This window comes from Hesperophylax consimilis, chromosome 3 (assembly GCF_061612785.1).
Source record: "Hesperophylax consimilis isolate HC1 chromosome 3, BYU_Hcon_1.0, whole genome shotgun sequence".
Lineage (NCBI taxonomy): Eukaryota > Metazoa > Arthropoda > Insecta > Trichoptera > Limnephilidae > Hesperophylax > Hesperophylax consimilis.
The window spans coordinates 28,645,994-28,790,172 of NC_142838.1; the positions used below are offsets into that span (position 1 = coordinate 28,645,994).

Consider the following 144,179-nt stretch of genomic DNA (forward strand, 5'->3'; position numbering starts at 1 on the left):
TAACAGTTACATTTAATAGGTAGATATTAGATCATTGGGTAGATATATAATAGAAAGACATTCTGCACCATTAAACACCCCTCACCCCAACATAAATCTCGTCAATGAGAAAAATGTTTCCTCTTCCATACCACCGAAATGATTTAATTTTTAAATCGAAATTAAATTGCAAAATATTTATATGTAATTCGAAAATAAAAAAATTACAACATATTACAATATTACATATAACTTTGGTAAAATAATATACTCTTACCAAAAGACTGTCAAAGTAATTACATTTTTTTTAAATATATTAAGAATTATTTTATTGGGATAAGTCCTAAAAATCTACATATTTGGGTGAAATAATATTACGCTCTTACCTAACGATTGTCAAAGTAAATCAGAGATGTGCAAAATGGGTACCCAAAACCATTTGAAATGCAAAATGGAAATGGGTCAAAACTTTTCCATTTGAAAATGCAAAATGGTTTTTAGAAAAGCATTTCAAATGCAAAATGCAAAATACCTATTTTCAAAATGCAAAATGGTTTCTCAGGTCAAACAATCAAAATTATTATAGAATTTTTAAACAATTTAGTCATTTAATAATGGACATCAATGTAGAACAAACATATTACATGATGGTAAATCCAAAAACACCACGACTACAGATTATGAGACCACAAAATATTTGCGCTGGACTAATGTTGCCAACGTAAAAACATAGAAACTGCTATCTAACATTTAATATTACAGCGTCATGGCCCCATGTTCAGATCTGAATCAGTATTTTTTGTAATGGTATCACTCAATTGCCAGGGCTTCTATCAGGGAGCAACTTGACAAATGTAAATTATCTCTCATAGCGAGATTGAGGACCGACAGATATTTGGGGCTTATGAAAAAAGATGAGTGGAGATAGTAGGAAGAATGTTGCAAAAAAGCATTTAAAATGGAAAATGCATTGAGAAAAGCATTTAAAATGCAAAATGGAAAATACCCATTTTGCATTTTGCATTTCCATTTGAAATGGATTTATTTGAAATAAAGCACATCTCTGAAGTAAATACACCAAAACTCTCTTAATTCGCGAAAACCTTACAGGTGGGATAAATTGAGTCATTTTAATTTCAAGGGACACAAAAAAACAAAACTTTTTAAGCAAGTTCAATTTATTATACTTTTATTTTTTACAATCTGCAACATAATATTATACACTTTCATTAGGAAAAAATCTCTTTATAAACAATATTATCCGTATACCAATCAGTCAGAATTTGTATAAATAACGATGACTGCGCTCAAACTGTCCATAAGAAAATACTGGTTCAGGAAGTAACAGTCCACCCCGTTCAAAAGTTTGTCCTTGAGATTTATTTAATTTAATTTGACTGGAAACTGTTTTCTGCACATATTGAATTATATTGTAACATCCGAAAAAGTGTTTTAAATTCTAGGAATGAAATGTACTGTACCTTTTCTGTTCCCTGTAATGATTTTGGCTTGAATTAAGTTACAGCTGAAATTTTTATAGCACCGCTTTTGTGAGATATCACCTCAGGGGCGCTTTCCGTTGAAGTACATCCTCATTGATTGCATAAACATGACTATTTTTAGGGCACAATATGGTACGTTGACTCAACCCTAAGGCATCAGCAGTTGTATTTGTCTCACCGTATATATAGTGAATCTTGACAAATATTTACATTGGGAATAAGCACAGATGACTCTAATGTTCCTTCTACAAAAGGAAGTTTGCCATGTTCCAAGTCCAAAAGCCATTTAGAAAATATATTTTCACTTTCTAAAGCTCTGACATTTGTTTTTAATTGAAAAGTTTTGAAATGGTACCAAAGTGTGCTGCTTTTATGCAAGCGGCAATTAATTGTCCTCGTGAAGCACGTCGACACACTGGAAGGATCTGACGAAAGTCTCCGCCCAAAACAATAACTTTGTTACCAAAGACAGAATCACTTCCCATGATATCACGTATAGTACGCTCAATTACTTCTAAAGCTACACCTGTCATCGGTGCTTCATCCCATATTGTAATATCTGCTTCCGTTATAATTTTCCAATTCTTTGATGTGACCTTACATGTTGTATTGTCCTGTAAATTGAGGGGTAAATTAAAAGCAGTATGACACGTTACCCCACCTGGAAGCAAGAGTGCTGCAATGCCTGTCCAAGCGACTGATAAAACTCTTTTACCTTTTCGTCTTAGAGTGTGAATTAAAGTTTAGTAAAGGTATGTTTTCCCTGTTTCGCCTGGGCCATCAATGAAGAAAAATTTATTGTCATCATTTTCATGTGAAAAAAACTTATTCAAAATAGAATTATATGCTTGAAGTTGTACGTCATTGAGTTTGGCAGCCATCAATTCACCTAAAGTGTTTTCAGAAATTACATTAAAATCAGATACTTGTCCAAAACTGCAACTTTCATCAGGTTCAGGTAAGCCCTGCATTCTGCAAGATGAATTCTCCTTCATGAGAATATCCTGTATGTTTAAAAGACAAAGATTAATAGCTGTTTCTTCAGCAACACCATGATGAAAAAAATCTTCAGCCGAAGATCGAAGGGATACATTGTATTAAAATTAAAACAAATAGATGTCTAAGAATTTTAGGCGTCAAATACAATGAAGCCTCCGTCATACTGCGACCATCCTCGTATGTCATCAATGAGCTTCAGTTCACGCGCCGCATCATGAAAAGTAGCTACATAGTAAATTGCCATCAACAGTTCGCAAAGATTCAAAGGATGTAGCTCCAGCCACCTTTATAAGAATCAGCCGTAAATGATACAGTTCTATATTTCTAGGAGAAATTGAAGGTATTCATCCAATGATGTTTCCGCCTCCCCGCTGTCGCCTCGTCCACTTTTTACCAGCTGTAAAGACATAGTTATTTGGTACATCTTGATAGAGAATAGAGCGTCCCTCAATATCTTGAAGATTAAATTGGAACCACGCTGTTAAAGAGGTGTTCCTTGTAGATGCTTCCCTGAGAGCCTGTTCCTCCCGCCCAGAGGGGAGGGAGGAACAGGTTTATTTTGTAGAGACAAAATAAACAGATTGGCTGTCGGGTAAATGTAAAGCCAGAAGTAAAATTGAGTGAGATTGATCATGTATAGATAAATAAATACTATCCAAAGAGGAACAAATTTTAACATTAATATCAGCATCATATTTTTTGCTAAGGAATGCATTATATGGAACAACAAATCGATTGTCGATACGTATATCCCGAATAACGTGATTTTCAGAAAAATTATCACGTCTCCTGTAATCTGGGTAGCCTGCGGAATTATTATCAGTAGCGTCTTTAAATGATTTGGGGAATTTTTTAGAGCACTTACCGTTTACCATGCAGACTGACCTTGGATTAAGTACGCCACATGGTCCATGAATGTTATTTTTTTAATAATACGGTACAAAGCCGAATTCTTCGGATAGGGTAGTTTTGCAGATACGGCATTATCAATATCAGAAGCTGTATACAACTTATCTTCGCTGCAAAGTGTAAACACACCATGTAGATGAGGTAGTCCTCTTTTTTGCTGTTCAATTGTATACACCCAACAAATTACCTTTCCAAAAACATGTTTCTCAGTCATATCATGAATAAATTCCTTGACTTTTAGATGGAAAACCTTGGCTACTATATCAGGCTTGTCCACGGCCGATTGATAATGTTCCAATTCGGTTGGTATTTCATGTAAAAGTTATGACGACGACAGGACGACCAAATTTACGTACCATAGCCATTGAAACTTGATAAAGTTTATTCACATGGCGTGGTCCACCAGTAAATGAAGATGGAAGAATGACTGTATTACCTGCACATACTCCTCTATCAGTGGCTAAATTTCTTACATGGTTTTGCAAACCTTGATAGCATTCCACTCTGAGGTGTCGTTGGTTTTTCCTAATGTAATCTAGGCGACCAGATTCATAAATAATGATAATAGATAAATAATGTAAGCATGAATTAAATACTGTTGAAAAAGTTTATTCGCATAATGGATTGGATTAAATATGTTTCTTCGCACTGCTAATTTACTTGCATAAAACTACATAGCAGTTACAGTATGACATTGAGCAGTACAGAAATCAGCATGATGCTTAAAGCCGGGGGTCCAACCACATTCACCTGATGGAAATAGTAGTGGGAAAACCATAGGATCTAAATGCTTTGATAAAGTTGCCATCCTTTGAAGTCCTTAACATTTTTAGGTTAAACAGCGATATCTATACCCGATGGCAAATTCCCGTCTGTCTGCTACGTATACCATGGCGATATCGTGAGAACTGGTTGGAGCATTTTACTTCTGATGAACGTGTAAATAATAGACGTATATCTCTCACCTGCCCACCCTCAGCCGCAATGCGTATTTCTTCTTCCTCGACAGATTCTTTTAGTTTCTTATACTGATGAGGGCTTATTTGGCGTATTTCACTAACAATTATTTGCATTATATTTTTATAGCAATCGGCATTAGATGGATGACTCATACGCACTCTAACAGCCTCATCAGGATCGTATAGATAAAGCTGAGCATAGGAAGGTATTTCACCTGCAAATTGTATACTTCTGGAAGTGAGATGATAAACCTAACCAGAAATTTTTCAACAATATGGACCATTACCTGGGATATTAGCTATTTGCGCTTAAAATGAGGCAAATCTATTAGCACTCTTGTATTGACAAATAAAATTCCTAAAGTTTTTAGATTGACTACAATCTCCTGTCAATAATTCGGTGCTGGATAATAAGGTAAAATTTGTGGTATTATTTTTCCAGTATGACAGCAAGAATGTAACAGTTTACCTTTTTATATGACACTCTTTTGATATGACGCCGAAATAATTCTGTTCTAGAAGCACATAATTAGGATTATTGAGCACACTTCAAGAATACACTACTATCGCTTCGCTTGGTAAATTTCCCTCTCATTCGAACATTCCGAAATTCGACCAATTCTGGTAAAATATTGTCCACATTCCTTTTAGCCATAGTAATTAAATTGAAATAATAATCTGAAAACAAAATATTTCTTTTTAGCGATTCACAGGTAGTTTGTAAACAAATTTCTTGGTTATCACGTCAATAATTCTATAATTATCACATATGACACATATCAAACATTGACATTGACAGCCAAGCGCATGGTGGCGCATGGGGTCGGTGTTGTAATATCAAAAAATAATTAATTACGTATTTAAGTATCGAGTGGAACTGGTTATTTTAGCAGCCGGCTTTTTAATGGTGGATTTAAATATATTATATTTATAATTATATATTTGTATATATATATATATATCGAACTTTAAAAAATTACACTGACATTGTACATTGCTTGACATTAACTGGCTATAAAGGCTTTTTGCATTGATTGGAAATCGATATACGCTGGCAGCACTGAACAATGTGTCTTTCGCGTGAATAATGATAAACGTCAAATTTCAATACGTAATTGTGGATAATTTTTACTGTAATGTAATTAATCCAATGGATTGTGAACTTTCTAAAACATATTTTCTTCGATATTATCCAAAAATTATATGAGCATCGTGTCTTAATATTCAAATCGTGTCATAATTTTCAAATCGTGTTAATTTTCAAGTTAGCGGAATTTAACCGAAACAGACAATTTAAATTTGACCAATCAGAGGGCCTACACCGTCCAGACGTTGGAGTAAATACTATCAGATTTGAATAAAAAATACAACATAAAGAATTACATTTGTTTTTAACCACTTTAATTTATTACACTCAACCTGTTTCTGAAAAACCCTTTCTTCATCAGGAGAATTTTAAAACTAACATGGTACAAATACTGACAGGTAATAAAATTAAACTGGTCAAAAACAAATTTGTGTTTATATTGTAAATTATGGCGAGCCACAAAGTAAATGCTTTTCTCAAATTCTTAAAACTTCAAACTCGAAACTTCTTAAGTATTTTATTTTGACAGCATGAATAGTTTCCAATTTTTTTTCTCATTGGGAATGTATTGCGAGCAATGAGGTGATATAGGCCAAACCAGCATACATTATGAGAGTATAGTTTTCGTGTGGGGCTAGCATAAAGAATAAAACACAAGTTATGTGATGAGATGAGAAATTTGACGATAAATCGACCCTCCCAACGAACAATGTTGGGAATACTTTAAAAATGTTTACTATACTCTTATTTGAATGCTTTTAAAATTACATTATTATGGAGGCAACTGAAATTATACACCAATAACAGTGGTCTGTAAGCCCGTAAGCTGAATTTAAAATTACATTATTATGCAGGCAACTGAAGTTATACACTGATAACGGTGGTCTGTAAGCTGAATTTTTTTCTTACTTCTGGTCAAATTGATTATACTTTTACAGATATCTAAATACTTTCCTAAATTGACAATTAATTTCATTGGCGTATGTGGCTCCTAGGAGTCGAAAGTTCTTTTGCAAATTCAACTTGAATATGAAGTCCATTCCTGTCCCCTTTCCCCCCATATGTGGATTCTTCGGTTTATGATTTATCTGCGCTTGTGAGGACGAATTTCCTTTTTTTCCCATTTTCCTTGACTGACAGGGCACAGGGCGTTCAAGTCATCTCCTACACATATCTCAATATTATTTTTTATTCTTTTACTTACAATGAGTCTTCGTTTATGCTGACTAATGTTTGTTTTTTGTTGCAGATGTAGCAAATTCTCTTTTTTGTAGACTGGGTAAGCACAAGACCTGCATGCATAGTCTTTACTATATGCCTGCATGGCTTTTCTCCTGGTACTCCTTTCTCTGTGTACCTTCTCTTCAATAATACTGATATTATTATTTGTGAGATTTAGGGAAGAATCAAAATTGAAACAAAAACATATTTAAAATTAGACCAAACATCGTCCAGCGTTGGCCCAGTTGCCTGGAGTTGATGATATAAGTATTAGGTACCGGGGAAAATAAATAAAAACACTAGTTTTATTATAGATCACATATATTCTGAGATGTGTATTAAGTACATGTACATTAGACCAATCTACATACCATAACTTTATCAAAGATAAATGCCAAATACGTTTCCATATTATTTCATTGGTAATTCAATAATACACTATTTGTGATCTTATAAAATAATCGTAATTGAGTACTAGTAAATAACTGAATAGAATAATAATTTTGAAATAACAAGATATCCTACTTAGACTAAATACATTCTAGAGGCCATGTTATAATAATTTATAAATAGGTATTGCTATAAATAAGTGAATTAACATACAATTTTATAATTAAACAATTAAGTAATATATTAAAATTATTTCCGTACATAAGCATAAGAAATTACAATAAGTTAGTTATGTATTTCATTGGTACAGCTGTCCTTTTACTTTGAAATACAATCTGGTCAGTAAGGGCATGACACAAGACTCTTATTCCTACTGAACTAACTTGCGGGAAGTGCAATACAGATGGTACGCATTCACTATAACGCAAATTATTCATACCTAATATACATTTTTTATAAATACACATTATGTATTATACTTTTAGGTGTTTTTTACGGACATCGATTTATAAATTTAAAATTTATATTGCAAAAGGATATTAAAATAAGTTTTGATATAATAATATTGAAATTTAAATTAATTAATAATGTTTGGATTTTAAACAAAGGAAGAATTTTTTTTTTAAATCAAAAATTGCGGCGATCAAAAAGCATTTAGGTAATTGTTAACAAAATGTGCGAGTTTCTCGAACTGAGAAAAATAAGCCTGACAAATAATATATTGAAGGCACATTTTGGACGGATTTTTTGATATACCGCATAAATGGACGCAATGGTCGAAGTGAGGAAGATAAGGCTTCAGGATAAATGATTAAGTTATCTATCTTTTCAGTTTCTAAGCTAATCTTTAGGTTTCTAAGGGTTTTTGATTTCCTAGTTTTACATATTCATCTAATCTACTTATAACCAAGATTTATAATATTTTCCTAAGCCTATCATCTGCACACACATATTTACTTAGGTTATTACAGGTGCAAGTACATATTAACTATATCATTATTATTATTATATCAACATACTGCAAAAATTACATCATTTCATTGTAAAAGATTATAAAATACACAATAATAGCAACTTAGAGTTTTGCTTTGTGCATTTGTATAAATGAAGATTGCAATAATTAGGATTGATTTGGAACCAACAACAAACACTTTATTAATTTATGAATGGTTTGGTATTTTTAAAAGAACACGGATATATTATAATAATGACATTACAGATAGGTAAGTACATTTCAACATAAAAGCTGGTAAATTGTGTGTGGACGATGAATATTCAATAATAACTTTTATTATCAACTAAATGAGAGTTTAAGAAGTTATTCTTATTCTAAAAGGACTAGTTAATCATATTAATATAATGTAGGAGAAATAAGTAACTTATATAAAGAGAGAGATATATTATCTGGGTTTATTAGTATTATTCTTTCAGTGAATTTACCGCTTTATTGAAGTTTGTGCTAAAAATATGTATTATTGTTTATGGCTTCTACTTATAATTTTTAATAGAAACATCAAGACACGGCACTTGAAAACCAATAGTAAAGTATTATCAACGGAACAATACATTGATTACACATAAGTAAATATTTATAGATTTAACTGAAATGTGTATCATTTGGTGGATACCATTTGTTATAATATTTATTTACATCCTAAAATCTTTGAAATTAGAACATCTTGGTTGAACGGCAACATTTTTCTATCCTTATTGGATTGAAGAAAGACCATAGAGAATGACATTGAAAATGAATAGTTATTGATATAGTTTGGAAGATATTTGATAGTATAGAATTAAAAATGTAATATGGCAAGATTGATCTTTGGGTTATTAATTTGGTTGGAATTTTGAATTTAGCCTAAATAGGTTTTTTTTATTAAACATAGGTACTACCTACTTAAAATTATTTAGTCATGCAACAATATCAATGACAAATTAGCTGCTGAGTCAAATGAGAGGCACATTGAATTGGGGACTTTAATGAAACATTAACAAAACGAAAGCATTAAATCAGGTAATTTTACCAGAACATGGAATCGCTTCATCACTAACTATATCACCTTAAAGGTGATCTATGAAACATTTATTTCATTAGGACTAAATACTAGGTTTTAAGTATCTAACTGATTGATATCCGACGCTTTGGAGATATTATGGCAATGCAATGTTGAACGTGTTGTAAATACTCTTTGACTCTTGTACTTCTATATTTAATTAAATTAATAGCCTAGTTAAGTCACATTCCTTTCCCATTTAAACGATACATCATATATATTAACTTCCCGGCAGTCGCCTCAATGAGAAGGTATAACTTTAAAGGTAATTAGTTATTAAATAATATTGTAAACCATCATCATCCTTGCGATACGCCAATAAAAATGTCTTTGGCACTCGCACCCAATTAATGAGAAGTGCCTAGAATCAGCAATATGGAAATACCAAGACTTACAAACATATTAGAATTACTTTACAATTTTGAAACTGATATTGGTGGGATTATAAATCTGTTTATTAGGGATGCTGAGAAGGAATATATTTCGTAATGCATTCTTCAACGACAAGTGCGAAACACCTGAGTGTTTATTAAGTACATTCCTGCGCCGTGGGAGTGTCCAGTATCCAGCAGAATAAGTTCATCTGGCCCTGTGGGGAGCAGGTAGCTACTGCATGCGGGCCTCCTGGAGGGAAGGCTGCTGGGGCGGGTAGGGGGACAGGCCGGGGAGCACTCCCCCCGCGGGCAGGGCAGCCTGGGGGAGGGTAGCGTAAGCGGCATACGGGGGCATGTAGCTGGCTGCTGCTCCGGCAGCTGCTGGAAACAAGGAAAACAAAGTGTTAACTTCTTGGGGTATAGAGAAAGTAATAAGGTTTGTCACTGATAATGCCTATCATTGTAAAATACAGCTCCGTTGAAATCTCTATTTCTGTTATATATTATGCATTGTTCATTAGAAAGGGGGATGCCTCTTTTGCTATTTCTCTCAACTTCCTCACGTTGAAGATTATTAGTTGTTGCATTCAGCCACTAAGCTTAGGCTTCCCAAAACTCGTTCTTCCCGCAGAATCACTGAATAAAGCTTCTTTGGTGGTTCACCTACTTCCCAGTTTATAAACCTTGTTTTCTACAACTCTTCTATGGATTGCTATAACAGTGGCACCTAAGCATCATTATAGCTAACATTAAAAAAATGGAATGTTTACTTACAATAACTTCCAGCCGTGCTTGTATATGGATAGGCATCGAAGCCGTTGGCGTAGGCAGCCTGGCTGGGATAGGCGGCAGCGGTAGCAGCTGCAGCCGCTGCACTCTGGTACTCATAGAACTGGGAGGCAGCAGCAGCTAGGGCGGCGTGGGACAACTGCGCCGAGGGCAGCTGGACTAGCCCGCTCGGAGTCAAGTACTGCGGCTGGTACATGTAGCCCGGAGGACATCCCACCCTAAATTATAACACATTGTTAGTTCCCATCTCTACGTAAACTGTATTACCAATACTCACAATAAGAACTCAATTCAAAATTATCAAAAGTATTTGGTCAAAAGGTGGTCATTTAGCCACTATTATTAGTATCGGTTGTACAAGTGTATGAAGCGTCCTTGAGATGATTTTTCACAACAACTGCACTAAACAAGTTAACCAATTATTATTACTATTATTTAATTGTTTAACGCTCGTACCATGATGAAAGATACCCCACCGTCAGGCATTTGGTGACACTAGTTAATATTATTGACGTGTGAAACCTCATTAAGTAGAAAGTAAAGCCCACACAGTGAGATAAAAATAAATTAAATTGCCTTGTTTGAAAAAAATTGTGAGAATGGTTTTCTTTTATTAGGAATATTCTCCGGTGAAGTTTCGCAAAATGAGCATGTATTTGAAACAATAAATTTTTTTGAATAGGCGCCAAAACGACCACTTTGTTGTTGAATTGTGTTCTCTAGTGTAAGTAGTATATCGACTGTGGTTTTGTAAAACCCATCAAGTCACAAAATGAAAGCTTTATAGGAGACGACAACATAATTGAATATTTACAAATTCGTAAAACTAATTAAAAATCTTGAAATTTACATGAAAGTGGTTATTTGTTATCAAAATTTTAATGTAAAATATTGCAAATATCTTTATAATTAAGAGAGATTTGAGGATTGAATAATTTTATCTACAGTTTTCTCAATATAACCAAAAAACAATTCACATAATTTTTATATTAAAAATGCCTTAATTATGAATAATTATTTTAACACGTTGTACTTTGAAGACTATTCTATTTTAAACCATTGAAAAGTAACATTTACAAAAAATCTGGCTTGGAGGGTTTTACGAAAACACAGTCGATATTAATTCAACCTTTTTCATATATTTAATCAATACACAAAGACTACACTTGCAGCAAAACGATGTTATTTTAAGAAGACATATTTATTGCTGCCTTTTGAATGTTTTAAACAGTTGAAATATCTAGTATTATGGGTAGGTAATCATCAGGGGTGCCTAAACTTTTTTTCTAATTTTCTCGTTTTCCACAATAAGAAGTTTTTGATTTGATTTAAAAAAAATCTTTTTGTAAGAGTTTTTGTTATAACAACTTTTTGTTCTGGAAAATCGACAAAATCGCAAGAAAAGTCACTGAACGCCGTTAGGCTTCCATTCTAAAAGTAGATTGGTCAGATATTTCCCAATATTTTATATAAATTTCATTTTGGGAAAGTATTATTTAATGATTTTATTATAAAAACATAACTTAGGTAGGTTGATGTTGATATAAAGGCCTAAGCACACAAGATTCCAATGAAAGTCAAGCATAATAGAATAATTTTACTAGCCCAATATTGAAGGCATGGTATAGTTTAAACCTAAAAAAAATAGGCTTGAAAGTTAAGATCCTATGTAAATAAAACTGCTAAAGAAATGATTAGATAGAAATGAATGCATTATAAAAGGTGTGAAATAATTCATATTAAAAATTGATACAAAACTATGGGAAATATCAGTTTTTTAATCTTGTAAGGACATTCTAGATAAAATATTTAGCGAAATTTATTTAATATTACAATTGAAAACAATATAAAGTTCATCTTATTGCTATGTATCTTTTATTTTGAATGTCCTCAAGTTGAAACAAAAAACAAATCGAACAGAAACACTACATCAATCCTTATATTATTGAAATAATTCACTTCGTGTTATTTCGAAAATAAAAAAGCCACATGTAGCGGTTAACCTCGAGGGCATGCTTTAAAGTAAATGGAGACGAGTGCAGTCAGCACCTAAAGGCCTAAAGGAACGAACCTTTGCCAGCAAATTGACAGGCAAATCAACCCAGTCGCTGAATCTACCTGGTCAAATTACTCGGTAACAGTTTGACCATAAATAATGTACCCTTAAAAGAATGTATTGATGTATCAATTTTGAAAATAAAACATAATACCTACTTACAATCGTTTTTAATTGGTGAAGAATAGAAAATTATTAGTACAGTTGTAAAATTCCTAAAAACTGTCGTAGAATTCAATCATAGACTGAATAACTGCCGTTTGCAATCTATGGTATTAATTTATCAGCCAAATAATATATTATGTACATATTTCAAAACCAAACAGCCAAATCGACCCCATACGGTGGAAAGATTCCCTCTGACACAGCAATATTGACCCAAAAGAAAACTACTTTAGAGTTCATTATGTCATAAGAAGTGATATTGTATTGTATTAGAGATTACTTTGTTATCCCAAGGTGCCAAAATGTTATCAAATATTCACCTAATGTTGGTTTTTTGTTGTTTTTCACCCTACAGGATCTATTTGTCGATTCGATTCGAGTGACTTTTGTTGTTTAATAATAATATTTTATTTATAATTTTACAATAAATAAATAATATTTTATTATCTTCATTAGTTAGCCTAAATTAAGTATCTACTCCAAATATTGTGTGCCAAAAGATTACGACGCTCTAAGCCAGAGTATATTATAAAATGAAGGATGTAATTATATATTATCATATACCTAAGCAAAAATCTGGCTGCTAATGATCTGGTAAAATTCGGAATTTATTTATTATTTGGCAGGCGGCAATACACGTGACGTCACGGCGGGAAAAAAGTCAAATGTCGGCTGTTATTGGGTGCCAAAAATATTGTCATGCGTTCCTCTGCCAACAAGGCGACCGTAAACAGAAGAGATCCAGAAGATTCTTACTAATATAATACTAAATACAAGAGCGGTATCTTTATTTAAGACGCTGAAATAAATTGAAAGAATTTTCACGCCATGGTGACAGAAGACTCGACCAATCATAATATTAAACTTTACTGGTAGGTATCTAAAATAGAAAGTTAACAGTTTAAAAATAACTGCCAAATCAAGGCTGGATTAATTTCTCGAAGTTATGAGATTATTATTTTGTTATTGATGTGTTATTGCCATGTTAATCAAAGAGCTGCCATCCTTTAAGTAGGTGCGTGATAGGAAAGTCAGGGGATAAAATCACTTAGAATGTTTTATAGTGCCACTCGAGGCGAGACGATTGCCTCTTTCCAGGAGATTTAACACATCTGGGAATACATTTTGGATGCACGGGGGCCATTCCAGAATAGTTAATTATCTTGGAGACACGACGGCACGCAGCACGCAGCACGCAGCACGCGCTGGGTGTAAAGCCACTCAGGGGTTGACAAACCTCGGCTTAGCGGGACGAAAATAGAGTCCAGACTCTTGTGTTCGTTCCCTTGTTTTATTTTGGAAATACCGACGCCTACGCCTGGCCTCACGTGACGTCACAGCCTGGCTAGGAGACTTGACTGCAAAGCGCAACAAACTGGAATGAAAGTCCAGGGCCCGAGGTAGGGGGTATTTTTATCTATCGCAAGATCATCCGGCGTTACGACAATTTTTCAAGATCTACAGAACAGTCAGAGTTGTTTTTAAATAAACTTTAAAATTTTACGGCTGTCAGAAACGTCTAGCTAAAATATATCGTAGACATGATATTATCTGCGGAGTAGAATTTTGTAAGGTTTTTGTCAACCATGTCGACATAGTTAGGATTATTGCATAATCTACCTACAACAGAGTCATCAGAAGTTATGCTGTTGGATTTTTGGGATATTGAACCTCGTTTCGGTAGCTCCCATTTGAGACAATGTTTCATACAGCCTTGCAGAGACCATCATCAGATCAAATGTAGAAACTGCAAGGCAATGCGAAAAGTTAGCTAAAGAGGGAGGTGAAAGTGTAACACGATTCAATATCTATAAGTCTTTATCAACGTCACGACACTCTTGGCCGTGATAATCTTAAATCATTCCACCAGAATTCGAAATTTCTTGTTCTTCAAAACTATTTTCTCAATGCTAATAGGTACCTAATAACGTTACATATCGTTATTAGGCTCTAGGCTCTACGTACTCTACCTAATTGTAAAAAGGCATAAGTAAATAAATGTGCAATAAAATTTAAATTACTCGCATCGCATTGTTTGCAGTCACTCGTATTTGCAAGAGGTTTGGTTTGCAAGCGATGAATCAATAAAATATTATGTTTGTTTAGATTTTGTTGTTCCTTAATAAAATTGGCAACCTAGCTCCTCGCTGTGAATATGTTTATGTTATTGCTCATCCAAAATAAATAAGACTTAGGAAATAAAATACTTTATCGCAAATTGTTTGTTTCGTAGTTCAAAAAAGCAAACTAAGCAATTTAGTAAGAACTGTAAAATGTTTCTACGTTAGTGAATAGTGTATTTGAGCGTATTATATTACTGTGCTTATGTTGACTTTTAAATAAGGATTTCTTTGGTCCCGGTTTAAGCGTTTTGTACTTGAGGCTTATCTACCTACATACAAAGAAAAGAAAAGGCACTCTTATCCAACCAGTAAAAAAGTAAAACAGTTTTTTAAAGCTGTTGGATTTGACGTGTTATTAGCTTTGGTTGAATCTACCAAGTGTCTCTTCTATTTGCGCGATTTGCCGGCGCCGAGACGCCGCATTAGGCTGTGCGGCGCGCAAGCGGAAAGACGTCGGCCAATCAGAAACCGGCGTCAGCTGGATCATCCAATGGGAGGTGGCTAACGGATTAATCCAGCCACAGTTGGCCAACATATAAAGAAGGCTTCGCGGCTGCGATTTGCCGTGGGGAATCCCCCTCACACAAGGGTATATATTAGTACATAACTGGTAGCTACTACCTACTACCCTCTAGCCACTGCTGACTGCTATTACAACTGCCTACCGCCTACAAGCCGCGATGGACCGGATGTGGGGGTGAAACAACTGGGCGGTGTTTGGCTGAAAGGGTTGCTTAGATTTATATCGGTTCCGCTAATTGAAGTAAGGGTGTGATACATTATCTACAAATTGAATAAATAATAATAAAATAGAAGAATAAAGAGGTTCCTGTTTTGTATATTGTAATGATTTTCACTGAAATACATTTTTTAATGACATTTTACTATTCTACACTTTTTTACGATAGAAGTTCCTTCCATACAAATTTGAGTGGAAACCAATGTTCCATATAGTCCAGCGCTCCGTTTTCCTTCTGTTCGCCTGACATCGCTGATTTCCATCTTATTTCGATTTCAGAAACACAGTTTTGTGTTGAAAATTAAAGCCTGGATTAGAAAAAAAAATGGTTCAGGTTCACGGAACACGCCCACAAGTCACTTCCTGTGTTATTCTTTATTCTATGCGATAGCATTATATCAAAATGTCTCACGTAAATAAATATTACGTAGATTCTAACCCCGATCAAAGTGGTCCAGAAGCTCATTCTCAAAGTAATCCTCAAGAAACCCTTCACGTATCCAACAGAAACGCTATTTGCGGATTTCGGGGCACCCCGAGAAGAGGATATCTTCAAGAAAAATGCAATTATCCAAATTTATAAAGATAATATAATCAAAAAATTTGAAACCCACCTATCAAAAAGATATCAATACAATATCAAAATTCCGAAATGTAATACCAAACAAATGAAAAATAACTATACCTATTTAGGAATAAAGTATTTCAACAACCTTCCGATTGAAATAAATAAATTAAAGGATATTAACACACTTAAACTTAAACTATATATATACTTACCTATAGCATAACCTATAGTATAACATGGTATTCTATTTTTCTTATAATTAGTGTATGTAACTCGCTCACCAAGCACAAGAACCAGTTTCTTCATTGGTGAGATTGCGAACATAAATATATTTTGTAATAATATGTACTTATATAACATCCCGTACTCACTTATATATATTAAATTTAAAAAAAAATCATAAAAACTATTTCAAATCGGAAAAAGCTAGTTTAAAAAGTAATATTTTGTGCTCTAGAAAAGTACATATAAATTTAGAAAGAAAGTAAGGTAGCATTGTATTTACCCAAACTTATCAATTTATTGCGAGTCTCAATTTAAACATACACCACCGCAAAGTAATGTTATTTTCTGTAAGTTATTTAGATTATTGCTTTACGGGAATGCAGAAAGCAGTACGCAGTCATTACGAAAATGGAAGGCCAAGGAACAAATGTCCGATAGCGGCCGATGACCAATTATATCAAATAACAGGTCGCTGATGAGGATTGGGCGTCAGCTGGACAGGTGGCCTGGGCTTGAGAGGCCTCCCACTGTCATTTAGAAAATAACACACTCATTACAGCACCACTCACAATACTCACGGAACCTCCGCAATTGACGACCGTAATGTAGGTAATATCTAGTAATGATAATTGCACAGTAGAGCAAATATTGGATGGATCGGATTGGAAAATCGGTGTCAAGGACCCTATCAGAAGAATGAGCAATGATAACATGTCAGACACATTCCTTCATTTAAAAAAATTATTTTCAACATTTTTGAATAGTGTATTTGACTTATTTTATACATTGTACCTACTCGTATTCCAACATTTCCAAGTAATATCATTTTATTACCACTGACGCAATTGTTACTACGCCACCTCCATGTCACAACTCGCTGGTGCTTAATTTGTGAGAATTAGCTAGGTGAAGTTTCATTGTTTAACATTGTAAATAATGCAGACAAATGTAACCTACCTACGGGATTACGATTAACCCGAATATGTTTGAAATTTTAATGCTGATATTATTGCTTGTGCAATGATGGAGGACTTGGCTAATTGAGGATTGAACCCGTGAGACCTGGATGCGATCTTTGGATCATTCCGCAACAATTCCTTAACAAGGTATTAATTTATACATTTCCCAAGTATAGAGAATTGTTACACGAATTTCGTCATTCTTAAGCGGAATTCGCGATTTTCGGGCAAATATCCAGAGTTTTCGTATTTTTCAAGCGATTTATGGTATTTTAAAATAAAAAAGTAATACAATATTCTAAACATTTGTTTGCCTATGGTTTTGACAAGTTTGAATAGCCATGAAAATTAACGCAACTTTACGTTAAAAACGTCGTGTACACATTACATGTAGACTATAGGTAGGTACTACTGTCATTCATTTTTCAACTTTGTAAAAAAAAAATTAAAAATATAAAAAAAAATAAAAAAAAATCGTTCCGCCATTTTTTTGTTGCAAAATACCAAAAAATTAACAGAACGTCACATTTGTTGCAAAAATAGCACCGCTTTTCCGAAAAACTTCACTACAAAATAACGCGAATTTGTCAGGTTTTTGCCTATGGTATAGTCATTTTCTGTATTTGTATTTTTAACAAAGTAATGTTTTAAATCTCATGATGGAAGATATAAATATCAAAACCCAAGTTGTTTAATCACAAGTACATTCAGAGAAGGATGAAGCTCGCACGAATGGTGCACTAGTTTGTTTAATTAGTCCGGACATCGATTTATTTTACTATCGCTAATGTATGTTCAGACCAATTTGCTGGGAAATGGGTGCCGTAAATAAGGCACAAACATTCATAATTGAAACTTTTACATGGACACGAATGTGCTTTCAACATGCACTAACCTTTGCAAAAAGGCAATATATTTAGGAGAATCTACACACCAAACTAAAACAACACAAAAACGGAAAACTGAAAACAATAAAAGTATAAGTAACTGGATATGATAAAAAAATACCATAATATTTAAGTAAATACCACAAAGTTCATTTTGCTATTTATTTAAGACATGTTAGGGTACGTATACATATTTGCGCACCGAAATGCGAACCGTACCACGAATTACGGGAAAGGAACGAATCAACTGCAAGCGGCGTTTCGCGCCATTTGCGGTTGCTTCGTTTCTTTCCCATATGTTGAGGTTCAGTTCGGCAGTTCGGCTCGCGGATGTGTAGCATTAGGTGGTTTGGTTTGCTTTATTATATTTGATGATAAATAATCTATCTACGTTTTAGGCATATAATAATGAAGCAACAATCTAATTCCATTTAGCAAACTAAAACTCTCAAATTGTTTTTTGATACTTTTTGCTGTACATAATTTCTTTGAAAAGACTATTTTCAGATGAAAATCGTAAATTCCATTGTAAGAACTGTGGAGTTTCGAAATGTTTTATTTGAAGTATTAAAAATACGACAGTAACTCATAATTGTTGCTCCTTGCTCTACTATTGTTGTACAATAAGAATAAATATTTCCAAAAAAGTAAAGTTGAAATTGAGTTTTAAATTGATAAACAATTGTAGAGAATAAGTTTTTGGTTTTAGAAGAAAGCCACGGATAGTACCCACTAACTACTCGGCACTAGTGTATACATGACGAGTTAATCTGAAACCCCTAAGATTTCCTCACTGTGAGTATTACCGGTAATTGAAACCAGCGAACCACCCCATTTACCCCATGCTACCTGCTTCGTGCTTCCCCTGCTTCCGGAAGGAAGTAAGTCTTAACACAAAGTGGGGTAATTAAACACCCCCTGAACTACTAGAGTCGGGAGGTGAACTTTAACATGAACAGTGGTTGGTCTTCCGAATACTGTTTTCATGTCATATTAAATTTCAGCCAAGCATACGGAGAAAACTTACTGATTGGTCAAATTATACCTTTTCCTGTTGAAAATGAGACTGGAGGCCTATAACGAATGATTTAACAAATTGCATAACGAACTGTCACTAGAACAAGAATATATTCCGAGAAAGTCGGAAAGTTCTTAAAAATATTCATATTTTGCATCTCTTGTCTCGTCCATTACATTTATTCGGACAAGGCCACCTGCATGAATATGTGTTCACATATATTCTGAATAACCAATATTTTATTAGGAAATGGTCATGCAGTCACATGTATCAGAGTATCTTGATACTTGTACTCATTTTTCTTCATGCAACATATTCCAATTGGGGATGTTATAGTTGGGACTCTTAAGCGGTAATCACAGAAAAAAACTACCATCTTTAAAATAAAATATTTTAATGAATTTATTTTTTAATGCATTTCAACAGTACCGGCTAAGTAATTATTCGAAAGTATAATATTCACCTGATGAAAACCTAAAACAAATATTTTTTGACAGGAAGCGATATTTTTTGTAAGTTACGACTCGTAAGTAGAACACTAATAAAAGGTGTAATAATACCTTTTTACTTAGTAAAAATAGATACCAACTAAAATTTTTTGTAACCCTTTACATAGTGAAAGGTGCACATGTGTAAGTAATTGCAATTAGAGCACCTTCAACTACAAAAAACTTGTGTCGAGTATTTCCGGTTACTTCCGGGTGCTTCCGGCACGGCGTGCAAGGGTGGAAAATCTAATATTTTTATTCTATTAACGAAAAAACTTCTGGTGCCTAGCAAAATATCTAGCCGATAAGTTTAAAAAATTACAGGGCAACAGTTTGTGGAATAGTTAACTTGATTAAAAACAAAGCACAATTCAAAAATGTCCAATGATAATCAGCTTTTCAATTCTATTGTTAAGACAGTGAAAATTGCATTGTTTTGGTAAGATAATGAATCAGGAATCTTAATTAAAAAGCATATAAACTGTTTATTTTTCTTTAGGAAAATTCTCGATCGGTGAGCTCGTCAAGTAACTCGAGTTAAGTTATTCGTTCAACCCTTTTTCACCTGAAATCTCTATTTAATCCTGCAACAGAATAAAATTAAGATTAGAAATACCAATTTTTCTGTCAAAAATTAAGGCAATTTGCCATTTTTTGTTTCCATATTTAGAATAAGAGAAACGATTTTGTAGAAAATAAAATTAATTTACAAAGTCGGGTTGTAAGTAATAATATTAGTTATATCCATAAAACTACGCATAATAATTTTTGTACCAAAACTTAACAACGAAGCGTCCACCGTTGGTCACACAGACTGGGGCAAAATCGATAAGTGCGTTAGCTTGATAAAGCATTCAAGGTTTTTTAGATACAATAATGCCTCCACTTTTTACGGGCGCTTATTTCCGATTTGATTTATTTATCGGACGCGTAGCACCGCCCGCTAGAGCCGCCCGGTGCCACGTAAAAGTACACGTACCTAGTAAATAGATACTACTTTCTCGTAGAAAATAGGCAGACACAGTCTGTCAACAAATTTTAGATAAAAATAGAGGACGCTGCGAATGGTTGAAAGAACAAATAATGTAGTATGTGCATACTATATTTATTATATATTTTCCATATTTTCGATTCGCGATTCAACGATTTAAAGATTAATTGTTAGTTATAATTCAGTTTTCGAACCTATGAATAGTGGCTATATAATATCGGATAAGTTAGCCTAATTTTCTACAATTTAATTTAAGTATAGTTATCGAGAGGATGGTGAAATACCCCCGAAATCTGTCGGATTCCGATGTTAAACATAATTTAACAAATACAATCTACCTTAAATCTGTTCCAAGTTCGGTGATGACGTATAATTTTTTTTGTTCCATTTTATTAAATTCTGGAATTTGTTGATAGACTGTACTAAATTTTCACGTTGTAGTATGGGTAATCCCCTACGCGGACTTAGACTATACTGTGACATTCACGTGTTCCGTATTAATATATTTTAGATGTTTTCGTGAATTCTACACCTTCTTCCTTTGTGATGTTTCCATTAACAGTCATTTATAGACAGTCGGTCAATAACACCCACAGCCATCGAGAAATAATATTAGTTACAACAAAGTTAAAAACCCGTCAAAAAACATAATTTTTAAAAACCTTACTCCCAGCGAAAATAGCCGAGCTTTACATAAGGTAATGTTTCATTCTTTGTAGACAATAATATTGATGTCTGCATCTGATGCTTTAGATTTGGGTAATGTGTAAATAATTCTTGGAAATATCAAAATATTTGTTACAAAATGCAACCGTATAATTCTGAAATTTGAGAGAGTTGTTTTATATCTCTCCAATAAATTTTCGTAAGCAAATTTGATGGAATTGAGTAATTCGTTAGTTTCCATTACGTGTGAATTTGATTAAAATGGGATATTACGGTTTAGAACAGGTTTTATCCTAGTCATGAATAATTTAGACATGTTTAACTGTAATTATTTTAGATTGGGGTTTTGACCTTTTTACAATAATATTGCCACGGTACCAAAACATATTTATCAGATATGATAAATTGATTTTTCACTTCTCTAACGTCAAAAAAGGAAAACCCTACGAAATTTACACAATAAATTATTCATGATGTTAGATTTAAAAAAATGAGAGTCAAGGAAAAGAAAAAAATATTTTAAAAATAAAATTAGGGTTTTTTAAAAGGGGGTTAGGGTTAGGGTTTTGAATTTTTTAAATTGATAGATGATAAATAAAATACATGTTGAAATCGGTTCCATGATAACTCAACACAGTGACAATTCAACACACTTTAAAAAGTGATATAAAGTCATTATAAACGATGAAAATAAAAAAAATAAACCCACCTAACCTAACCTACTTAACCCAGTTAATAAAGTTTTTGTTTCATCACTTTCCATGACTTTATATAACTTTTTTAAAATGTGATGAATTATCATTTTGATGAGTTATCCGGTCACCGTTGGTTTGTAAGAAGAAAGCTAAGCTTTATGCAGTAAAATCAAACAAGGGAATACAAAGAAGTGTTCTGAAAACACTTCAATTCTATGGTTCTATATTTGTGAGCAGCAATATTGCAGGTGCAGATATAAGAATAGTTTGACTATTGCTAATTTTTTAGACTTTAATTTTGGTTTGAGGTCAAAATACTTGACAAAGCTGATTTTGTTTTCATCAAAAGGAATAGCAAATATCTATTACGCATATGTACCACTTTATTTATTTTTGTTTCGGAAATTTATATATAGAATATAAGCCATTAAAGAAATATATTTTTCACGATTTTAGAGGTAACTTTTGCAATTATTTGTGAGTTAGTAATAATTATTAAAAAAATATTTTTTTACCTAAAGTACTATGCAAATATAATGAAAAGTAAAATAAAAATTTCTAATTAGCTCAAATTTTAAATTACTAACGAATGATTTACGTTGAAACAGAAATTTTATTTTATATTTCAGTATATTTGCATAGTACTTTAGGTAAAGATATATTATTTTAATAATTATTACTAACTCAGTCGTCAGTAATTTAAATTAGTAATAGTCAAATTTAAATTACTAACGACTGATTTACGTTGAAACAGAAATTTTATTTTATATTTCATTATATTTGCATAGTACTTTAGGTAAAAATATATTATTTTAATAATTATTACTAACTCAGTCGTCAGTAATTTAAATTAGTAATAGTCAAATTTAAATTACTAACGAATGATTTACGTTGAAACAGAAATTTGTCTATTTGTTGTGTTTTATACACAACAGCAACGTGTTGTGTTGTACCTATATAAAACAAAACACGTTGTTGCCACACAAGCAACGAAACCATTGATCTTTTACGATTGTATACCAAAATAACACCTCTTATTGGAATACCCTGTATTTATACTTTATACGTTGGGCAAAGTTACTTTTTTGATAATGCCCTTTATTCTATAATTTAAAAAAGAAATAAATAAAATAGTACCTACCCGTACTAGATTTTTGCTTAAACTTTCGATTTAAAAAATAACTCTTCAGTTTAGTTTTTTTGACCTCAAATCCAAATTTATGTTTTGTATGAAAAAGCCAGACAACCGTTCCTTTTAAAATTGAAAGAATGTTACAAAATATCATATTTTAACTGGCCTAATTTAGGTGGTTTGTAAAGTAGCTACGAAGTGCGATGACAAAATAGAAACCTAATTAAAGTACCTAATTTTATAGTGATGAAACGGTTTAAATAATTGTATTATTTAAAAAAGTTATTGCAAATCAATAATTCATGCTCCACTACGGAAAACACTTATATCATTAAATATATTCATCGCAATTGAAGACCAGCGGGTGTTCGACATGCCTGCAAGCTGCAGGGAGTGCGGGGATATATATTCCCAGACTCTGTCATACTAAGAAAATCAAACTGCACACACATCTTAAAATTATTACAGAAAGATTATATTATTTTATTCAACAAATAAGCTTTAACACCTTGTTTCGGAAAATGATCGAGAGAGAATGCATCGGGCAACGGCCGGTGGCAGAAACAAGCCACGACTTGCAGGCACTTGCCTGTTGCACTGTCTTCCCCTGCGCTACTTCAAATACAACATCAGCTAACAGCACTGCACAAAAACATAACACGCTATGTTTAAAATATTAATCAAAAACGGCCACACCCCGCCACCACAACAAGAAAACCAAAAGAAAATCGTCACAAAGTTTCATGACAAGATGTAGGTACTAGGGTATGTAGTATGCACTGAAGTCGGATGTCACTTCACAGTAGTAACTATCCAATGTACTGTCATTTAGCCCTTGCCACGAATGTTTGTTCATTTGCAGTCACAAATGAGATAATCACTGCGTGCTTTATTTCTAATCGGATTTCGCGTCACTTAATACTTCCCAAATCCGTACCTACTCAGTGCTTTCCTTTACTCTGGTTTACCTTTACTTTTGTCTCTGTCTCTATTGCGTACTGTATGTGAAGCAACAAGTCTGTCTTGATAAAGTATTTTAAAAATTAATCATTTTACTGTACATATTTTTACGACATCAAAAGCATTTATACAAACTCACTCTTAATCATCGTATTAATAGTATGCTTGTTAGTTAACCAAATTGAACGTATCTTAATTTATTGAATTTGTAATTAACAAAGGCGGGCAAGTGAGCAAAACGTAGGCGATGCTTTCTTTATATTTAATGATATACAGTAATACTGAAATAGAAGTCTCAGTTCTCTTCTTCGCGAGTGAGAATGAATCATCAGACCGTCGTCATCATCTGCAGAATGCTGACTGATGCTGGCTCTAGTGAGGTGAGTGGAAAAGTGATGATCCGCCACCGGATGAAAGCATAGTCAGTGTCCTGGGGCGGACGCGGACAGGGAGGGACGGTGAGGGTAGGTAGTGACGTGGAATGAGCCTAAGGGCGCGTACAGAACCACACTTGAGTGATGTTAAACAAATGAAGCACTGGGACAAGAGCGAATGTCGAATGCAAAAACTACGGGCGATATACTTCTAGGTTGGATTTAGCTAGGAAAAGAAAACAATTCTAAAGCGAATAGAATGGAGAGATTCAGATTCATTACTCGAGTGATTAACAATTATTATTTCTAGTTGTTTGTGTTTTCACCAATTTTGTTTATCATTGAACAAAATTGAATCAGAAGAGTAATGAGGCATCTCCATACTGTACTGTAATAATATCGCCCATAACATTGCTCAAGGTTTTAATATAACAATATTCACGGTAAAACACGTCAATCGTCAAAAAATTAAAACAACTAAATAGAAACAAAACAAACAAATCAATCCCACTCTCACGCAGTTTACTTTTCATAGAAAATCTTATTTATTTTACATTTTTCGTACGAGCTTGTAGCTTCGTTCCTTAGCGGGCCATTTGTCAGCCGATAGATATTCTGCAAGGAAATATAAAGAAAATGGCTCTGAATAATCCTGATCTGAATATTTAACATTTTGTAATATTAGTGCAAGCACCAAGTCCCAAGGTCTGTCTGTCGGCCTGCCGAAAGAAAGTAACCAATTTCACAGTGTTTCCGCCATTCTGTAAACTGATTATTTCTTTAGTTTATCGGCGTTTTCTCCAAGTAAACAATCTAAATAGGAACATTAACTGTGTACATTTTACTACACAGACTAATGCACTTTATTGCCGCATCGATACGTGGAAAATGTATCCCCGTATGTGACTTAAACAGTCGCAATTATACTTCAAAACACTTGTTTGACAGCGAACTGCAGAATGGCGCACGAAGTATTGAATAAATTCAAACATCGTGTTATATTAATTTCTCATTTTTATGAAACGCGATATTCAGAAATTGCAGTGTCATAAATCTGTCAGTATTTGGTCACGTGGCGTTATGAGTTATTATTACGATGCGGCTAAAAGTGCACGTGTCGTGTCCTGGTCTAGACTAGAATTATATTCTGGTTCAGTATTTTCTAACATGCCACCAGTCCCGGGGGTTGGTAGTACTCCTGAAGCCTCAGTAGTACCTCCATTCCAAGGGTTAAGTCACTCCAAGGGGTGACTTATGGTCAGTGATGGTATATTCTTTGTGTTCGGTACCTGGCGGCATGTATAAAATACCTCTTTTAAACCGGACAGCCTTCCGCCGGTGTACTTGGGCGATAATGTTTGTTGCGCGCGCACACACACACAAGGGCTTATCTCCGCCCACGTTCCGTGGAACTCCACGAATGGCCTGACGTGTATATCATTTCGCGAGCGGAAAAATTTTAATGCAATAAAATGGAAAAACGAAGCAATGCAGACTCGTGTGTGCGTGCGCGCCATTTCAGGGACAAGCGCCATTTTGTTCAGTACGTCCGTAAGGAAACGCCGGCGACCAGCGATGAAAATATACACCAAACTGAAAGTGACCAATTTGATTCAAACATCAGATTTTTTCGCTTTCAACCTGTCGCACATTTTCCCCGCTTTAACATTGACAAGACAACAATATCACGGTGCAGATTAGAACTAATAAACGACATATCAAAGCAAAACTTGTACTAACCCATATTGACTCGGGAGCACAGTCGGATAGCCCGCCGCTCGGATGCCGGCTGTAAAGGGGAAACCTGAAATAAAACACACTAATTAATTCATATCTAAGGCAAAACATTCTGGGCAATATAAAATTGACACGATTAAATCAAGCCCTGTTGCATGTTTTTAAAAAGCTGTGCCAAGTGTTAGATGACTTTCGATGCTGACAGTTGTGAGATCAGAAAGATTGACGAGAGACGAATGTTTCAGCAGGTTGGGTTTCCAGATCACACATTATTCTGTTTATTTGTTTTGGTGTGTACCAATAATTATAAAATATTTAAATAATTGTGATTAATAGGATGATGAGATAAGACATACATGATTTAAGATTTTCACGGTCAAAAGTATTTTTGTTATTAGTTTTTGGGGTGTTATGCCGTGTTGCGCTAACTCCTTCTTTAGCCAACGTTTCGGACAGCATTGCAGTGTCCATCATCAGGGCAGATGTGTTATTGGCTAAAGAAGGAGAAACGTTGGCTAAAGAAGGAGTTAGCGCAACACGGCATAAAACCCCAAAAACAAATAACAAAAAAAAGACATACATGTTTACATTTCATTTGTTGGCAAATATGTTTTTATAAATAAAAACAAGTTCTATTAAAATAATTATTTAAGTCATGTGGAAAATATCAACCATTTACAAATTTGAACACGCGTTTGGCGTGTATTCTGTAGTCAATTTTGCTAGTTCTCCAGATAAAATATTAGTCATTCAGAATATATCGAGAATACGTGTACTTTTCCTAATAAACATCATGACGGAATGCGAAAATATCAGCATGTCAATATCCATATCAGTATTTGAATGAACACGTGTTTCGCCATACTCATAAGACATTCACTTTTGACTGAAACTTTGTTAGGAACTCTCTCATTTCATTGGTTTTAGGCCTGCAGTCCCATTTTTAACAGGAAAACGAATATTTTGACCAGATTTTTAATAAATTAACTGTAACAGTTAGTTATCTCCGTGCACCTTTTTGAATATAATAGTAAAAAATCACACGATTTCTGTATTCTAAAGCTAAAGAATGTAGTCCATCCACTACAGTGCGGAAACCTGTCAAACGGATTGCGAGTTTTCAGGTGGTTACCATGTTCAAAAGTATGGTGCATTTGATATGTATGTATTGGGCCAGCAGTAGAGTATAAATTGATTATTGTGAGTAGATTTTTAAAAAGGTTTTGTAGCTTCATATTATGATGTGGTATGTAGAATTAATTAAGATTCTTTTGTAGATATCTACTTAAGATGTTATCTTTACATCACCAATGTGGCAACATGTTCTTTTAAGAGACTAGTTCTAGTTAGACTCATATAGAATGTAGATCTCGAGACGGTGATATATTTTATCTAATGGAGGAATTTTTGTGTCCTATTTCCGTAAGGAGACGTGGAACGAAAATAGTTTCTACCAGGAAGACAGAATACAAAATAGGTACGGCAGCTGGCCCAGCTCAGAATATACATAATATCCTGACTAGAGAGACATTATATTAGATTGAAACAATATTAAACTCGCGTACAAAGCTATTCTGGTGCTGAAATCGTCTGCGAGCCCGCGACACTTTTGTTCTTTCGACTAATATTTGAATTGGAACATCACGTAATGGAAAATTGTAAATCCTTGGATTTGAAAAACTCAGAGGAAATACTGAAAAGATATTCTGATTTTCTTTCAGATGTGTAATATTACTGAACTTTTACAAAAGTTTGGCTTTTATAGTGACATGTGTTGTGCATTGCAAACTATGAATTATAAAATCATCGCTGGTGGTACTAATTTGGTTTAATTTATTGGACGTTTGAGTTACTTTTTAAAGTTGGTTCCCGTTCGCTGGTAATTAAATAAATAAAGGGGTAGGGCATTATTTAATATGTCTCTGTTGAAATTAATGAGCCACTTCCAGTCAAACTTACGAACACTTTTGCTATTCGAGTTCGCGCTTGTCAAATTATTTGACTGACAATAATATTTCCATTCCCTATAGTAATACTAGCGTATTATAGGGACACGTGTTTGTAGGTAGGTACATGCAATCATTTCGTCTAATACGATAAAGCTCTCCAGAAAATATTTTTAAAAAACTAGGAAAAAGCAATCGACCCCGTTAGAACCGGAAGGTTGCATCTCGTTTTAATTTACGTAAGGAAGGAAATGGATAAAAGTTTCAAATACCTTCTTAAATGATTTTTATTTTGCTTGTTGTTCAAACTTCAATTAGTAGTGCAATTTTGACTTAATGTGTAACATACAGGGTTTTCCAATAAGAGGTGTTATTTTGAATAGCCCGCTATTTCGGTAGATGCTACTATTGAAGCTGTCATTTTTTGACATTTGACAAGTAAAAACTACGTTATTAATAAAAATGGAACGATACACGCCTCAAAAATGCATTGAAATTATTAAAATTCACTTGAGTGAATCAAATGCAAATCATCTTGAGTGATGAGGCCCATTTCCACCTCGGTGGCTTCGTCAACAAGCAAAATTGTCGCATCAGGGGCTCGGAAAACCTAAGAATTATTGTTGAAAAGCCTCTCTATTCTCAACGTGTGACTGTTTGGTGCAATTTATGGTCCGGTGGAGTCATTGGACCTTACTTTTTCGAAAATGAGGCTGGAGCAACAGTTACGGTGAATGGATAGCGCTATCGAGAGATGGTTAATTTTTTTTTATGGCTGAAATTGGATGATATTGTTCTGGACAACGTTTACTTTCAACAAGACGGCGCTACGTGCCACACAAGCAATGAAACCATTGATCTTTTACGATTGAATATCAAAATAACACCTCTTATTGGAAAACCCTATAGTTTGGTCTGAGTACCTATGTTTTCTAATACGCAGGTACCCGTTCAAGCGTTCAAGGATAATATTATACAACATGTAGACCACTGTTTAGTAGTAAAATCATAAATATTTGCAGAAATATCTTGCATCCATAACATTTTGGAAATGAATACTTCAACAGGGAAACGCAAATGAGATGCAGACAGGAGCAGCATGCCTAATGATTCTCTAAAACGACACTGTTCCACATTGGGACATGTACCCAAGTGTTTTCTTTTCGTGATTATTTCACGGGATAGACATGCCACTAATTCAAGCAGAGTTGCGATAGACTCTCGGTTTGATCAGGTGCCAACTGAACATGGCGGACCCGTAGTGACAATGCTATATATATTATTACCGCCATTACCACCGTTGCGTGGCACTTTACAGAATGCTTTATACAAATAATGAAATGTGTTAAGCATTGCTTGTTCGATTGGACAATACATAACTGGCATACGAAATAATTCAAATCAGTATACAGTTAAATCTCTGTTGTCATCTCTCCTTCTTTCTTAAAAATGACACATTAAAATAAAACTCACAATATTGCAGTTTGCAAAGTAAGTACAAATAATGCAAGTCAAGTGGAATTTTAACGTAAGAATGCAATTGGATTAGTGTGATTGATAAGAAAATTACACATTTTTTCCGGCTACAGTGATGATTCTGTTCCCAAAACTATGCCAATTATTAAAAAAATATTTTTTGTCGTCGTCATGTTGTATTCATAAATATTTTATTTATCAGCAGATTGCTTCCTAACGCAGAAACAATTCAACAGATCTGCTAATCGGGAGTCCAATATAGACAAGTTATTATTATGTATTTATTTCCCCGAAAACCGCTCGGCAATCTCGTAAAATTAACTTTAAAGCTTGCATTGAACGCGTAGGTACAACTTTCAGACGAATTCGAACCACTGAAATTGTAAGGGCGGAGTTACGAATTCCTAAGAGCTATTAAGAATTATTTATAAACCGACTTGTCGCGTGGAGTTATCGTGAAATATAGCCATTTTGAAGATGTTCGTGTTCTCATCTACCATACGTTTTCTGCGCACTTTTATGTTTTCCAAGCGGTATTATTACCCGCTTTCTCCGTAGTTTGACTGGGAGCGACTTCCATAGACAAAGTTTAAACAAAATTGCTCTAAATTTCTCAAATGTTTATTTGAACACAACATGGAGAACCGGTTACTATTAATAATTGTCATGTTAATAATGCCTTCACCATGACCGCGGACTTCTAGCTTCATTGTGTTTTTCATTTGCATGCATAAAAAATATTTGTCAAATCTTCTGTTTACCCAATCGGCCGGTAGAGGCGCATTTCTAAGCACATACAATACGTTTGCTCATAATGTCTGTTTGTGACCTAAAACTAGTAAAGTGTTGAATCAGCTTGCACCGTATCGTCACGTGGCACATTTACATAGGTGCTGGAAATTAATCATTTGACTTATTTTTTTTTAATTCTTCCACGCGTAAATGCAATTTATTGTTGGTTCAACTCACAGCTTTAATAAAACACAAAAAATCTTTTAGTGAGTATCTCAAATCTCTAACGGAGAGCTATAACATCACCGAAATTTCAAGTCAACTCTACTCCGTTACTCTCGAAGTCATCAGGAGTTATTGAGCTTTAAATATGTCGATTTACCCACAGTCAGAAAAAGGATACGACGCCAAATATGTTATTTTTTTCTATCGTTAAGCAAATAAGTTTTCAAAAAAGATTGTTTACATCCACTCAGATACAAAATGTTATTGTTGACTTTTTATTTTTTTTATCATTTTAAAGAGACCCTTGTCTTGTGTAGTGGTGTACCGGATGGACCACAATATTAATTTATTTAGTAAAAGTTTTATATGTCGCTAAGCACCTAGTACCTATAAGCATTTGTAGGGTAAGACGGGACTACGGGCGGGTGTTCCAAACTACTTCAAAAACTTTTTCGAATGTTTCGATACTATCGAATTGCAGGAATAAATTCAAACATGTCCTCTTTATACCGATTTTTCTGTACTGATTTGTAGAAAATATTTATATGGGATTTGGGTGAATGTTCCCTGGACGTTTTGAAAACGTTTCAAAACACAATATAAAGAAGCAACATCGTTAGCTGAGAGTTTTAATTTAGTCACTTCCCTGACAATACGACACTTAGCGCTAGTTCCATCAGCGTTGTATAAACAATTGGACAGGAGCCAGAATCAAAGAGCGCCTCAGCATTATCCCATGTGATTTTCTTATTGGTTTCCGTCACAAAACGACTGGAAAAAGACTGTGAGATAGTCGCCGCTATTTTTTTTTCAGAAAGTTAAATGACACTGTCTCGCCCTGGTGGCTATTCTCGTACCTTCCTGGCTGTAAGTAGGGACTTCCACGAGACAAATAACACGTCAGAGTTCAATACCACTTCGCCAAAGTGTGCGTGCTTTCACTCTCATCTAAACCACTTCCAAAGGAATGCTTTGTTCTTTGCTACGGGGAGTCTTTCATTTCCGCAAGTCGCCCTGGATTTTAACACTACTTAATGCGTACAGTCTTACGGCAATACACGCAATCGAGAAGCTGAGGACCCAGTAAACAGGAAACAACTGAATATAATTAATTTCCTTGTTTTTTAACAAAGTTCAAAAGAAATCTTTGTAAGAAGTGACAATTTCAAGTTATTGAGAGGAATTTGGTCTAAGACATAACGCAAGGAAACAATGCTGGTTTCAATAGTGGGAATTGTGAAAATACGAGGTTAATGATCACGGTAACGTGCTTTAAAAGAAATTTAAAAAAACTTTTCTCTCAAGCAAAAAAAAAAACAAAAACGGTATTGTGACATTATAGTTTTCTTAATAAATTACATTTGACTATTTTTTATTACGCCATGTTTGTCAAATACCACCTCAAACTATAAACTATGGTCACACTTTGCTAATTTACTTAGATTTTACGAGGGCTGAAACGATTTTTTTTTGCATAATATCGTGATTTGTGAAATAAGGTGAAAAGATAGAAAATTTCGAATTTTCTACAATTTTTTACGTTTTTTTCTTCTATAAAATTTTTCATATTACAAATTAAAATATTCTAATTCATAAATATTATAAAATATTTCAAACACTACATCAATAATTTGGTTTCTAAAAATGGTATTTGTTCTCTTCAAAAGGAAGAAATAAATATATAACACATTTAAAATATTCCCCAATTCGATGAGAAATTTCAAGGTTATACAACAGATAAACAACCCTCTTTGGCTATTTTCATTAACTATTTTATGGCCGTTAAATGTCATTTTCTATTAGTATGGATTTTACATGAAACACGGTTAAATATCCATTGTATAAAATATTAATCACGTTTATTAGTAAGGCTTTAGAGTATAAAGTATGCGTAACTGCGACATAATGCATTCCGAACTAAAAACAAAATAAAACGCATGTTTTCCCTCCGATTACCTATTTACCGATAATTAGTTTCCCGGTTGTCGGAAAATTCGGGGTAAAGCGTGATCGCATTTGTGATTTCGTAAGGGCGCAAGTAAATATTTCAGTAGTGCGTGCGCCCTGTTCTCCTCATATCTCTCTTCGATATCTCCCAATCAATTATTCACAAATTTTACTGAGGGAAAATCTCTTTTTCGAATAACATTTTTAACATAAAAGAAGGCCGAAACTAATCGATAATAAAATGTAAGCTATTTTCACTACCAGATTAAAAACCTAATAAATTGTTCCAGTGCATCTAAACTGATACACGGCAAACAGTCGTCATACAACTGAATTCAATTGTAATTTATTATACTATAATATGTAATATTTTAACAACCTACTCTGCGTGCAAGGTGATTTTACTGATATCGAAATCATTATCTTGCAAAACACAACGACTACTGTTAATTATTTTTTTCCCGATTTGATCATTAATAGAATAAAGTCCATCCATGATAATCATCGAATACATCCCAATGAATCAAATTGATTCATCTACTAATAATGGATGGCCTCCAGAATGCGCTTGCATTTATTATTATTGTAGCACAGATCTGTAAAAAATTACGGGATATTATTATTTATTGTAGGATGTATGAAGCTGAAATTATGTATAAAAAAAATCAACTTGTCAAAAACAATGTTTTTTTATCTGGTTCAAATTTTGAATTAAAACTTTAATGAATTTGAATGTAATTTTAGTACCTACTTTATCACTTGCCTCGTGTGATAAGCGGTAAAAAATCCAGTAAAAAAATTGAAATTTAATGATTTTACCACTTATCACATGAGACAAGTGATAAAGTAGGTACTAAAATTAAATTCAAATTCATTAAAGTTTTAATTCAAAATTTGAAGCATATAAAAAAAACTTGTTTTTGACGGTTGATTTTTTTTATACATACTTTCAGCTTCATACATTCTATTTATTGTATGTTTAAGGCGATGCACCGTGTAACTTTCAGAATCGGGCCGCTAACAATAACATTCCTTATGTAGATGGCGATTAGGATTAAATTACCGCTAGCCTCCTGTTTTGAATTAACTCACAAAAATCACCAAAAAATGTGTTAAAATAAAATATTTTATATTGCGATGTTCATACACAAATATTGAAATATTTTAAGATCATTTTCTAAAGAACTTAATCTTTCACATTGTGCAATAGAACCATAACCGAAAAAGGGTTCGTAAGTAGAAGATTTTGCACTTTAAAGCAGTTTTTATAATTCTGATACTTGATTTTTTTCAGGGCTTATGAAAAGATTTATCAATATTTGTATGTAAAATAACAGTAATGAAGTGATAACAAGTTCGAATCGAGGAGTAGAAACGTATTGTTTTCCCCTGATCGATATGAAATTTTGCGGTGGATTCACCTAATTTGTACGTTGTATGCAGGGAACATTGCCAATGCGCATTTTATATACGATTGCTCACTCCAGTGCTTATCTAACGAAGCTTTTGTGGACATTGAGTTTTTATGGAGGTCCGTGAGCGCAGACACGCAATAAGGGAATTGGAGGCATTGGGCCCTTTAGTCTTTAGTAAGGGGAGACAAGGACATACGTGGTGAATTCGTTCTGAACAATGGCTATTATGATAACGGAATAGAATACATAATATTATATTCATTTTTGCGTGCATCTCAGTTTGTAGGTAATAAGTAATATTTTTTGAAAATTCTGATCGTTTTGGTGTTGATTTTAACCACATAGAAATAGTGTCAAAAAACACGAAAAAAAATGTTCATTGGACATAACGACATTATGAGTGCAGAAAAATAATCGCACACAATGTCGATTATGAATGATGCTGAGAATCTCCAAAACGTTTTTTAGATTAATTTATTTTTTCGTTATTTTAAAAATGTATTTTTTTAAATGTGAATACCGCGAAAGAGTCCCAACTGCTCTCAACCGTCTGGAGCTAGTGAGACTATGGAATCCCCATTCGGGGTATGTTGTGAGGCTAAGGAGGGGAAGAGGAAGGTGGGAGAGTACCTGGCTATTCAGATCTGGTCACAAAACACGGCTAAAACCATTTAAAGCAACGTTTTAATTCTGAATGGTGGTCTTACCACAGGGCGATACTGACAGTATCTTGAACGTTCCGTAAGTATATTACATGTAATTTTAATTGTGAAATATCACAAATTAATCGAATAAAATTTACTTGCGTACGCCGGGATTTGAACCCGCGACCTCCGGCTTGCTAGTCGAGAGCCTTACCCCGACCACGGAGCCCGTCTACATCCATAAATTGGTTAAGGAACTACTTTCTTCCTTCCGACACTATTATTGACAATTTATGTTGCTTGCATTCCTTCTAATTTATTTTATGGCCCAGTAGTTCCTAATTTGTGGTACGCGTACCCCCAGGGGCAAGAACACGCAATGCATGGACTCTCCAAGGGGTACACGGACAAAAATGAGTGTTGCTAATGAATTAAGAATGTCTTCAAATTAAAAACGGGATTGCAGGCCTTAACGAAAGAATCAACAGGTTTGCTGATAAACTTTTAGTAAATGAAGAATATATTATCAAGATATCGGAACACGTGTTTATGATAATCCTAATATTTTCGCATGTCATCAATATACATTATCAAGGGAAATTCATGTTTATATATATTAGTTTAATAGTAATAATAATAACATTTTATTCTAGAATGTATGCAGGGGTAGTGCAATGCAATTCATTCCATATTTTGTTATAATATATATATAATTAGAGCAAGAAAAATAATAATACATAGGCGATTCCGATTGGCACCAATAAAACAGAATTTAAGTGAAAAAAAGAAAAAGATAAACACAAATGAGTGTAAGCAGCCGTTTATGGAGGATATTTGGACATTTCCCATCTCCAGAGGGCCATCAGGGGGGATTTCATCCAGGCAACCATTGCAGTGATAATTTTGTTACTGATTGGCGTAGTCTGAGCCATAAGCTTCCCATGTGACGGTGGAGAAGTGCTCTGAAAGAGTGTACTCGTCCCTACAGGAACATTTCTGTGGCACTGCAGTATCTCGGTAGGCAGAATAGTTGGCGATATGCATTAGCCATTTTAGTTTAGCCATTTGATTCGACATTCTGCTTAGATTCTAGTACCTACGTTCCATACATACTGACATATTAAAATTATGTTTAAATATCTAAAATAACAGTTTTAATACTCCTTTATCTTATTTAAGGAATTTCCCTTGACCATCATTTTTTAGTGATTAAATTCTAGGTATTTTATATTCCCGCAATTTCGTCCATCTATTCCATAATCAAATGCATCTAGAATACAAAACTATAAACAGCCCTAGTCATTTTGTACCTCGTAAAACTGGCCAGCGCCAATTATTATTAATATTGGCAAACGCTTACAGCCTAATAACTTTTCCTACAATACAAATCATAATTACAGTGATAAAATTACACCTGCATACAATTTTTATTACTTTTGTAGGTCGGAATTTTTTATATTCTAGCTACCTACGTAAATATTTTTATGTCACTGATACAATTTTATCAATAAAGATAATTATTTATTTTCATTATTAGCTTGCCCGTGTGATAAGCCCTCGCAAATAGATATGGCGGTAAAACGTACATGCAAACTACAATATTATATATTCCTCGTTTTTTTTTTAGGAAATGGTTGAAATATAAAGGAAATTGTATTCGCATTTAGCTTTGCGATGAATGACTTGGTTGTTATTCCACTTACAGCCTCATTAATGACACATCTAATATGCATCAAATTTATATTTTACGTAAAAAGATAATTTTCAAATCACGGCTCAAAATAAATAATGCTGAGGTATAATTTAAATCCGATTTATCGAAGATACGATCTAAAAATTACACGAGAGATAATATCGCGGGAAACCAAAGGGGAATAGGAAATAATCCATACATCGGACCATAATAGACAAAGCATTTCGTTTTGCTCATTAAACAGCGGACGCAAAGTGCTGGCATATTTATTTTATTATTTCTACCTGTCATTTATGATTGCGGGTCACGATAGCGGGGAGAGGCATGCGAAGGATTGACCCAGAATTGATTTAGTGATGTTTTATGAGTGTGTGGGTGTATCTGCAGCACCATTAGGGTGGACACACACACACACACACTCAACGACAAGACCACTAGTGATCGGTGTCCACTGACCGCTGACTGAGTGTTCACTGGAAACCGGCTCGCAGTGACCTTACGGCGCCCGGTGTCCTGTGCTAGATGGGCATATCGATTGTGGAAACCACACAATATGCTTAGTATGACCCTTTGGCTTCCATCCCTCTAATACCCCTAATATGCATTAATTTGTAGTGAATATATTCAGGCAATAAATCACACAAAATGTTGCCGGTGAAATTTAGGTTGAGAAGCCAGTGGCTCACAAATATGACTAGGAAATACATAAATCCATGACTGAATTGTAATGATCCCTATGTCGCTAAAAATTGTATCTAATCATAACCATAAAGTACAAATGTAACCATATTTTCGCAGGTGAAAATCTGCTTAGGGGCACACTAAAACTCACGAGCAGTGTCACGAAATCTGTCGTCTGAAAATTCTAGGTCAACGTAAAATTTTCAGCTCCTAACGTCATTTCCACCATGAATCATGAATTTGCCTTGATAATATATAATGACGAAATTCGAAAACATTAAGATTATCATGAACACGTGTTCCGACATCGTGATAATATAAATGACGAAATGTGAAAATATTAAGATTTTTATGAACACGTATTCCGACATCGTGATAATACATTCGTATGTATCTAAAAGTTTATCAGGAAACCTATCAATTCATTCGTTAAGGGCTTGCAATCCCATTTTTACCAGATTTCGAATAATTTAAAGAGATTCTTAATGCTTCCTTTGTAATATTTTCTTTGATTTGCAAGCATGGACAAAATACCGAAAATTGCAACAAAACTAATCTGGTTCGAACGTTGATTTGACAATTTATTTCTAATGCTAATTTATTCATATTTATGTATCAGAGCTAGAATTCATAACGTAGGTACTATCATTTTCCATATCGTTTTATATGATATTGTAATTGGACCATAGTCCATACAAATATAGAAGGTTATGAACGAATATCATATTACGACTTTAAAACTATACACGTGTAGAAAAACTTTTTCTCTCAATTGTAATAAAATCCAGCAATAGGTGAAAGATGACTATTTTACTTGACACATTATTTGAACTACCGCTAGCGGCCAGAAACAGATAATAGCAGCGTGAAAAACGTACGCAGATCCCAAATGATGGAAACGCCGTTTTAAAACAATTAAACCGTTTGGGCAGTCTAAATGTTTCGGCACATCTGTAAATAAAGCCAGATGTAGTGAGATCGTTAGTGGTCAACTCCACAGCCAACTCCCTGGAGGCTGGGGCCAGATTTACAGCGGTGATACGAGCGCAAGATGAGCCATTGGACCACTGCCAGACCTGGAGACGATGGAGGAGGAAGGGAAACTATTACGCGTTTGTGATTTTATCAGATACTTGAATTGCTGAATTGAAATTCTGAATTTAAGGAAACCTGTTACTAGATTTCACAACCTTTTTCCTATTATATGTTGATAGTTCTATCAACAGTATCCAAAAAAGATTTGTAAGTAGGTACTGAAACCTATTTCAAAAAATTATTTTTCATTTTTTTTTTATTTCAAATAAGGAATCACACAATGTCACCATATCAATGAAAATTAATTTTTGAAGCTTTATTCAAGCAGGTAGGTACCATAATTTAATTAAATTAAATCAAAGTTAGCAATCTAATCAAAGGCTTGCTAAAATAATAAAGTGGATGCAGCAGTTTTTTACGAAACGCACGCACAATGCAAGAACAATGGATTCCTGGTGTGATCGGGATTTTAGATCTGGGAATCTCAGTTACTATTTGGACTTATGCATGAACTGAGCTTTTGCGTTAATATTCAGACTTGCGTATTTCCACGAAACGTGATAATACTAGGGTGTTTTTGAAATTATGAACATTCTGACGAGTTTTTTTTCGCAAATAAATCTGTATTTGAATAAAAGTGATGTGATTTTATAACTAAATCATGTATACGTCAAAAAAACTCACGAAAACTTACGTTCACTTAGGGTGTACCTTATCAAGGGATAATTTCCATAGCATCGTTTTAGTGAAAAAAAATCAGCTCAAGGGCGCTTTTAAACTTAAAAGAATTGAAAATTTAGTCGAAAAGATTTCATGTAGGTATATCTTTTTATTAAATTATACACGTTCGATCTAACTTATTTGACTATATTCTATGAATTAGTTGTAACTGTAAAACTTCCTGGCTATTCCTATTGGAAATAAGTAGATGAGTGACTCAATGTGGATGACGATATAAAATTAATTGCATTGCAATATGCACCATATCATTGATTGGATTGCACTTGTCGCTGTCGTCCAAATGAACCAAAAAATCTGCCAAATTATTATCACATCGGATACCGATTGGCAGGTGATGTCACTAGTTCATACGTATGAACGTTATAAATAGAAGATAGTCAACTGTGCCATTATTATTTCTGCTCAACACTGAGAGATATCTCGCCGAGACATTCAGCGAGACTTTTCCCACGGCGAGAGAGTGCGAGTGCTGCCTCTTTACGCTCGTGTCCCTACGTGGCTTGGTGCTGTTGATCACTGGGGAACAAAAATGGGATCTCAAACTATGCAAAGTGTCTATCACGCAGCCACGACTAAAATATTCATAGAATAAGTATTATAAAAAAAGCTTTCGAAGAGTACGCCATTTCATGTAATTATTTGGGGGTGAAATCTTTGGACTAAAACTAAGGAAACTCTTTTCAATTTGACATAACATCAACTGGTTTTCTCGTATTTTAATTATTTTAGATCTGGCAACTATAAACGACATTTTTCATACATGCATAAATTGCAAGAAGACCCCCAGGACGGCGGTAATGGTTGACTTTGGTGTCAGGAGAGTGGGGAAAGACAGAAAAAAAATTATTTACCACCGTAGCACATTTTATATTATACCTAGCAAGTAGGTATCTACTCATAAAAATAAAAACATAGAAATCGCAATACGTGGATGACATGTTTGTTGAGGTTCCATGATAACTCAACACAGTGACAATTCAACACACTTTTAAAAAGTGATATAAAGTCATTAGAAACGATGAAAAACAAATAAATTAAACCTATCCTAACCTAACCTACTTAACTCAGTTAATAAAGTTTTTGTTTCATCACTTTCCATTACTTTATATAACTTTTTAAAGATGTGATGAATTATCATTATTATATCATCCGGTCAACGTTTGTTGATTATTGCTTTTCAAAAAAAAGGTAAAACAATTTCAACATAATATCACTATTATAATCCTTCATTATTTTAAAATGGTTGTGAAATATAATGCAGTTTACGTCATGTAAACCACATCATTTGAGTTCCAGCAGTAAAAAGCTTTCAATATTCGATTATGACCATTTATGTATCGAACGAATTAAGTATTCTAGAACAATGGAAAAGGCAATTAGTTGTTTTGTTGCGTGTAAGGGGAAATCATAATCATTATATATAAGCTCGTGTTGATGGATGTAAATTAATCGTAATTCCCGGTGATGGCTTAAAACTGTCCATTAATAATTATTTCAGCTGGAAATGACACGTACCTACATATTGAACAACAACAAAAAGCACACATCCAGAACACTTGTCAGTTGTAAACGAAAGAAAAAAGCCTCACTCCACAAGTAGCCAATGTCATTACTTTGAACGCTGATTGATGAGAATTGACTTTATTGACGATTAAAGTAAATAATTAATCAAGCACTCGTTTTATATAAAAAAAATTAAAGAAAATATTTATTTGACATTCTAGTTGAATTAATTGAGTGGAGTAATACCAAGACAGCTGTATTGGTATTGAGCAATGACGTTACAATATGTCGTATTGCGTATATACTAAGAGTTACGGAAACATAACAGGTACATCATAAAACATCCCGTTTAATAATTACATTAGTAATTCTGGTTTAGAACAGCAATTTGTTTCTAATGCAGCTTTAATACTTACAACCGGTTGCATGGTTAATAAGTATACTTGTCAAACGCTTGGCAGTCAAAAGTGTTCACTCGCTTATCATTGCAATATCATAAGAATATATTGGAATTTAATGAAAAATGCTTGAACAATGAGTGAGAGCAGTGAGCTAGCAAAAATTAATTGAAATTGGTGTTTTTATTTTAATTTTTGTAAAAAAGTCTAATATGAGTAGAAATTTACTGACAGCGTTACAGTGTCCAGGGCAGAAAATTTCCAAATAAGGCGGAAGCACAACACGGCATAGTAACCCAAAAATAATTACGATAAAAAAGTTCGATAACTGTACAGAAAATAGGGACACGCTTGGTAAGCACATAACAAAAATCACTGAGAAGTAAGCATTTTAGTTTCTGGAAATGGAAAGTAATGCATTTTAATAGTGATTTCATTGACATTAAAATCGATTTTTACTTGGCGGTCACTGTTATTGTTTTAAGGCTATTTTTTTTCATCTCATATTTATTTCAAAATATGAAACCACAATCCAAGGACTAAGCAATGAGTAAAAAAAAACTAGCCTAAATTCAAAAAAAAATATTGTGTCAAAACATGATGTGAAGAAAAGATGTCAAATTAACCATTTTTTCAAAATGCATTATTTTGCATTTCCAGAAATTGAAATGCGTTCTTCTCATTATTTTCTAAAATGTTTTTAAAATGAAAAGTGCGTATTTGGTGTATATTTACCATAAGTGGATATAATATTCCTAACTGGAGAGATTGTGGCTGAACCTAAGCTAAATGCAATTTTCCAAAATCTAATGGCATAGATGACAGCGGAGTCTAGCAGAATGTAATCAATAATAAAATATTTCAATTTGTAAATGTTAAACAAGCAATGACCTTTTTACCGTGAACTTTACATTTCAGAATTCGGATTTTCAGCGAGGCGTTTTCAGGATCGTGTGATTTGAACATTCAGCAATAAACACTCTCGTATTCGCATGGCTTTGCAACGCTCCCGTAAATAAATTGAGTACAAGAATTTGTTAAGCTCTTAGCGAAGCATAGTTCACAGCTAACTTAACAGAATGCAAATAAATACATTTATTTACCGGAAAATAAACTTTAATACATTGCAAATGCACCACAGTTATGCCATTATGAAGAAGGAAGAATTAAAATTTATCTGATAAACTTTAATTGATTGAGGTATTAAATCATGTAACAATTATCACTACAGTGTTATGATTTTCTGATCTGAGAATCTAGCACTAATTAATTTTAGTGTTATATTACACAATTTATAAACAGTACCTGTAAGTAGTATGTGTGTTTTTCCGACACACAATTAAACTGACTAATTTCGGTTGTCGGTGCATGGGTGCATGCGTAATTTGAGATAGTATTCCTGCGTTCCTAAGTTCAACATCGAACTTTTCATTTTCACACTCGGAACTGAGAATTATAAATCATTTCATGCGATAAAGTAGGTACCAAAATTGTTTTATTAATTGACAATTCTTTTTTTTAAATGTATACCTAGGTACTTATTTTGTTTAAATGTTTGACAGGTGCGATAAATTTCGTAATTTTGCATAGATGCTAACATTCGAAAGGTAAATTTCTTTCTTTAAATAGCAAGAATCCTGAGGCAATTTTTTTCAATAAATAAGTTCATTATAACATCCCGTGATTTTTCATAGGTCTGGTAATGGTAATGTAAAAATATATTGTATATCGTCGTTTCACAATAGGAACAAACAAAAATTTGTAATACAACAATATCGACGTAAGATATTAAGTAAGATATTACGTAAGATATAAGATTATACCTACCCACTATTAGGTATGTCTTAATATGATGAGGTTGAGATTCCCGCAGCACCTGTCACAGTCACAAGGAATCAGAGAAAGGGGGTGTAAAACAAGAGTTCAAATGACCGGACCAAATGTTCGCTAAAGTTCGGCGGCCGCCGGAAATCACCAAGAAAACGAGAAGTTTATCAAAAAGCGCCTTGTCCCGTGCGGAGTTTTGCCTAAATGTGCATTATGCAGTCTCATCGAAAGCTCCGAAATGGAATATTGGCCGCTGGCGAGTAAATCCTACTGGCGAGATGGTGATATAAATATTTACGTCTGTCCGACCAAGGCGCGTGCTAAATATAAACAAACTACAGCAAACAATAATGATTCAGCGCGGTTTCCTACAATTTCAATGGGAAGAATGAAAAGTAACTTGAAACTTGCTGGAACAAAGAACTCCTACTTAGATAACAAGCCACGATCTTCTCCGGTGTTCTTTCGGCGACAAAATGCGATGCCGTGATTGTTAAAAACTCTAGCCTCTCATATCCTTAAATTAAATATATCTACCTGAGAGTAACATTCTACTATTGTCTGTAATATATTCTAATCACACCTTTCTTATTAGATTAACATTTTACATCTCAATCTATGATTCTTTCTTCGGTAAGAGCATCTAGGAAGATAAATTATAATCAAATCCTTGTACCGCCCATCTTTAAAGTTGCTTTTCCTTCCTAAACGCGTTCATTAAAGAACATTTATATAATTAAAATAACTACAAGAATTAAAATAATAGCATTGCCAATAACACGTGTTCAAAATTATGTCCTCTGCGTGCGAACTGTATCTAAGTTTCTCTAATAAATGGTTTTATATATATAATCTGCTTGCATAGAATATGCATAAATAATAATATATGTACATTTTAACGCACCATCACGTTCCAAATGCATTGTACATATAGATTTGTATTAGTGATCGAAGAACCGGTGGATGCAATCATCTGTTAGCAAAAAGCTGTTAAAATAGTTTGTCTAGTCTAGTTAGTAATAAGATTAGCATTATTTAAATAGTTTGTCTAGTCTAGTTAGTAATAAGATTAGCATTATTTAAATAGTTTGTCTAGTCTAGTTAGTAATAAGATTAGCATTATTTAAATAGTTTGTCTAGTCTAGTTAGTAATAAGATTAGCATTATTTAAATAGTTTGTCTAGTCTAGTTAGTAATAAGATTAGCATTATTTAAATATATTATATGTTTGTACAGCGCCACTGAGGTTATTTTTGATAAAAATGGCATGAATTATTCCAAATATTAGTATTTTTGATTAATTTTTTCGAGAAAAATTGATGAACATCAATTAAAATATTATCTGTAAGATGAGAGAAGGACACTATACACTGCACAGTGCACAGCAACCATGATTACCTTTCGGCGGTAATGATTTAAGAGGCTCAATGGTTACGTTTATCGACACTAAGTGTTGTAGAGCTTCACGGAGCAGTTTTATTTTCAACACCCACTTAAGGTTACTTAAAGCGGAGTATGGCAATATTATAACGAAAGAATAAAAATACATCGCGTTCCACATCATATATACACCAGTGGTGTGCTCTACCAAGCCGGGAAGACAAAATAGTACCTCCAACACTGCTTTCGTTATTGTTTCTGGGGTTGACAAATAATGCGAGGCGTTTGTAACGCCGATAAAAATGACGTTTAGAGTAATGTAAGTGTTGTTGTTTGGAAGGGGAGAGAGTATCAATCGGATATTTCACTCGACTTCTCGATAAGGGTGAGAATAACACTGAAACATTTAAAATAGTTCACGTAAGCTTTAGTGCGTTAGATAATGTAGACATTTTACACGTCAGTAATTTACTAATCCATATAATTATCGTTGACCGTAAGTGGCTAGCGCCTATTCCGTTATATATTATTTAGATTGTCTATTTCATTACGGCATGCTTTTACAATAATTTGAGTCATTCACATTACCTACATTACTTACCATTTCCATTGATTGGGAAGAGCGATAAAGATGATTAACGAATATGCGAGAACTTGTTATTACAATCGATCAACGCTAGAAAAGAATACATTCACACTACGTCCATTTGGCAGATTAATTCAATAATTATACTGTGCATAAAAAATCTAATTAAATCGAATGTGAGTGAGAGATACTTCTAAACTATGTATAATAAACATCATAATATTTATAAATGAAAGCACATTGTTTGGCAGCAACATAATAATATATGCCCTTTTAACAAAATAATTCATACTTGTTTCAAATAAATACATACTTGTGATTACATAATAATAATATGTAGAAAGCGAACCAATGACACCAATAACAATAATGTATGAATTTGTCTTACTTTGTTCTAGAACGTCAGATTGCCTTGAAGATGGTCTGGACAGAGAAACCGGACACCAGACTATAAAAATAGAAACAACCTATTATAAAGAATTGCTTCATTTATCTTATTTTTGAAAAAATCACAATAAGATGCTTTAAAATCAGTGGCATGACGACAAACAACCGGACCCCGGAGCAATTTTGTGAAACGGGGCTTCTCGTTTTACAAACAATGTTTTAAAAATATTTCTTTCAGAATTATATATATATTATGTATGTTTATTTAAAAAAATGAATAAGGGATGGCTGCGCCATAGGCAAACAATTCGTTACTCTTTAAATAGTAATTACATTCGGTATTGTAAACTAGAACCGTTAAAGAATGTAGGGTATCTATTTAAAAACGAGGTACCTTTTCGAAACGATTTTGTACAATAAATTCTATTTAATAAGCCTCGTCCAAAATAAAATAAAAAGGGATATATTTTTGTGGTGTAATAGACGTCAGCAACACTGAACCTGACTCAAAAATGTGTAGACTGACGACCATTACCCTACGTTATCAGTTTTCGTGATATATTCCTAGCTTTTATATTATATGTTTGGCCTGTGACGCCACAGGTCCCGAGAGTGTATGTGCCTCGGGGCAGTGGCCTATTTGGTTGCTAAGCTACTGCATTTTCCAAAATACCGTAGTCGAATTTCAGATTAATTTACAATTTCTCGGTATTTCGTTTACGAATCTGAAGAGCTTCGCTTCGCTTTGAGGACGATTAACACCTTTCTCATAGATACAACAGGCTTTATTCAATATTGGAATATAATATAAAAAAGAGTACGAGTGTGTTCCAGGTTCCAGTTGTGTGAGTAAGTTGTACAGGTAAGGGAGGGGAGAGTGGGTAAAGTGGCCCACTGGGAATGTGCTGCCCTGTTGGGGTAAGCCCTTCAACATAAACAGACAGTCTAATCACTTAAATGAAAGTGCTGTCAATAACTGATGAGCTTGCCCCGCACTACCCTATTCTCAATCCACCGCTTTTATTTTTCCATACAATAAAAGAAGCAAGTTTGTGAAAAGAGAGGTGGTTTTGTTTTTATACCGCCAGCTATTGAAGTGTTATTTGTAAACAATTAAGCTAAAACTGAAGGTTTTTTAGGGTGAAAATGAGGGTAAATGTTTTTTCTTTCTATGTCAAGATTATTATTCCTGTTGGAAAACAATATTAGGTTTGTGCCACGCAAGCCAAAGCATATTGATACGTCGGGAGCACCGAGTTTTGAGAACTTTCGAGGATGGGAAGGAGGTTGGGTCAACTGGTATTCGCAGAAACCTGTAGGAATCAAGGAATTTAAGAGAAAAGGGATTCAGCGAAGGAGTGAGACTTTAGGAAAAGTTATTTCTGTTCTTGATGTGAATATTCGGGGAGTAAAGAATTGTTCGTTTAAAAATTCCACACATACAAATTTACTTTTAATATCTTTTGAAGGGTATAGCCATTGTAACGTAAAATTGAAGAATGTGTCTTGTTCTATTTCATGTTTTGTTTAGATTTATTAGAATAATCTTCTTCTCCAATGCTACATATTCTTCAGATTCCTCTTTTTATAGTATTAAAGTCCCTCGGCTTAAAGATTATGTATCAAACGTTGCGGATTGTTAAATGTATTTTTTTCGAAAATTTTAAGACGTTGAAAGCGGAACAGAAAGCTTCTGTTAGTTTGCGTTCAAATCGGCATTTGAAATATTTTTTTACACGGTGAAGAGCGAGAGCGGAAAATAACGTCCATAAACGATCAGTCGACAGCCCAGTATGTCTACCAATAAAATTTGTGGTCGATATTGAAATGTGTGAAATTTGCGCTATAAGACCGCCCTTTAACCACGATAATTTTTATTAATACGAGTATGAACCACTTGACATAATTACCAATCATCAAAGCTCCGCCCTGTGTTATCGTCTCATTATCATCAAGCCATGTCATTTAATCATTTCAAAGGTCTGTTTATACAACTGTCATGTCTCAACTTGAGGTCTAGCTTTTAATCGGCTTCGCGTAATTAGGACAAAAAACCGCCCCTTTTCTTTACAACGCGTACTGTAATATTTTATTGGATTATTTTGACCGGCCCTAGGAGGGACTTTCGCATCCACAATTTGTTGAATGTTGTGTGGCTGAAGGAAGTGGAGAAGGGAAGGAGTTGGGAAAGAGAATGTTTGGACAGTAACTGGTTGTATAAAGTCACTACACGCCACTGGTTGGATTGTTAGAATACTTTACTGGAAACATTCACTGATGGTGTCGTAAATGTCAGGGTAATTGAAGGTTACTAAAAATATCGGCGATTTAAGTAAAAATAACTAACCTATTTTAACGAAAGTATATACTGGCGAAGCGTCATGAATTTCTCATATCACCCTCGATTTTATTTATTTAAATAGACAGGCTGTGTTGCGTTTTCATTTTGGAAACACGCATTTAAAAAAGTTTACGGTTGAAAAATAGTGTTTTAGAAAACAGCGTGCTTAGCAATATAACCACGTAATAACGAAGATCAAGTAATATTCGAAAAAACTTTGCGTGGATAGGTAATTACTTTAATCAAGTACCTCTATATAATGTCGTCGCTGTGTTTAGAGATTGCGAAATCAATTTGATTTTTTAATTTAATTCATAATTAAATTATTTCAGGATTTTTTGAATTTCTTTCAATATTGCCCGGAGATATACAGTAAGGAGATATACTAAGTGATAACTATCAACCACACGAAGAAAACTTATCGATTTGAAATATTGTTGTTTTATTAAAAATCTGGTCAAATTATTCGGATCCTGTTAAAAATGGGACTGGAGGCCTATAATTTCATAACAAACTCTCAAGAATGAATATCTTAAGGGAAAGTCGGAACACATTATTTTCAAAATAAAAATAGTTTCGCATTTCGTCTATTATATTTTTTCGGATAAGGCCACCTGCGTGAACATGTGTTCAGATATATTCTAAATGACTAATATTTTTTTGGGAAATGATCATGCAGTCACATTTTTAATAGTATCTTTATAAAATAAATTTGTACTCAGTTTTCATCGTTCAGCCAGGCTCTTATCAGAATCCAAATTTCCTACAGTTTAAAAATTTCTTACAAGATTTCCCACGAGGTGACATAGTTCCAATGACTCCGAGCACTCTGAATTCTGTTGAGGTATTCATACCAGTGGCGGCTCGTGACTTTTGAGTTTGAAAAAAAATCATTATTTTCGATGTTGTTTAGCCCAAAGGGTTTTTTTTTCGAATATTCTATTTTTTTTTTAAATTTCAGGAAATATCAGTTTGGCCGTGATTTCCTGAAAATCTTGATACCAAAAAACTAATTTTAGAAAAAAGATAAGAAAACGTTTTCGGCTTCAACCACATCAATTATGACATTTTTTGTAATTTTAGCATTGTAGTACACCTAAAAGTCACGAGCCGCCACTGATTCATATACCTCTATGTGGTAAAATAGTTTCTAGTAAAATGAACGAAAAGTTTGACTTGAATATCACAATAACCATCAACAAAAATTTCCACGCTATATTTTCCACTAGCGACCATGTGCGGGGTATTTAAGCGATCGCTGGAATTAATTATGAGGATTTACTCACGTTTTTAGGAAACAGGGTTAGACTTATTACAATGGGTACGATGTTTTTTATATTTTTTACGACAAAAAGAGACCAGAAATTTGTTAAATTAGACTCACGAAAAACATACCATATAAAATGTACCTTTTCATTGAAAGCATATGTATGCATTGTGGTGTTACAATTGAAAACAACAATTTTCTTCTAAAACCACTATTTATTTTCATTTTAGCCGCTGATAAACTTTGGAAGATAATATTACTACTTATTGTAAACATAATATCATTAAACTCTAAATTCGACTGTTGCGAACTTCTTCAACTCATAAACTTACGAATAGCTACAATAACAACACGACATAATACACTATTCCACTGCAACACACATAAGCGCAATTACATTGCGAACTTCCCAATACAACGGTTTTTCACTATGGGAAACCAATACTTAAGTGATGTCGATATATTTAATATTAACTTTGAGAATTTTGTAGATTACGTAAAACACTTATTTCAACACTATTCCTAAATGGAAGTTATATTTTTGTATCGAAGTCAAATCGCTGTATTTTTTAAATTTATGTTCTTGTTATTTTTAATTTTGTTTCTTGCATTTATTATTTTTTAATGTAATTTTATTTCTTTCTCATGTTTCAAAATGTCATTAAAATTGTACCACCTAAAAGTAAAAGTCCTCTAGGCGTTAAATAAATAAATAAATAAATTATAGAGCTGATGAAGCTTGGGTACCAGCAAAACTAGTCGTCATCTAAAATATTAACTAAATAACAGCGGTGTTTAGCAACTGTACCAAACGATTTTATTTATGTGAACGGTACATTTATTTTTTTGATTACCGCATAAAAGTCCCAACTTCAGTCAACTGAGTCAGTGAGACCACGGCATCCCCAATTAGGGCATTTTGTGAGGCTGAAGAAAGTGGAGAGGGGAATGAGATAGAGATAATATAGGTGGCGAAGTACCTGGCTGTTCAGGTCTATATACCAAACATAAAACTAAACGAATAGTGGACTTTTACCAGAGTGTAATGAAAGTTTATAGTACTCTGGAACGTGCCGCAAATATACTACACATTATTTTGAATAAATAAATTGTAAAATAATAGGAAATAAATAAAGGTAATTTGAACCCGCGACCTTCAGATTTCTAGCCAAGCATCGTAACAACTCGACCACGGAGGCCGTCGTCTACATCATTTTAGAGAATTCACATCGTGACGACTCGCCAAGGAGGCCGTCGTCTACATCATTTTAGAGAATTCACATCGTGACGACTCGCCAAGGAGGCCGTCGTCTACATCATTTTAGAGAATTCACATCGTGACGACTCGCCAAGGAGGCCGTCGTCTACATCATTTTAGAGAATTCACATCGTGACGACTCGCCAAGGAGGCCGTCGTCTACATCATTTAAGAGAATTCTCATCGTGACGACTCGCCAAGGAGGCCGTCGTCTACATCATTTTAGAGAATTCACATCGTGACGACTCGCCAAGGAGGCCGTCGTCTACATCATTTTAGAGAATTCTCATACTTAAGGGCTCTATTGTCAAATGTATCTCATTTCTCAATATTATTTACTAATTAGGTACCTACTTTACTGTTTCTATTTAAACATCAGTGGCACATTAGTAAGCCGCCTTAGTTTAAAAATGTATAATGTTTGATCCTTCTACATACACACATGATCCTTCTTCCATAGTTATAAACTGGGCGAAATGTTTTATTTTTAAAAAGGAAAATAATTGTTATAACAATGGTAAAAAATACAGCAGGTTAGCATTAAATTGGTAGAATGGTGACAAGTCTGTTACCATAAGATAAAGATAATACGAATAATCGCAAGGAAATTAAAATATTTGTGTCACTGAAGTTGTTCGCATGACAACCCTGTTTGCGATGGTGACACTCTAAACATGGTGACGCGAGGATACTAAATACTTTACAGGGGTGAAATATGGTGAGGGGTGGGTAGGCGAGGACAAGGGTAGGAGGCAGTGGGGTGGTTAGGCCAGGGGCAGTAAGCCGAGGGGAGGTGGTCGTCATCCCCCATCTCCCATCCCCTACTCGGGAGGGGGGCAATGTGCACTGGCAAAGGGGGGCTGTTCTTCTGTTCTGTTCAAAACTGACTTGTAAATACAATATACTCGTACTAGGGTTCCAAACTCTAAACTTTCAGAGGGGTAGTTTTGGATTTTATGCAAGTTTTTTCTAGATTGCAATGGGGTGGCTTAATACACTGGTTATATCGTTTACGCTCCGTTGCAGACTCTTTAATCCCTTGTCTGTTTCAGGGTCATCGAGATCAAAACTCACGCAATGCGTATAATATTTACAATGAAAATATTTCAAATGTTACCCATGTAATATATATTAATATTGAACTTATGTTATTTTCTACTCGGTCTTTACATCAATGAGAGAATAAGCAATATCTATTTGAATAAGCACATGGTTTAGATAAGTAATGTTGCTGTCTTGCATATGGCATGTATAAACGAAAAAAAATATTTCTTCAATTTTGAATATGATTGTACAATTAATTTCTTAGGATATTTCAGTGGACGATTCAACGCCGACAGCCGACAGTCTTTGGAACTGAAGGCGAGAAAAACACGCTGCGTATTTACCGCAAGTCTATGTAGTGTGAAGTGTGAACAGCTGGTTGAAAATTCCTGTAAACATTTCAGTGTATTTCGATAAATATTCATGTGAATAAAGCGGACGAGCACCTTTGCTGAAGAATATAATCTATATTATTATCGTAACATTTGTACATTACATTACAAACATGCACGGGACAAACACACACAGGCGCAGAGCCTGACGTACACGGCGTATATTTATGTGTAGGAAACCAAACCACCACCGACACATGTAACATGGAAACATTCACACAGGTATGATGTATTGTGTGTCATGTCATAACATCAATGCTCGTATGAGACGGTTCCGATATGATTTTTACTTTGCTTCTCGATGGCTTAATGGCAAAACATTAAATTAAAGTTTTGTGTGTAAATCACCGGCGCCAGAGTGATTTAACCCTAATCTGCACGTTGGAAGTAAATGGTATTGCAAATTTGGGAATATTTTCCGGCTACGAGAATACATTATTTTTCTATGAGTGAGGATCTAATTTGGAGGTTAACCATGTTTGTTTAGTGAATTTCATTACAATAGTGTTCGTTTAAGGCGTTGGTGCATATTTTTCAAGTTAAAGTTTTTATTTTTTATGTTTGGACTACTATTACCAAAACAGTATTCAATACGCATTTAAATGAGAGTTTTTCAGTTTTAGTGTTTTTTCTCTGGTTTAACTCCATTTGAATATGAATTTTAACACCATTCGGCAATTTATTTCTTTGCAAATTTGTTTGTTATGTTCCGGTTTCGGTTTAAGATGGTGGCCATATTGAATACTACCTATTTATTTAGAGTTCGCATGATCGTGATTCCTACTACGAGCTGTCAAATAGGAATAATCAAAATTATGGTTCCTACTGGCATGAAGAGATGGTTTCTTTAGACAAATTATACAATTCTTAATTTTAAATTTTAAAAAAATGTTACGTAAAATGTGTATGCCTTATAATAATTAAGTGGGTAGGTATTAAAGCAACTACTTACAAGTATTCATGATTTCAGAGGAAATTTTGGTTGTGATTTATTATAAGAGAAAATTATAAACATACTTTTTTGGACGCGAGGTCTACTACTGTTTACAGAACTACCAGTAGTAGGTACGTAGGTATATTACAAACAGATGTAAATTAGATGGATTTCATGAATACCTTGATTTCTAAAAAAGAGTGTGTTGGACCACTCTTGCACTAATTGCCTCAAATAGCTTTTTATGGAGTATTGTCGTGTCCGTTGGCTTTTGACTACGGATATATGTATTGTGTATATATATACTTTAGTTACAATTAGTTATTTAACCATTATCTTCTGAATTATTATCAGAAGTGGATTCAGCGTTTAATTCCACGGGTTAAGGAACTCTTGTCAGTTTGTTTGCAATCATTTCATGAACAATGCGCCTCGACACCGTTAGGCGAGCTACGAACTTCCTTTGGGGCGGACATTTGATTATCGCCAGTGAAATAACACGATGTAATGTGGCGTGGTATTTGCCAACGCCGACCGGTGCGCTATCCGAGTTCAATTTGCATTTTAACCGTCACCTGCCGAAGTAACCCCCGTTTACACGTAGATCCTGTCGGTAATGAAGACTGGAAGAGATAGGATAAAAACGAGTTGCCAAGAGTAGGTACTGTGAAATGATAAATTACATTCAAAGGTGACCTCTCAACACCTCAACAAAAAGATGACTGGGCGAGCTTCGTTCACCATAAAAATAACATTTAAAAGCAAAAAAATATGTTGCCCGTGTTTATTAATTTGTTAAAAAAATCGTTATTTGAAGAGTAATTTTAAATGAGTTTATTGCTTGGTTTTATTAATTTTGTAGTATTTTAAATAGATGCATCTATGTCCTAATACAATCCTTTAACATATTCTTAAGACTCGGCGATGTGAGAAAGGGGTGCCGTGCAGACCACCGAACATGCCCGCTCCATTCATTCCCCGGCGGGAATGATGAGGTTCACATGGCGATGCCTAGAATGGCTCGCCGACCTAAATGTCCCCCTCTGACCCCCCCCCCACCATACGAAAGAAGAAGAACTTTTTTAGAATAAATAAATGACTTATTTTTCTAATTAAGATATGAATTGGTTTATGTTTTCTTCTTATTCTGTTTCTTAATCTTATTAAATCTTAATTTCGAAATTATTTTATTTATTAAAAAATTTTACAAATTACATTTTTTGTGATGTTCTTAACCACCGTTTTAGGCTCATGCCTGTATTATGGTAGTCGTACGTGATTTAAATGATAATGTAAGAGCTAAGAAAATAATATTTTGTTGAAACAAATAATAAAATATAAGGAAAAATACACGTATAAACCTACACTAGCAATAAAAATAAAGATTAAAATAATATTTTGTAAAGACAAATAATAAAATATAGGGAAAAAAACACATATAAACCTAAACTAGAAGTAAAAATAAAGATTAAACAGAATGATAAAAAAGGTATTTTAAAGAAAAAGTCTAAATTTTATAAAGTTAAATAAAGATACATGTAAAATTATACCAATTATTTTACATTTTTTTAAACGCAGGTTATCTAGGTAGGTACCTATCTAGAAGAGTTCAAGTTAATGGTCACATTATCATGTTTGAATTTAGTGATATGAAAATAATTTGGAAAAAAGATACAGTATTAACGATACAACAACTTTCGACTGTGCGTTTAATTGTGATATTTATTTAATTCCAAATTTATCTTTATTGTCATCTGCTGATGCAAAAGCGTCTTGGTTTAGTCATTTTGAGTCAAGAGGTTGCGAGTCTGATTCCAGTGTTAGACCAAAAAATGTAATATTGAGAGTTTCAACCACTTTTTATATCGCATACCTTCATCAGTTAAGAGCGACAAGTGGCTAACTAACTTTTTAACCAAATTGAGTTTTTATTATTGAAGTTTTTCTTCTTCATATGTTTAACATCTACATAGGAAGCCCTAAGTAAAATAATTTTCCTTTGGGCCTATGTCATTTTTGGGGATGCTGTGGGGAGGGTCTTTTAGAGGAGAGGATGGAGTAAACATGGGTCTTGAAGAGATGCTATGGCACTAGTTCCTCGGAGCATCTTCCAACAAGGACAACAATCTCACTTGACTCCTGTGCTCTCAAGATTGCAATGCGTTTCTTGAGATAGAGGATCTATCAAACGGACCATTCGTTTTTAAATGTAATGACTAAAGGTAAAGTTTGATGGATTTTTAGCTATTCCAAGAAACATAAATAGATACATGAGTGAAAAACTTTTTATTCAATTTATGAATATTTATTTAATAAGCCTAATTTTGGTTAATTTTACAGTAAACTAGCTTGCACTTGACGTTACTCTACTTTCTATAAATAAAATATGCATATATTACAAATATTTATAAATCTTCCGGGAGAAATTCTCGAAATGATAATGAAAACCCTATCAAAATCCGTTGCGTAGTTTAGAAGAACTAATCGCACAAACAGACAGACGCGGATAGCGACTTTATTTTAGTATAATAGAGAAGAGATAATATGTTTTTCATTTAGTGAAATGTGCAAACTTTGACCAGATACCCGGAGTGGAATAGAGCTTATTAGAGCTGGTGGCGAAGTAGTGATCGATTGATGTAACGAGATCCGCCGTAGCCCCACAAGTGGGGGGAGGGGTGAGGGGGGAGAGTTTGGCGTTTGGGTTGGTCGAGAGGGGTCCACCCCAACCCTACAACCACCCCCACCTCCAGACACCCCCTCAGTACTACATGGTCGTGTGCGTGCGCGATGTGAACACGTGTGTTCAATATATGTACACGTCAAAAATATCGTTATTAATTCTAACTTTAGTTCAAAAAATGACCTTTTTCAATAATAAAATGTATTTTAAGCGGCCGCTACACTACTCGCTTCGACGCTTCGACGAAGTCCTCGACGAAGTTCGAAGTGCGTGCCCACACACTCGTGTACTTCGCGAGTAACTCAGTCCAACCAGTCAGTGATTGGTTTATTTATGCCGTGACGCTTCGAGTCCTTTGACTCGGGCGCATTTACCGACAACAATCGGAAGTCTTGCGAAGCGAAGCGAAGATGCCCGAAGCGAAGCGAAGTTCGTGCCCACACTATCGTATTCGGTCAACTTCGATCAACTTCGCGAGTAGTGTAGCTGGGCTATTACACTATCTCGAATGCATAAAAAACCCGCTGCCGCGGTTTAAAGACTTCAACGCTTCTTTTTGAAAATATCAGAGGGCGCCACTTTTGTTTACAACAATCCCAAACTGTACAGATTATAATATACTATCAGATTGAATGCAGAATTGGTTTCGAAAATAGAATTGATATCAAAAACTTTTAAGAGAAAGTCAAAATAAATACAAATAAAAAAGTATTTTTAGTTTTCATGACCTTTTCTCACAAAATTAATTTATATATTTATCTGAACGTTCGACCATATAATTAATGTACATGTTATGCATGTTTTTTTTAATTTGCACAACATTGCGAAATATTTACTGTGTCCCTTTACTGAGTATGAAAAAATTATATTCCATGGAAATTTTTGCTTACATTGTTTGCGTTAATCCGAAGCACATCAAATTTCGTGGTCTGGGGGAATTAAACGATATATTGAAAACTGTGAATATGATTTTAAGGCAATGAAAGGTCCTGTCTCTGATTGAATCACCTATAAAACTCTCCCTGATAACAAGGTGAAAACTCTGTGAACGTTATCTATATTGTAACATAATTTATTGAATAATGTCGGTAATTTTTATTGCCGCGTTCGAAGTAATGAATAATATTGATTTTTATTCCATCTGCCGCTTCCCCCTTGTAATACAGAGTAACCCCTATACGAAGTTGCTATCGATTCGTATACAAATCGATAGCGTACTAAAATAATGGCAGGGATATATCGCTTGGACCTTACTAGATATTGTGGTTATTCAAAAAAAAAACTTAATATTTCCATTTGCGAAAATTAACAAAATCAATGCGTAAAATATCTCCGATACGTGTGTGGTTATATTTTGGTTACGTGAGGAGAAAAAATATTGACTGGATACTTAATAATGTAGAATTCATTAAATTAGGAAATACATAAAAAAATAAATCTGCTCTTTACTGGGGATAATATTTTTATTTGTTTATTCGGTTATTAGGTAATTATTTATCTGACGACACTTAAATTTTATATCAGATCAAGGCTAAAAGTCTACGAAAAATATCAGAAATTTTTGCAATGGAGAATAATAGAGGTGACTTGGATATGCATCCAGCATTCATTAGCTGACAGTGGCGACACTTTTATTGAATCCATAAATTTTGAACGCCATAATCTTAGTTTTTAGGTTAACTCTGGAGCCCGATCAAAAGTTCGGTTATCACAAAATACCCACATCATATTAATTTATGTCCTTATCAATAGGAAGATAGAATTATCCTAATCTGAATCCTGTATTCCCCTCAACAAACCTTGTAACTGAAAAATTCACTTGTATTCTCACACTTTTTATTGTATTATTATTTTTTTTTGAAGAAAGAAACATTCTCGGGTTACGAATAACCCAACAACATTTGAAAATCTGCTAGTACCACCACAGTAAGCGGAAAATGTTGCTTGTGTTGTGATGGAGGACTTAGCCAGCCGAGGAATTGAACACACTACACCTGGGTGGGACCCAAACGCGATGTCAACGCAGCCACCGACCGGTCTTACTAATATCATTTGCTGTCAGCAGCGGAAAATTAATAATTGGCACATCTACCCAATTTTCTATTTTTATTTATAAAATATATTATAGTGTGTTAATTATAAGATTATGCTGTTTACTCAAAAAAATACAAAAATATATATTCATGTAACTTTTGTGTGGATTTTCTGATTATCCAAGGAAACCTAAGTAAAATGCCAAATGATAATAAAGATAGTTACTTAAATACGTGTACTTCTTTTAGTAGGTACTTCGATTACGTAATATTAACCCATCAAAGGTCATCAGCACGTGTGTGTAGTCAGTAGGCAAGTATTGATTCGTTGGGTGTGTGTGTAAGGCTTCCTCAATACGTTTTCGTTCAAATTATTGAAATTTCGTGTCAACTTCAACATTTCCATAAACAAGACATGAAGCGTGTCAGTATTTCGAATTAGGTCGAAAATGACCACCATTGAAATCACATGACGGCTCGTTTGAACTTTTACAGTGAAAACAGAGGTTTTAGTATTTAAAAAATATGAGCTCATTATCGAACAATCATTAGGAGCTCGGCGGTCAGTAGATTAATTTCTAACCATCAAATGTCACCCACTGAACTACAAATATCGATGTTACGCTTATTACTGGTGTTACCGATTGAATTCCAAACGCTGAAATCACTTAGCGAATGCCAAACATCGATGCATAATGATCGCTTTCCATTGATGTTACCTTTTGAATTCGTATTTCTGATGTTACCCATTGAACATTATCCACGCAAATTAACTGATAAAGTATTTATCACCCATGATTTAAATCTCTTATTTCAATGTTTTATGTCAAAGGCTGTAAATCATGCCCTATGAACATTAAATGAATTCATATCTTAAAGACCAGAAATTTTGTGACTTAACATTTTACATTTACATGACTATCAAAATTGAAGAGTTATGACTTATGAGTGGAAAATACCATTTGAACCTGAGAGTACCTGCTTACTTAAGCGTAAGGAAAAGCTTGCGATTGCATGAAGACAATCACTATATTATGAGGTACATCCTACATGCAAATTACGTAAGTAATAATAGATAATAATGCTTAATTTTCACCTAAGCCATGCTTAGGGCGGACACCTGTCGGAAAATATGGAATTTAGTGTTGGAAATGTTAGGGAATTTAACAAACCAAAAATTTAAATTACTTTATACTATTAATAACTTGTTCACATATACAAATATGACGTATTGTACCATAATAGTAACTAAATAATAACATTTGGATGATTTGTATCTATAAATATTACCTTAAAAACTATGTTTATTCATTTTTATTTATTTTTCGGAATAACTTTATTGAGTAAAACCTCAAATTGTAATATTTAATTATTGAAGACAATATTAGCGATTTCTAAACGAAAATCTGAAACAGAAAAGGATACGGTCACATCTAGGACTCGAACCCAGGACCCTTGTCTTTCCGGGACACCGCTCTACCAACTGTGTCTCGGAAAGACAAGTGTCCTGGGTTCGAGTCCTAGATGTGACCGTATCCTTTTCTGATTTTTCTGTTTCAGATTTTCGTTTAGAAATCGCTAATATTGTCTTCGATAACTTTCATGTTTATTCATTTGATTTTTTTGTTGTTCCATGTCTCGAACACGTAAAAAAATTACTGATTTAAAATATTATTAATTTAATACAAAATGTGGTCAAAATATTCGTATTCCTGTTAAAAACGGTACTACAGGCCTTTAATGAATGAATCGACAGGTTTCCTAACAAAGAATCAGTAAAACGCGAATGCGTTATGAAGACGGCGGAACGCGTGTTCATAAAAATACTAATGTTTCGTACTTCATTTTTTATGTTATATTTTTATACATCTGCATGAACACGAGTTCCGATATACATTCTGAATGGACTCATATTTTATCAAGAAATGGATGGCAATCACGTTTTTAACAGGATAAATAAATACATCAGCCATACTCGTATTTTTTCGTGTAACATTATGTGAACGGTCTGATTTCCAGTTGAAATGTTTATGCTTTTATTTAATTTTTCTGCGTTTTATTCTGTTTCATATTTCATTCAGATTTACTAGTATTATCTTCTTTTTGAGTAAATTTCCAATAATTTAAAAACATTACAGACTTTTGACCTAGGTTTAATATTATGAGCTCTTTCCTTATGTTCTCAAATCCCCGATATTACAATTGCTACGTTTGTACAAGGTTAGGAAAATAAATTAATTTTGCTAAGACTGCATATTTTAGTGAATTTCAACAAAGAACTCTCAACAAAAGAGTCGTATTGCCGTAGAAAAATAGGCATCCACTACACTCTTGCACAAATTTGCATAATACAGTCATATAAACTAAGGAATATTTTTGAAAAATGTTGCACAAGTTTTAACCATTCATGGTTGTTTACGAGGTCTTGTTCCGTACAACTTTTTGGGCCAAGCGAAAGATGTTGAACAAACGTTTTCATTTTCGGCGTTTGTTGACATTGAATACATTGTTTAGGACAGTCTACGGTTCTTATTGGCTGCACGTTTACCTGCAAGACTAGCAATTATACAATGATATTTCTTCGTTATGACTGTGAATCAAGATAAAAGTAGACGCCCCGTGGTATATTTTAGTTTTTTTTTGCATGTTTTCATTTTATATCCTTTTTTATTTTATTAGCAACCTGACAATTTATATCGAAACTTCGATACCAAACTAACTGAACAGTGATGCCATATCCCAAAAAAAGATTCACATACAAGTCTAGCTAAATTATGGTGAAACAGATTATGTATAAAATTAGGTGAAATTATTACTACATTTTCTGTAAATTATGTAACATTAATTTTTTTATTTAATAAAATAATAATATATATTTTTTGTAAGCTTTTAATTTTGCACTTAATTAAGAAGAAAACGGTGATGATAATAATACATTATTTATAATGCTTCATCAAAAACAATCATTGTTTAACTTTCCTTTGAACAATAGAAAAAAATAATGTTTTACTTTAAAAAAAAAACAACACGCAAATAAAGTCAGTTTCATAAAAAAGTTTGATAAAAATCATAATGTTTTTTTGTTGTTACTATTAATCATGTTTAATTTGTAGACCTCCATTTTAAATTAAATAGTAACATTAAAATATTTAAAAAAAATTTTGGTCTTAAAGTTAGATAATATATAAATTTAATTGTAATATATTCATGTCGACAAATATAATAATTCGATTAGAGACATTGTGAACCCATACTAAAGTTCAAGAACTACATTTCTAGATTAGCGATTTCCCCCACGTGACCTATGCTAAAACATGGTATCTCACTCAAAATACATATAATTTGGTGACAGGTAAAAAACTATTTCGACGTGGTTTTTAAAAAAAAACCATCGAGGTATAAATGACCCGAAAATCCATGAAAACATGGTGAAAACCATGCATATGGCAACACTGTTACTAGGTAAGACAAAAATAGTATAGTTTTTTTATTACAACACATGCAAAAGTTTGCAAAAACACTAACGCGTTGCATGAAAAGTTGCGGTGTGGAAAGTCAGATACAGGGAAGATCAAACTATAAATTTAACCTGCAGTTACATGCTTCATAGTCTTCACAATATTACCAACTTACAATAGTAAATTTACGATTTACGCTTTCATAAAGAGTGTGATGACCTCATTTTAATTACGTTTAGTAAATATTTCTGATACTTAAAGTCTAGATTATGCGTGGTTAGAGTGATTGATGTTCCGCTGACTTCCGTCGGCTTCCGGTCCCCGGTTGAGGATTCATGGCGGGAACGTAATCGACAGCATCCGAAAGCGTTAACGGACTCAAAACTAAAAATAGCGCCATAAAACACGTGATGGAACTCGAGCGAAGAAAGAAATATCATTCGGGAGTGGGAGGGAGTAAGAGAGAAGGGGGCAACACACGGTGATGGCGCGGAGGAACTATTTTGGCGGGAAATAATAATTGGGTCCGGAGAATGAAAGCCAAGTTGGGATATAAATATTTTCAAGGGAGGTATAATAATTAATTTAATTAGATAAAACACCTCATGGGCGAAACCGAATTTAAAATTTCTCGAGGAACTAAAACACGGCCACATAATCTCAAAGACTCTTCGCGAATACATAGTTATTGTATAGGTGCGATCAGAAGGTCTAGTACGGACGATCAATAAAGCCCTATATCAATAAGATATTGACGAAATAGGTCATCTATGGTCAGCTAGCGATATTTGCGAGCACGATCAGAACATGTTTCCGACAGTCGGTTGACAAAAGCCGCTACTTTTAGCGCGGCCTCTTGAGTGGGGTGAACTAACTAGGCTCTTAGAACTGAAAGAATTCGTATACACGATCAACAGACTTTCTTCATTCAACCAAGACGTGATTAATTGATTCCGATCCTGTTTCGAGAAACAAAAGTTCTTAGTTTTGGCTAATTACCCCATGAACTAATTAACTTCTTTTTCAGTTTAAAAAGTACACGCGGACTGCCAATATTTTTGAAGATAATATTTCAATTTATTAGTATTGTTTAGTTTTACGTAGCCGTCTGACGTCAAGGAATGTCAATTTATAGGGAGATGCACCAGTATTGCAAGTGTGTGTCGATTCTAATTTATTGTAGTATGGATAACAATCATTGCGACCATGTTCGGGAAATCTATATAAAATCATCGGCAGATACGCCTATTGGTCCGATATTGTCGATAGTTATCGATTTCACTGTGCTAGACTCCCATTGCTTGCAAGTTTGCGAAAGATTTGTCAAAGTTTGTGAAAGGTTCTAGTAAAAGAAGTTGGAAGATAAGTTCTCTTGTTCTTATTTATATTCTTTACACTTACCTAAAACATTGTGACGAGTTTAAAAACATGAATAAAATAAAATAAAATACTTTTTGTTTTAAAACCACGAGTTTTTAATAATTTTTATAACCGACCGGTTTCGCTTTACTCAAGCATTTTCAGGGTACAAATTAATTTTTATTTTATTTTATCAAATATGTCAAACCACAAAGTGATTTCTTTCTACAATAATATTAAAACATTATTTCAACAATTTCAAAGCCAACGATGGGAAGTATCATGGAATACAAACTTTTGTTGAACTCATTTAAATAACTGATCGCAATAATCATCAAAATACAAAAAACCCCTACCAAGGCCACCAAAAAAAAACTATCTTTTAAACCTAATGTGAATCTGCCGTTGAAGAGTCACATTTTATCTTCGGGGAAAAGGCAATTCACGCCACTGAGTTTTAACTAATAAAACATAAGCACTCTGCAAATTTACTGTTTTGAGATAAGGGTGAATTTATTCGCAGTCATTATCCAGTAAATATGATCCTGTGTACTGTCTACTGTCTAACAACTACCTATCAACAAGAATTAGATAATGAATAATGGTGTATGATGTGCCGTGTAATCATCCATAGGTGAACTTCCGTTGTAACGAGTACACAGTTCCTGTTCTCACACATCATAATATTTTACAATGTTCCACTACTCAGGTATTCATTGAAACTACATAACGCTGATATTATTTTATTATAAATTCCAACCTAAATTATGTAATAGTTTACAGATAATAATAGGCCCAACCACAGTGATAAATATTTTATACGAATTAAACTAGGTGATGAATACAAATATGCCGTTTATGTGTGAACGACTAAAATCAATTTGAATCAAGATCTTAGATACATTTTCATAATTGTAGAACTTATCATTAACAGTTGGGTCATAGACATTGGGCTCTGCTCTGGACCTAATATACACTTAAGCGGTTAGTGTTATAGGATCTCGTTATGCTTTATGTATGTTTTATTAACTTTCCATTTGCACATTTTGTTAATCTAGGAAAGTTGAAAAATAATATTTTCATTTAATCTAAATATAATGTTATTTCTCAAGCGTCCCGAAATCACTCTGGTGATCAACTCTCTAGTCTCTAGCTCGTGATCAACGTTTTCGATGTCGCTCTAGCTAAGGGCAAAGACGATACTCAGTAAAAATTTTGTTAAACATTTACAGACTAAATCAGTATTAACATTCAATTTCATTAGGGATAACTTTTTGACGCTTAAACCTCGTTTTAATATTTAATCATTGACGAAGATAATATCAACAACTCTCAATAAAAATATGAAATAGCCAGACAAGGAAAAAAAGGTAACGGTCGCAACTCGGACTCGAACTCAAGATTAAATAATAACAAATTGAAAACAGTATTACGACGTATTTGAGATCTTTGCATCGCCACTAAGGTTCACGGAATTTCAGAAGAAATATATGTACAGGTGAATACAGGATACATCTGTGTCCACATTAGGTAAGAACACAGAAGTATGACTGCAAATTCGTGTAGTTTTTTTCTCTCATCCGATACCTACGAAAATAATGGATTACACAAATTTACAACGTGGTTGGCTCTGTATTATCTTTTCGTTTGGTTCCATCAATCATCATACCTACCACCGTGGCCAGCAATAATGTTTCCTGTCAAAATGTCCTCAGTAAAAATATTTACAGCTAAAATGTTCCTTACCAAAATTTCCCCTGTCAAAACGCACACTGCCAAAATATTCCTAGTTAATAGTCGCAAAGTCGGTTACGTTAGGTTAGGTTAGGTAAGGTTGAGTTAAGTAAGGTTAGGTTAAGACATGCTGAGTGTGCTGCCTGACTGCGCCAATATAATGACATTTAAACTGTTTCTAATTGGGAGCATTTCGGCAAAGAAAATTATTAATGGGAACATTTTGACAGGGATCATTTTAACTAGGGATATTTTTACTGTGAACATTTTGATAGGGAACATTATTACCTAGAAACCACCTAACACGTATCTGATTTAAAATTCTGAGAAAAACTATCCGAATTTGTAACTACTTGACATTTATTTAACAAAGTATTTATGTTGACAATGAATAGCTGAAGTTTTATATGAAAACCCACAACCATGTGGTAAAATAGAATTATATGACATATTACGAAGCCACGAGTTTGAGTGGTAATGTGACCACATCATTGTTTATTTAACGCCCAATTCCCGGGAGATTAGAACTTAATTTCTCAGGGTGAAAGAAGGTGTCGGAGATAAGAAACTTCGATAAGGACGAGATATGTTGATATCTCCAACTGTGTATCTGTTAGTAATATGATGGTAAAGGATTATTATATACGGTATTACTGGTTGTTGAATAACTAGCTTGAAATGATATCGATTCATTTTATGATTTTGTGAGATGTAAATATAAGTAAATTTAAAACCTAATTACAAAACTAACAGTAGTTAGAACGTACAATCAAAGCAATGAGTAAAAACACGACAAATAAATGTGGCTCTACACAGGTCTAGACAATAGACGATTATCATTCTCATAAATCGTTATTTTCATTATCACGTTATTATTACATAGACAACCTGCAAAACTAACACCTTGAGAGCGTTTCAGAACGAGTCATAATATGTAAACCTAAACATGATTGGCCGAAATGCCGAATTGGAAGCGAAGCATAGAGCGTTCGCCAAGTAGGTAATAGCATATATATTTCCTTGTGATCATTTCACCAAGGTATTTAGTTCGCACTTAAGTGATTCCTTTAGACAACGGTTATTTTGGAAACACTTGATGGGATGCCAATACAAAAAGCACATTTAAAAAATATATTATTATGACATTTTGTTTATTACTTATAGCCATAGTAGGCTTATGAGTTTTCCTCAATCTTAAAAAAAATCAAAAAATCTAAAAATTGGCTGTGAACCGGACGTACCAATGAGCAGCCTGCTTTGGGCGACAGATATGAAGTACGTTAGCAGTTACCAGATACTAGCATTGTTCGCCGGTGAGAAGTACCTACACATCCACAACCGCGGCTTGGTTCATATTGTGCAGTGCCAGAAGCCTATATTATATGGACTGTGCCGCAGGACGTATGACGGTGTGACGTCACGCGTCACGGCTCAGCGCTGCAGACACCTGGCTTCTCTCTTGTACTGGCTAGCTCTGTACGTTCCGGTACGGAGGGAGAAGGCGCCCACTACGGACAAACTGAGCCAATTTTTTAAAAAAGGGGTTAATGATTATGTCCGATTTAAAATATTTGATACAAGATGTGATATCAATAAGAAACCAATGTCAATTTTTATTCGGTTTTTTTCTTCTTCCGGTGACCTCTTCTATCGGAGGTCAGCTATCACCAGAGCAATTTTCACCGCGCATACTGCAGACCGAATCGATTTTTGAAAAAGAGCCTTCAAGAAACAAGAACAATTTATGCACGAAAGAAATTTCGCAAACGTACTTTCGACTTGATCTCACTTTACAATGGATTTTTTTTGTTATTGAATCCAAAAATAATGTGATACAGAAGAAACCGTGGATTTTTCACAAAAACTTAACTTCATAATTTTTAGGTGTGTATATTTATCGGACAGATGTAGATGAAGATTGAAAAAGGATTGAAAGATCAGGGGTCTGAGAAAGTGGCTATAGGATCCCGAGTAAAGCGAAAACATTTTCGGATGAGGACAAATCCCTCTATGGGATGTAGCGCAATAAGGATGATAATGTAAGGAAAAGTTTACTGTAACCAATATACTTTTTATGCGTATTTTTTTTAAATTAAAGAATATTTACTGGAAAAGTGTTGATTTTTGTGAACACGTTATGTGCGTTTCCCGGTACACCGACCCTAAAGCCTACTCTCTCCGCACAATTCATTCGGACTTTGTGTACCGAAATATAACGCTTGGGTAGTGACGAAAAGGATCCCAAACAATAGGCCCGCTACTGGCGCTGTCACCGAGCCCCGGGCTACGGGCGATGGGCCCATTCTGGCGCAAGCGTAGGTACTCCACTTAACATGTAATACGAAACAATAGACGCTAAACAGGAATAGACGCAATATTTTTAAAAATTCGTCAAACTTCGAACACATTTTATGAACATTTTTAATAAAAAGGCTGTTGAATATCCGATTTATTGATAATGAATATATAACTATTTGAGTGTTCGAGTTCAAATTATACCAAAGTACGCCAAGGTCAAATTGACGTGAAATTATTCAAAAATAATAATTCATGAATAAGCAATTGATTTTGTGGGAACACACGACTCACACGAATCTATATGTTAATAATCCTATTACTACAGGGAATTCTTTTGAAAAATTGCAATACATACTGATAGAACACACTTCATGATTTGTTAAAATGGTAGTAAGACAATTAACGAAATGGCGTCGCCTTGCTAATCTGAAATGTGCATACATGATAATCTTTAATTCACGACAATCAATTGTTAGACCAGAATTGGATGGTTGAAGCAAGCAATGCGAACTCGTGTTCCAGAATTCACACAAATTATTACATTATTACAAATGTGAAATTCTTTATAGCCCGCAACTCTTGTTTTATACAATTAATCGTTTATTTTGCGCTGCCTCACCTAATCAGTTAGAATTTCAAATGTTATTTTAATCATGGTTGCAGGTTATTTGCTAGTTTTGTAATGTGATCGGTATATCACTAAAATGACCCTCTAATATCTAGCAAGATGGCATTCAAGTGAAAACACAAATCATTTCACAATTATTTTGTTACGATTTATGATAATTTGCCACACGTTTCACGACCTCTAATTATCAAAGTCCTTCTCCCCTCACTTCCCTTATTCAATTTCAGTATCAACCCGGAAAGAACCCGGAACAGTTTATTAAGTCTGATTGAAGACGTGGCGGGGACGCACCGCCACGACACGGTACATTGCGCCGTGGTCTACCGTGAAGTAGATCGCGGGTTCAGTACCCAGGAAGTGCCCTCGGATATCCGGTAACGTGCGGCAGGAATGGGAAGGGGTGAACCAACACCTGGTGGGCCACGCGACCCACACTTTGGCCGGACAGATCGGTGACCAGGGGCATATGGCATATTCGTTATGATTTACTATTCCCCACTGTTGTTTTTGTAAAGAATTTATTCACCTTTGACGGGAATTTCCTAATCTAAAACCTGGCTTAATCTTATCTACGATAAACAAGTGTTGTGTTATTTTCTTAACCCCTTTGGAAATATTTAACAATTTTATAACTTTTACAAATGCGTTTATTTGCATGGTAAAGGGTTAATGATGCAAAAGCGATGGTAGCAGAAGTTGGGGACGCCTGAGGAGGACATGGCACGATTAAGTGAATCAGATACTCGAGTCGGACCACGCCAAGAGTCAGAATAATAGAAGAGTATGTACGAGACGATGTAAGAATGTGAATGAGGCAAGAAGTATGTGGCAAGACCGAATTGTTTGGCGATCCGTCCTGTCTGCCTACCCCTGCGGGGAAATGCCATGATGGTTATTTAGTTAGTTAGTTTTTAGCAAAGGGTTACGTTCATGAGAGATCTTATTTTTTCACGATGTAGCCAAAGTCATAGGCTTTTAAATAAGGACTATAATATAAAAGACAAGTTCCTTGCAAATAAACGCTTGTTCAATTTTATAAAACTGATAAATAACTGTTTACCATACATAAATGATTGTCTATCAATTGTATAAAATTTATGGCAGATTTATTATAAGGGGGGTTTGGGTTTTAGGGCTTTACTAATAAACGAGTTTTAAGTTTTATAAAATTGATAAACAACAACTAATGAATCTTAAATTTGTATAAAATTTAAGATAGGGTTTTTCCAACATTGGCTAATGATTACTTGTACATGTTACTAATCTACCCTTCATGGGCGCATCAATATTTTCGGGGACAGATCTGCCATGTGAATTTAAATAATATAAAAATTTGAATTAGAACTTCGCTCATAGAATAGATCAAGTCGTAGAAGAAGAAAAGATCAATCAACATCTTTACAGCTGTTAGATTTCCAGCTTCCGGATCAACACGATGTAGGTAATTTTGATATTTTTCTTGGAGTAAATAGCCTGCTTTAAGCTCCTTGTTGTTCTTTCTATTTGAAGCAACAGCTGATCGCGATTTGTCATTGTTCGAGTGATTCGTAAGAATATTCTGCAGCCCTGTCGCTTCTCTCCTTTGTTGGGATTTAGCAGCTGCCATCGATCCAGGTATATTTTATTAGATTCGAAACGAAACAAGGAAAAATCGGATCTGTATTAAATTATAAAAATATAAAAGAATATCATATTAATAAAGGAAGATGTCAAAGGAAATGATATGTAGTTCCCATATTTATTTGCGAATCTTAAGTTAGATCGTACCTACATAATTTTTTTATTAAGTACCTAAACATAATTCTACAATTACAATTCTCCTGTCTGGAACCCACATTATAATATACATGTACAGCTGTTGAAAGAATACAAAACAAATTCTTACGTTTTATAAATTTTAAAATGGGTATTCCAGGAATTATGTTGAACTACGACACTGAATATGCTCAAATTGCCAGACAGAAGAATTTTCACTGCCTTGGTATTTCTATATAAAATTCTAAATGATTTAGTTGATAGTCCATTATTGCCAGAATTGATAAGCTTCCACAACGTAATACAGAAGTCAGGATTTATTTCAGTGCAGAAATTCTGGGACTAACTACCATATGTATTCCTATTTGCCCAGGAGGGAAACAATTATACCAAGTCAGTGGACATCTTCAATTTATCTTTAAACTGACATGAAATGTTGTTAATGAAGCAATTCAGTTATGTACAATACATAATGTATATTTCTTAATATTCATATGTAAAAGGCCAGAAAAGGGGCGTTAATTAATAAATAAATAATATTCCTAACCTTGCTATTTTGAATTCACCATATTTTTTATATCTTTCTACTAATGAGAAATGTGTATTGATAAAATGAAATAGTCCGTCCAAAAGTCTTTTAAATTTCTTGCAATAAAATATTAGAATTACTTATTATAAAGATGGGTGAACTATTCCATCTTCGATTTTTTGATATAATATCTCTAAAATATATTTTTTAATAATATGGTTACATGCACAATTAAAACGCGTACAGCATTCAACATAATGCATTGTTGTTCTGTATGTAGAATGAGTCGCTAAAAAGTTTATTAACCTTTCCATGCTGAGTGTAGTTGTTCCAGAGTCCAGATTTAACCGCTCGGTATTATTAGTGTCGCGGTCGCGTCGGAATAGTTCCCCGGTGGTTGGTATCGCCAAGTTTGATTGATTAATTAACCATTTGAAGTTAACATCCGTTAGCTTCGTAAGAGCTTTGAAGAAAACTCTAACGGGATTCGACATGTCTAGTTGTGAACTTTGCGGTCGAACTATGAGGAAGTGTTACATTGATTTTTAAATATTTACGAATTTTGCTGACTTGGCTTCTTTCCGGCGATTTATTATGATTTATCTCTATCCGAAGATATTTACTCGATTATCAAACTTTGAAAGCTTTTGAAAATCCGTAGTCAAAGTTCGTAAATTTTACTTCTTACGCAGTGGCTTCTATAGTATGATGAAGAATTTATGACTGGAAATATTTACCTAATCTCGGCTGAAACAATGTTTTTGAATTTACGAATCCTCTCCCGCATTATGCCTTTACGAAATTATTGTTTTCTATTTATTTAAAATTGTTATTATTTTAATGATGCCCAATTTTTTTAATGCTTTAGTTATTACTATTTTCTTTAATGTGAATACTCACAATAGTCCCAGCCGTCTGGAGCCACTGAGACTATGGCACCCCTAATTGGGGTATGCTGTGAGGCTGAAGGTAGTGGAGAGGGGAAGGATATGGGAAGAGGTATGTGGGAAAGTACTTGGCAATTCAGATCTAGTCCCCAAACACGGCCAAAGCCATTTCAAGCAACGTTTCAATTCTGAATAGTGGTCTTGCAACAGGGCGACACTGAGAGTATCTTCCACTCTGGAACGTGCCGCAAATATACTGTAAGTTATTTTAAATGAGTAATTCGTGAAATCACACAAATTAATCAAATAAAATATACTTCCACCTCCAGCTTATCCCTCGACCACATAGGCCGTCGTGAAGAAACATTTCTACTATAGACGTACTTATCGTTATTGTAAATTACCTAAGCAAGCTAGACTTCAATTTCTTTTTTGTTTTAAATAAAAACATTAAAAAAACAGTAGGTATTGAACAGTTAAGGTCGGGGTGAGGGGTTGGGCAGTTACTCGACTGTGTGACCGGTGACTGCAAGTAGAAAAGTTGTTTTCGAGGAAAAAAAAATCAAAAAAGTCACCGGAGATCAAAATTGAATTAACTATTTTTTCTCAAAATAATGTCAGAAATCACTGGTTAAAGTAAATCAAGCACGTCCTTTATCCCAATGTTTAGTTTTTATAAGTCTAAAATATCAGCAAATGAAACCATAATCATATTTACGAGTACATGTATTTTTACCATTAGCATTATTTACACAACGGTCTCAAGTTTTTTTTTGCACCCGGTGTAGTAAGTCATGCACCACAAGAATGGGGAAGATGCCTAACAGGGTGCTCAACCCAAAGCACGTGACCGGATAACAGCTGTTGCGAACAAGAACCGTATCGCACCAATTATTACACACAATGCAATGGTTGCTGGCCGAGTCTAAACTTTAATATCCTTTCTAGGTAACAAACACAACCCAAAGCTGTCACGCTTTGGGAAATGCCAGACTACTGTTGTAATATTTCGCGTAGGTACTGTTTACGTCCTTCATGCGTCAATATAAATACATTCAACATCGATATTGGAAGAAAGCCAAACAAGAGGTCTTTTGTCAGAAGACATGGTGAAAACTGGATTGATTGACTGACGTTAGTTTAAAGGTTAAAATGGTGAATAAAAAATTATACTTAAAATTTTTCCGATTCGATCCAAGGAAGGCGAAGAAAAAAAAGTCGTATTCCATCAAAAGATTATGTGGTCAAAGACATGCCGAGTTTGATACTCTCAGAACAGAATTCTTTGAATAAAACAGAACAAAAAAATGTTCAAAAACCTCTGCCAGAATACGGAAAAGTTGAACAATTGTATGGGGGGTGTGTTGGTAATCGAACTTACCAGGTGTAAGATTACCCCGTGGCTTGGCTCCGAGGATGGCGAGATTAACATTAGCCTTCCTTCCGTCAATAATGGGGTTCGGGTCCTTGCACGCTCTCTCTGCTGATGCTCGATCGCCCATTATAACCTGAAAAAAGAACAAATATTAGAGTCAAGAATTTTCGTAAATTTAATGGGTATTTTCGCAGACACAATCTTGTTGCGATTTAGTTTGGTTTAGAAGATGGACAAATCTAACAGATTAAAAATAATCTAAAAGTATTTATTGCAAAAATGGGTATGGCAAGATTGAAAACTGTCTGTCGAATTTATACCACCTGGCAAACGAAAAATACCAGTAAAATTCCGGTTGCACATAAAATATTGTTAAATAAAATATTGTTATAAATGTTAAAATTTTTGTTTGTTGGTCATTTTTTTAATCGCTTAAAAGAATCGTATTTCATTTTTTGAAATAACCTAATGAGCGACACCTCAAAATGTAATATTTAATTATTGAAGACAATATTAGCGATTCCTAAACGAAAATTTGAAACAGAAAAAGATAGGTCATATCTAGGACATGAACCCAAGCCTTGTTTAGGAATCTTTAATATGGTCTTCAATAATTAAATTATACCTGGGGTAGCCACATCCTTATTGCTTTGTGACCGGTTTGCTTTGAAAAAGCAGTATTCTTAGATTGATTGAACCGATTAAATTCGGCGAGCACGAGATCAGGATGTGTTTAATTATTTATTTTAAAGTATTTTCATCGAACATTAACCGGTGGCATTAAAAGTTTCATCTTCTAATGGCGACTAGCTGTTAACAATGCAATATCTTGCACTAGAGGTACGTCCAGTAAATTTCAGTAAAAATAAGGCGACGGGTGAAGAAATTGTTGAATAATTAAATTGTAAGGAAAATAACGTTGGAATTTCCATACGCTTTTTTAAAAATTATGATAACGTTGCCATGATCGATTGAAGGTTTTTGCATTCGCATATTGCAGAGCAAACTATGGTGGTTGCACATTCCCCCTCTGCTTCAATGTAGCTCATCACTATAATAAGGGTTGTTTAAATCAACTTTTCACCAAAGGAGTGAAGCAATATTGCAATTAAATATCTGCTGTGTGGCTAGTAGTACACGGAGAAAAATGAGTACTGCTAATTTCTAATCCGGTTGTAAACGGGATTACAGGCCGTTTCCCACAGACATATGTCTATGCCGTTTCCAGAAAAACTTTTAGTAACTTTCTAATGTATAACACGAGTTCATGCAACTAAATTTGCCTTGATAATATATAATAACGAAATGCGAAAATATTAATATTTTTATGAAGACGTGTTCCAACATCGTGATAATACATTCAAATTTTACTAAAAGTATATCGACCTGAAGGTTTTAAGGGCCTGAAATCCCATATTTAACCTGATCACGTATAATTTGAAGAGATTCTTAATAAATTTGCAATACTCAATTTTTTCCTTGTATTTTCAATTTCGTGATCAACGTAACTTTTTTTCTGATTTAGCGATTGTTTTGAATCATTAGCTATGGAACTTTGAAATATATATCTTAGTCATTTAGACGTCAAACAATAAGATTTACCTAATCGTACGGTCTATGCGTTTCTATTGCTATTCAGATCGGTGATCCTGATGTTATTAATATAAAGTGTATTGTTTATCAAACGCCCATATTATTGAATAAATATTTTGTAAGAATGTGAGGTGAAACAAAATATAACCGAAGACATAAAATGCCCCTTGTGGTTTTCTAGCGACCGTTACAGATTAAGTGCGCGACGAGTCACCTTTGTGAAGTCGCACATGAAACTGCCGAAAGGCGTAAAAATAGATTACTGTTTCGCAGTCTGTTCGGTGGAAAAAAACGTAAACAATGGATGAAAACAGCGGCTGACGAAGGATTGCGGGGACTCGAGATGGGATTCAATGGGTGTCAGAGGCCGGAGCTTTTTCGATTCAGTCCATTGGTCCGTGCATATTGGTCTATGGCTCTATATGCACGACTCCTATCTGGAACGCGACGTCTCTTCACGCTGAGGGAGGGTTGACCTGCACACTCGCGAACATTCCTTTCAGTCCATCAAACATGTCGATCGGTTAGCTGGTCGAGCAGTCCAAAGTGTCGGTTTCTATCCCATGCTACCGACGTAAGTACTTCACCATTGCACAAGCAACCTTTGACGATGGTAAGAGGAGTTCAAATATGTTTAGGTTTGTAGAAATCTGAAGGTATGTGTGTTTTAAAAAAAATCTGTGTCCTATCGTGTCGGAATCACACTCTAGTGTTAACTATTTAAGAAATATATTTGTACAGCGCCCTTGAGGTGATTTCTCACGAAAACGGCGCTATATAAATTGGCCAAATATTATTATTGTACGGTGAAACTTTAGGGGGTAAATATACATGTTACCACTCGGGCACATCTTCATAAAACTCGTTCTTCCATTATTGAAAATATAATATTTAGAAAGAAATTTACAGATTAAGAAAGAGAGAACACATAGCTTTTGCTTTGCATTTAACAGTTTACCGTAAACGTTCCGTACAATTTGAAAAAAAATATATATATATAAAGCAGAAAACCTTTTAAGGTCCAACCGTTCACCCGGTCAAAATTTGGCAATTAGTTTAATAAAAGTTTTAATTATGATTACGATAATTTTTTAATATTTATATTTTTTATTGCATATTATGTTTGTTTGTAAAATCATAATCTGAATAGTATTTCATCAGAATTTCATTGTGGGATATGTTTAAAAACTGCGAATCTATTTGAAAAAGATTGTCAAGCTGGAATATCTGATTTATATTGTCTAGGCCCGAGGACTGTAAAGTTTTCACAGACAGTTTTCTTATTTAGTAGTATATATGTTTTGTGCGGTCCTTCCTCTCTGCCTACCCCTGCGGAGAAAGGGCGTGGTGGTTAGTTAGTTAGTTTATTTTTTGTCTAACCCTTTTTTCAGTGAATCATTAAAAAAAAATTAATTTAGTTTATTGTTATTATTGAAGAAAATAAGCAATTATAAAGGGTGTGTTGTGAGGTTGGAGGGAGTTAGAAGGGAAACATATAGAGGAGAGAAATGTCAAAAAAGTACCAGGTTATTCAGATACACGACTAAAGCTATTTCAGGCAAAGTTTAGATTCTGAATGATGGTTTTTCACTACCCTGACCTTAAAATACTACGTATCTATAACAAATAATAAGTATCGAGAACCTAAATGCATAATCGCTTCCATTCAGAGCATGCAACTAGATTACTACTTTGAGTCAACTGTGTATCATCTATACAGGACAATAATAAATTTAAAAAAAACAGAGGTTTTACCACTGAGCTGAGAGCAGATTTTCCTTCTCATGGTTGATCTAAGATACAAATACGCCGACATTTGTAAATTATAATCTACCCTTAAAATTTTCTTTAAAGATGTTCCGTGCTTCAGATTCCCCGCGAATAAGGGCTGCCACAAGGGCACTCGAGACTCCTACCGTCCCTTCAGTCTGTGCAGAAGTACCTTCCCCCGCCGCTTCTACCTTCCACCCCTAGTTCCTCCGCCGTGGCGAGAGAACCTCATTAAATTAGAATATCGAACTCCGTAGTCGACTTTTTCATTCTCTGACAGAATTTCGAGAATCTTTGTTCTATAAACTGTTAAGAAACTTTCAATATACGTATAAGTAATAAAGTCAAACTAGTCATGAGTTTATAGTCCTCATACTTAATGGATAAATGTATGCATGAATTAAAAGATTAAGGTATATATGGGCGCGGAATTCAATCTGAAAGAATATTGTCTGTCGTATGCTTATTCATTTGCATGGAAGATGTACAGATTACAAGATTTTAATAAACGCGACTACCGTGATACGTGCATCGAGAGAACTCAAGTAAATTGTAATATCTTCCATGTAATGCAAACAACGTATCTACATTTCTCGTGTATTGAGAAAATGGTGTCTGAAGATTATTTGAAGATTTTTTTAAAATCCTTCAACTGCAATATACAGATATTTCATTCTGTAATCAGTATGATAGAGTTTGTTATTATTAAAAAAAACTTTACTGTTTTAAATATAAAATAAATTATATATATTTTTTTACAATTGCAAAGAAACAATAACGATGATATTAGATAAATAGCATAGGTGATCTTTTTACACAACACAGTTGGTGAATTCACAGATGTTTCTGCATTTTTTACTCAAAATCGCGTTTTGCGCACATGCGGTTATTTTGAATTGCACGAGCTGTGTGTAACGCTTTTTTAACACGTAATACCCGGAGGTTGAAAATGAAACACATGCGGCGGTGGTGGGTCCAGATTGACCCGGCTGAAATGATGAAATTAAAAGGCTTTTTATGCATTTTTCGTTCATATTCTTACTTTTATATGATATTATTGTAGTTCCTCATTAACTCATAACATATCCCCTGTGTTTCTTGTATGAATATGAAAGTTTTGGAAATTAGTGTTCCGTAAATTTTGCGGTTCGTCGATATACAGCGGCGCGGACATCCCGCGCAACAGCTAATCAACGACTGAATCGAAGACGGCCCCGACGGCCGATGCGGGTGCCGGGCGACGGTCAGGGGAATGAGGAGGGCAGTGCGGGAGAGGGGGACAGGAAGCGTTCGTCAGCGGAAACAAACATTTTTATTTCTATAATTATTAAAATTTTCGATGGTGTGCATTTACAAGAATATCGTGTATTATTTAAAATACCAGAAATAAATCACTTATTTGATAATTTCCTTGTGGCTGTACCTCTAATAGAAAGTTGTGTAAAGAGAAAATAAATTCAATTTAAAGCCATATTAAACGATGATTGCTTATGCAAATATTAGAAAATATTATATAATGGCATTCAAATTCAAGTTGAGTATTTACTTCCTCACACATTTATTTGTCACAATTAAAACCATTGAATGACACACATTAAAATATACTAAAACTTTTATTTTTCAATAAAACAAATTTAAATTAACAATTTTCATTTAAAAAAAAGGAATAAAAGCAATATTCTAAATACGAAAATACAAAAATGATTCGACGATTAATAAAATTTAAATACATAATAATTTAAATACTAACTTCATTATCACTTCCATTTCCACTTTCAGATATTTCCTCTAGTAATATTTCTTCCGGATCACTTTCAAATTCTGGATCTAATGTTTCGAATTCCAAGTCGCCATCATCACTGATCTCACTGTTCGAACTGTTAAGTAGCTTTTCGATCTCATTATCAGATAAATAATTTTGCTTTGCCATTGCGTTCGTACGCTACGAAAAAAAAATTAAAACAAAGTCACAAACAAAAATCACAATACTAGAAATGTGCCCGAATGGTTGACAACATCTGCGCGGGACTGTGAGAGACAAAGACGGAAGGACAGAGCGAGAGATATGCTGTTTCGTCGGCTGCTCGAATTCAACTGAGAAGAAATGAGTTTTTGCGTGTTTTTAAACACAATTATTCTTATAACTTTTTTAAAACGTGTCCGATTTTAATCATTTTTGAGTTGAAATGTGGGTAAATATTTGATGAAAGAATAGACAAAAGGAAATTAGCCTAAACGAGATATTTGCGGCAAAATCTTTTTTTTTTAAAACACTGGGTCAAACCAGACCCATCACCGGAGTCGAGGTGTTAACTGAATACTGCACAGGAGTCCAAGATGTCTGGAGTCAGTGGGATTATGGTTTCCCCAATGAGGGTACGCTGTGAGGCTGAAGTGATTTGGAGGGGAAATAGAAGAAGGTGGGAAGTACCTGACTATTCAGATCTGGCCACTTAATACGGCTAATTCCATTTCGAATAAATAAACCTTTCTATTTTGATTTGTGGTCTTTCACCAGGGCTATAATAAGTGTACGTAACTAGCGTATGCAACGCAAGAAAGTTCAAAGTTGTTGTAATACAGGGTGTAGCAAGACAGATAGTGCAGTTTTGAAGGGTCGGTACATCCCGTGTGGTGGGGGTAAGAACCTAGTAGAGGTGTCGGGAGTGTCGTTCCGTTTACCATGGTTTGATCCGGACAACACCAGGGCTTCGCCATCCTTACGTTTGTTGAAAATGGCCGTTCTTTCGTCGCCGCCCAGCGGGCCTTGTGGCTACAATTTGCGACTTCTTCCTGCGGAGCTACCTGAAGGAAAACATTTTTAAACATCGGCCTTACACTTTGGAAGAACTCAAAGATCGAATTCAGGAGGAAATTGCCGCTATAACCGTAGAGATGTGCCAAAATGCAGCCATAAACTTCATAAATGGCCTTCATCTTTCTGATGGCATCTTCATGATTTGATCCATAAAACGCAGAGATGTGCAAAATGGGTACCCAAAACCATTTGAAATGCAAAATGGAATTGGGTCAAAATTCATTTCCATTTGAAAATGCGAAATGCAAAATGGTTTTTAGAAAAGCATTTCAAATGCAAAATACCTATTTTCAAAATGCATTGAAAATGCAAAATGGTTTCTGAGGTCAAGCAATTAAAATAATTATAGAATATTTAAACAATTTTGTCATTTAATAATGGACATCAATATAGAACAAACATATTACATGATGGTAAATACAAAAACACCACGACTACAGATTATGAAACCACAAAAAATTTGCGCGGGACTAATGTTGCCAACGTAAAAACATAGAAACTGCTATCTAACATTTAATATTACAGCGTCATGGCCCCATGTTCAGTTGAATCAGTTCATTTGAATCAGTATTTTTTGTAATGGTATCACTCAATTGCCAGGGCTCCTACCAGGGAGCAACTTGACAAATGTAAATTATCTCTCATAGCGAGGTTGAGGACCGACTGATATTTGGGGCTTATGAAAAAAAGATGAGTGGAGATAGTAGGAAGAATGTTGCAAAAAAGCATTTAAAATGGAAAATGCATTGAGAAAAGCATTTAAAATGCAAAATGCAAAATGGTTTTTAGAAAAGCATTTAAAATGCAAAATGGAAAATACCCATTTTGCATTTTGCATTTCCATTTGAAATATAGCACATCTCTGATAAAACGATATGATGTACGGGAAAAAATAAAAAGGAACGTCTGTTTTGGTACTGTCTGTTTTGCCGCACCCTGTATTTCTCGTAATTTTATTGATTTTAATATAGGTTAACTCCTTTACGGGTTTAGCAGAGAAACGTTCAAGAGTAACACGATCGTTTTACGAGTAACTAATTGTACAAACTGGTCAAATTATTAAAGTTCAAAGATAAGAATAACCATTTAATATGAATTTAATAGCAGCTAACTTCCTTTTTCGTGTTAATTTGTATAAAATCAAAACGTTATCGGAACATGCGTTCTAAAGATATCGGTATACGATTAAAGTTATCAGGTGAATAAACATAAATTATCGAATCTTGTCAAATAATTTAGTTCGTATTATAATGTATTATTATATCAACAAACTCTAAATTTAGTTCGTATTATATAATGTATTATTATATCAACAAACTATAACTTTAATTCGTATTCTATAATGTATTATAATATTTAAAAAAAATAACTTTTCTTCGTATTCTATAATTTATTATTATATCAACAAACTATAACTTAAATTCGTATTATATAATGTATTATTATATCAACAAACTATAACTTTAAGTTTTCGGGTAAAATGTTCTTATTAGAACTATTTTTTTATTGATTATTATTTTACCTAAATATTCGAACGAATTAACAAAATTTAGCTTCAATAATATGCAGCCACATTTAAAATGTATTGATGTTTAATAGTGATTTATAGAACATAACTTTTCGAAAGCTCTTCTTAATTACATGATTCAAAAAAGAAATATTAGTTACTCACGTAATTATTTTTATTTTTTTACTAAAACAACTATTCTTTTAATGACTTTTGAAGGTTGAAGAAGAATAAAATACTAACATAACGGTCTCAACAAGGAATCTAACCCAGGATTTCTGTCTTAAGAGGAAGCTACAAACCAAAAATGTGTATAATATTGGTATACCTTACATTGTATGTAATGGGCTTTAAAATCGCTTGATAAAGGAGTCTAGAAAGTTCGATTTCAAGCACAAAACTGGGTTTTAATTTTTTTTTAGATAATTTTATAAGAAAGCAAAAAAATTAATCAAGTGAAACTGTCACAGATAATCTTAGCTATAATACTGATTTTTTTTAAAGTTGTTTCCTTTATGCGTTCAAAAATTTCTATTAAAAAAATATTTTTTCTAGTAGTTTACATTTATATTTTTTATTGAGTAATTTATTTTTTTATTTGTATTCTACTCAAGCGAAACGATAGTAAAACCTTCAATTTATCTGAAGCATATTTTTTGGTATTCATAATGTACACCAATTCGTTATAAAGATTAATCAAAAAAGTGATTTGGCATTAAGGCCTTAACTTGACAACGTCTTTAACCACTTGACCATTGGGACCTAATTAGTAAACGTATATTATACATCTTTTTGGTGATCTCATGTTTTAAATTCAGAATTAACAATATTATCTTGCAACTAATTTTTCCCATATTTTTGGCAGCTATATATTTGAATGATTACAAATTTCTAAATAATTGATTTGTAACCTAGGTCTCGGATAAACAGATCCGATTATTATTTGAATAGGATACCTATTCACTTTTTTCACAAAAATTTTGTAATGGAACAACTGTTCTTTAATAACTCTTGAAGGTTATACCATCAATGTTCCACACACAGAAAAATAAAAAAGATAACGGTCTCAACTTTGAATGGAACCCAGGATCTTTCTCTTACCGGGACACATTGGGACCAAATTATTATAACATTCAGAATTAACAATATTATCTTCTAAATCTAGTGTTACGCCGTAGTTGTAAGAACTATTATACCAGTATTGTACCTACTTGGTCATAAAATTATGTATAGTTTCAAGTCACTACTTATAAGTCTTACTTTGTAATTCAGTGGTTATTAATCTTTGTTATAAGCCACTAGTTATAAGTCATTGTTGTAAGTCACTAGTTATTAATCTTAGTTATTAGCCACTAACAATAAATCGAAGTTAAGTTAAATCTAAGTGATAGGGAATAGGTTAAATTTGTAAATTCAGTTCTTAAGCGCCCTTGACGTGATGTTCTCTCGACAACGGCTCTATAGAAATGATCTAATCATTATTATTATTACTCTTGCTTGTAACGAAAACCCATACAATATAGTAGTGTAACATGTTCAGTCCGTTATGGTGTGAGTATGGTATGGGATAATACGAAAATTGATTAAAAAAAATAAAAACATTGTTTTGTTCTGTGAACATGAAAACATCGTAAAAATTGTATTAATGACCAAAAAACTAAGCTCGTCCGTCTGTAAATAGAAAGCACAACACCCAACGACCGACAATTCTCCATTCACCGTTCATCCCATCCCCCTGCCCCTTCCCCATACATCCTTCTTCCGAACAGCTGAGCTTTTGTCGTGCGTTTAATAGCCTCCGTCCACATCTGCTACAAGCCACGCGTGGCTAGGCACAAGGGTAGAAACAGACACGTCGCAAAAAAAACATTTCGTTCATATTCGTGTGCAAAAATCAAGCTTTGTAACTGAACTCCCTTTTCATGCTAGTGTCTAAATGCAGTTAACATTGCGAGTACATAAAATTATTTTTGATGTTTGGCAATGGTAAAAAAGTGGCTTAATGTAAAAGTCATTTATGATTTTGGTTGGTTTTCAAAGATCACTTTGGAATGGTTTACTCTTTTTACTTGCGACATTGAACAGCTCGAGTGTTTTTGAATGAATTTTCAAGCTTGACTAGTCGAGGGGATCGTAAATCTTTCTACTCCGTGCCCGCTGAGTTTGGGTTCTACAGAATGCAGTCTACGCCGAACACCTGGTTAGGGTCTTCAACCTCTGGATTCAAAGCCCAAAGGGATCCTATTGCTACGTCCAGATCCTTGCGACAAGCTGCTTGTGGCAAGCTCAGGCAAGCTCTGGCAAGCGAATGGCTGGCGACCCCACACTTGCAAGCGCGCCAGTACATTTGCACTATTCGCAGCGCCCAAAGATGGCGGACGTCGAAGCAGCTGTTATCAGCTGTCATTTTTGCGCTAACCTATTTCTATTTTAAAGCGAAACAAAACGAAAGAAAGCGAAGAATTCGAAAGAGAAGATGGTGGATGATTAAAATCCATAGAAAGCGTACCAAATAATTCATTTAATATTCTAATTTTTGTTTATTAGTCCGTAAGTTGTACCAACGTGTGGATGCCACGCCAGCGTTTGCCGCAAGCGCTTGCCGCTTGGGCCAAAATATCCGACCTCGATCGGATCGGCGGCAAGCTCTCGCAAGCTCTTGCAAGCCTACGCAAGCCAAGCCACACGCGCGGCACCAGACGCTGGGACTTGTGGACGCTTGCAGAGGCTTGCCACGTATTTGGACGCGGCTTATTGAATTACTAGTAAGTTGATGAGGATTTATGGCCCTACTTATATGTCGAATAATATTACTACAATCTATCATAGAGCATAATATACTTGCATGGCATTGTCTTAAGACAATTAGGGTGGATTTCATATAAATTACAAAACACCTGCTACTGAGCTAACTCGATCGTAACCTCTATCACTTACTTGGTCGATGGTAACAATTATAATTTGCAAGAAAGATTTATTTATAGGTTAAAATGATTTCTCTTAAGAGGAACGACTGTGCGGCCTTTTTCATAGAGAAGTTAAATTTTGGATTCGAGGCCAAAATACCCGACCAAACTGAATAATTATTAGTAACAAATATCAAATCCAAATTTATTTTTTTTATGAAAAGGGCCGAGCAACGGTTCCTCTTAATACAGGGTGTCCGGAAACTCGTAGTACAAGCGGGAAACTGGTGAATCTACATCACATTTGGAGTCGATTTTGTAGTATATTTTTTTTTATTTGAGCTTTCGTTATCGAGTAAATCGAGTTTGAAGTTGATTTTTTTTTTTTTTTTTAATCAAATTCTTATAAATTATTACTGAAGATCAAAGTACCCAACTAATTAAAACTATTTGAAAGTAAAACAAATGAAGAAACTCGGATTTGAAGCATTATTTTGAAATCACCCTTCATTTAACCCGGTGTAATCATAAAATATTTCTGCTCTGCAGGGTTAAAACATCTGTTATTCAACCCTAAACACCAGAAAAAACTTTAACCCTAAAATAGCTGAAAAATATTTTTTTTTGGTTTTTTTTTTTTTTTTTGAAAATGCTCAAATCAAAAAACTTTATGTTTTTTTGGGTTCCCCATGTGGTGTAGATTCTCCAGTTTCCCGCTTGTACTACGAGTTTCCGGACACCGTGTATATGGCATTAAATTCCTAGCAAGGGAACAATAAGTCAGACACAGTAATATTTGCGCTGGGAACTTGTTTTTTACGGGTAATAAATATTTTATTGCTTTGTACATACACGGAAAATCAAGCATAGTGTCGAAACAATTATCCAGCAATTCGTGAACACAAACTGAAAATAATTTTCAGCTGGACTAAATGTATCTACCTGCGTAATGTTGAAAACCCATTATATTTTGTAGAAAAGCGGAAATTTTGAGCGTTTAAAAAGTATTTTCATAAAAGCAACCATTTTAAACAAACAAAAAAACTAAATAATATTTTATGACCTGTCACAAACGCTCACAATACACGAAATAATTCAATATCACTGCAGTTTTATAAAATAATGAGCACTACCGACCCTTTGACAAATAATAATTTCATATAAAATCGTTTTCATTCTTTTAGCACGAAAACCGGTCAAATCATTTTTTTATAATAATGCACATGATATGTGAGATTTAACCATGTGAAAATTGTTACTGTAAACAAAATTAAAATAAAATAACAAAAGTAAAATAACAAAAATAAAAATAATTATACCAAACAAAATTTAGAGCATTATATGATGATAAACTGAATATAAAACATGCAACAGTAACATAAAGCAATATAGAAACTAGAACAATACTATACATATATAAGACAAATCACTAAAACTTCATCACCAACGCTACTCTAATTTGTAGGATTCAACAAAGTACTGGTATAGATTACGTTTACTTCTATAAATAGAGTCAATAAATATATTAATAGAAATCCCAAACTTGTTTCCCAGATCATGCATATTATTGGTTAGTGAGTATATCTGATAGTTGGTTGTGTATGTATTTCAGAAGAATATTATATTTTGACTTGTATTCCTAGTCGGCACATGGAATTTAATAGTGGCAACGATGGCAGTACTGTCAATTAAGTTGTGGAACACAACCAGGTCTGACATAATTCTCCTGTCAGACAGTGTTATTAGATGCAATTGATCCATCAATCAGACACAATTAAAGTATTCGATTAGAATTCTGAGCTTAAAATTTACGTACCGTGGAAATTCGTGCTAAACTCTTTCTATATTGTTAGAGTGAACATTATACAAAAGGGACCAAATAGGTGAATTATATTCAACTTGACTTCTGACTAACGGTTAACTAAAACAATAGTGGCTAAAAACGAAAATTGTTACTTCAAACAAAAGTCAAATAAAAAAAACGATTAACTAGAGCAAAAGTGGCTTAAAACGTAAAGTTTTTACGGCAAACAAAATTAAAATCAAATAACTGTTAAATAAAACAAAATTGGATTTAAACGACAAATGCTCAAAGCGAAAGGAAATTTTCACAAAGTAGATTAAAGTTTTTATAATCAATAAAAAACAAATGGTTTTGAATTTAAGGCTAAAATTCATTAATAATCTGAATGACTTTAAAATAAAATTAAAAGCACTGGTATGCATCTAGTATCTAGTAGGTATCTAGTATCTGGTAGGTGCGTAGTTTTGGCGAGTTTCGAACTATGAAAGATCCAAAACATTAGCAATAATTACTTTGCATATAACCACGAATTTATTTGTTTTCGTTTAACACAGGCATCATGAGGGTACACAATGCAACCAATTAAAACGTACAGTGTGCTTGTATAATATTCAAATAGAGTGAGACAAAATATAACATAGAAAAAGGGAACAGTTAAACGAAATTAAAATAATTAAAACGTAACCTGGTAACAGAAAAAAACAGACAGTTAGTAATGCCAATCATCTAATTGACTAATATCATACCTTTTATCAAAGCACACCGGTGCTAATATTCTCCACAAAAATGGTCATGGCAATAGATTAAGTAATTTAGAAGCACTCGAAATAAAGAAAGCTGTCACAACTAAAAGTAATATTCTTAATCAATTAATTGTGTCCAATATCACCAAATTAGATATATTTCTCATAAACTCACAAAATTCCAATTATCCCTTAATCACCTCTTCCGTTGACGCTTTATTTCTTGCGATAAACTCCATTATGTATACATTATCTGTCTCTTTCTTTCTGTTAACCTGTTTTTTTTAAATTTCATCCTATATCACTGTTATTCTGTGTTATATTTTTTCTCACTCTATTTGTACATACATAAACACACACTTTGTATTTTTTATTAGTTTCATTTTGTAACCTGACGTTGCTAGTGTTAAGCGATACCGTTCAGTCATAATAAATCAAATAAATTTATGGTTGTATACAAAATTATAACAGTTTTTTTCATTAATATGCTCAACAATAAACTGACTGCTTTCTACAAAACAAATACAAAACATGTTTTACTAAACAGGAACTACTTGTGTTTTGTGTTCCTCTTAAGACTGAAACAATTTAAATGTTGTAAAGTGAAATAAAAAGTTTTATTATATTGTTCATAAAAGTATGATTTTATTTTTAAAAATACTTGTGTGTAAATTTTAATCAAAACTGTATACATTAAAACTGACCAGCGATAAAGGTCGACGTGTTCTGGGCTACGATTGAAGTTTACTAGTTTCGATTTTGAACAAATCCTACATAAATCTTTGCTTTTAATGGCTGTGCAATGCACAATAATGCATTTATTATTATAAAACATTTTCGAGTTTCGTTAGTTTTATGGCATTTTCTATGGATTTTATAGTACGAATGTGATTTAGATAAGCCAAGAAACAATACATCTGGCCTCAGTCGAACCGGCGATAAGGAATTTTACTGTTTACTTAGCAATCAATATCGCCAATCGTATGCCGACCTACCTGCCAATCTACTGACTTGAGGCTACTCAAAATCGATTTATTCAACATATAAATTTATTTACAAACAGTGTTTGTTGCTTCCTCCGCACAATATCGCATAAAGCAAAATTCTGCTCTTTAATTTGTACAACATGACTTAAAAAATACGCATCAATAAAATTTGTCCGTTCTTCTCAGCAAAAACTCTCGAATGATTCAAAATTAACTCAGTTTTTGGTTTTGATTTTCCAGATTAATAACGGTTTACCGCTCACGCCATTTTCATCATGAACTACGGTGAATATCTATTGAACTTTAAAAATAACTAAACACCGCTTCATATTTTTTATTTTATTATTTAAAAAAATACGTTTTATCTGGAACGGTGAAGCCGAGTATCAGCACGTTTTAAAAATATGCGTTTTATAAATGAACTTGGGATATTTCAAGTCGGTAAGCAATAGCTATCAGTTGTAAACAAAATCATTATATTCAATTCACTGAGCGTAGAGACGAAAGAGTAGCGACGTTTTCGAATACAGTAGATTATAAAATCGTTTTTTTTTGTTACCGCAGTTTAAGATTGCGCCACAGGCTAAATTTTGAGAATCGTTCACATGTCAAATAAAGTATCCACCCAGCTAAGAAACGGCGTGAAATGGGTTTGGCACGTTAGTCAATGTTAATCAGCACGCTTCAAAAATGAACCCATTTATGCATTTATTTATTCGCGTCCTTTTTAGGGGCCTTTGCATATGAATAGTAAAATTTATATTTTATTTATTTTAAATAACTAAACTGCTTCAGTAACAATCTTTTGTATTAATTTAGTGTTAAATTGAAGATGTCCACTGACTCAGTATTATTATTTCCCGCCATTGAAATGGGCAATACATATGCTAGTTAGTCACAGAATTACTACACTGATATAAATTTCGACTTCTAGTATTACGTAGTGGAATCTGAAAGCTTGTTAATGCAAGCAATTCTGGATTACATATTTATATAGAAATACCAAGTCAATGAAAATCCTTCTGTCCGACAATTAAAGCATATTCACAAAATTAAAAAAAAAGTGTTGTAGTTAAAAATTTAAAAACATAGGAATATATTTTGTATTCTTTCAATACATGAATACTTGTACATGAATATTGTAATGTGGGTTCAAAATTGGAGAATTGTAATCATGTTAACTTTCAACAAAGGCAAAATATAACAATAATAATTAAAATAAAATAACTTTGTTTGAATACCACTTTATTGTATATATTTATAACCAACCGATTTCAGTTCAACTCGAACCTTCAGTACTAAATTTTTTTATTTCAGTACTTCTTACTTGAAATAAAAAAATCCCTTAAAGTCAATAAAATCAATTTATTAAATAAACAATTAGATTTAACAAACAGCCCCATTTGAAATATATTTCCATTCCCTGCACCTATGTTTACCCCCTCTCTCTTACCTAAGTCTTCCACCCCCACCAAAGTTGATGTTCTCTCTCCCTCTTCCAGCTTAACTATAAGTACCCATACACCTCTGTAATTAATTTAATATGTTTTTATTAACCCTGATGAAGGTTCGGGTTAAACTGAAACCGGCTGGTTATAAATATATACAATAAAGTGGTATTCAAACAAAGTTATTTTATTTTAATTATTATAATTATGTATACCCACAAAGTGTTTGCTACAAGTGAAAAATCAAAATATAACAGTTAAATACACTTAATACTGTTGAAATTTCAAGTTAACCTAGTTTTAAATCTCAACATATGTAAGCCCTTGTTAAAGATTTTCTTATGATTATTTAATTATGTTTAAGTTAAGGATATTAGGGAGAAGTAGCACCAATGGAGGGAATTTTGTGTTTCAGTATTATAGTTATCTTGGCTGATAGATCATTCACATAATATTGAAATATAAACGATTTCACTACCGAACTCACTCGATATCACCCACTTTCATTCGCCATCTCATTCATACTCTTCTGTTGTACTTGACATATATTCTCTTGATCTTGCCATATCCTGAGGTATGCTTACATTTAATTTTTAATTGATTTAATTTGAAGGCATTTAATAAAAGCTCTTTACTTAACTAATGAAGTAGTCTATGGAAATGTAAATATTAGAATGAAATCATTAAGCCCAGCCATAAAGCAGTTGCCACGACATAAACACGCTCCTATGATGCGTATCAGACACGTGTCTGGAAATAAACACCTAATACCGTTTCACTCAATCAAAATAAACACATAAATTATTAAGATTGGTCCGCATGGAATATAGACCACACCTGACCTGGAATCCGTCCCAGCCACTGCATCAAATCACCTCAAACCAGGCCAGGACATTGAATCAAAGTAACCTCATATTTCCGTATTATTTAAAAAAAAAGTGGGTGTGTCAAGCCTACGCAAGACAGAAGTGAAACTTCTAGTATTCCTCTCTCTCTATTTTCATTTCATCATCTCTATTTTCTCTCTTAGGTTAGTTTGAAAATTAGAGGTTAAATAATTCAACGACGAAGCATGGATTTGCTTTTTCTAATATTTTCTTATAGATGAATGACGTTCGATTAATGTATAGTTCCAAAAATTTTCAATTTATTCACAAGTATACAATATTACATAAATAACAATATTACAATTAAAAATTACAAAGAAATTACAATGACAATTTACCAATCATGTGCCATTTTCATTGTCAATTTCATGAATATCATTTCCTAATGTCGTGATAATTGGGTTATGGTAACTAAAGTGCGAGATATATACATGAGCACTTAAATCCTTAATGAATCGTGCAAAAACTGCATCGATTGTTGTCCCGTGTCGGGAGAGAACGTTCGTGAGCGGCTCCCCCACCTCAACAAGCGCATATGGTGAGAGAGGGACAGTGAACGGTGAGCGGTGGTGGGGGTACCCGCATTTTCGTGTCGATCCTGACTCGGTTTTACTCCGTCCCCGAAAATCCATTACGCGCCTAAAGAAGTTTCACTTCAAAAATATATATGTTAGTTAATTAGGAAAAATTTTAAGTTTATCAAATTTAAATTTGACTGAGAAATGACCCAGTGCATTGGCCAAAATGAAGTAAATTTTATGCTCTTTTGTACAAAAACTTTATGAAATCTCACGTTTTAGCGTGTTTTGTATGTTTCCCTCTATTTCCACGCAAAATTACGTTGGCTATGCGAAAAAAAGCGAACCCCCAAGACGTAATATAGCGACTAGAATATATATGCAACTTTTTCAATCCAGGCTTAGGCTAGAAGATACAGATGTAGTTATAACTTACGACCCCGTGTGGGAGGCTAGCTTGATTTTTGCTCGGTGTTTTAATTAATGGAAAATGGACTAAAAATATTTGGGAGTGCGTTGCACAAGTGCACTTATAACGGGTCGTCCCCGATCCTGGCCTGGCTTACGGTGGTTTTAGGCTGAACTCAGACGGCCGACAGATATACACTGAGGAAAGGAAAGGAATCCCAGAACGAGAACAGATCAAAGAAAACCTAGACACAAACTGAAGAAAATGCTATTTTTCCATACTGGTGTCAAATGAGCCGGTTTCAAGTAGGCACCGCCATGTGTTAAATAATTATTGCAACCTATTTTGATGCGAGTGATATTTTTTGCTATTATAGGTCGCGCAATTAGAGTTGACCACCCACTTTTGGATAATGAGTGTTGACAAGGTGTTGTTCAAAAATGAATGTTTGAAAAGTTTCAGTTTTTCCAAAATTTTACACTTATTTTCTTAAAAATGATATATTTTAAAATTATACTGAAATTTTCCCATCTAAATGATAATAATAATAAATAATATTTGGATGATTTATATACCGCCATTTTTGTGTAAAATCACCTCAAGGGCGCTGTACAAATGTATAATACATTTCTACAATGATCTATGTTATTACTAACTACATATGAAGATAACATCCAGTACTATACTTACCTTTACCTGGTAGGTCACTTCAGATTAACACTTAATTGACATTAACTAATTATTTATCAGCGAAATTTAGATACAGGATTTAGGGCATAATTTGAAAATTTTATGTAATTGGAATTTCTCTCAGGAATGGTATATTTAATTTAATGGCTTAAAAAGGTAAAGGCTAAAATTTAAAAACAAGCTTGAAATATTCTGTATGTATCTTTGTGCGCACTGTATTCTCCGGCTACGATACCAATAACTATTTTATGCTTTCATTTAAAAAATAATAATAATATAGACATCTTTATTATCACCATACATTATGCACGTATGAGTGAATTTTAGTGATGTTATAAAATCCATATTCAAGTGACGTTGTCATATTTAAGTGTATAGATACTCCTTGTTCAAATATTTAATTTAGGAAAGCATTGTAAAAAAAGTACAATATGTAATTAACATCTCAAGCAAATTTTTATGTTTTTGTAAACATGTCGAATTTTATTAAGTGGTTAAAGTTTTATTTTATTCTCGCTTGTGGCCAATGAAAAAATCGCATAAAGTTATAGAAAGTACATACTTCTTGTTTATTTCATAAAATTTTAAAATGTCGATTGCATTTTTAGCCGGTTAGATAACCGGTTAGCGTAGCATCCCTTCTACCACAGGGATCTCTTCAAAACCAAAACTTACTACTCCTTTTCAGGTCTCCTGTGTGGAGTTAATAGTAAAAATATATACGATAATCTGAACTAGCAACGCAAAGATAAGTATTTCAATCTGTGTGTGCAAGGTTTTATTTTATTTAAAATCACATTACGCAACAATTTTTTTTTTTGCATTACAGTTTTTTTTCTCTCAGTTTATTTTCCGTCAGGGCCTATGTCATCTTTGGAGATGCTGTGTGGAGGGTCTTTTAAAGGAAAGGAAGGAGAGGAAGTTCTGGAAAGGAAAAGGGTGTGAGGAGTGGGTATCCGAGAGTCGGTTGGAGACGTAAAAGAGGCCTCCAAGACCTACACAAACCTCCCCGCCATTCAATTCAATTTGTTTATTAATTTCAAAAACATTACAAAGTTTTTCATTTCAAAGCGTTTTTAAAATAATTTTTATAATAAGAATTAAAAGATCAATATTTACAGTGTGTATATTAACTATATCAGTGATAATAGAGCTTGCCTTTTAAAGGAAGCTTCATTGATGGCAAACATGTCGATATCCGAATTTATTCTGTTCAACAGCAAGATTGCTCTCCCCACAGGCATGACCATTGGCAAGTTAGTTCTGCAGGCCGGGAGATAAAATAGTCTATGTTGTCGGTGACGTAGATAACCATCGGGAACATAGAAATGAATGCTCTCCATGATGACCGAGTTTTCAAACCATCCACGAATCAGTCTAAAGAAATGTGTAGCAATGCGCACATCTCTCCTGACCCGTAGATAGTTCATTCCGAGCATACCCAAAAGAAAGTCAGTGGGATAGAGCCACGGGTAGTAGCCATACTCCCTCATGTAGAGAAATCTCAAGAATTTCTTCTGAACTCTCTCCAACATGAGAGAATACTTAACCTGGTGTGGACTCCAAATCACCGACCCACTTTCAAGTCTACTCCTTACTAAGGAATTAAATAAAACTATAAGCACCCGGTTATCTCTGAATGAAAGCCGAATACCCTTGCTAAGTCACCAAACGTAGTGAACCACTCGGGGTGACCTATGGCAGAGGTGTCGGTTATCCAATGAATGGTTCCCGGGGCGGCGGTACCCATACCGACCTCCCAAATTGAAATTATATTGTTGGTACTAGCTTTGAAATTCTCAATTACTTTGAAACCATCAAAGGGAACTAAATTATTTGGGAAAACACACTCTAAACACGCGATATCCGTCATAATTTGCAAATACACCATAAATAGAAATCCCACTATCCAAAAATATTAATTAACTTCGGATAATACGTCACACATGTCATTATAAGCGCAGTGGGAGACTGCAATGATTCACAGCGAACTCGTGTTATGAACACGACAAGTCTGTGCGTATTTAACTAACCACTTGTTTGTTAAAACTGCAGTAATAATAACAGGAATCCCAAACCACAGTACCAAAGCATTCCCTGAAATCCCCTACCCATATGGAGATATCGAACCGGGATTATTTCAATTGAATTGGAACCGAGATCGGGCCGTCGCCGTGGCAACGCCTTACTCCCATCTACACCTGGCCAAATATTTAAACAATAAAAAAACATTAACAAAAATGGTTCTAACATCTCAAACATGCTAGAAAAACGCTTTTTGTTAGTTCGAGCTTTCCTGTTCCGAACACGCGAATTACACGCTTTTAATGCTTTTAAAGGTCTATGTAGTTCTATGTTGGTACGATTCTTTTGTCTGGTGCAGCTGTTTGTCGATATACTTTTTTTCAATAAACACGCACACAAAAAGAGATGCATTTAACGCAGATTGCGTATACGTGCATACGTAGCATGAGTTACGAATGCAGGCTGCATGCATTATTGAATTGAAAATGTAATAATAATAATATCTGCAGCGTACGTGGGATTAGTGTTGGGAATGAATCCGAAAACTAATTAGCAATACGAAAATTGGGGAAGGGGTGGTTTCAATGGCAATATAACAAGTAATAAGGGATGATTTTAAAGAACATTTTATTGATATGCGTTAAGAGATGTTTGACTTTTGAACTTTTGTGCCTAGCTTATCGATCAAATGAATTTTTTTTAAATAGTCAAATAAAATAATATGACAAAACGCTACTGTTTTAAAAATTTATGTAATACTTACCAACTAAAATAACTGCCATAAAATCTCAAAATAATTTAAGCCGTTTTACCGCCAATAGTTCTAATTGCCTTAGATGACATGACCTTTATAAGGGGAAAGAGAAGTTGGGGAGTATCCGGCTATTAAAATCTAGTCACTAAATATAGCTCAAGCCATTATACCCTAGTAAAGATGATAGTATCTTCTATATGTATGTGATCAGATTGATAGAAAACATAAAAAGTACGTTCAATAGGTTGTTTGAAATAAATTGCATGGTGACTGTGCGTAGCGAATTTCAATTTTAAAATCTACCGTTTTTCGATTCGACTATCCATAAATTTATTTGAATTTTTGTAGCCGTGTTGGATACTTCCTTTTTATCCCGCCAGATTTCGCATAAGCGTGGATCCTTCTACGAGCTGTGAAAACGGAATAATCAGTATTATAGTATCTACCTACTTGAAGACAGTTTAAAAAAAGAATCATTGAGATAGTAATGTTTCTTTGGACAAATCGTAGAATTCCTTATTTGAAATTTTAAATAAATGTTACATAAAATATATGGCTTTCAAATATGTACCCAGGTAGGTATTTAAGTACCTACTTATATATTTTATGGTATCAGATGAAATTTTGGTTTTGATTCACTAAATAAGGGTAAATTGGAAACATACCTTTTTTTAACGCGATGTGTAATGTTCACTAGTTTATGACAGAATATATCTTGCTTTAATTCATTTCCAACGATGATCAAGCAGTCTTGGGAAAAGTGAAGGACGTATGTCGTACATTTACTGAAGTCCAGGCGGACGGGGGTCCCGACTCCCAGTGGCGCAGCACTCAGAATGCCCCGGGGGATCGCCATTATTTTACGGGGCTACCAGGAAAGGCTTTTCGGAAATGGAAAATAACAAAGGCAAACGAATTAACGCACTGTATTCAGTAAAACGTTATGATTTTCTCGATACAAATGCTACAAACGGTTCGTATTCCAGTGAATGTCTTATTGATATTATGAGATAATATTTTCTGATTTCCTACATTTTATTGTTGTATTTAACGCTTGACTGCTTTATGCGACTATTTGTATTAGTACTTGGACAGATTTTTAACAAGAGCGTGCTGGATAAATTATATGTTTTTCGTAATTATTTATTATTTTTGGTTGTTGTTAAATCAATAAAAAATCGTTAGATACATTAATTGCTGCAATTCATAATGATATTATTAATTTATTTGATTGTTCGTCTAAATTAATATTTATCTCATTTTTTATACTTAGTTAATTTATTAAGAATCTCTTCAGATTATTGGTAATCCAGTTAAAAACGGGATTGCAGGACGTTACCTGATAAACGTTTCGTTAATTAGTAATATATTGGAACACGTGTTCATGAGCCTGCGTTTGCCTTGATGATATATAATATTTTTACTAGATTTCTACAAATATTAGGATTTTTATGTTCCGACCTCCTGTTAATATATTCATATTTTACTAAACTTTTAACAGAAAATCTGTCAATTCATTGGTTAAGGGCCTGCAATCCCGTTTTTAACTGGATTATCAATAATTTGAAGAGTTTCAATAAATTAGCAATGCATATTTTTCTCAGTATAGACACTTCTCATCATTCATTTCGCTCCTTTCGACAAACTACTGGTTAAGTTAGCGGGTTGAATATTGTGTGAAGTGATAAATAAAGGTAGGTATTAAAAAATATTTTCAGAGTAATAAATTTAATCAACCATCTACCTATTCATTTCGGTTATCGGTGCATGCATGAAGTGGTTTGAATTATTCCTGCTTATTCGTATTCCTGCGAGAAATTATTCACGTTCAATGAACTTTTAATTGGAACACAGACCAATTTAATTTAATTTTAAATAATTATGTTAATTTATATTTCTTTTGTTTTAATTTTTGAAAGATTTCTTGATTTTTCTTACTAACAGTGTTCATTCGAAAGGAAAATTTCTTTCATCTCTCAAAAAATATCGATGTATTAACATTTTATAAATACTTTCAGCTTTTCAAAAATCCAAGAATTAAAATATCACATCATTTTCCACGGATCTGCGCTAGTAATTTTGTCACTAAATTCAAATGGGAACACATTATCCCTTTCGGTATATATTTGAAATAAATAGAATTCATTCCTGTCCACAGCGAATAAATTTTCTTTTTCCAATAGCTGGTATAGCTGGTTTGAGCGATATTTAATTAATGGAAATTAGATCATGTTTATAGGAGGTAGCCATTTATACATTTTGAAATGAATTTTTGTGTTCAATTTCGATCGAATTTGTAAAAATTTTTTGATTGTATTTTTTTAATGTTTATTTTTTTAATTTTATAAAATATTATGTTTTTTGTACACAGTGCATGATTGGTCATTTTACGTGAAACACACCCTCTGAGACCTAATGGTAATCTATAAGACGAAATTAGCAATAACTTCTAAACTATTGAAGTTTGAAAAGGTAAAACGTTACTGATTCACACATACAATTTCACCATCACCTACGTGAACATAAAATTGTGAATATTACTTACGTTGATTTTAATGACCTAAATAAGAACATTATCTAAGTATCTATCGGGTCATGTGGATTATACGGTAAGGATAGGCACTGATTAGGTTAGTCGAATAATAATTTCCATGGTGTATCTATTCTCGCATTTTTATCTGTCCGTCATCGAATTATCGCCCTCGCTGATAAAAGAATGTACCTACAAACACTTTGATTTTTTTAATATAAAAATACACCATATATTCAATATTTTATCAATGATTTGTAACGATTCGCTCGGGAGAGTCAAGGCTCCGATTACCAAACTATGAAATATTTTGATGGCACAAGTTTTCAAAAATATAATATGGTTTGGTATTTTGATATCTACCGGCTGTCTCTTATGTTATACAGAATTTTTACATGATTCAATTCAAGTAGTAAATTATTCACTTCATAACTTGAGAGTGTTTTATCTTTCTCGCCGAATACTTTTTCAAACTAATTCTCAAAGTAAGCATGCATCTACACATGGTGTAAAGTGCACTAACTTCGGGGAGTGATTCTACATAATTTTAAAAGACGAAGAGATGAAGAACTTTTTACGAAATTCCAACGTTTTAAGGTAGTTTTTAGGTTAAAAAGCTGATTAGTTTGTATGGAAAAATATTTTAGTATGGGAAATAAGGTGAAATTATGAAAAAAGTTTTTTATTTTATTTATTTCCAACGTCATGTAGAATCACCTCCTGAAGTTAATGCACTTTACCCCCGGACACTATGTATTTAACTGTCACTATAATTATGATAACAAGTTCAGCAAAGAAAAATACTCCTTACTGATTTTAAGTCCGATATAAATGAAAATCTTTTTTTTTTGATTATCGAGTAAGTACTTTGTTTGGAGATAATTAATGTACCCATCTCACTAACTTTTCGACTACCTACTAATTGTCTACCAATTCAGATGGTGAACTACAATTTTATTACATTATTTATGCATTTCTTTTGTTTTAATTTTTTTATTTTTTATTATTTAATAAATGTTTACATGTTAGATTTTTTGACATTTTTTTAACTACCATACTAGGCTAATGCCCGTGTTGTGTTTTTATTTTATTTTTTATTTATTTATTTATTTATTCATTCAAACGCCATATAATGTCATTCACAATACAGTGATAATCGAATTACAAGCGTACATAAACAGGATAATAATGGCAATAAATTAAAGAACAATTAATGTGTAAACAAGTACATAAGTAATTTTTACAGATTTCTTGATTTTCAAGTTTACTAACAGTGTTCATTCGAAAGGAAAATTTGTGACATCTCTCTAATTTGTCAACAAAAATACCGTAGTATTAAAAAGAAAATATAAACTATTATGGTGATTTATTTTGGGGGTATTATGCAAATTGTGTAATTACACATATGCCCTGATGATGGACACTGAAATGTTGTCCGAAACGTTGGCTAAAGAAGGAGGTAGCGTAAAACTGCATAATATCCCAAAAATAAATCTCTTTAATACTTTTGGGCGTGAAAATCTCAAATCATTCAAAATGTAAAGTGTTTTATTTTAATCGACAATGATCCTGATGCAAACATTTTATAAATCTAACAAACTAATTCAGATTACATGAACACCTATCATCATTAAACGGAAGTTTAAATAATATTCATAATGGATAGTGTAGGTTACCAGCTGACTGGTTTTCCATAAATATTCAATAATTATTGCTGAAATCTGTGAAGCCAGTTTCCGACGTGCGTTTATCAAACTCGCCATAAATAAACACGCCATCTATGAATAAAACATTTTAAGACAGGTCGGTTGGGTTACAGTTAAACAATAAATAAATGATATATTAATTATTAAATTAGTAACCGCTTCGGTAAAGAACGAAGAAGGTTACGGGTAATTCTAGGTTTACAGTAAACGCATACCGCTGATAGATCAGCTGGAATTTGTTACAGCAACAAATAAATAATATTAAATTGATGCATTGTTAAAGAAGCTCTCCTTGACTACCTTGAGGCATGAGGCATAGAGTTATTAGTGTTACAATCCTTGAGGTGATATTTTACAAAAATCATATTGCATAAAAGCAAGGTATTGTTTAGATTGAGAAAGATTCAAAACTAATTTCTTAAGCAAGTCATGTCACATATATTTTATTCATAAACAAAATTGATATTAGAGTTGAAAACATATATTTTATAGTCTATTTTCTTTTTTCTTTGGACACTAGTAATTAGTACTAGTACGAATTTGGATAGATTTTTTTTACAATTAGGACGGGTTGTTTCGGAGAACTTGAACAATTCTTCAAATTTCAAAGTTAATTTTCAAGTTCTGTGAAAGATATTTTTATGTTCTGTTTTTATTTCAGTTCTGTCAAGCAACTAGCCTATAATGATGTAATAACAGAATTTGAATAGAACTTTCACAGAACCCGTAAATGAACGTTGAAATTTGATGAATTGTTCAAATTCTCCGAAACAACCCGTCCTTATTCTTTTTTAATCTTCTCGTCTTACGTAGTAATAATACTTGTATATACCTATTATTGTTTATTTAAGTATGCTTTTGAGTTATTTTCTAAATTTGAAATTTTGAAACCAATGGTAATACAAAAATTAACTCAGAAGTTGTTTTGCAAAGGTCACAAGACTAAAAAAACACATTGTTTCATTGAAGTATTTGTAGAGATGAAGATCGATGGAGACATGAAGGGAACAATGGGCAGTATTGTCACCTGATGAGACTAGCGGGATGTTGGCAAGCATAGCGACTATTAGTACCGTTCGGTTAATTACTGTCTGAAGGGACAGAAATACATCGGGACTCGACTTGTGAGCTTGAAATTCGCATCGAGTAAGCATCCGAGATGTCGCCCTCTTAATTAAATGCCGTGCAAAAGTTTAGAATTATTTAAAATTAGTTGAAGTTAGACCAAATATTTCGGTTAGTAGTAATATTAAAAAATGTCACAAATTCAAAATGTAAAGAAAGCAAGCCATTAGCGCCATTAAAAAATGTTTTTAAAATATTTGGCAAGTAACACCAACACTTCATTTTGCTAGTGTTTTTAAACTTATACTATCGGGTTCGATTATAAAGCCCGATTCAATAACTTTACGATGTTATTTCCTTTATATAATAAATTTTGAAAAGAAAGCTATGCGTTGTGCTTGAAAGTCTAGAAGATTTTAATACGAATATTGGCCCCAACATAATACTAATAATCCTTGGATGATTTGTGTAGCGTTGTTTTTGTGAAAAAAACTCGATTAAAATATAATTTTTCATTGCTCCATCTTCTTACTAACTACAATCTATTGTAAAAAAATGTATGGTTAACAGATTGCATTCACCATATAAAAAATGTACATATTCGACCGGTCGGTGGCTGAGTTGACATTGCGTTTGGGTCCCACCCAGGCGTAGTATGTTCAATTCCTCGGCTGGCTGATTCCTCAATCACAACACAAGCAACATTTTCCGTGGTGCAACTGGTTCAGCAACTGTGATGGTAGTAGGAGATTTTCAAATATTGTCAGGTTATTCGTTGCCCGGGAATGTTTGTCTTTTTTAAATAAATATATTTATACATTATGTACCGGAAGAAGCCACTGTTACAGTACCTAAGAAATACAAACTACTTTTTCATACAAAACGTATACCAGATTAATTCCAGTAACGCAAATGATTCAATAAACAATAGACGCCGATTACGAATACTCTACAGCCAAAAATGAAATGGAAATGTTATACTCGAACAGCTCGTATAACGATATTGTTTTAACTTGAAAGAAGCAACTAAATGAAAAATAGGTCAACTTTTTCTACTGCGTATTTTCCAACCCATTGTCACACTAAGTATCCTGTTATGGGAAATTGGAGACGAAGGATTGTGTTCGCGAGAAGATAAGGAATTCTTGTGTATGTTGGAACTCTAAAGGAGGTCCGATGAGAAAATAAGAAAACATCTCGATAAACAAATAAATACATCTTGGTATCAACTGCAAAGGAATGCCAGCGGATTTAAATTGAAATGCGCTTGCGAACTGATGCAGCTTGATAACGCATACATTAAAACAGCAGTGATTAGAAATGCTATTATGATAACAATGATATTATTTTATTCAATCTTTTCGGCTTTTGTTTTGAAATTATTGTTTTTAACTGATTTTTTAACACCTAATCAACTGCACCAACGATTAGTTCAACTGCACCAACGGATTAGAATTAAATGATCTTCGAATTTGATCTCAAATTCGGAAAGAAATTCATTGTGTAATACAGTTGGAGAGTTAACATTTTTTTTTACTGCCCTGATGGAGCTACGGTTGTAGCTAAACCCGGTCGGCATAAAGTATTTACCTTTAAGTGATGTTTACAAAGTTATTGTTTAATTTTAAATTATAATGTCACATCACAAAGTAACCGCTTCATATGAAGAAATTTTTTTTTGATACATTTTTAAGGAAACTGTGTAAAACTTACAAATCCATATCCTCTGCTTTTGCTGGTCTGCCTGTCGGTGATGACGACTGCCTCTTCAATCTCTCCATAGACAGCGAAGTGTTCCCTCAAGCTCTTGTCGGTGGTGTGATAGGGCAGGCCCCCCACGAACAGCTTGGTCCACGTGGTGTCCTTCTGGTGTCCCAGCGAGCCCAGCGTGGCCAGTGCCAGCTCGGGCTCGGCCTGTCCCAGGGTGGGCATCAGCATCCTTAGCGCCTCTGCCCCGCCAGTCGGCAGGGAGCGCTCTGCGGGGAGCTGCGCGAGAATCTTGGCGGTCGCTTCCAACCGCTGCCACTCGCTCTCCAGTTCCGTGCTGTAACCCTGGCTGCCCTAGAATCAACGAGCTCCGCTTATCGCTTTTGGATTGGATGTAGCAAGAAGCTCGACAGCCAGCCTTTCAGTTAGGTCGGACGTAAGACGAGCGACTACTTGGATTGTTGCTGATGACGCTTTAAACTTATCAGTTTCTTTAATAAGTTAACAATTTAACTTAAAAATATTCTTCAGTTCTAAGACACAGACCGAAAGGGAAAGATCTCGTGGACTCTTGTTAATTCTTCACAGTCAGCTAATTATAATTACCGCGAACGTGAGATACTCGAGAAGTCCTTCAGTTTTCAGTTCGTCAACAGCGGGGATCGCAGAATGCTCGCTCGGCGAATTTTCCCGATCGCTTCTAGTGGCTCTTGAAAATTTTCGGCTGTCCTTCTAACACACTGGTTTAACCGTATATCTAATAGGAATATTTTTATTTGAGCAAATAATAATATGAGAGCGGAAAGCTTACAAACTGGAACGGACTAGAATCATTAAACTATTGGCGTATTGTCATATTGTGCTGCGTAATTATGGCAAATGTTGCGGCATTCAAAACGGTCGTGGTGGCCAAACACAAAAATAACAGCCCAATTTTGTGATGTTGACACGTTTGCTTATCCCCAAGGACTAATATTGTCTGTATGACGCACACGCTACTGTCTGCTACAACATCAACTGAACGAAATGCTAGACTTCCAGACTTTTCGTGCAGTCGCGCTGAAAACTTGGCTTTTCCGCTGAAAGTTTTTACGTGGAGCTGCACTTTCCGCGGGATCTTCTTTACGCGGTAAACCGGCGTTAAACTGACTTAAACTTGGCAACTGTCGAAGGCGACGGTTGTGATTTCTACCCGATTGGTCGGTGGATGTTTAGCAAGTAATGGATTGGCCGTGGGGTTCTTTCGAGAGATTTGAGCGCGTGTTAGTTCCACCACGTGACAGCCGCTGCGACGTGAGCAGCGTGTAGGACGTTGTTCCGCAACGGAGGACAGAATGCAACTGGCGGCGGCCGTGATGGGTGCTCTGCGCTCTGCTCCTGCTACTCCCCCCCACGGGGCCCTAGCTAATATTAGCCCCCTAGCGCGTGCAGTGGCGGACCGAGCTTTCTACCTTCTACTTTACCCGCTGTAAGCTCACCTCAACGTAAGCTCGCCGCTGAGTCCGTGGCACTCTTTGTGATCGGGAACAGGAGTTACCAAGGAACGAAGTAACACTTTATATATGATTTATTACTTCATGGCAACAGTATGAAGACACTACGCATTTACAGAAATACATTATTTGGAATATAAAAACGGTTAAGAACTCTGCAACATAATCAAAAAAGTTTTCATGAAATAAATTTGCGTAGGTTTATTAAAAAACTGCGTGGGTATCTTATAACTACGAAAATTGTTTATGAGAAACCAACATTTTGTATTGTTATGTAGTTAAACGTGTTTAATATTTCAAAATACCTTAAAGATTTTCCCACCATACATTCAAACAAAGATTATGTAATATTAAATCATTTTTTATGCTTTTCTGTTTCGGTGTTTAAAGCTAGTTTCAAAATGTCAAAAAAGTATGTGTGTCTTTGTCTTAGAAATTAATCGAATATGCATACAGGCATTTATTTTTATTTCTTGAAATTTATGTAAAAAAATTACCCCCGTCACTGTCCGCGAATAGGTTATAATATGCCTCACACAGCTGTCGCACGATATACTTCACACATGTTCTATTCGTCACATGTGGAGAACTCTCACCGGGCAATTCAACTGAAAAACCGAACATTCAACCATTTATTCTTTCAACTATCTTATTTACTTTCGTTGGGTGGAATAATTTTCGATAAAAACGTCAAAGATATTATTGGAATCTGAGAAGAAATTGAAAAAAAATTACCCTTTTCAAAGAATTTTAATTTTATTATTTTTTTTGGTAAACTAATGTTTTTAAGACAAGATTTTTTATGCATAGCACAAAGGGTAACAATTATTTTACAAGCAATAATTATTCGCCTGAAACACTCATGTAAAAGAACAAAAAAAGACAAAGAAATCACTCAAAGACACGGGTTCGAGTCCCGTTGGCGTCGTGTATCTTTTATCAGGAGATTTTTTCAATGTGGATGAGTGTTTCAGGCGAATAATTATTGCTTGTAAAATAATTGTTAATTTTAATTTTATTGGAAGTATATGAATGCCAATGAATGCAAACGTGCTTTCAATACAATTATATTATGTATCAATGAAAGAAAATGTTAATATGGATAACAGTTTGAATATAATAAAATTGTATCACCGCATATTTATTGCAAACATTTCAAAGACTGTGAAACAGAACACAGGTGTTAATTTATTTTCAATATGAGGGTGAAGTTTCAATTTCACTTTTAATATTAAGATATTCATGGTAACTTTACCATGTAATGAATGTTGGAACATTACATGTTTCTTAAATCTAAAGCAAGAGCATTAATGATAAAAAATCAGAAATATTAATGAAAAATTACGAATTTTGTACTCTTTTAAAACATTTTTTAGAGAAATTATTGACAAAAAAAACTGCTTCCCTTATTCACCTGAAAATCGTACAATCAATCCTGTAAAATTCAATTTATTCTTCACGGTAAATTTATTTTCTTTCTTAATACATTTCCAAGATTTGTTTTTATTTTAATCATGATAACAGCATATTTAGTGCTATAATATTAGATCTGTATTGGGTAAGGCGCACTGTAGGAATAATTTTAAGAATGTGACCACTAATACTGAATTACCTTTCTTAAGTTTGTTATAGTTAAGCGCACGTGAAGTGAAATGACACTAAACTGCGCTATATAAATGCCATTTTATTAATATTATTATTATAATCCATAACTTAATATTCTTATAAAAAAATTCTTAATTGGATTATAAATTTTCACCAAATATATAAGATTTCACAAAATTATGCCTGTACCATAATATTTTATTAAATTGATATTTTTTTCAAAAATTTACACTCCTCTTCCATTCACAAGCAAATACTTTTAATGGAAAAGCATTATAAACCGTATGATACAAAATAAAACATTGTGTAACCTATTTATGATGTTATGTACAAAAGTTTTATAAATAAAACAAATGGGAAAGCTAATATGGATCTCGAATGAAGGGCGAAAGTAATTAAATTTAGTTAAAGTAGTTCAATTAGTGGAACGCCCAGCACTGAACGTAATTCAAAGCGCTTGCCAAATAATGCTAAATTAGGATTTCGCGTTTCCGGAGTACCTGGGCATCAGACCTGGAATAAACTCCCTCTGGAACTAAGAAGCATAAAAGGTGTAACAGAATTTCAGTTCAAACTAAAAATCTTTTTTAAACTCTCATACCCTTTCAATATACCCACCTGACAGAACCATTCTCGTATTGCCTATACATCATAATTACACTTTTAATGAATGGATTAACATTATTCGAAGCCTTTCGACGATCAATTTTAAATCAAATCCCTGTACTGTACCGCCCATCATAAAATTTTATTTAAAAATATAAGATTGTTTTATTATAATGGAAGCTGCAATTAAACAATAACATCTCTAATAACAATTCTAATTATGTCCTCTGCGTGCGAATAAACAGTGTTAATCTCAAGTGACTTGCCAGGTAAGTATGGTCCTGTATATTAACAGACTGTAGGTACCTACATAATGTAAATGAATAATATGTAAGTTTTAGCAAGGCTACACGTTCATCGGTCAAATGCATTGTACATACATACAGTTTTGCAATATCAATTGATAAACTGGTGTATGCATTATGTTAGCCATAATTTGTTAAAATAAATTGTCTAGCTTTTAGTTAATAACAAAATCATTAAAAATACACATATCTGTACAGCGGTTCCATGCTAACTCAACACAGTGACTATTCAACACACCTTTAAAAAGTGATATAAAGTCATTAAAAACGATAAAAAAATTGTTTTAACCTAACTTAACCTAACCCAGTTAATAAAGTTTTTGTTTCATCACTTTCCATGACTTTATATAACTTTTTAAAGATGTGATGAATTATCATTTTGATGATTTATCCGGTCACCCTGTACAGCGCCCTAGAAGCGATTTTTCACACAAACGGCGCTTTATAAATTATTTTTATTATTAATTACAGTCGTGCAACAGCGCGATGTAATTGCCATAGAATACCAAATGTTAGCAGCGGTTTTCTAATACCAGCCCAAGTAAGCTTAGAAAGGAGAACGTTTGTAGAAAAAATTGTCACTAGTAATAAATTGAAGAATCCCAACTAGAGGAGACCTGGGCAAAACGACTAGGTAAAGGTTAGATTACTGAAAAGTACACAGTATACATTCCCATATTATTACTAACCTATACCACGTTATGATTGTACCTCTCGACCGGTGAGCTCTTGCGACTCGGTTTAGAAGTTATTTCTATTACTATTACCATTTCCCCATATCCCCCAAGAGTTATTTAGCTTTGAAATTTTCATTAAACTATAAAAAAATAAGATTAGAAGTTAAAACCGGGTAGTAACTACTAGTGTTTTAAGTCGGGGACGCCCGAGGAAGACATGGCGCGATCAAGTGAATCAGATACTACTCGGGTCATGTCAAGAGTCAGAATAATAAAAGAGTATGTATGAGACGATGTATGAATGTGAATGAGGCAATGAGTGTGTGCCAAGACAGAGTTGTTTGGCGGTCCGTCCTCTGCATACCCCTGCGGGGAAACGGCGTGATGGTTAGTTTGATTGTAGGTACGATTGACGAAACAAAAAAGTTTTTTTCTTGCGTTCATAATTATTTCAGTTTTATTTATAAATACTGAACCAACATTTTGAAAGATATTATTTTTTAAGTATTTTTTTACAGCTTAGTAATTTATCATTACTTATTTTGAAGTACTTAGTCAGACCTTCATTTATAATGAACTGCTATCACTCGCTCCCCTACTATCTGTCCCTGCCCCACATTCGCATATTCACACGCGATAGAGAGGGACGGTCACGTATCCAAAAAAACACCTATCGATTTCCCATCTCGCTCACCTGCGTCAGGCGGAGCAGGGTGCGAGAGGGGGACAACCGTGGTTTGCACATGGCCGTATTTCGGTACGCATATGTCACAGCGGTGGTGAGATATTCGAGAATAGGTTCGCGGACAGACGTCTAGTTAGCAGGGGTGGTAAAAACTTTTACCGGTTTTCACGTTTTTACCGGTAATTAATTATAGGGCGGGTTAATTATTTTTTTACCGTTTGCAAACTGTGCAAGCTTTGAAAAACCAATTAACGTTTTGTTGATGCAATATTTTAATGCGTTTCAAAGTATTTTATTTGGGTTTATTATTGACTATTAAAATATATGGTTTAGTAGTTTATTCAGTCCTTCTCCCAGGCGGAATATTGGTGTTCTATCATGATTTCCTCATCTTCAAAATTGTTGATTTCTTCTTCTATTTGTTTATTGATTATGTTTGTTGATTTCCTCATCATGTTTGTTGACTGTAGGTTGTGTTGGTGTTATTTTGTATTTTTTTTATGATTTCCTCATCCTCGTGTTTACTAAGCCGTATTTAGATTGTGCTTTTAAACTTTTTTTATCTCAATGGAATTTTTAAAATTATATTGGGAAGGTATTATACAATTTTTTAGCATGAAATTAATGTTATTTTCTGGCCAAAAGATGTATTTAATTGTAAAAAAAAATTTAGAGAAAAATTATGATAGTTATCAATATGATTCTTCTATTTTCTGTTTTGCAATCTCTCGTTATTTGTATTTATGCTTTAGTATTTTTATTATTATTGTAAGATTAACCTGCTGAAAAGTTTAGCGAGTTTTATTATAAATAATAAAAAAACGTATCATTTTCTTTTCAATATTAAATGAAACTCTTCATTATTCTATTTGAAAAATGCTTCACCTTCTTTATCCACGTTTTTTAAAAAATATTTTGCCTAGTCGTGAATCTGCAGCAAATCATTTATAAGTTAAATTTACGTCAAAATAAAGAACTTATAGGAAATAATAGAAAAATACTTTCAGGAAATGTAGAAGTTTTTTGAATTTTTGAAATACGCTTTGAAGTAATTTTGCTGCTTGGGAATAAATGATTAATAATAAGACGTGTATTTAAAAAAATATATAAATAATATATATTTGTGTGATATCTGTACGTTATTATTTATTTCAGGAAATTGAATGATGAAGAACAATTCGAATTAAAAAAATGAAATCGTCGAAATTTTTTAAATTCAAAGAACAAATGAATTTAAGGCTTTGTTAGTGATGTATTTATTTATTGTATTCATTTTCGTTCCTTCGTGGACGAAGGAACGAAAATGAAGGGAAAAAAGGACAAGGAAGTTGAAAACTGTGATCCTCGTTGACATTTTCTCAGCATTGTCTCCATGTTAATTGTATTATGTAATGTTTACGTTTACCTGTTGTCTATTGTATTAATTTATTTATTTTCTGTACGTTTTTATAGTTTCTACGAAACTGAAAAGGTAGGTTTACTTACCTTACATTATTTTATGACAACCCTGTTGCAAGCCCCTAACGAATAATGCTAACTAAATTGAAGATGTTTGAGTTCTTTCAGAAGTTAGCCATTAAATCCTTGACCGATAACAACAACCAACAACCACTGATTTATCAAATTACGTAACAAATCAAACACAATACACGTGCTAAACAAAATGCCTAATCAATTTTCAATAATCCACCATGATTATTGTCCGTGTGTGGATTTCCACACGCAGGTAATAATATAAATAATATAATAATACTGCGCACATGAGCCATCTATCGGTGTACGGTGAAAGCGATGGCTTAGTATTTTTACGCCTAGAGGTCGCCCAGGTAGTCTGACCTCCCGTATATTGTATTCCTTCCTTTAAAAGCCTTTATTTCCTGTCATACAAATGGCATAATATTAAGCGAGTATGGGAACCATCACATATTTATAATGATTATTAGTCTCGCAGAAATGCACTCAAATATTGGTAATTGTTGTCAATTTATTGTTCAAACCATTTCAGCTAGCAGAACTCGGAACGGGATAGTGTTTCAATCATTGCGAATTGATAGATTATACGTTTGTTCGCAAAATCTTGTCCCATTACAAATTATTATTAACAGTAGTACAAAGAAAATGGCTATGACCTTCAACTATAGATGTAATAAAAAAGGTGACCGGATAAATCGTCAAAATGATAATTCATCACATCTTTAAAAAGTTATATAAGTTATAAGTCATGGAAAGTGATGAAACAAAAACTTTATTAACTGGGTTAAGTAGGTTATGTTAGGTTAGGTTAGGTTTAATTTTTTTTTCACCATTTTTGATCACTTTACATCACTTTTTAAAGGTGTGTTGAATAATCACTGTGTTGAGTTATCACGGAACCAATAAACAATACTAATTTCGGTCGTCTGTGCGTCCGCACAGAACTCAAACATGCTTTGAATTCAAGTGTCATTTTCAAAATTGGAATTGGTTGTATTAATAATTCAGATAAGCGTTAAGTTAGAGTAAAATTATTAATATGTGTGATTTCAAAAATTGGAACTGATTTGTCAAGAATTCTACTGTCCCGTGATTTTTCAGGCTCTGTGCCAGTAACTAATATAATAATTAAACAATACAATTTTGGTTATGTTTTCGTGACATTCTAAAATGCAAAAATATATCATTTTTATATTTTCAGTAAGTGTATATTATAATACATAAATGAAGGACTGCTATTGGAAATAAATAAATAAATTATAAAACATTATGAGCGAATTTTCGGGCTACGTAATAACGTGTTGCGTTGAAAATCTATCTATCGTGTTAAGGAAATTTTGTACACTTGACCTCCAAAATAAGAGGAAAGTCACTCTCTGCATTTGATTTCTAAAAACTTCGCGTAGAGCCCGGGCAACGCTGGGGACTTCGTTAGTTTCCGAGATCGATGAGATCGAATATAAAAGATGTTGTAATGTTTCATTTATCTGTTTACGTGTTTACCGAAACAATTTTTCTCACGTAACGTAAAGTTGTAACCTTGTCAAGGTTATCACAAATCTTATAATAATGAACAATTTGTTTTGTAATGGTTTTGAATTACACCGTAGGCAGTTGTCACACCACATTATAGCAACTTTGTGCAATTATTTCGATGGATAGTTAAAATTTAAAAAAATCTTTCTTGTGTCTCTATATAAATTATAAAACAAGCATTGAAACGCTTGATGTACACGGTGTCCGGAAACTCGGGGTACAAGCGAGAAACTGGTGAATCTACCTCAAATAGAGACTATAAATAACAAACAAAAAATCGATTTTAGCACGTCGTAAAATAATTTAAAACCAACGAAAGCGCTGATTTTAACACCCAAGCGACCGACTTCACTTAAAATTTCACCGACAAAATTTTCAACATTAGATCGATTTACTCGAAAAGGAAAGCTCAAATCAAAAAGTTATACCACAAAATCGACTCCAAATGTGACGTACATAGATTCACTTGTTTCCACATGTACTATACGTTTCTTTAGAAGAATATAAATATATATTTACGCCCTTAGGGCTAACAATAATGAAAAAAAAAAATAATAAAACATAAACGTGTTGTTCTTGTATGTTTCGTATTTATTTTGCTTATATAATGCACTTGTATAAAGTTGATTGACTAGATGATCGTTTGTGGAAAAGTGTGTGGAAGGGTTTAGTTTTTCCAAAGGGGAAGATTTAACCCGGACATAAAGTCGGAAAAAAAAGTATACTTACATATTTCCATGACTTTATACAACTTTTTAAATATGTGATGAATTATAATTTTGATGAATTATCCGGTCACCATATTATACAAGTCAGCATGTAAGGATAACGATGACATGCTGAGTTGTGTAATATATTATGAATGCACAGTACTTACTTATTGTCTATCAAAAAGTGATTTTCCTCAGTTGCGGTCTGCGGGGTGATGCGCCAAAACCATAATAAAATTATCCTTTGATAAGAAATGGTGAGGAAATAATTAATTAAATAATCGGGTACCTACTTAGGGAGTCAATTAAATCGATTATACTGCATGGTAACTCCAAATAGGAGGCCCTGGGAAGCTCTGGAAGGCCCTAGCAAGGAAATGATGTTCTGGCAAGGAAAAAGGTCTGATGGGTGAGTAACAAACTGAGGCTCAGTATATCCATAAGTGACGGATGTATGAATCCATCCTTCCCACTGCGGTGTAAGACTATAGTCGAGAATCCGGCTGGAGAAGTCAAAGGGTCTCCCTCAACCGGCCTGGTGGGCAGACGCATTCACCTTCAAGACCTGGACAAACATCGCCCCATAAACCTCGACATACAACTAAGTCATCAAATCAGTTTATTTATTTTTAAAAAATGGTTCCGGGGCGGCGGTACCCATATTTAATATTGAACTTAATATAATTGCAGCCAGCATAATATTATTTAAACAATATGTGAATAAAAAACTTTCATACCCATGTAATAAATAATAACTAGAAGCTAAAAAAAACCTTTTAAATTTTTTTTTTTAATCTTTTGAATTTCACTTTGTTTTCGATGGTGAATTAATGTAAATCTTGGAAGCGGAAATTAACCTACTTTCCGACATCTGATTGAGCAGAAACTCAGCAGAAAGACTTGTTGTCAATCACAATACATTATGTCATCTTTTGGTGTCAATCCCGTACTCGCGGACATATACACATTTCAGCAGTTAATTTACGAAAAAAAAGTCAGTCCTACCCACTCGGCATCTGGCTAGGTCGGTAGCGCAGTTGACTTCAGTCCCCGGGAAGTAAGGTTCAATCCTGAGCCAAACCAAAAAAAAAGTTTTATTAGACGTTTTTAAAATAGATGTATTAGAGTAAAAATACCGATTGTAGGTAATTACTTACAATAAGACCTCCAAAAAAATTTGAACAAAAAACACGTCGTTACAAAACTGGAAGTAACACAAACAATAATGCAAGGTCTGGTGTCTCCAGTCCAAACTATTGTGTCAATACAACGCATTAGGTAGGTGTAATTACTGTCACAATTGCCACACTTATGTGGGACTATGCTGGGCATGTGAAAAATAAGAGGTGCTCACAACATGAAGACAGCTGCTGGCATTGAAGGAGTAAAAATCGCCAAGAGATCTAACAAGATGAAGGCCTCCGATCAAACATGAAGTCTAGAGGCTGTTGAAGAAAAAATCCTCTCAGAAAATCAGTACGGTGTCAGTGCAACCTCAGCGTGACGTCCTATATCCAATTTAAATATTTTTAAATAAAGGTAGATGTCAGCAGAAAAAGAGCTCATATCTAGTGAAAAAAATACATCATAATCCAAATAATTCTTCATAGAAATAAGAAAATTCTTGTTAATATAGTTTTTACTATTTTACGTCAATTAGTTGTGTGGAAAAGCTAAAATATCTGAAAAAAATAGCTAAGAAACTAAACTCGATTTAGAGCTAAATCCTAGCTCTTAAAAAGCTGAGTTGGCAACATTTACCATTACTTTTGACTCTCCTTGTTTTCAGCGTTTTTACGGGCTTCCCCTTTTTGCTAACCTATTTATTAGTTATGGTATGCTTCTCCGGTGTAACCTGCAATCTGTCAAATGAGAAACTAATCATAATCCCGATATTTTATCGTTAAATTAGCGACGCCTTATTTTACGTAGAAAATGTTCCAGAAATTACTCAGTTATTTAGTTATTTTTTTTCCGTGTAGATTCGTGGCAGTAGTAATAGTAGTTAACCCATTTACAAGGTTTTTGACGTGTGCAGTCACTGCAGTCACGGCTCACGGCGTTACGTCACATTAACAACAACAATGGCACACTAGAAATAATTATAATCATAATTTGGTTCGCGCGAAGGCTCAAAAATGGCTTGCGCGATAATCATAAAAAGATGAGCGAATGCAGCTAGTGTAATCTGTGTAGATGAGTCACTGCGCCTCGGTCACTTATCAGTTCATATCAACAGGGCGAACAGTTTATCAGTGGGGCTTATGATAACAAATGCATGAACATTTTTATTTTCCTTCTCGTGAAGTCCGGGTCTAGAGCCACGGCAAACGTCAATTTCAATAGAGGCTCCATGTTGGTCGGTTGAACAGTTGTCCCAATACTTCCCCGGTGGACATACGTATTACCTACGTATCCAAATCTGATTACTCATTATTATCATTATTACTAATAGTGCTGTGTTCTTAATCAGCAGTAATATAATTGCTTTGCCATCGACCGCGGTGCTCGTGTCTCTGAGAGACTTGTGACAGTTAACGCAGTGCGCGTACAGTGATATTTTCGGATCTCGCAAACAAATCTAAACATGGAGAATAAAATGGCACCACCCCCATACAACCAAGGTTTGTTGATAAAACTTTAATAAAAAATAACACTACTTTAAACATTGTGTTTAGTGCGTCATTCATACTGTTGAAATCATTATTTTATGTGCCAATAAATATTGTCCTGTCTTTGTCAGTTCTGTAGGATGAAACTAAAGGTTTTGTGTAGTTATAATCACACCAGTATGGTGATTATCATACTCTGTAAAATGTTATGAAGAAGATGTGTTTTCCTAAGCGTAAATTACAAGAACAAATACAAGTGTGATAGCCATTTTTCGCTCAAATCAATACTTTTCCATCGCTGGGAAATTACTGTATATTGTTAGTTGTTATTATGGCGTTTTCCCGAAGGCCGCACCTCAATAGTGAATTGATTTGACTGTATATGTATGTATAAAATAACCAACGCAAAACTTAGCTTTTACATATTTTCAACTTATATGTCAAGTCTTTCAACTTTAAAAAAATATTTTAGAACTCTTTCGTTTAAAAATTAAGATTTAAGCCGGTTGTTTTCGGAAGTTTTGTTTCCTTCATTTTGACCCAATGTTTTCGTACAGTTTGTACGTTTTGATAACGTTTGTTAATCGTGACGGATTAATGAATTTTTCGTATCCAGTTAATATTTTTCCCATGCCCCGTTCTGACAGACCGATTTTAGTTGAACGACTTTTATTGAACGACAAAAATTGAACAAGATGTCGTTCAGACATTTCAATTTAACTCGAACCGATTTTGTTAATCAAGATGGCGTCAAGTGAAGTTATCGCTGCATGCGTCCCTATGATTTCGGACCTTTTACGGAACGAACATTAGAATATGAAAAAGCACAAAAAACTTCGTATGTGGGCTAAAAAATGCATCATAAGGATAAAATTATAAGGCGTTAGAAGAAACCGAAGGCTATCGCAATCATTTTCGAATTTCGGAAGAACAGTTTGACGTACATCAGTCTAAGGACGGGTTAATTCTTCAAATTTCAAAGAAGTTTTTCAAGTTATGTGACGGTTTTTTTCTAGTTCTGTTATTATTTCAGTTCTATCAAGCTACTATCCTATAATGATATAATAACAGAACTTGAATAGGACTTTCACAGAACCTGAAAAATGATGAATTGTTCAAATTCTGCGAAACAACCCATCCTAACAGTCTAAGATTCAAGAAAAAATCCAAAAACAGGACTCGGTTATGCGCGCGGCTTTCCCGGCAAAAACTAAGTTACAAATTACGCTAAGATACCTGGCAACGGGGGATTCTTTTTGAAGTCTGGCTTATGTGCACACAGTTCCAAAAAATACGATATCATTGTTAATAAAAGAAGTGTTCGTTGCAATAGTTGATGCCCTAAAATATGTTATGAAGACAAAAAATAATTATTTTTTGAAACATTTAGAGACGTGTTATTTAATAATAATAACTACCAAGTTCAATAAACATCATTCAGTAGAGACGTCTAACCGCAGGGAACTAAAAATCGCAAGCGACTTGAAACATATGTTCACACTTTTCGATTCGGCGGGAAAATCAAACGATGACTCATACTTGAACAACAAAAGTAGACGGGCTTTCAACTTTCGTCGTTCAACTAAAAACTTGATCAACTCTATTGAAAGGCTGTTCACACTTGTTGATTAGCTTTCAAGTGTCATTCAAATCCGACTTGATCAACTAAAATCGCCCTGTGAGAACGGGGTATAACGTAATTCTTTTGCCGATCAATTAACCAACAAAGAAGTCAGTTTAATATGTTATTTTTTTATTTCTATTCTCGACAATTCTCGTTCACACATTTAACAGGCGATTACAGTTTACATAGATAATAAGTTTCAGTAATACAGAAAATGTTAATAAACCAGTAGCTGTATGTAAATATGTTAGGAGTAGTATTTTGTAAATAGGAGAACCTGTGCTGAGGTATTCGCAATAAGTAAAAACTATCCTCTTTGAGACTTGAGGATGACGCTGTGGTGTGAATTCTACCCGTGACGTTCTACACTCTCATGTTATGCATATACATTAATTATCATTGCTTACACTCCTTATTTCTTTGATAAATCTTTAAATGTTATTACTTCGATAATTTCAATATTGAATTCCTCAATGCATAAAATTGCATGAACCGGTTTTATATACTAAGTGAGAGATAAACACGTAGACTTTTCCTTGAAGGAAAACTTCAGAATTTACTTATCTCGTTCCAGGACAGTGAATCTCATGAAAATAGCTAATTTTAATATTAAATTCCTTCCCTTCATACTGACATCATACCATTGTTTACGTGTGTGTAAAATAATATACATTGTTTTTATTATGTTGGTATGTATCGTAAATTATGTTCCATGTAATATACTGGTGAGTCTACAGTTATATTGTCAATTGTCACATCAGAATCAGAAAACGATCTCATTTTATTTTTAAAATGATCTAGTTTATGTGAGTCAAGAAAGTACTTTTTTCCGCACAGATAACTTGGTATGCGTTGTGTTAGGTTTATAGATATTATGTAGCGTTGTAGGACGTGTCTGCAACGCTACATCTGTTAAAATATATTTTATTTTATATTATCTAACTTAATAACTCAGGGCTATTTCCGATTTAGCTTTAAAATAAACCAGTATACAAGTTACAATTTTTCAAAACCGAACAGTTTTTTTCCTTTTTTTATTACTACCAATTGGTAATATCGTCTAGTATCATTAACTTGTCCCAAATTCGGCATTTACTTGACCTTGTGAACGCTTGGTTTAAATTTATTTATATGCATTTAAATGTCTTTAAAATGATCATTGTTAAAAAAAGTAGGCGAATAGCTGCTATCCGTGAATAACTATTTATCATGACAGGATGATTTTGTCGGTTTCCGGAAAAACCTCGAGCGATAATAACAATGATCTACTAGTCCACTACATATAGTATAGGTACTCAGGTTCATTTGTGATCAGGAAATCGATAGAACAAATATTATGACGACAATATTTGCTGGTAAACGGTAGTAAATATGGGTCAAATCCAATGGAAAGAGATACTTCATTCTCAGCCCTAGAACTAACTTAAAAAATGTCGAATTCAAAACATTTGATTTCACACCAATATTTATTGGATAATATATCTTGGAATACCGAATTGGTTTTGCTTGCATTCACAGATCCGATGAAGCTTGGTTGTAAACGCGAACTAAACCCGGAAGGCATCTAAAATATCGATAGATAATGGTAAAAACAACTGTATTTCAATTGCAATGTTCATAACATTAAGAGTTAGCTGTCCATGTAAACATTACATTTTTAGGCTCTCTTAAAAAACTTATGAATAAAGCGCAAACTTTTCCCCTGTTGTGATTGCTAGCTTTTGACTGCATTGTTTACATAATGTGTTTATTATTGATATGTTATAAAACATATATGTATATATAAATAGCTACGTAGTGTTATGCTTCAAGTAATTATTTGGCTTGGTATGACAAATTTTACTGGTAGTCTGGAAGGTAATTATTTGGCTTGGTATGACAAATTTTACTGGTAGTCTGGAAGCCATGTTACTAGACATGTTTGAATATTTCCTCCAAGAAATTTTCTAAATGATAGTACATATTCAAAATCCGTTACGTAGTTTAGAATAACTAAGCGCACAAACAGACAGCTGCGGATAGCGTCTTTATTTTATAATAATAAAGATAAGAAAACGATGTTTTTCATAGCAAAACACTTCGCAAACAACCTGTATCATAAGAAATGTTTCATTGTACATCCATGAACTACTTCTTCTAACTTTTTGCTAGGTTTACGCTTATTTTTCATGGTGCCCATTCTCTGCAGTGTTTTTTTTAACAATGCCCGAATAAGACATAAACAATATGTTTTTACAGTGTCACTTTTGTAAGTTGTTTTGAAAGATCTTGTTGCAAACATTGTCTTACACCTAATTTACATCGTCAAACCAATAACATTTCAGAAAAGCATCTAATTTTTAACAACAATCTTAGGTAATGGAATTCTTGCACTTATAATTTCTCTTATTTTGAATCTTCTTTCATTTTTTCGCTGACGCATTCTAATAATGATATTATCAACATATTTGCTTTTAGTCTTCTAAGAATCCTTCTACGCCACCAGACACCTTTTACGAATGACGAAGTATTAAATAACTTCTCATGAAATACGAATATATATTTTTTATTTATTCGAGTGCATCAAGAAGATATGTTTTTACACATAGATATGCCCACTCGTACTTCGTATCGTATTCTGGTTTATCTTGAACTTGTAGAAGACATTACTTATTATCTTACCGAATTCGTTGAAAAATGCTACAAAACAAATACAAAGACTTAAGTGATATCTATACGACTTCCTTCGAACCTTCTGTGAGTCAATAATGAATAATGTTCTAAAACAGAATCTTCTGTGAGTCAATAATGAATAATGTTCTAAAACAGAATCTTCTGTGAGTCAATAATGAATAATGTTCTAAAACAGAATCTTCTGTGAGTCAATAATGACTAATGATCTCAAACAGAATCTTCTGGGAGTCAATAATGACTTATGATCTAAAACAGAATCTTTTGGGAGTCAAATAATGACTAATGATCTAAAACAGAATCTTTTGGGAGTCAAATAATGACTAATGATCTAAAACAGAATCTTTTGGGAGTCAATAATGACTAATAATCTAAAACAGAATCTTCTGTGAGTCAATAATGACTAATGATCTAAAACAGAATCTTCTGGAGTCAATAATAACTAATGATCAAAAACAGAATCTTCTGGGAGTCAATAATGACTAATGATCTAAAACAGAATCTTCTGGAGTCAATAATGACTAATGATCAAAAACAGTATCTTCTGTGAGTCAATAATGACTAATGATCTAAAACAGAATCTTCTGGGAGTCAATAATGAATAATGATCTAAAACAGAATCTTCTGTGAGTCAATAATGACTAATGATCTCAAACAGAATCTTCTGGGAGTCAATAATGAGTAATGATCTAAAACAGAATCTTTTGGGAGTCAATAATGACTAATAATCTAAAACAGAATCTTCTGTGAGTCAATAATGACTAATGATCTAAAACAGAATCTTCTGAAGTCAATAATGACTAATGATCTAAAACAGAATCTTTTGGGAGTCAAATAATGACTAATGATCTAAAACAGAATCTTTTGGGAGTCAATAATGACTAATAATCTAAAACAGAATCTTCTGTGAGTCAATAATGACTAATGATCTAAAACAGAATCTTCTGGAGTCAATAATGACTAATGATCAAAAACAGTATCTTCTGTGAGTCAATAATGACTAATGATCTAAAACAGAATCTTTTGGGAGTCAATAATGACTAATAATCTAAAACAGAATCTTCTGTGAGTCAATAATGACTAATGATCTAAAACAGAATCTTTTGGGAGTCAAATAATGAATAATGATCTAAAACAGAATCTTCTGGAGTCAATAATGACTAATGATCAAAAACAGAATCTTTTGGGAGTCAAATAATGACTAATGATCTAAAACAGAATCTTCTGGAGTCAATAATGACTAATGATCTAAAACAGAATCTTTTGGGAGTCAAATAATGACTAATGATCTAAAACAGAATCTTTTGGGAGTCAAATAATGACTAATGATCTAAAACAGAATCTTCTGGAGTCAATAATGACTAATGATCTAAAACAGAATCTTTTGGGAGTCAAATAATGACTAATGATCAAAAACAAAATCTTCTGGGAGTCAATAATGACTAATGATCTAAAACAAAATCTTCTGGGAGTCAATAATGACTAATGACCTAAAACAGCAAAATATTTGGAATAGTGTTTAGTTATTAAAGATTAGTTTGCCGTATACTTTAATAATTAAATTATATAACTGTAATACTAATTAAATAATTTAAAAAAACATTCAAATTAAAACCCATTTATGTCCATTCTCACTTTTGATGCGTGTCTATAATGATTTTTCTGTAGAAGAGACATACCTCCTCTTTTCTAGTTGTCCATATCTACTTGACCCGTCGGTGGCTGAGTTGACATCGCGTTTGGGTCGTATGGGATCGTATCACCCAGGCGTAGTGTATTAAATTCATCCGCTGGCTAAGTCATCCATCACAACACAAGCAACATTTTCCGCTTACTGTGGTGGTAGTAGGAGATTTTCAAATATTGTCAGGTTATTCGCAATACGGGAATGTTTGTCTTTCTTAAAAAATAAAAAAAATAAGAATAAAATTAATGAAAGTCGCGAAATAGGCGCAAAAATTCAAATCCAAATGCTGTTTAAAAGTAAAAAAAGATAATATACCGTAGATTGTTTATCCAATATAATATTTCTTATTTTAAAATTTCTTAAAATTTAAGAAGGTAGTTGGTAGGTTTAAAGTGAAATAATAAGATAAAGTTCTGAAGTTCGGAGGTGGGTAGGTATCTGGGGGTTAGTGTGGCCAGGAGCGACGTATGAGTCTATCCCTCTTTCTGCAGTGCAAGACGTTGGGTCGAGAGAGTCCAGCTGGGAAGGTAAAAGGGTCTCCCTTAACCGGTCTCTCGCTATCAACGCAGCTGGTGGGCAGACACATCAGCCACCAAAACCTAGAAAAACCTCACCCCATGAAACCGGGCACCCCTGCTAAGTCACCAAACGTAGCGAACCACTTAGGGTAACCTATGGCAGAGGTGTTGGTTATCCGATATATGGTTCTGGCGGCGGTGGTACCGTAGTATTTTAGAAATTTCGTTCAATAACACCATTACTTTTGTCATGCTATGCTATCAGTGGGCCTACTCTGTATCTTTCGAAACATTCCTGCTGCCGGTTTAGCCACGTCACAAACCCGTATTAACCCTTCCTTTACGGTGTTAAAAAATTTCACGTCCTCCGGTGTTATACACTCGTTAAATATTTATACTTTGTAAATACTCAATGCAATGCTTAAATGCATTGCGGAACAATACATAATATAGAAAAATTTGAACCCTGTGTTTAGTATATTTACAGATATATTTTATTAATTAGAGACAATGTTCATTCAGTTGACAGCACCGGCAAGGAAAGGTTAAACCATGAACTTACTGGTTTGTCAACCCGAAAGATACATAGTCGGCCCCCTGTTCTGTTTATTATAATATGATATCTTCGATATGTTGCGGAAAGAACGCATTTCTGTTTATCATATTTTTTCAGTTTTTCGGTAATCGGATCTAATATACATCATGCTTATGTAACCCTCATAACATTTTATTTTGGTGGGGTCTGTTTTGACCTGAAGAAAATAATACAAATATAGGAATTTTTAGTTCTTCTATAATATGAACGGCAATGTAAGTTTATATCCATACCTATGTAAATATTACTAACATCATGAAATAAATGCTATAATGTACTAACCATACTCAGGCATGATAAAAACAAACCCTCTCTCTCTCTCTCTCTTTCTGACCTTTCCTTCCATACTATGCCACAATCTGGGTATATTTTTATGGGTGTATGGTGTTTATCTAATACTTCGTAGTGTATTAAGTGTATATTGCTTGGAATTAGTAAGCGCGTTAATCTTTCAAGCTTTTAACCAAACCTGTTTACTATGAGAAAATTTACTATTATCTACTTACTGCACCTTCAATCATTACAACAACCTATTGAATCATCAATCACATTAGATAACCCGCTCCACCATCAATTCCATCAAACAACCCATTGCATCTTTAATTTTATCAAATAACCCGCTGCACCTTTAAGCCTGTGACAGACCACGCTACAAGCGCGCTATATTTATTGTGGGTTGGCCTATTTAAGCGTATCGCTCGCCATACATTCTCATTGGTAGTGTATGGCGAGTGATATGCTGAAATAGGCCAAGGGATGATGCGTATAGCGTAATGTTTGACCTACCTTAATAACATCAAACAACCTGCTCAATCGTCAAAAAATATTAATCGAAATCCTCTTCACCAACACTTCCACCATCAAATATCTCCTTGATTTTCTTTTGATATCCTTATCATTATATTAATTATAATATTAATCCTAGTCGCACGTTTTGATCTAGTATTCTACCCATCCATTCACCAAATCAACAAATCCACTACTTCAATCAACAATTAGGTACTGCTTATTATATTTTTTCACCTCTAAACAACCGACTTTATTTTTGTAGGAAAGGTTTTGTTAGTGCTAAATTTCCCCCTAAGTTCTAGTACACATTGAATTATTTGGCGTGTTGGAAATAAGCCGACGTAGCTCAGTGGTCCAGAGCACCTGACCGAACATCAGAAGGTGCGGGTTCAATTCCCGTCGGCGGCATTTATTTTTACTCGGGAGATATTTTCAATTTGTATTGATATTTCAGGCGACTAATTATTGCTTATAATAATTTGTTATCCTTTGTGCTATGCTTGAAACCTTGTCTTATAAACATTAGTTTATCATTAAAAAAAATAGTTTGCATCATTATGATATTTACCATTTACTATATTCTAACTTTGCAACTATCCCGTGTTTCCAGGTGAGCAGGCCTACCCTCCCCAGCCCTACCCTCCTCAGCCCTACCCCCAGCAGCAGTATCCACCGCAGTACCCCCCGCAGTACCCCCAGCAGTCCCAGCCACAGTTTGCGCCACCCCCGGTGCACACCAACGTCATCATGGCAACCCCCGTCATCACCATGGGCGGATGCCCATCCTGCAGGGTTGGCGTCATGCAAGACGACTTCACCTGCTGTGGAATCTTCCTGGCCATATTCTTCTTCCCCATCGGCATCCTGTGCTGTCTTGTCATGAGGGACAGGCGTTGCAGCAACTGCGGGGCCAGCTTCTCGTAAAAAGCTCTTTTCGTGCCACCTACTACCAGTTCTACAAAGATCAAAGCTAAACACGCCAGTTCTACCAAAAACAAACTGACGACTCCAAATCTACAAAGATCAACGCTACAAACTCAAGTTTCACCAATAACAGCTTACCTACTCCAGATCTACAAAAATCAAACCTACAAACTTGAACTACAACTTACCACCAATAACATCATTCCCACTCTAGATCAACAAAGATAAAATCCAAACACGTCAGTTCCGCAAAGAACAGCCTGACAACTCCTTCACCGACTCCAGATTTACAAAGGTCAAAGTTACCGAACCCAGTTGAACCGAAAAAACGCAATCTAGTTCCACCGATCAGTTCTATCAAAACAATTGGTGCTTGCAGTCTACAAATTGAAACATTTCAAAGGAACATTCTAACAAATACATCTGCTTATAATATCGTTCTACGAAGATTCACAAAAGTAAATCAGAGTTTTCTGAGATTTTCTGCAAGAATTGTGAAAAAAGTTGAGTTTTGCTATCGAGGTGAATGATAAATCTAAGCCGTTAGTGCAGTTTGTCAGTGCGTACATAATAATATAATGATAAATAAATGATTATTAGTATTATTTTTGATACCTGGTATTTGAGAGATTAAACGAAACATTATGATATTTGAATATCCTACGAAAATTCGAGTATTTGGAAGTCACATTCTATTAAATCAGGTCTACAATGAATATTATTAAAATATTTATCGAAGTCTGAAGCCTTTTTCTGAATCTGTTAATTTCCTTTAGAAAATAATAAAGATTTTTGTTTGCAGTGATTAACAAATGTTATTTAATCACATATACTTCCAAATTTTCTTTTAAGAATTATGGTGATTTATTAATTCTTTTATGATAATAATTTATTGGAGTTGAATGATTGCGGTAATCATAATCAATCAAATAATTTCTGTTTCGGTAATGCGTTTTTTGTGATTAATTAAAAACTTTTCTTATGATTCAGATAAAAATATTTGCCAATATGTGTATTTTTTAGTAAATTGCCATCATTTAAATAGAGATAAAAAAATCAGCATTTTCACAATTAAATACAATTTTCTCGTCACGGATAACATCGTCGTTTATTATGTATCATGTAGGTTATGTACCTATCTGTGTTTTTAATTTTTTTTTTCCTACACCTAATAATAATAACATGGCATTTATATAGCGCAGTTTACTGTCATTTCACTTCAAGTGCGCTTAACTATAACACGTATATACCACCATTATTGTTTATATATATACATATATGTATTTAATAAATATGTCATGTTTATTGAGAAATAAAAAAGGTATATCACTGAACTTATGTGTTTTTTAATGCCAGTAATCATTATGTATATATTAACAAATACCAAGTAATGCGGCGCCAGGAGGAGCTTTCATTTTCTCCTCTTTTCCTTCTATCCCCTCACAAAGGCAAATATTTTAGGAAATAGTCTCCAGGCTTCCGTGAGCTGTACCACTTCATCGACCTCTATCTATTGCTGACCCAATCTTTGCCCACTTTTGTCAACTTTGTCTGGGTTTGTCAACTGGATGTCTTCCGATTGAAATGGCCGAAATTATTTTTTTCCTAAATTTATCGCATTTTGAAATCTACGGAGAATTGTGAAAAATCCCTTCAATATTTTAATTTAAGAATGATTTTTCTCTTTGTAGATCTTTTACAATGTTTTACAAAGCTGTATTTATACTGACGTCATATTTGCTCATTCATTAATACACGGGGAGGTGCTTTTTACGATAACAGCAAGATAAGGCAAATGAGCAATGTAGTTTGTTGGAAGAAGGCTTTACTAAGAATCCTGCCCCAATTGCACCTACATAAATCCAGGCCTGCAAGTACGGTGTCTTTTTTATAAACTATGCATAATATGTATTACCATATTTTTAAAAACGTTTAGTTCAAGGTGGTTGAGTTCGCCGCTTTCACTGTTCAGCTCTTGGAGTTGGTGTGTTCTCTATTAAATAAAGCTTTCACAGGTAGCTTTTTCAATAAATACGAAAGCACACGAAACAAGCCATTTTTTAATACTTAACAGATATTTAAAATTAAGATGGATCTTTCTGTTGAACTCTCTGATTTGTATATCTACATATAAGCAAACTAAACGTGTTTAAATTGTTGCGTAGGAAATAGGTAGGTAGGTTCTTTTATTGAATGGGCATTAGGGTGTATCGAAAAAAACTTTTTTTGAAATCCAAAATTTCAAGTCGATAAACAGTATGGGCGCACATTTCCACAAAGAAATTGGCCGGACTGAAAAATATTTAGGTCTACCGCAAGTGGCAAAATTTATAGTTTTCACAAAAATTTTCTCAAAAACTTAATTTTCCATATATTTTTGTCATGACAAAAAAAAATCAGAAGGGTTGTGAAATAAGCATTACAGCACGATTCATGAAAATATTAAGGTAAATTTGTTAAAATCACTCAATTTTGGGCCAAGTGCGGGAAACCTAATCCTTGCATTAGAGTAATTTTTTTAATGCTTCACACAAATATCGTTAATTTTTTCAACATGGAAAAAGTCTCTTGTTTCATTACAAAAATATGACACAAATTTTTAAATTATACACTTTAGGCCTCTTGCGGTAGTCTTAAATGTTTATCAGTTGGGATTTTTTGTTGTTGTGGTATATATGGGTTTACAGAAATAAATTTTTGTCGAGTTTTTGAATTTCAACAAAAGGTTTTTATCGATACACCCTAATAGCCATAGCAATGAACTCCATATCTTTTGCATTGAACGAACAATTTTAATTTTACTGCCGAACTGTTTTGCTATTGTTGGTGGAAAAAATGACTAATGGGCGTTACAGATGTCGCACTTTGGATATAAGATTATATTATGGAGGAAAGAATGTAGAGGAGGTGGTCGTATGATCATTTCCTACTATACGTGGCAAAATTGAATGAATTAAATGAATAAATTCAATCTTGTGACTTGTGACACACTAGATCTGATTCTCAATTTCAAACGGAATTGGTTCTTTATTCCTTGCATTTGGCCTTGCATACTACGATTATATTACAGTGTTTCGTAGGCATTTAAATATTATTAAAGTACCGGTATTGTGCACTCTTATCACTCAAAGTATCTGTATATAAAAGTGAATTGAATTTTTTCGTTTTTACATTATTACATTATGATTTATCTTGCTTGTGGGATACTACAAGCAATATGTACTGTATGTAGTAATAAAGTTCTTGTGATACTTTTGGAGCAGATCAAATGTATTGAAAAAAATGCTTTATTTGTTATTCCTTCATTAGCATTACATGACTGAATTTTTTTCGTTCCATGATCCATTTTTTTCCATCTATAGTCATTGTCATAAATATAAAGACGCGTTATGTTCACACTAATCAAACAAAAAATATTGCACGTTCCTAATTCTAGATTTAAATCGAATAACTAAACGTACGATAAAGGAATAAGCTAAACGAAATTGTCAGAATGAATGAAATGGCTACAAAAACGTCATCCATGGACAAATGAACGGAACGCATTAGAAAGAGATAGCCATTCAAAGAATATGTGTACCTACGGGTGAAACGGATATATTATTATTATTATGAACGTTCCTCGTTTCTCTTGCCTCCTCTCGACACCAGTTGCGACCTTAAAGTTGCCCACTGACGGGCGAGCATGTCCGCGGCAAGCATGACGTCACTGGCAAGCGACGACCATTTTTATATCGACCAAAATGTCATGCTCAGACCGCTCTTTGCGCACATGCTCGCCCGTCAGTGGGCTGCTTTTACCCTAATTCTTGATTCTTGACTAACAAATGGGCGAGCAGAGTAGTAGAGTACGACGTACTGTCACTAGGTTGTCCTCCATACTCTTATGTGTTTATGTCTCACTTTTTGTTGACACACAACGGTTGAACCAACTAAGTTGAGTGGTCGTTGACGATTTAATTCAATACGTAAATAGATGATAAATAATAATGCATTTTCCCAGATGGAAAGTTGTAGTAGGTAATTATGAATTACAAATTGACTGACCCAAATAATTTCAATATTATCCAATATTTTATATTGACAAACCTTGTGTTGAGACTGGACAAAATTAAGCAAATCTGTAGTAACCAAATAAATGTAACGAAGCGACATTTAACCACCTCTAATTAAACAGTAAAGTAACTTCTCGTCGAGGAACTTTAATCATAGAATTAACATAACTTTAGGAACTGATAATTTCTTGACGAGTGATGTTGCTCAACAGCTGTGAAACATAAAATAAGCTACTCGACGTGTAACGATAATCGATAGTTAACTCAAGAGGTGGTGAAACATCCCCTGAATGCTACAGAAGTTAAATAGTTTTTTTAAATGTTATGTGAATACCGCACAAGAGTCCCAACTGCTGCTAACCGTCTGTGGACAATTGGGGTATGTTTTGAGGCTGAAGTCAGTGGGGAGGGGACGGAGATGGAGAAGAGGAAGGTGGGGAGTACCTAATACGGCTAAAGCCATCCCAAGCAACATATCTATTCTAAATTATGGTCTTACACCAGATCGATACTGTGAGTATCTTTCACTCTGGAACGTGCCGCAAACATGCTATATATTATTTTAAATTAATAAGTTATGAAAAAAATGATCCTGTTAAAAAAAGCGACAGCATAATAAAATATTAGTTAAGATGGTTACATGATATCTCATGAAAATGAAAATTCAACACACATTTATAAGATGATAAAGAGTCATTAAAAGTGGTCAAACAAAAACTAGGTTTAATAGTTACCTATGTAACCTAGTTTCATCACTTTTCATGACTTTATTTGACTTTATATAACTTTTTGTAGGTGTGTTGAATTGTCATGTTGATGAGATACCCGGTCACCCGGTAATGCAAATCGATATGAGTGATAATGAGGTCTTTAGTTATGACATGACTAACAACTTTTGTTTCTCCAAGTGGGAACGGAATCCATGGATCGTGTAGATTTCTTTTAACTTAAAGGCTTAGTTAATTCACATCCATTCATTAATTAGCTAGTTATTTTGCATAACGAACGACATTATCCAAAAATTCGTGCATATTGAAAACTTACCGACCACTTGGAGGCCTCCGACGGTTGGAATCATATTTTGACAGTGCTCGCGCACATTAAACTGACCATAGATGATGGATTTTGATCGATCCCTTACTGTAAAGATATCGACTTTACTGTGCTAGACCCCATGGGGGCTATTGCTAAACATGACCAGAATCTATCTCACTTTATTTATAGTTGCACAAGAGGTTGAAGAAGATTAAGTTGGTTCTTTTGAAAGGAATAAGAAAAGTTTTAGGATTAGAAAATAAAAATCACGCCGTCTTTGTCACGATGTTCGTTTAATGCTTCTAATTTGAAATATTCTAGGCGCTTCTATAGTTGGTAAGCAGTGTGGACAATCCGGTTAAATACGATAATGTCCCAGTTATAGTCCAGTCAGTGGGGAGTTTTACCTTGCAAAAGGTTAGGTAGTAGCAATTTTGATATATGTTGTTAAGATTGGGACTCTAAGGAAAAAAAAAAGTTTTCGACCTTGGGAGGGTCGAGCTCGACCCGCCATCTTGGATTGAAGGTGCCAAAATTTTTTTTTTTCAAAATAATTGTGAAGTGGTCGTTTTTACAACCAAATTGTTTAAGGCAAACTTAAAGACAACTGAATTACCTACATTTTTTGTAGAAAGTTTTTTTTTGTAAGTCTAATAGGTAACGAGTTACAGCGGTTGAAAGAAGAAAATTTTGACAAAAAATTGTACAACTCCAGTTTTCTTGATAAATTTTGTATTATGGTATTTTTTTGTAAGTCTAATAGGTAACGAGTTACAGTGGCGGAAATGTGAATATTTTTCTAAAAAATGATGAAATTCCCAACTTTGTAATTTTTTCGGGTTATTCATTACATAATTATAATAATTTTGTAAACTCATTTCCACACCACCATGAGGTATAGAACATGGCGCATTTTTTTATTGTGGTATCTCCAGTAGGTCTACTCCACAGATATACGAGCGATGGTAGATTTCGAAATTATGTTACATTACTATGAATTATGTTACTATAAATTATGTTACTTAATAACAGTCTTCGTCACCAATGTCATCATCTAACTCATTGCCTGTGATACTGAGATTCTGGGCTTTCATTGACAAAATCTCTTCTTCTTCGTCCTCGACATCGATGTGAACCTCTAGCGAATTTCAGCATGTTTGACCATTACAGCACCCACATACAATAGAACACATCAATCCAGCTTTCGTGCAGCTACATGCAACGCCGCATCCTTTTTTTACAATTGCATGAAATAAATTTTAATAAAGTCTCGGGTGCTGGTTTCTTTGTCATTCTTACTGGAACAAGCCCGTTGGTGTCACGTTTCCAGCCCCAGTTTCTGGATATTTTAGGATTCCATACCATTTTTGGACTTGATGGTACGTTCTAAATGCATGGTACCGTGCAGCGTCGTTCGTTGGTGGCAAAGAGGCAAGATTGAATTTGCTTTTTGTTGTCGACTTTGCGAAACGTTTGTAGCGGACTTCTTCCAAGGTTTCCTTATCCATGTCACCCCCGTACAAAGCAACAAGAAAGCGTGTTCTTGCAACTGCTATGTCTTCTGGTGTTGCATCATGTTGTTTGAAGATTCCTATCATGGCATTGAGTCTTGTGTCGTTTTGCACAAGCGAACAAAATTTTGTTATTCCTTGGTTGAAGAAGGACGATGTTGTATCGCAGCCGCTAAAGGCATGAAGAAACAGAATATTCTCAGCCGCCTCTTTGTATTTCACACTATTCGCGGAACACAGTCTTTCAAAAGTTTTGCCTCTCCCGGGTTTGCGAAGATATATACTACTTTTGGGTGGTGCTAATGCTGTCAGCAGAACTAGGAGATCAACGTCTTCGCCAATAATGAAAACAGCGTCATATGATGAACACAAGGAAATCGCAGTATTGACAATCAACTCATCAGCATCTTCTTCAGCCTGCACTGTAAAATCATCCTGTATAAATTGCTTTGTAAGCATCGAAATCAGACAGACTTTGTAATTTTCATTGGCTAAAAATCGTTCTTGTGAAACTTGAACTGGCATTGTTTCATCGAAAAGAACATCTGCAGACATGAGCATCCAGGCAACGTCCTGTAACCAGGACTCAATCAGTGTTGCCAAGTCAGCTGTAGACTAGGATCCCACTATAACAAATCAACGTCATCGAGTACACGGATGATGCTATATAAGTATATTGTAACGTAGAAATATGTTAAAATGATATTGTGTAATATGTTCGTACAAAATTTATAAAGAAAACTGGAGTTTTACAATTTTTTGTCAAAATTTTCTTCTTTCAACCGCTGTTACTCGTTACCTATTAGACTTACAAAAAAAAAACTTTCTACAAAAAATGTAGGTAATTTAGTTGTCTTTAAGTTTGCCTTCAACAATTTGGTTGCAAAATCAACCACTTCATAATTATTTTGAAAAAACCAAATTTTGGCACCTTCAATCCAAGATGGCGGATCGAGCTCGACCCCCCCAAGGTCGAAAACTTTTTTTTTTCTTTAGAGTCCCAATCTTAACAACATATGTGAAAATCGCTACTACCTAACCTTTTGCAAGGTGGAGCCCTTTTTTATCCCCCACTGACTGGACTATTAGTCACTTTTGAACTATTTAAATGTATCTTAATAATAATATTAACATTTGTTTCAGGATCTGCCACGACAAGCAACGTCGTCGTGGTGACCCCAGTGATCAACATGTCCTGTCCGGACTGCCGCGCCGGAAACGTCCGAAGGTCCTTCACTTGTTGCGGGGTCTTCTGCGCCATCATCCTTTTCCCCGTGGGCATAATCTGCTGTCTCTGCATGATGGACAAGCGCTGCGCGGGATGTGGAAGGCGCTACTAGAACCTATTTACTATTTACTTAAACGCCACCATGGTGCAAGCTTGAAATGAATCCTGAAATTATTATTGCATTTACTTAGCATTTAGTTACCATGTTTTAGGAGCAGGTTAAACCCGCATTTCTTTCATTTAATTAAGCCACAATTCTTGGTGCAAGTTTAAAATTAATCCTTAAAAATTTACACAATTACGTAAAATATAATAATTTCAGCAGTGGCGGCTAGAGACTTTTGCGCTAGCGAGCTGATATTGATGAAATCGGGTTTATTTATATATTGTTGTAGCCAAAAAGTACAAGAAATAGGTATGGAGATTATCATTGATTTGTAGTGATGGATCAGATTGATAAAAATCTCCACACACAAAAAATGATCTTAAAATTGATATTTACCAAAATAATTTACTTCTACGACAGTATAAATACGAACGTAATTGTCAATCTTCGTAAGCCAACTAGCAAAAAGAAATCCACGGTCCAGTGCTGATTTTCGGGTACACCTACTTTTTATATAATTCTTGCAAATGGGTAAAAAACAAAACAGTTACACTTGCCATAAGTATTAATCATCTACGTAAACTATGCATTCAAAACAGTTACACTTGCCAGTAGTATTAATCATCTACGTAAACATGCATCCAAAACAGCTACACTTGTCATAAGTATTAATCATCTACGTAAACTATGCATCAAAACAGTTACACTTGCCAGTAGTATTAATCATCTACGTAAACTATGCATCCAAAACAGCTACACTTGTCATCTACGTAAACTATGCATTCAAAGTTCCTTAAAAGGTAAAATAATCTATCAAAAATACAACATTCCGCAATAAATCGATATTACATGACATGCATTTATGTGTAAATGCGCATGCAATATTCATGTAGGCAGTTAGCGTTTAAGAGTTTTGTTTTTGTATTAGTCACATATTGAAAAAAATAGTGATATTAGATATTTACGTGTATGTTGTAACCCACCAAAGCTAATTTCCAAATTACGAATACAATCAAAGACAAAAATAATAATGATACAAATTTTATTTGTACTCATTATGTTATTTTGGTCCATAAATTGTATAAATTTTTTTATTGCTGAGTTCCAAGTTTTATTATAATTTTAAGTCGCTATTTGTCCAGTACATGGATATTTATTTGTATCCAATTTGATTCGAAATTGTTAATTTTAAGTTGTAATAAAATATTTTCTGAATAAAATTAAAAGTTTTATTTTTCTGTATTTTTGGTTGTTTATTTTTTTATTGAATATTTGCAGAATTTTAACCTCAAAAGTAGTAGGTACTACAGAGTATTTATACCCACAAAATACTTCTCATGAAAATTGCCTTTCAACCATAGACATATGAATATTAGTAGACCTGCCCTAAGTGATTAAAAGCGTATTATCCCCACTCCCCATACCGGTTCCATTGGAGCCGGCTGTGCTCGCGTATGGCCTCAAGTGAAATTTGAAAACGTGACGTCATCATTCTTGTGCGAACTATGGTCGAGGCATCATCGGTTCATTTTACGAAATAACACGGCAAAATGTTGACTTGTACTATGAAAACTTGTAAAAATAGATGTGAAAAAGAGAATAAACCCAATTGTCGTATTACATTCCATATATAAGCATTATTTTACTTTATTTTAAGCATATTCACATCGTATAATATGGATCAGTTGTAGAAACATAATATACTATCACATCGAGAAACGTCTGGACGCGAAACACAAAGCTGGTTGGTTGCTGGGAAGTAAATTATGAACATTTATAAAAGTGTCTTAACTAAATACTTAAACGAAATATTCGACTATGAAAATAGAAGAAATTTTTTTTTGCCGAATTTGGACTTCGCAAATTTGTTCATAACGTGGCGAGTAATTTGCGCTCCCATGTAAAAATGTCTATTCATTCAAAAGCAGATTTTACTTTTAAGAAGTAAATGGTGATATTATAATGATGCGAGATGCCTATTTACTGTCAGATTGATTTATTGACGAATCACAGTCAGCTTCACCCCCTTCGTTCTTCAACAGTTGATTTTACCCCTCGCCATTATCTTCTCGTCTATTAATTCCTATGTCTGTGCTTTCAACACTCAAAAATTTCATTGCTTTATATATGAGTAGCTGACGTGTACCCGGGGTTATGCTTAGGAGATATAAACAGCCTACAAAAAAGTCCGTCACGTACATATATATTGTAATTAAGATATACAATTCCATAGTAGGTACGTCATTTTGATGTACCTATCTCATAAGGTTTAGCCAGCGATTGCTAACGCTGGCTAAACTTTATGAGATATAAGCGCCCGAAAATATATTGTTTACGACTTGATTACAAAACATCGACTTTTGTCTACATTCTATAAATACAAAACGATTGTATTATTTATATATAAACCTTCCGGAAGAAAATCTCTAAATGATAGTGAAAACCATATCGAAATCCGTTGCGCAGTTTAGAAGAACTAAGCGCACAAACAGCCGTGGATACTATTTAGAGATTAGAGATTACGCAACCCAAATATTTATTATCATCTCGCATAATTCCAGGTTCCGCAACTATTTTTTTAATTTTTGGAATAACTAATGAGTAATATTAGCGAATCTAAAACGAAAATTTTAAACAAAAAAACCAGAAAAAGATATGGTCGCATCATGGGCTCAATTCCTAGATGTGACCGTATCACAGACATAGGAATTAATAGACGAGAAGATAAAGGCGAGGGGTAAAATCAACTGTTGAAGAACGAAGGGAGTGAAGCTGACTGTGATTCGTCAATAAATCAATCTGACAGTAAATAGGCATCTCGCAATATAATATCACCATTTACTTCTTAAAAGTAAAATCTGCTTTGGAATGAATAGACATTTTTACATGGGAGCGCAAATTACTCGCCACGTTATGAACAAATTTGCGAAGTCCAAATTCGACAAAAAAATTCGGTTCATTTTCAGAGTCGAATATTTCGTTTAAGTATTTAGTTAAGACACTTTTATAAATGTTCATAATTTACTTCCCAGCAACCAACCAGCTTTGTGTTTCGCGTCCAGACGTTTCTCGATGTGATAGTAACAACTGATTCATATTATACGATGTGAATATGCTTAAAATAAAGTAAAATAATGCTTATATATGGAATGTAATACGACAATCGGGTTTATTCTCTTTTTCACATCTATTTTTACAAGTTTTCATAGTACAAGTCAACATTTTGCCGTGTTATTTCGTAAAATGAACCGATGATGCCTCGACCATAGTTCGCACAAGAATGATGACGTCACGTTTTCAAATTTCACTTGAGGCCATATGCGAGCCCAGCCGGCTCAATGGAACCGGTATGGGGAGTGGGGATAATACGCTTTTATCACTTAGGGCAGGTCTACTAATATTCATATGTCTATGGACCGTATCTTTTTCTGTTTCAAATATTCGTTTGAGAGTCGCTTATATTGTCTTCAAAGATTAAATATTTTATTTTTATTTTATCGTTCTTTTATACGCCCATGGGGCTTTTATATTGGGTACAAATGGTTACATTTTTATACAAGGGTTAAGTAATAAACAATGTTTTCATACGGTTCCATGATAACTCATCAAAATGACAATTCAACACGCGTTATGAAAAGTGATAAAACAAAAACAAGGTTAAATAGTTACATGTGTGAACAATTTAACCTAGTTTTTGTTTCATCACTTTTCATAACTTTATACCACTTTTTATAGTTGTGTTGGTATCCGGTTACCGTTTCATACAATATCTTAAAATTTCCAAAAAAAATCTAATAATCTAGAATTATCTGAATTAAACATAAAAAGTTTTTTAGGTATGTTTTAAATATAGTCGTTTTATAAGAAGTGTACGTGTCCTAATCTATGGTGAAATTTCTGAATAAAATAGTTTTAATTGACAAGGTTTGTAGGTAGACTTGCATCGTTTTTATTTATTTTAGATTCATTTTTATTTATTAGACTTTGCAAATATGTCAATACAATTCACAGATTAAATGCCAACGAACAATGTTATCTATTGCTGGCGAGAACACAATCAATATAAATTATATTAGCGCTCTTATCTTTCATGGAAATGATACACGTATCAAGATTGATTGAACGCGTTATAAAGATTATACCAATTTCATGTAGCACTAGGCAAATATAAAACACCTATTTGGAAAGGCATCAGAATGGGAAATACTGAAATTCTTATTGAGGTTAATTTACAGGAAAAATCGTATAATAATACTTAAAAAAATTATTTCAGTTGTATGCTGTGACATTCATTTCGATATTAACAATATAAAGGAAAATAAATCAAGATTACTCTTTAGGGAAGAATTTTTTTAACACCATAATGTATTTTCCCAAGTGGAAATAATGTTAAAAATGAAATTAATTAATTAAACCAAAATTCTAATTAAAACACTTATTTTGATCTATAATGACAATATCTTTAATTATATACTTATGCCTAATTAATCTCCCATGGGTCGGTAAGGAATCGACATAAACTGAGAGCTGTAAGACTGCCTAAAAAATAGTGTTTGTCAAAGTAAGGAACCGGCTGATTGGTTTATTTATGGGAAACGGTATGTAGCGCTGTGCATTGTAGGAATTTTCTTCGCGGGGTCTTACAGCTCTCGATTTCTGTCGATTCCTAACCGACCCATGGGACGATGGGCTTAGGTTCGTTGTAACTTTTTGTCTATCAAAACTCTAACACCAACCCTTTCTTAGCATTACTTGTTCTGAAAAGATAGTAAGCGGGTATCGGCCGTAAGTGTCAAAACTCCTCTGACTACTAACCACACAGGTTCTACCGACCACGAGCCAAGGCACGCTGATGGTATCAACGTTCATACCGTACCGACTTGTGACTAATGATTACAATAATTGCTGTTTTTTTACAATTAATTGGCGATAGTCATTATTTTCTAACATAAAAAAACATGGCGTATAGAATAAGAATAGGTACAGATTCGTTTTTAACATGATGAATTAATAATTGATTTTGTTCCTCAAAATATAAGCCTTTGAATTATTGTTTATGGTTGGACGATATTAATATCGAACATGTTGACTTAACACTCACTGTGAGCAATCTGTTGGCCATTTGCACTTTGTATCTAACTACGAGTAGATTAGGTTAACTTATAATTACATTGTTATCCAAATCAATATGTTGGTGAATATTTTAATGGTGGTAAAACTTCGGTGGTTTAAATAGAAGTCAAAATTAACCTATAAATTATTTAAGAATTTTTCACCTCTAAACCAACTGATTATTTCAGGTTTGAAATCAAGAAATCGCAAGATCGTTGGGTGCCAATGAAATTATAAACGAAGCCATATAATACAAAATAGTGTTATGAATCTAAATATTCAATGATAAGGGGTATCTGATAAACCTATGGCAGTAAAATTCATACTCCAATAACCTTGTCGCCTGAAAGGGGGGGGGGGTACCTTACGTCAGATATGGTAGTTCTGATTTTTTGCGTAGTTTATGATGTTTGCCCAGTAAATAATCTAAATTTCTGACCTCGAGCGTCCAAGGCAACATTGTCAAAAATCAAAAACCACGAAATTATCTACCTTTCAGTTTTTGGGGATTTTAAGCTTGAAGAACTTCAACTAAGATTATAACTATTTATGTTTATAAAGTAGACTAAATTTTCTACAATTCTGTCTTCAAATTGGTCAAGAAAAAATTTCATGTTTTATTGTGAAAATGCCTTCATGTCATATTTATCAATAAATCTTCGACTGTTTTTGATTTGAAAATAAATACAGGGTGCTCGGGACTCTCGGGAGTAAAGTACGCTAACTTCGGGGGGTTATTCAAAATGATAGTAAAAGTAAAAAAGGTGAACGACGATTTTCGAAATTCCAACCTTTTAAGGTAGTTTTTACGTAAAATTAATATAAAATTATCTTCATCTGTATTCCTTTTGCTTTGTCACGCTTATGAATGTGAGAAATATATTGACGTTCAAAGAGATTAAATTCATATGTTTAAATTCGGTCATATTTTTCCATCAGATACCCAATGAGTGATGTAAACGACAGCATTTAATGACGTATTGAATCATGGGCTTTAATTTTTATATTTACAGACCTGATTTTTCCTTAATTGAAAATATTAGAGATAATAATTTTTTTAGTGTAGGAAAGCATGATGTCATTTTTAATCTGAATCTGTAAGATTAGGAGGGACGGAAATAGCATATAACTAAATATTACAGCAATATTCTTTTTTTTATTTAGGAGAAAAAACAGATACAGATATCAATTGACAAGAATATACAAAACATCAACTAGAGAATTCACCTGCATCCAAACTATTTCTCACGAATTGACTTAAGCAGCAGCTAAAAACATCTGATAATATTATTACTCCAGCGTCTGGACGGTGTAGGCCCTGTGATTGGTCAAATTCAAATTGTGTTTAAATAAGATTTTAAAGATTAAGACACGATTTCATACTGAAATAGAATCGCCACATGTAATACGATATTTCTTAAAAAATATCGTTTCTGCTCATACAATTTTTGGATATTAACGAAGAAAATATGTCTTAGAAAGTTCATAATCCATTGGATTAATTACATTACAGTGAAAATTATCCACAATTACGTGATTACGTTTGACGTTTGACGAAAAAAGCACGCGTTAATTCAATATGGCCGATACCCGATACGCATCGCGGCTAGGTGGCCGACAGAGCGCCCCTCTGGCGGTGAAGAAACGAATCAAATGACTGGCGCGTATATTTAAATATGCAAAATTACTTGAACATCAAGCGTTTAATAATAAGATTTCTTCTGGAAGTTTAGTTCTACTTTGCAATGGCATTTTTCATTATTATTTATAATTTTTTTTTTGCTTATTAATTACATCTGATTTTATATTGACATGTTTTCTAATTTCTAAAATTTCTAAATTATTTATTTGCGATGCTTTAATCCTGAGTGAAGTATTTTAAGACCTGAATTTTTATCGAAAGTGTGATTCAAAAGATGATTTGCAAACTCATATTCACTATTTCCATTTAGAACCCTGAGATGTTTTTTAGTTCTGACTTCAAAGTTTCTATTGGTTCTACCTTTGTAAAATAAATTACAATCCAGCCCAATTGAGTTTATAAACTCCTGATTTTTTTGTTTGATTTTCGCAATCTATATTATTAAGAATATATTTATTCATTCTGTTATTAGTGTAAAACGCCGGTTGAATAGTACCAGGAATGTTTATATATATAATTTTAGAAGTGTCGTTATCCACAAACAGAATTCTACGCCATTGTTTATTTATATCTTAAGAACTAGGGTAAAAATACCGTTTGAAGATAATATGTTTAATTATTTTATTTAGTATTTCAACTATCAATTTATTAGAATAACCGTTATTAAATTTTATTTGTCTTATGAATATATTGTTTTATGGTTATATGCAAAAAAAATTTCAGGTCTTAAAATACTTCACACAGGATATAAAGCATCACAAATAAATAATTTCGAAATTTTAGAAATAAGAGAACATGTTTATAAAAGTAGATGTAATTAACAAGAATTTTTTTTATAAACTCTCTTTTAAATATTTTCCCACTTAACTGGTCTTTCATATTGTAATTCCTAATTCTTATAAACCCAGCCTACTCTTACCCCTTCCCCCTCCTTCCACTTCTTTTTTCCAATTGTAATCTATATTTAATTTTTGACTTCGGTGTATACTTCGTTCATGAAACATGTATTGGTTGTATATAATAAAGTGAAGTTAAAAAAGTTATTTTTTTTTTAATAAAATAAAGTTTAATCGGATAACATTATTTTATCTATTTCCATTGTATATCAATGCATACGTACATAATAAAATGTAAACATTATATTTATTTATTAATTGGACAATTTGCATGGCGCCGCTTTTGTGAGATATCACCTCAGGGGCGCTATATTGTAATAATCTACCTTTATATATAGATTTTTACTCTCCTGATGAAGGTGTATATATAATCTAACTTTAAACTTTATTAGATACAGTAACAGTTTTAGGAAAAGAATTACCACCAGTTGGAGTAAAATTCACACCTTTTAATTAAACCGACTGCTAATCACATTGCACAATTACCCTCCTTTTATCCATAAACACGGGTACAATTAATCAATATGTAATAATGTATTATTTCAGTCAACTTTGTTGTAACTATCTTTAATTGTTGTGACAAACTATACGATATTGATTCAACTTATAGACATTGACGGTTGTAACACATATTTAAGGACTGCAAGTCTCCTATGAGCAAATTATATTAGGTACCATAACAGTTAATATCAGTTGTAGACATGTAGTCAATAATAGTGTTTCATTTGAAATAATCCATCACAAATACGTAAAATTTCATTTATTCAAACAACTGTCATTCTTATTATGCCTAAATTGAGCATGTTATTATTCATTAACTCCTTCCTGTTCCGTGTTTTAACAATATATACTCACCCTCTCTCTGTGAATGACCTAATATCTATCTATTAAATGTAACTGTTGTTAATATCACTTAAACTGGGCGCAGCCCAACCAAGTGCCGCCCGCAGGGCCTAGCGGCAAAAACCCGCGGAGCGGGTTTTTAACTGCTAGTATACAAATATTTTGACTATAAATAGGGGAAAAATACATACATAAGAATATTATTTTACAAATAGAGATATGAAAGAAATGCGCAATATCCTTATAAGAATCCACAAATTATTTTGAAAAAATTTAGAGGGTAAAACAAAAAAATATATATAAATAGATAAACAATGTTTAACAGAAATTTAAAACATATATATTTAAACGAAGTATGTCTAAGTTGTTTACTTTGAACTTTGTAGGAAAACAGTCTTCATTTTTCTACTAAAAGTAGTGCTATAATACTACCAATAAAAGCTTTTTATCATAAAATCGCCTATTTGAATTTCGATTTTGTTTTAGTGTACGAATCTTCTGAAAGTGAACTTGAAAAAAATAACTTTACGACAGTTAATATACTAAATAAATGTCGGTCCTACAAAATGAAGATTTGGCTCAGTTGTTAGCGCGGTTGACTGCAGTCCCTGAAGAGGAAGGTTCATTCCAAAGTATAATTATATTTTTATTATTATTATAATACATCCATTAATAAAAACGTATTATATAAAAAACTTTATTTTTTTAACTTATTTTAATTAATATTTGTAATATGAAGCTTCAATCAGCGTTTTAACTTTTGACATCCGAGCAGCTATAGCATATATTCTTTACTCGATAGCTACAGCCTTTAAGTGGGGATTATCCATCAGGGTTACGGTAGGGGATGGGGGTGGGGGGTTATGCAGGAGACTCGATGAACCCTTCAGACTTTCCTCCAGTCAGCTACTACCCCCTCCCCCACCCCCCTCAAGGGTACTCGGAACATCGTTCGACGATGAACCAGGCCAGCGACATTGTCAGAAAAATCTCAATATCTTTTCATTGGTTTTCTGGTGTGGCGAGTAATAATTATGTAAAATCTAAGTTGATATGAAAATCTCATGAAACAGATACAACCAATACATTATGTTACCTTAATCACTGAAAAGACGTATCTAGATTAAAAATTACTTATGTTGAACTCGGTTTTAAATACGCTTAATCATTTGATTCTGGTTGAAAATAAAATCAAATTATCTCAACCGACCAAATTATGATTTCGGGGGTTTTTAAAAAATGCGCATATCTTAATTGAATGATTCATTATTACTTATCGTTTCAACGTAATTACGAAAACAATCAATCATTTCGAGTTCTTAAAAGGTTGATTTTTTTGTATTTCCGTTCAATATTAGGAGTAGAATGAATCTTGATTAATAAAAATGAAGTCATGTGACATGTGGAAGTTTTATCTTTTGTCCCTAATGTTGTAGATTTGATTTACGTACTAATGTCAATTTGCATAGCTTTCCGGTCTGGGGTAATATAGGTAACTGCAACTATTTTCACTAAAAAAATTAATTTCCAAAATAAGCTATATTTTTATTTTATTTTTTTTTATTCCAGATCTCTGGGAGGGTGGTGCAATCCCACGAGCTCCATATTATACATAGAATATATATGAAGTAAATATAAAAAAATATTGTAAGATAATACATACAAAATAAACGAAAACGAAAGACAATAATAATAATAATAATAATGCAAAAAAAGTTTGTCATGAAGCTTTGAAATATCCATTCAACTGTCAACAAATAAGGCTTTAGGTATGAAATATTGTTTGTTTCGTACGGTTCACTGTTTCATGTGAAATAGTGTGTACACATCAAGCGAAGTCTGGTAATGTTACTTTTAATTTTTTTTACATTTAAAATGACGCCGTGGGTGCGCTCAATTTTCAGAATTCAATTTACAAAAGCCAAATGAAACGGAGGGAATTTTCCCGATCCCATGTGCTAAAGCTACTTTGGGAAACTAATAACCGAAGTGGTTATTCGAAGTGGAATCTGATATCGAACTGGATACTTGAGCACGCGTCACACAATACTCGTATCCGTACCCGTACTTGCCCGCGCCATTTATGACGGAATGAAATGAATAAAAAGCCAACATTACTTACTTCAAAATTAAGTCTAAAAAATCCGATAATTTTTTTATTTAGCGTACACGGAGAAAAATGATCATACTAAAAAAGTGACAGCATGCCAACTTTCTCATAAAATATTAGTCATAATTCAGTCAGTCAGTTTAGTCATATATCGATAGCACGTGTTCTTTTCCTAATATATATCATGACGGAATGCGACTGTATCAGTATATCTCTAGTAACTCTTTCAATTCGTTATAGCCCTACTGTCCCATTTTTAACAGGAAAACGTATAATTTTATCAGATTTTTAATTAATTAACAGTATTTCAAGTCAGTAAGTTTTTTCCGTGTACAATAATAAAATAAAGGTAACTTATTTTCGGCATTGAATAAAGAACGATGTAACTATTTTTATCACGCTCTTTATCAATTTAGAAATTAAAATTAAAAAATTAAAATTAAAAAATAAAAATATCCACTAAAAATAATTTTGTATTCTTTTTTATATTGTCGACTCTAATAATATGTCATGATCGCGAAAAGTGACGAAGACGTACACAATTCTAAAAACATGTGATGATTATTTGTAACACGTTAGATGTTAATGGAAAGATAAGGTAATGTAATATAATATAATATATATAAAATACATAATATAATATAATTCAAAAGCCACCTTAAAAAGTATTCCGAACAGTTGAACTGAATCGTATCAATTATAAACCAATATAACAACACCCCCATACACACAAGCCCTGCTTATTTATGGGGGTAAATCAAATACTAATATTATGTAATTAATAACTGCACTATATTGTGTAATTATATTATGTAATTGTTATATTATGTAATTCGTACTAAAAAACAACAAACCCTAAAAAAAAATGTATATTTTTATTGACTACAATGTAAGAGTGCAACTGACCGTAACCAGTGCGACTATAGCACTCTCAGTTAGAAGTGCTGTAAGTTTATTTAATTTTATATTTATTATTTTGATACATGATGTGGCAAAAGTAATCACCCTAATGTAAAACACTATAACTTTTGCAAATGGCGCCAAATGTCAATTCGGTTTTTGACATTTATGTAGTAAACAAACGAAGAATACAAATCGACAAGACATGAATTGGTTTATTCAACAAGAACGCGGAATAACAAGCATTACCAAAGTTTATCATAAAAAACAATTACAGCAAAAGAACATCAAGTGATTACTTTTGCTCCACACTATATAAATGGCTCTACCGCTGTTTCTATTGTATATTCTATTTCTCCAGGACGATACAGAAAGTATTAGGTAGGTACCTACCCTGGAACGAAGTACTTCCGAAAAATGTATAAAATACATAAAAACAATTTAATCTTTATATTAATGATTTTACAACAATTATATCTCAATGGTGGTACATTTGGAACGCTTTTCTGCTATAAAAAATGGGCTATCATATCGATTAATCTTGTACATGACATATTTGTATCTTAGCATCATTAGTTTTAGGAAAAACGGATCTTCGCGAGATAACTAAACTATCGTCATCGCTTGAATAACAATTTACAAAATAACATCATGAAATTAAGCACAATAGAAAATCATACAAAGAAAAAACGTACCTAATTGCTAGAACTGAAATGTGACCGCCATCACATTCTTCACTAATCTTGTCAAGTGGACAAATTTCAATTGATCTCATTTAAAACTGCTGATTTTGAATGAAAAGGAACAACTTGCCGGTATGATTTGAGATTTTCACGGCCAAAAGTATTATAGTGATTTGTTTTTCGGGTATTATGCCGTGTTGCGCTATCTCCTTCTTTAGCCAACGTTTCGGACAGCAGATTCAGATTGATGGACACTACAAAAACAAATCACTATAACAACTTCCCGGGAAATTTTTACGTTTTATTTTAGGAACTAATCGGGAATTAATATGAATTGTACCCGCACCTACATCTTATAGTAGTAAAAAGCTTTTTACAAAAACAAATTTATTTTAAAGCTGATCGTATGGGAGCTTAAAATGTTTCAAAAGTTATGCACAAATTCAAATTCGAGACAATGGGCAGAAGGATCAATAGAATGACAAAAACCTTGCAATGCATTGTTGCTTTTTAAGGGTTTCTGTAAAGCCCCGGATATGGCGGCCTTTGGCTTCTGCTCTGTTGGTAAAAGGTACTGACCTTACCGCCCTGCTTTATGCTTACCCTGCACAACCTACCGCAAACACTTCCTTCTTCGTATGCTTGCTTTTATGCTGACTGAATAATACATAATAAAAGGGCTCCTTTTTGCGCTAGTCTACGATCGAAGATTATTAAAAAAAAACATTGTCTTAGTAAATGCAAGAACAAAAGGGAATTGTGAAATATTATGGAAAATCTTTGCTCTATTATGGAAGTTGTGGAAGAAGTGAAAGTCTTAGTATCGCTCCAGTTTTGCATCGATGCCACCCATTATCTATGTAAGTGTCTTGACATGGTTTTGCCTTGATGCCACCCATTATCTATGTAAGTGTCTTGACATGGTTTTGCCTTGATGCCACCCATTATCTATGTAAGTGTCTTGACATGGTTTTGCCTTGATGCCACCCATTATCTATGTAAGTGTCTTGACATGGTTTTGCCTTGATGCCACCCATTATCTATGTAAGTGTCTTGACATGGTTTTGCCTTGATGCCACCCATTATCTATGTAAGTGTCTTGACATGGTTTTGCCTTGATGCCACCCATTATCTATGTAAGTGTCTTGACATGGTTTTGCCTTGATGCCACCCATTATCTATGTAAGTGTCTTGACATGGTTTTGCCTTGATGCCACCAATTATCTATGTAAGTGTCTTGACATGGTTTTGCCTTGATGCCACTCATTATCTATGTAAGTGTCTTGACATGGTTTTGCCTTGATGCTACCCATTATCTATGTAAGTGTCTTGACATGGTTTTGCCTTGATGCCACCCATTATCTATGTAAGTGTCTTGACATGGTTTTGCCTTGATGCCACCCATTATCTATGTAAGTGTCTTGACATGGTTTTGCCTTGATGCCACCCATTATCTATGTAAGTGTCTTGACATGGTTTTGCCTTGATGCCACCCATTATCTATGTAAGTGTCTTGACATGGTTTTTAACTTAAAACACTTGTTTTGTAGCTAAATCTGAGTAATAATAAAAATAAAGTAATTTTTGAATAATTCTGCTAACTCCGTTTTGTAAAAAATACCGTTAAAACTTTTGCACAACTTCTTTCCTCCCCGTTTTGTACTAAATTAGAGATGCACGGCGTAGTCGGGCGTAGAAGCAAAAATAACTTTATTCGTACCCTGCGTCGTCTGCGTTGTAATCATATTTTTCAATATATTATTTTTTATTGAAAAATTGGAATGATATAAGAAAAATAAAACAAATTGAAAATAAAATAAATTTTAACATTAATAAATAAAATTTGGGGGTTAATGCTAGAAATACCTTTTGAAATGTATTTTTGTAATTATATTTTTTTTCAGGTACCAGAAAGTACTTTTGTGATTTGATTTTGTTTCAGGTACCAGAAAGTACTTTTATAATTTTATTTTATTCATAATTCCTGAGCGATTCGTAAATTTGACATAGGCACTTCATGCATTAAGCCCAAGATATGAAATAAAATATTTTATAAATCATACACATTGTATGTGAAACCCACAAAAAATCTCCATTAAGATATGTGAGTTGGGGAGTTATAAAATTTCTGAATGAATTTTCTAATTTGACGCAATTATTTTCAGCTCACAATCACATCCAACATGGTCTGTTCCATACTATTTTTCTACTTAAAAAACGAAGGGGTCTAGTAAGGCTAGTAGTCTATAAATGGCATACGAAAGCTTCCGTCCCAGCATAGGAGCAAGTAGCGAGCAGAAGTGAATCTAATTTAGGTATAAAAGATCTGTTGGAAGTGTGCGAGGAAGAGAACTGTCACCGAATGGAGCGCGAGTGTCGAGAAGTGCACGTGAATAATGGCCGACAGCTGCTGTTGGGGAGGTACCGGCTGCTCCGAGATAATATGCAACTAAATAGTCAACGTTTTGGAACATTCTGATGGAACTGTTCAAAAGCAAACCTGGGATTAAAAATTCGTTCTTTGACCTCAAAGCCCTGGTGAGAAATGCAGGATTCTTGCATCCATATAAGTAAGCGCTTTATTGTGGCTTGTTGCTGGTCGAAATCGTCAAGTTTAATAAACCTGTCAATATTCTGAATTTTATAAAATGTGGTTTCCATTTAAGGTTAAACACAACGCTCGTTGTATTCTACGTGTTCACAGATGGCGTTAATTAATTAATTTTGTTTAAATACGCTTTTGCAAGGTATTGCTTTACAATATTAAGACAAATCATTTGTTTGCGCCCGTATATACGCAATATGAATATGAATCAATAGTTTTGTTCGTTTAAAGACTTAATTCTTTCGAGAAAGGCACACAAATACAATATTTTACCTATGATTCAATCCAATATTGTATTTGTATGCCTTTCTCGATAGAATTGAGTTTTTATATGGACAAAACTATTTATTCATATTCATATTGCGTATATGAGGGCGCAAACAAATAATTTGTCTTAATACTGTAAAGCAATACCTTGCAAAAGCGTATTTAAACCAAATTAATTAATTAACGCCATCTGTGAACACGTAGAATACAACGAGCGTTGCGTTTAACCTTAAATTAGCATTGTTGGTTCGATTCCTGCACCACTCATAATATAAACTTTTCATGCTCCTATTTTTCTGCTTCACGAGAAATGCATATTTTTAATGCAGCTGTTATAAATAAATAAATGATCGTCTTTCTTTTCTACATGTTTAGAAAATCAATAAATAAATTGGCCGATTATTAGTGTAAAAAAATCAAAATCAAATTAAATAATATGACAAAATTTTTTACGCCTTTTTCAATTTCCGTTGCGTTCAAGTTGCGCCATCTGTTGTGCCGGCTAGTAGCCAATTATAAAGTTTTTTTGGTTTAACTGAGGATTTAACCTTCCTCCCCACCGGGCCGGTCCAATTCTGGAAAAATGCGTGTGCACGCACGTGTGTGTACATGAGTGCAACCAATTTGATAAAATGCATCGTCATCGACAACGAGTCGAACGATTATCGGAAAACAAAGTCTATATTCAAATAGATGTATTTAAAAATATATTATTTTCGACATAAAATTCTCACCATTTGGAAAAATTAAAGTTAGTACAAAAAGATGAAGTGAATAACTGACTGCTCTGGAAAATCTAAGAAAAACTCCACTGCTCCAAATCTGGATGTATTGAAGTATTACAAAATAAGTTAATACATAAAGGAGGCTAAGGAACTTATACCATTTTAATCCGTGCATAAATTTATACTACGAAGTATTTTTAACATCTTAGTGAAAATTATTCAACATTTATTTACGATTGAAAAAATGTGATCGAGGGAAATTAAATACTCAGATGGAACTACTACTTACGAGTATTTGCTTTATTGCAGTAGACACATATTTCGTAGGTACCTACCTTGAAATCCAGATAGCAGTGTCGACCAAGAGATAAGATTATTCTAATAATAAATAGGATTCCCACTATCGTATCGTATTTCTTTCATAGTGTCTTATCGTATTTCTTTCTTAGAACGTCGCTAGTCGATCAATAAAAATTATACTGACGAATCAAACGCTTTTCATTTATAACATGTTTGGAGATGCGTAGGTACCTTCTTAAGTATTCTATTCAAAATGTCACATTTTAAGAAACCTTTGAAGCGATGGTTTTGTTGGCGCTGAAGATAACTAACACCGAACATGTTATAGTGAATAAGTCTATTTTATTTCTAGACGTGCTCGCTTTGAGCTTTAACACGGTGGACACGTTGTCCAAACAAGCGGACATATTCACTGGAAGGCAAAAATGTCGAGCAAAGTTGTACTTACTTATATTTACATGACCACACGGTGTGATAATAGTGTGGCCACAAAAACAGACTTGTAAATTTCATGAAAATTTTTGATTTTCTGGAACAGGAGAAATATTAAAAACATTTTTTTACATGAAAACAGAATAGTTTTACGGCACTTCAGGAGTAAAATCACCACAGATTATGTTGCTATTTTCATATATAGCATACACACGCACTTCCGCACTACATTGCCACAAGTAATAAACAAATTATACATCAAACTGAGATTAATTGACTTTGAAGTCTTTGACGCATTTTCATCGTTGTTTGAATTCTGCAAAGCTCGTGCACAACTGTTAAGAGCTCCAAGCACTAGATAATATTCACGTACTTTCAAATTATAATGCCCATATCAAAATCTTGATACATATTTATACATTCAAGTCAAGATGCGAAACTTCAAAGTTCTCCAAACTTAAAGCCAGTTTGAAATATTTTGACTTACTGCAGTGTAGTATGCGATTTATTTCATTAAATTCCTTAGGCGAATGTGACATAACACTACCTAGTAATGCAAATTTTATCGCTTAGAAATATTTTTGATGATTTAATTAAATACTGCGAGCAGAATACATCTTAGCCTATAAAACAATCGAGCACTTTTTTGAAACGTATTTTATAAGCCCATAATAAAATTAAGTATAAGGCCTATCGAAACTGCTTTATAGCTAAAAA

At 33.7% G+C, this 144,179-nt stretch overlaps 2 protein-coding genes across 5 annotated transcripts; one reads left to right on the forward strand and one right to left on the reverse strand.

The window, feature by feature from the left end:
- Positions 1 to 6,974: 6,974 nt before the first annotated feature.
- Positions 6,975 to 99,832, reverse strand: LOC149425226 (RNA-binding protein 38-like). Of its 4 annotated transcripts, none has more exons than XM_089650134.1 (6): positions 98,510 to 99,832; positions 70,644 to 70,770; positions 44,664 to 44,723; positions 26,050 to 26,113; positions 10,249 to 10,481; positions 6,975 to 9,852 (listed from the first exon to the last, which is right to left on the reverse strand). In XM_089650134.1, exons 1-6 carry the CDS (start codon positions 98,732 to 98,734, stop codon positions 9,707 to 9,709), a joined length of 855 nt encoding a protein of 284 aa, XP_089506260.1. In that variant the 5' UTR covers positions 98,735 to 99,832; the 3' UTR covers positions 6,975 to 9,706. The 4 variants fall into 4 exon arrangements, with proteins under 4 accessions (XP_089506260.1, XP_089506253.1, XP_089506274.1 ...); XM_089650127.1 differs by having other exon boundaries at positions 6,975 to 9,855; XM_089650148.1 differs by lacking the exon at positions 44,664 to 44,723.
- A 9,988-nt stretch (positions 99,833 to 109,820) lies between these two features.
- LOC149425227 (membrane protein BRI3-like) lies at positions 109,821 to 120,338 on the forward strand. Its single transcript, XM_089651026.1, has 2 exons — positions 109,821 to 110,217; positions 118,699 to 120,338. Exons 1-2 carry the CDS (start codon positions 110,181 to 110,183, stop codon positions 119,010 to 119,012), a joined length of 351 nt encoding a protein of 116 aa, XP_089507152.1. The 5' UTR covers positions 109,821 to 110,180; the 3' UTR covers positions 119,013 to 120,338.
- The last annotated feature ends 23,841 nt before the right edge of the window (positions 120,339 to 144,179 follow it).

Excerpts from the sequence above, each read along its gene's own strand:
- LOC149425226 (XM_089650127.1), bottom strand. The coding sequence starts at position 98,734 with ATGCTGATGCCCACCCTGGGACAGGCCGAGCCCGAGCTGGCACTGGCC. Across the intron at positions 70,771-98,509 it reads AAAGCAGAGGATATGGATTT|GTTATAATGGGCGATCGAGC; the intron begins GTAAGTTTTACA and ends TTCTTTTTTCAG. Across the intron at positions 9,856-10,248 it reads AAGCACGGCTGGAAGTTATT|CAGCTGCCGGAGCAGCAGCC; the intron begins GTAAGTAAACAT and ends CCTTGTTTCCAG.
- LOC149425227 (XM_089651026.1), top strand. The coding sequence starts at position 110,181 with ATGGAGAATAAAATGGCACCACCCCCATACAACCAAG. Across the intron at positions 110,218-118,698 it reads ACCACCCCCATACAACCAAG|GTGAGCAGGCCTACCCTCCC; the intron begins GTTTGTTGATAA and ends CCGTGTTTCCAG.